Source organism: Schistocerca nitens, chromosome 2, assembly GCF_023898315.1.
Source record: "Schistocerca nitens isolate TAMUIC-IGC-003100 chromosome 2, iqSchNite1.1, whole genome shotgun sequence".
Lineage (NCBI taxonomy): Eukaryota > Metazoa > Arthropoda > Insecta > Orthoptera > Acrididae > Schistocerca > Schistocerca nitens.
The window spans coordinates 1,167,182,633-1,167,326,811 of NC_064615.1; the positions used below are offsets into that span (position 1 = coordinate 1,167,182,633).

At 42.6% G+C, this 144,179-nt stretch overlaps 1 non-coding gene across 1 annotated transcript; it reads right to left on the reverse strand.

Annotated features, from left to right (window-relative positions):
- Positions 1–78,717: 78,717 nt before the first annotated feature.
- Positions 78,718–78,792, reverse strand: Trnas-cga (transfer RNA serine (anticodon CGA)). The gene has a single exon. It is a non-coding gene; the product is annotated as a tRNA-Ser (tRNA).
- Between the last annotated feature and the right edge of the window lie 65,387 nt (positions 78,793–144,179).

Sequence of the window (144,179 nt, forward strand, 5' to 3'; positions counted from 1 at the left end):
ATGTAATCAGACAATGATCTCAATGTAGATTCCACTAAACTCCCTGTAAAGGAAACGTTATCGTTAACAGAAATTAGTGTACAGGTTCAGTCGCAGTTATATGTTAGCAAACAATGAAAATCTTAGATTTTCGTTATTAAGGTTTATTTTTACTCTAAGCATAGCTTCATGACATATTATGATACACTCATGCTCATAAATTAAGGATAATGCTGATACATGGTGAAACAACGCTGTGGTGGGTGTTTTGTGGCTTTAAATCACCTCGGGGTATGACCATGCGGTGCATTTGACCTGCGGTCGTCGCACGGTGGCGCTGGCAGCAGTCCACATACGCAGAGATGTGTTGGTGCATGTCAGAGTACGGTGCAGCGAGTAAGTGTGCAGACGTTTTCAGACGTGCTAATGGTGACTGTCGGTTGAAAATGGCTCAAAGAACGCATGTTGATGACGTTATGAGGGGTAGAATACTAGGGCGACTGGAGGCTGGTCAAACACAGCAGGTCCTAGCACGGGTCCTCCGTGTGCCACAAAGTGTGATCTCAAGATTATGGCAACGATTCCAGCAGAGAGGAGACGCGTCCAGGCGCTACAGTACGGGACGTCCACAGTGTGCAACACCAAGACCGATATCTCACCATCAGCGCCCGCAGACGGCCACTGAGTACTGCAGGTAGCCTTGCTCGGGACCCCTGAAACAGCTGTCTCCCGACAAACAGTCTAAAGACGACTGAACAGACGTGTTTTATTCGCCCGGAGACCTGCAAGGTGCATTCCACTGACCCATGGTCGCAGGAGAGCCCGTATAGTCTGGTCTCAAGAACACGGTGCATGGTCATTGGAACAGTTGTTCCAGGTTATGTTCACGGACTAGTCCAGGTTTAGTCTGAACAGTGATTCTCGCCGGGTTTTCATCTGGTGTGAACCAGGAAACAGATACCAACCCCTTAATGCCATTGAAAGGGACCTGTATGGAGGTCGTGGTTTGATGTTGTGGGGTGTGGTTATGATTGGTGCACGTGCACCCCTGCATGTCTTTGACAGAGGAACTGTAAGAGGTCAGGTGTATCGGGAAGTCATTTTGCACCAGTATGTCATTTTCAGGGGTGCAGTGGGTCCCACCTTCTTCCTGATGGATGATAACGCACGGCCCCACCGAGCTGCCATCGTGGAGGAGTACCTTTAAACAGAAGATATCAGGCGAATGGAGTGGCCTGCCTGTTCTCCAGACCTAAACCCCATCCAGTACGTCAGGGATGATCTCGGTCGACGTATCGTTGCACGTCTTCAAACCCCTACGACACTTCAGGAGCTCCGACAGGCACTGGTGCAAGAATGTTACGCTATACCCCAGCAGCTGCTCGACCACCTGAGCCAGAGTATGCCAACCCATTGACAGATCTGTGTCGTGTGTGTTCCCTACGTGCCTATGTTATTAGCGCCAGTTCTGTGTGGTGCCACGTTGTGTGGCACTACATTCTGCAATTATCCTTAATTTATGAGCGAGGGTGTACATACTGGATAATAAAATATTGATATGGGGTGCACACAACTGTGAAGAGAAATTCCTAACTAAGGTTCTTTAATAGTAAGATAAAATTCAAACAAATTAAACGCAATTGGAGCCAGAAATATCAACTACGCTAACATGCACAATGAAAATACCCAAAATAGAATGGAGGTTGGTAAAGAGGAATCAGAAAGAAGTACACAGTTACAACAATTCAATAACTTTAGGTTATAAAGCACTCTACAGTGGCTGATCAATTCTTTTCGTAAAATCGGATATCTCGCGTTTCTGCTTCAATTAAGCCCGAGCATCGCCAATATGTTTAACTAAGGGTCATGGTTGAATGTACGGAAAAAAGGAGAGACGGAGAATCTATTCTAAATCTTTTTCGACTTATAAATCCCAGTCTGTTGCATTTCCTAGAGTCCTATTTGTTTCCAAGACTCCTAGGTGTTGCCTAACTAAATTAATTGGCGTGGTACACGCTATTTGATTGGAACAGCACGAACGCCATTGCCCTCAAATCGCTCGGAAGCGTTAACTGTCAGAACTAGGTGCGATTCACCACACTAGGAGACTATGCAGTTTAACTCCTTACAAGTTAAGACGACCCAGTGTGCAAATGTTCACATAATGACTCTCGCAATCGTCTAAGAATGGGGCTAGTTGCCTTGCTCAAACACTCGACGATTTGCTGCAAGAGAGAAAGCGAATGTTCATTCTGCAATTGTCCTATATCAAAGCTGATGGCCACGAGTTTTCTTTCTAGCCAATCAGAGCGTTTGTACTTGTTATAATTCCATCCAATAACCTTTTTATAGCCTATACAAGCGTCGTTTCTTTCGTAGGGCAGAGTTTGACTTCTACTACGTGATACTGAGATAAACAGCTCACGTGAGCTCTAGCTACAGCGAGACACCAATGTTTTGAGTTGGGTTTCTCCAGAATTTTATCTTACATCTCCAGCTGTGTTCCTGTAAAAAGGCTTTCCGAAGGGTCGTCGTTAAAAGCAGGGACAAGGGGTGGCTTTTGCCAATGGCCTACGCAGTGGCTCTGGCGTCTCATTGTGTCCGCTATGTGTCCTGCAGTGACGTTTCGGCCAAACGTGGGACGAGCATGCCATTGTAAAATTCTCCTTCCCTCAGAACTGCATGTCGTAGCAGGGGTCTGGGAAATTACTTGCGTTCAGTTGCTAGTGTGAGCGTTAGTGGTTTATATACATGAAATGTCGGCTTGTTTATTCTGTCTGAATATCAATAATTCGTACATTTTCATGTAACCATGTCGTGTGACGTATCTATTTAACCAGAATTGTTTCAGGAATTCAATGTAAGGTGTGTTATTTGTTTGACACCTTACAATAGCTATGATTAATTTTCTCCAAATGATGTAAGTACCGATGTAATGTTGTTCGGCAGACCGTCCTTAGTCACCAGTAGAAATATCTGCACTCTGCACTTATACCTGTTACCCTGTATACTCACTACTAAGTTTTATTGTATAATCTTATATCTCAATACTGGCCATTAGAGTTTAGGGGGCAAAATGTGTGCTACTATGTACAGAATTTTCAATGTACTGTTGCTTTGTACAAGCTCCTTTAAACACAAACGAGAGGATGTTTTATGATAGCAATAAATAAATAAATAGTTTCATTTTACATCACTCTCATATCCCTCAAGGATACATCCTAGGATCAATCCTCTTCCGTCTGTATGAGTATATCGGTAAAGTCTCTCGAAGTCTCTACAATCACAGAGCAACAGTTTGTCAATATATGGGCATAGAAGCAGGAGATAAAGCATTGTCAGTATTTAAGATATCCCTTTTTCGAGAATGGACGCTTCAACTCAGCCCAACCAAGAAAAAATGGAAATGTTTTCACTGAAACAACAAACGATTTGGCCACTAATTTATAATATATTTTGAGAACACGGTTCTGGCATATGACATATGAAATACCAATATACCTCGGTGTGTTCTTGCAAAGAAAAGTAACTGTAGACGACGCCTAACTAATTCCAATACATAACTTCGGACAAGCAACAGACTTTTGTAAAAGCTCTTTAGTGCTGCAGGAGCACACTCATCTGTCCTCTCCGGTTTAAACTCTACGGATATATATATATATATATATATATATATATATATATATATATATATATATATATATATATATATATATATATATATATATATATATATAAAAGTAAACAGCACCTGTCGGATGATATACGCCACGCTACGTTTGAAGCCCATCGGTGAGCTCCCTACGCTTTGCTACATCCCGCACTAAAAATACAGTGGGAGAATGCTATTGTCTGAGAAGATATTAATATATGAATGAATTATTTGCTTCCAAAACTCACCACATGTCTGAAGTTGTGGAAATTGATAGAGTAACCGTCGCCGCTCATTCGTACATAAAAGCCAGGAAGCTACTCCCTGAAAATTTCAATATCACCCATTCGTAGCCAAAACTGTCAGAAGAGTCATCGTTAAAATCTGCCATCAACCTTGCGTGTACCGCAGAAATAAATTTCGGGCCTTTGATTTGCACGGTAACGTAAGGATAACAAGAAAACACAGCAGGTGAGGATGGATGCAGAGAGCGCTCAGCATAATGTCGACAGACAAACGCCAGCCGAAGTGGCCGCGCGGTTCTGGCGCTGCAGTCTGGAACCGCGAGACCGCTACGGTCGCAGGTTCGAATCCTGCCTCGGGCATGGATGTGTGTGATGTCCTTAGGTTAGTTAGGTTTAACTAGTTCTAAGTTCTAGGGGACTAATGACCTTAGCAGTTGAGTCCCATAGTGCTCAGAGTCATTTGAACCATTTTTGACAGACAAACCGACTGCCATGTTACAAGAGAATACCTTTAATAGTTGTATAAATACAATGGGTGGTTATTCTGGTTCTTTACTCTGACCCAAATGCAACTAAATACATAAAAAATTTGACTCTTTGCGAAGGTTTTTACACATGTCTATTTGTCCTCAAATGAATGTCCGTAATTCGTCATTTAACTGTCGTTTACGTCTTAAGTTTATAATCTTGTATGATTTGCTGCTTCATGCGCTAAGCAAATAAAATACCTTACCCACTTCACTAGAATATTTATACTGATCACTATGCATCCGTATCTAGTACAGTATGTTCTAAAACCTGATTTAACGCTGCTCATACCTCGAGTCCTACTAGTCGTAAAATGGTAGAGTCACGTTTTGTGAATAGCCGGTGGACTAGGGACCGTTTGTATAGCTTAAGGGCTATCCAACAGAAGGATTCCCTTAGTGTCACTACCCTGCAGCACAGGTTCAATGTATGAACATTACACATTTCCTCCTTCTCATGCAAACAGAGCAAACCGGTTGGTCCTTTTTGAAATTTTTTTGGTCTATGGTGGGATTCTTTGGAATTATAGGTCAGTTCGTGGGAAAACCCCACAAAAAAGGTTTTTTACAATATTTTCGCCGTCACCAGTGGATCGAAGCACAGCCGATGGTTCGAAGACGGCTGTGCGGAGCAAATGGCTGAAATTCATACGATATATTCCTAAGATCCCGATCTCGAAAAACCTTGAAAACTTTCTCGATGTCTTTACCCCTCTACAAGATCCAGAAGTTCAAAGTTATCGTACTTCTACATGTGAAGTCCTGTAGGAGGCAAAGTCTCTTGACAAATAACAGCAACAAATTGCTCACATTCTAACGGTGTATTGTCAAGGCTTCCGTCTAGAAGAACATCGCCCTATTTTCAAAAGGCTTTATCAGTTATCGAGAAACACCCCAAATGCCAGCTGTGAATTCCGAGATGGCTATGTTCAGCAAATGGCTGAAATTTATAAGATGTACTCCAAAGATTTTGTATACAACAGTAAGGAGAGGTTGGATAGAGACTGGTGTGGCAACTGTCGTCGTAGGAAAGCTGAAAACGAGCGAAATGATTGGCGGCAAGTTAACACAGTATGCAGAAGATTTATTTAACCTGTGTTGCTCCAAGCGCACAAAGCCTCGTTAAAAATAACGCAGCAACAAGCAGAATCCGGCTGTTACAATTGAAACAGGGATGAGACTCTCTGACGTAAAGCACGAACAGTGGCGTTCGAGACGTGAATAGGTGGCGTGTGCGTAACGTCACGTACTGAAGAGGCTCCAAGTGCAAGCGGGCTCTGCGGCTGTCGCCCGCCGTCATAATATCGCGGCGGCAGAGGCCGCTCATACCATGGAGCCGCTGGAGACGTCCTCCATCAGGTCCACCAGCTCCCATCCGACCACTATTGGAATCTCACGGAAACTTGCCATTCCATTCCCAACTTTGATACGCCAGTGCGGTTGTGTGGATAAAGGATACCACAATAAGAATCTCGAACATCCTTGAAAATGTTCTTCATGTTTATCTGTTTCTGAGATTAAGAGGTTCAAAGTTACCCAGGTTATACACGAGAAATACGCACGTAAAATCCATCATGGGGCGAAAATGTAGTTTATAAAGTGACATAGCGTGGAGAAATTAGTGTCTCTATTATAATCTGGGAACCCCATGTTATAGTACTGATGCAAAAGCAAAATTATTTAGATTGTAAAAACCGGTCCGAGTTGCAAAATTAGTTTTCCATGGTTTCCGTTTCCCGTATGTAAACTATCAAAATTCTACTGAACAATACAATTCATTTCATATGAGTTACAAGCAGTGAAAGGAAGAGCACCAGCAGAAAAATGCTCCTATTAGAGGACAAAAATCCGAATCTATTCCTGTTTATTTGAAAGACTCTTGACCGAAAAGTTGGGTATCGGCTGCGTCATTGTACCTTCCTCACAACTTTAGAAATTTTCTCAACAATTTTGTAGTGTGAACGTATTTGCGCTTTCTTATGTTGAGAGAGAAGAAGATGGTGGCAGCGGCAAAGAGACGGAAACGTAATATATACTGAAAGATAGTAGACAGTGGTTGTGTTATAGAAAGTACGAAGGAAACAATGACAGTGTGAGAGAAAGAGAGGGACACAGTGGCAATGGAACACAGTTGATGGTGACAGAACCGTGCTAAGAAAAGAGTGAGGAAGACAGTGCTGTGGGGCCAGTGGATCGGGGGGAGGGGGGGTGGAGTGGGAGGAAAAAGAGAAAGTGGATGAGAGCAAGTGACAATGAGATACAGAGTATATGATAGTAACAACGAGAAGGGAGAGATAGTGGCAGCGAGAAAAGACCTCAGCAGTAGGAATGAAGGAATGAGATATTAGCAGGGAGAGAGAGCAAGAGGGGGACAGTGACGTACAGAGTTTGGTAGTATGAGAGGACGAAGGAAACTGTGTCTGTGACACAGGAGACAATGACTGAGACACACAAAGATATAATGATTATGAGTTGGGCTGAATGAGTGAATCGGCATGAGCAACTTACAGCAATGGACTAGTGCGTCTGAGTTAGCTTGTGAGAGCTCGAGATGAGTTGCACATCAAAAAACGAACGAATGTGTTCGCGTGCCATAATTTTTGGGAATAGTTTTAAAGATGCTCAGAAAAGTAGAATGACGCAACTAGTACCCCATATTACAGACAGAGAGTCTTAAATAAACAGGAACTTATTCACATTGTTTGTGTTTTGATAGGAGCATCTTTCCGCTGGCTAATCATACCTCAGTTTCGCCACTCTGATCGTGAGCCACACATTGTATGAGGTCGACTAGCAGCGAACTTCAAAGTGAGATCACGGGAGCTGGAGTTGGAGATTAAAACCTACCCAGGAGTTTTGGGGAAGTCCCGGCAGTGCTAGTTTAGCGAGGTGGGCTCGGCTTTCCAGAGTTCCCAGCACAATAGCCGTCTCGCGGCGTTTCACAGAAGCTGCCTGTCGCTGGAGAGGGAATTTAATCCGGGGCTGGAGTGTGGGGCGGGGCTCATAATAGCCCCGGTGTGACGGCGCGCCTCAGGTGAGCCCCCCTAGAAGGCGGCAGCCCGCAGTACCCAGTCACCGGCACTACGGCATGTGACGCGACTCGCCTGCCACGTCAGTTTCTTATACCAGCGCCCATGTAAATCTCATTTCACGTCCTTAAAGATGTTACGACTTCATAAGGCTTTCTACAAGGCTCCATTAGCGATAAATGAGATATTGGAAATATCCACGGAGATATTCTCAGGCGTGGATCCTTGGCAGGGAAGTAAAATGGCAGGACGTTTCCTCAAAAATAAAATTTAATTGCAGTTTTTTAAATTTATTTCAATATCTTACAAAATGTTTGGTAAATAAAGTACCAGAACAACAATCTATGTATGGCGAGGAGTTCTAGAATGTTGGGAGCTGTGCTTCCGTCCGGTGTGACATATCATAGAATCTTGGAAGTCTTTCCAAACAAAAAGACATAAAAATATCCTTCCATAGAGCCAATAAATTACACAATATAATTATTCACAATGATAAATCCACTGAAGAACAGCATCCAAACTCACAGTCATGTTCTCACTCTTTCTTCTATATAGGACAAACAGAGAGAAAGCATGTAACCCGGTATGAAGCACATGTGTGTACCCTCTAACTCAGCTTTGCAATACTCTGTTAGCAATGTGCAATGCAGGAAAGTTGTTACTTATGTTGTAACGTTACGAGTGGTGCGTCCGCCATGCGAGATATTTGAAAAACATGAATTTGGCTGAGCATCATGAGAACGGGAGGGAAAGCACACTCACTGCGAGGGCTACGGCCGACCAGGTCTAACCATCAGAAGGAAGGGTCACAGAACTAAGGATAAAGCACACGGAGCCTGCCACACGAGAACAAAGTAATATTGTGCCGTTCCGTTCCCTTGGTCAGAGGTTGGCAGCAGTCGGAAAACGGAATTACCGTCCACTCACAGGCTGCCGTTAACATCACAACACGGGTTGGTGTGTTTGGAGCGGCGCCATATCAAGGTAGCATGGACTGATTGTGTTCAACAATGACTCGAGATTCTTTACTTCTGCGAATGACCGCCATTGAGTATGGATACGACCTTGGGAGAGGTCGTGTTGGCTGGTTGGTTGCTTTGAGGGAGGCGTCCAAACAGCGAAGTCATCAGTCTCATTGGATTAGGGAGGGCTAGGGAAGGAAGTTGGCCGTGCCCTTTCAAAAGAACCATCCCGGCATTTGCCTGGAACAGTTTAGAGAAATCACAGAAAACTTAAATCAGCATAGCCAGACGCGGTATTGAACCATCGCAAAGAGGTCGTGCTACGGTCGCAGGTTCGAATCCTGCCTCGGGCATGGATGTGTGTGATATCCTTAGGTTAGTTAGGTTTAAGTAGTTCTAAGTCTAGGGGACCGATGACCTCAGATGTTAAGTCCCATAGTGCTCAGAGCCATTTTTCAAGAAGTCGTCCTGTGTACAACTTCGTACTCAATGGTAAGCAGAGGAGGGCCACAGAGTGCTGTGGCAACTGTCATAGTTGGAATGCTAGAGAGGAGCGGAAATGATTAGGAAACAAGGTAACACAACAAACAAAAGATTCACTTAACTTGTGTTTCTGAAAATGTCTGAAGACTCATTTCAAGCATTTTGGCTGCACAAGCGAGGAAAATATTTCTAATGAACTCTATGAATCAATTTTTATTCAATTGATGATTTCATCAGGAATGCGACACTTTTAAGAAGGACGTTTCATAGATGCACATCGCCTGTCCCCGTGAAATAATTGGTCTGTATTTCTTTTAAATAACACCTGTGATCTACGGCACCGGCGCGCTAGCTCATCGTGTTTCGTCAGATGGTTAGCTGCCCTCTATTATTTAAAAAAAAACTGAGTGAATGGGTCAACATTGAACTTGAGCAAGTGTCCTGAGTCGTCCACCCCAACAAAAAAGTCACTTTCATTCTGCCAATGGCCTTGTCAAAGAGGGCAGAGAAGTGGGCAGAGGTTCAGGGCACTGTCTTGCCTTTGGGGTGGGAACTGCCCTTAAAAGGCGGAACAATCAACTGTGATTAACGACATAACGATGCGCAAGGCAGTGGAAACCCCTGCGTTAAAGACACATAACGTGTATCCACAGGACATGTGGTCTATAATTGGAAAAGTGCCATTATGATAACCATAAGAAAAAGATAGGATAGCCAACGAAAAGATAAACGTGCTGCAAGTCAGGGCGTGTAATGTCAGAAGCTTGAACGTGGTACGGAAGGTAGAAAATCTGCAAAGGGCAATGCTAAGGCTCAGTCTACATATAGCGGGGTCAGTGAAATGAAATGGAAAGAAGACAAGGATTTGTGGTTAGATGAGTATAGGGTAATATCAACAGCAGCAGAAAATGTTATAACGGGAATAGGATTCGTTACGAATAGAAAGGTAGGGCAGGGAGTGAGTTACTATGAACAATTCAGTGATAGGATTGTTCTTATCAGAGAGGATTGCAAAACAACAACACCAACGATAATTCAGGTATACATGCCGACATCGCAAGATGAAGATGAAGAGATAGAGGAAGTGTATGATGATAGTGGTTGGTGTACTTAAAGGGAGATGAAAATCTAGTAGTCACGGGGAATGAAATGCGGTTGTAGGAGAAGAAGTAGAAGAAACGGTAACGGGAAAATACGGGCTTCGTATTAGGAATGAGCGAGGAGAAAAACTAATTGAGATTCAGTTAGCGATAGCGACTACTCTGTTCAAGAATCACAAGAGAAGGAGGTATACTTCGAAAAGGCCGAGTTAAACGGGAAGATTTCAGTTAGATATCATCATAGTCAGACAGAGGTTCCGAAATGAGATACTAGATTGTAAGGTGTACCCACGAGCAGATATAGACTGAGACCACAACGTAATAATGACGAACAGTAGGTTAAAGTTTAAGAGATTGGCCAGGAAGGATCAATAAGAAAAGAAGTGAGATACAAAACCACTAAGGAATTACGAGGTAGGCTTGAAGTTCTCTATGGCACTGAGGCAATAAGGAATAGCTTTGTAGGTATTTCAGTTTAAGAGGAATGGACACCTCTGAAGAGGGCAATCATAGAATTTGGAAAGAAAGGCATAAATACATAGAAGGTAACTGCGAAGAAACCATTGGTAACAGAACAAATACTTCAGATGATAGAAGAAACAAAGAAGTACAAATATTTCCAGGGAAATTGAGGAACAGAGAGATACAGGTCACTGAGGAATGAAATAAATAGAAAGTGCAGGGATGCTAAGACGAAATGGCTCCATGAAAAATATGGAGAAATCGAAAAAGAAATGACTGTCGGAAGGACTGTCTCAGCGCATAGGAAAGTCAAAACAACCATCAGTGACATTAAAATCAAAGGCGGTAACATTAAGAGAGCCATGGGAATTCCACTGTTAAATGCAGAGGGAAGAGTGGATAGGTGGTCAGCACACATTGAAGGTCTCTATGAGGAGGAAGTGATGTGGTTGAAGAAAGTTTATATTTGTTCTGCCTGACTAATCTTCTTTGCAAATTTCTGCGTGGTTCCCTTTACTACTTACTCAGTCTACAGATTGGAAACAATGGAGGGTACAAGGCTACTATACTTCCTGGTTTCAGTACAATTTGTACATAACATACTGTACTCGAAAGTTTCAGCTACCATCTTCGAAATTTTCAACAGCCGCTGCCGTGTATGAAGATACTACCAGCGGCTATCACGTCTCGTGGCCTTAAAAGCGGTATATTTTAACAACTGACAGCTAATGGTGAGTTTGTCTCTTTGTAACTAGTGCCTTGAAAGTCACAGAGAGAGAGGTTCTGTCCATAAAAGCGCACGGCCATTTACTTCTCTGCTTTTGATTATCAGGAAACCCACCATCTGACAGCGTGACACATGACAATGGAGCAAATAGTAGCAAATACCGGCGCTGCTTAGCCACGACTTTGGGCGGTTATCAACATGTAGCACAAACAGCCCTCTGCCCGCTATTGACTTTGCAACAACCAACATAGGGAAGCTCTGCCCTGCAGAGCATGGAGCATGGGTAGCAACGTAAGGCGAAAAACCCTGGTTCCGGCTGTTGCAGAAGTGCGCACTCTACCGTGAAGCACAGAAACGCAGCCTGACGGAGGTGCCTTCTGAGCAGCGGCTCGGGCCACCTGCCGTTCGCAGGAAGCCCTGCTAAGGGCCTTCGTTGAATATTTAGAGGACATTCTCTGCCGACTCGTGGAAGCCCGGTTTATGTCCTGAACCGTGTACTTTCAAGACGCTAGAAGCAGCGTAAAAAATTCTCTTGTTATTCTTTCATCCGGCTTACATTAGTTGCTTTCTGTTGCATACGCAAAACCTCATAACAATAAGCCTGAATTCAACTTCTTTCAGTTTCTCCTCATCCGGTACATCTTGGGCGGATGACATGCTCTCGTATACCATAGACCTGTCCTGACTGGGAGAAGCCCGCAGCTTACATAATTTTCGTCTTGCTTACGTCTGCCGCGTGTGCAGCGCGGGTCGATCGGGATAAACATGAGAAACCCTGATGTAAATAATGCAGCAAAGCGCTCCGTATTATCCGGTACAACTACACCTAGGTTGGATAACAATTCATGCACATGAAAACATTTTTTTCTTTCAAACTGCATCTGAAAAAATTTCTCATTATCTTCTGGGGAGAGTTACGTTAGGATATGGAAAAACGCGATGCAGGGTGATAGTATTCATAGAATTTATCACGGGGAACAATAACGCACGTCAAACACACAAGGTAGCGCAGAACTTAAGTGAAAGTCCCTTACTTATAATGATTGTTTGGGAAACGGTAAACTGCCAGGAAGAACCCAACATATGAAAATTACGAAGGGGATAGGAAAAAACGGACAATCACGTCGAAAGGAAGATAATCTTCCATCAACTTCTTATCTAACGCACACCTGATTTAGTACATTAATAAAATGTTTCATTCAACACTGTAGCTATTTGGGTGAGCTGGAGACCTCTCAAGGCCAGAATCAATTGCTTTCCCACTAAAGTTGGTAAATTCAGTATTTATCAACTTGATTTAGAAATATTCCCAAAAATCGGGTTCATTATGCATCACTTTAAATGTTCTGCATAATGGAATAATTTGCACTTGCAATCTCATGATTTCGTTCACAGCTGGCGGCAAAGCTGCTCAAAAAGTGGTACTTGAAAGTGAGAGAATAAACTTATGAGTTGTGTGAGCTGATTCACAGAAGAATGTTATTGGAATACAAGTGATTGATAAAGGCAATGAACTTATATGAACAGCTGCAAACTGGCTATTACTTCTCACACAAGGTTTATCATATCAACGAATTTAAAAGTGGTGTCCAATAATTCCTCATGAAAAATAAATAAAGCAGTTCGATATAATGAAACAAAAGCCTATCAGTGTTCGGTAATAACCGAGTGAAATCATTTCCCGATGCTTAATCACCACCTAATCGCACCGACCATAATACAATCATCTTATGTTCCGAGGGAACATCATGTTTTACCAAGATGGTGTCTGGAACGTGAACGTCTATTTAAAATGGTCAGAAGGAGCGGTAGGTTTCGGACAGTGCTTTGTAAAGGTAACTGGGGACGCGGCTGGTCACCTCAGAGCGACAATTGTGAAAAAGTAGAAAGCAGTCTGATTTTTAGAGAAACAAACTCGCTGTACTAGTCTGTGGTAAGCTACCGGTATCTCCTATAAAGCAGAGAACACAAAAGAAAACCTCTGCTTCCCCCACCAACAGAATTCGAACAAACATGCTCAAAGATTGTAACTGCACAGGTATTACCTGCGGAAACGTAGAGGGTGTGGAAAAGGAGGCTGGCTGACACACAAAAATAAATATCTGTTTGCATCTGGCATATTATCTACACAAAGGACATACAATAGTCATCTGTGGCATTTGTACGGGATTGTTAACTGGCATCAACGAATCAGAAATGATACTTAGCTTGTGCAGCCAACTTTCGGAGAGACTCTATTCTGAATAGGAAACAGAAAATACCTCCCCTTCCCATCTCCCTTCCGCACCACACTCAGGCAATCCAAATGCGAATAAATGAAAAAGAAAATGAAGGACTCTTTTCATGCAGTATTCCCATGTATTTCTGTCACCCAAGATAAAAATTTTAATAATGTCCTCACGATAAATTTGCATGAATCATTTAGACTAAACTACAAATCTCCGAATTTGAAAAAAAAAATAGATTGTACGATTAAAGAGTAAAATTTGCAGACGTAGATAAACGCATGTAAAAAAATCATTCATTTAAGGAAAGAATATTCCGAAACCAATGCCGCCAAAAGCTTTAGAATTTTGTGGACCTGAAGCCGATAGCTTCTGACATTGACGTCTGCAAACCTATAATTGTTAATGTGTCGAGGGAACCTCCTCACATAAGATAAAACCATATTATAAGGCTACAGCTTTGGAATGAAGGCCTCAGTGTGTAGCAGTGCAGCAGTGCCTTTCCCCTTCTCGTTTCCCAATATTTCGACCCACTGGGTGATTTGAAAATGGTGGGAAAATCAAAGGGGTGTCGTGCTACTGGCTGAGGAAATGGGGACAACCTGCATGGTTGCCCAATTTATTCCCCTCGTCCACATCTCCATGTCACTAAACTGATCCTCTGCCCCCTCCCCCCCTCCCCCCCCCGACAACCATCACCCTCGAGAACCATCCCCCCTTCTTTCTCTAGGCCAACTGTGTGACTCAAAAAATGGTGCCAAAGCTGCAGTCACTTCTTATCTAGGTACGCCTACATTCACTGTAGTTGTGTATAGTGTAGTGAAAGGAGCAGCCACAAAAGGTACCCCCTCGCCCCCACCCAGTGGGAAAACCCGATTTTAAAACAAGTGTCTGCATTTGCCACAGCTAGACATGAGGCATATATTGTACCAAAAATATTTATTCAAGCGAAGATGGTAAGAAAATTTAAAAAAATGCCTGACTGCCGAAATGTTTTAAAAGCTACGTTTTGCAGTCACTACTGTCAGCCATGTATCAGTAAGCTTTATATACAGGATGGTCCATCTCAAGTTTCGGATGAGATTTTCTCGAAAACTATACATTGGGTAAAAATAGTGGGTAAGACAAGTTCATAAGCTCAAAGGGGGACATCAAATGATACTACACGTGACCTCCAGCTCCGCCCCCTTGGGCGGGGCGAGGGCCACTTTTAAATCTTAAATAGAAACACCCATTTTTTATTGCAGATTCGGATTCTCCATAAAAAGTAATCAAGTTTTGTCTGAAACACTTTTTTAAACCATTGCCAGATGGCGCTGAAATTGAGAAAAAAGTAAAATTGGGGAAGAACTCTGATTTATTTAGAATTATCCGAGAAAGAGGCATCAAATCGATAAAAATGTGCACCAATTCTTTCGTTATGCCAAATTAAGGTATTTTTGTACATACTGTACTGTAGCCTACTTTTAGGGTTACCCAGGAACAACGACATGGTCGTAGTAGAATGATGTTCCCTTGGGGTGCTTCATTAGTGTGAGTCCCCTTGCCTCTCACAATTTGAGGCGCTTAATTAATGAAATTAGCCACGAAGAAATAGTTCAAGATTATCTCCATTTGCTTCAATGCATGAAGTCAATCGTCTGTGAAAGTGGTCCACAGTTTTGAGCAGCACATCCCGTGGTACGGCTGCACACGCTCTTCGAATGCGTTGCTCCATATCGTTTCGGGTTGTAGGCTGCCTTTCGCAGACAATATTTTTTAAATAACCCGACAAGAAAAAAATCAGGAGATGTTAGGTCTGGTGAACGTGAAGGCCACTGAATTAACCCTCCGCGTCCTATCCACCGACCAGGTTCAGCACACTTTTGGCATAATGGGGAGCTGCTCCGTCCTCTTGGAACCACATTCGTTGCCTAGTTTCTAAATCAACATATTCCATTAGCTCCAACAAATCATCACAGAGAAGTTGCAAATAAAATTCCCCAGTAACATTTCGGTCAAAAAATACGATCCTATCAGGTAACAGTTTAAAATTCCACACCAGACCATTAACGACCATTTGTGTTGATTGTCAACGGGTCTGTGCCAGTGTGGACTGACAGCGGACCAATAATGACAATCATGACGATTTAATTCGCCATTGGTTTTGAATTTGGTTTAATCGGTGAACATAACGTATCTAAAAAAATCATTGTTACCTCATATCATTTCCAAAGTTTTCTTTTTGTTTTACAAGATACTCCTATTCCATGAGTAATCCATGGCTTCTTTGTACACATTGCTCTAACCTTGGTAAGTTTTGGGGGAAAACAGTGTTCGAATAAGGTAAGCACTTGATTAGCAAAAGTGTTTTATTTTTTATTCATGCCATGAGCACTCTAAATATCAGTCCAGTGAATGTCTCTGAGGAGTGTCCTAAAATAATCAATTTTTGGCTTATTGATTACCCTCTGGAGCTCAGATTTAACAGATTTTATATCCTGTTCAGTATTAACATCTAACAGAAGGAACTGTATGTCATGGTCTGAGAGGCCATTGACTATTGGTTTTGTAATATAATTTTGTTCATTGAACTTTTCTATAAAGATATTATCAATGGCTGTTTGTGAGCAATTGTCTACCCTAGTGGGGAACTTTACAGTGGGAATTAAGTTGAATGATAGTGTTACTAACTCAAATAGGTTCTTACTGGGAGAGTCTTTAAGGAAATCTACATTGAAATCACCAGCAACCACTATTTCTTTGTTTTTGGTTCATAAATGAGTCAGTACACCTTCAAGGTGGCTTACGAACAGATTAAAGTTACCTGAAGGTGCTCGATATACACTTAATATTATGAATGATTTTTTGTGAAATTCTACTTCTGTTGCACATGCTTCCATATGGTGTTCTAGGCAAAATTTATGAACGTCTATGTTCTTAAATTTATGACAGTTCCTGATGAATGTGGCAACTCCTCCTCTTTCCATTTCTGATCTACAAAAGTGAGATGCTAACCTAAACCCTGTAACACTTAAAAGTTCTATACCAGTGGTCACATGATGTTCAGAGAGGCAGATTATGTCAGATGGGTTTGCAGACTCTAATTCATCTATGCAGATAATTAATTGATTAATTTTATTTCTCAGTCCTCGAATATTTTGATGCAATAAAGATAGCTGACATTTCACATTGACTGAGTTAAAATTGGGTAGAGTTAAAATATCTGCTGACTGTTGAAAATTCTTAACCAATATCTGTTTATGCTGATGTAATAAGCTAGAATTATGTTTTTTGGTTTCTTTCTCAAACTGAAGGTTTGTCTCAGTCCCAACCTCTCTTAAAATTTGGTTTCTTTCTGTCCTCGCTACCCTAAAAAAGGGTCTTTTCTGAACCCTATAACCACTTGTATTTTATCACTCATGACAGTGCCTCCCCCCTTTAACTTTCCTGCTATTTTCCCAGCCAGTTTACCCTTCCCCTTCCTGTTGACGTGAAGGCCATGCCTAGTATAATCCCACCTATTGAGAGAATCAACAGGGACCACACCAATGTGTGACCCTACACCCGACATAAGCAGCTGTTCCAACTCCAAATTAACTCTCTTGACAGAAGAGTTCAAATGAGGTCGGTCATAGCGCCCAAGAACAGATACAAACACTAGTATGCCTCGATGCTGATGCAATCTTTGCCAGGTCACACTCTATAATCAACCCAGGTTCTCTGTCAATACTATCACTTGCCCCATCCACTATAACTACCTTGTCTTCCTTGCAAAGTGATCCTAAATCCTCTGTCACTTGTTCCAGACCAGCACTAGGTTTAAAAAATTGGTGACCTGGTATTCTGACCCTAGTTGCAAAAGTTGGCCAACACCTCTTCCGTGGGAACTACCTAACAACAACACTTTCTTTCTCTTTACTGATTTCCCTACATTCTTACTTTTCAATTTGCTGCTGAAGGTTTGTTGTGCCCTGTCTACACCTGCAACTGCTTGAGGCTCACCAGCTTCTAGCTGAAGCAATAGGTCAAATCTATTTTCCACATTCACCACGAAGCTGTCAGACAAAGCTCTAGGTCTGTTTCTCCTGTTGCCTGTTGCCACTTCCCAACTTTCTTTACCCTTATCCCTCCTAAACCTGTCAAGATGTCCTCTGGCCGTGTCTAACTCAACCTGAAGCGCGGCAATTTTCCCCTCCTGTTCTAGTATCTTCCTATCTCTAATACAAATCCCACAAAACCACTGATGAGTCTCATTTACTTCCCCTATCCCCAAGCCACTACAGTCGCCCACATGGAAAAAACTACAGCACCCATCACACCAAAGCCACCACCTAACAATTCTACGGCAAGTCAAGCACTTTTCACTCATGATAAACGTAATATATTATTAAGAATAAGTCAGTTAAATTACAGATAAACACGAAAATATAATTCCACAAACTTGGCCTGTACGCAACTGTGTGTAAACAAAAACAACAGTGCAAAGTTTCTGAAATAACAACTTAAACTTTACGCTACTTTCCGGAAATGCTAGATAAGTAATGAAGAGGTACGCTACAGTTAAATTGCTGGAGAGAGCAAAGAACAACTAAATGAAATTCTATAGATTTGCTGCTGCAAAACGTAAACAGAATATACGACTGTACGATCTTTTCGAGTTTCCTGCTACATTATGCAAAGAAAAATGAATCCTTTAATGGTACACTTAAAAGGCACACTAATACGCCTATTCACCAAGTAATCAATAGTAAACTATACGAGGGGGTACCCTAAAATAACCGGAATTTCTTTCTAGAAAGCATATACTTCGTTGTTTTCAAATACAACCTTAATATCCTTCGAAGTACTCTCCATTAGCATAAAAAAAAGACATATCAACATCGTTTTCACATTCGATTTCACTTGTCGAGTTTTTTGTTCGAGGGGAGCCAGGTGACTTCCATTGTGATGAATGTTGTTTACTTTCTGGATCGTACCCATAGCACCATGATTTTGTTGAAAAAATGTGGATCATCTTTGAAGGCGTCCTTCATTTCGAGACACGTTTGAACGCAACGATCCCTTTGATCTCCGGTAAGAAGCTTCGGCATGAATTTTGCTGACACTCTTTGCATCCCCAAATCGATGGTCAAGATGCGCTGAATTGAGCTCCAGGACAACCTGGACAAGTTCTCGAGTTGGTCGATTGTCCTGCGTAGATCTTCACTGATGAGATCACGGATTTTGTCGATGTTGTCTTCGCTTCGAGCAGTTCAAGGTCGACCTGAATGGGGCTGATCTACAATTTCTCCATTTTTAAACCGAGAAAAACATTGGTACACTTGCGTTTTACTAAGAGCATGGTCTTTGTAGGCTGTCTGAATCATCGCAATAGTTTCTGCTGCGTTCTGCCGAGCAAGAAACAAAACTTCACTGCCGCACGTTGTTCGTAAGAATTAGCCATTTCCTCACGTCACGTTTGCACAGTATGCACACTCAAAGAGCTGCCAAAGAAACCACACTTTTCACTGTTGTGTGACGCCGCTTGGCAGACTGACTCAGGAGAGCTTCTACTACAACCCTCTGGCGGCGCAACCTGCTACTACAAGTACACGATGTGCAGCATTACAATTCCGGTTACTTTTGGGTCCCCCCTCGTATGTTTTATAATCTAAAATGACTTATCTTTACGAGAACACCAAAACTCGCGCAAGTCGCTAGGCTCCAGGGCTGCCAATCTAAGTGATGTATGACAGCTGTTCTCCAATTTTACTTTTTTCTCTATTTCAGCGCCATCTGTCAATGGTTTAAAAAAATGTTCCGGAAAAAACTTGATTTCTTTTTTATGGAGAAACCAAATCTGCAATAAAAAATGGGTGTTTCCATTTAAGATTTAAAAGTTGTCTTGATGTCCCCCTTTGCGCTTACGAGCTTGTTTACCCACTATTTTCATCCGATGTATAGTTTCCGAGATGATCTCATCCGAAACTTGAGATGGAACACCCTGTACATCGAAACGTTGCACTTGTATGTGTTTTCTCATTGCGCCGCCCGGCGTAGTAGGAACTTAAATCACTTAATAAAAAATGGTTCAAATGGCTCTGAGCACTATGGGACTTAACATCTGTGGCCATCAGTCCCCTGGAACTTAGAACTACTTAAACCTAACTAACCTAAGGACATCACACACATCCATGCCCGAGGCAGGATTCGAACCTGCGACCGTAGCAGCCGCGCGGCTCCGGACTGAGCGCCTAGAACCGCGAGACCACCACGGCCGGCTCACTTAATAAAGGCAAGGCTTCCAGTCCAGATATATACCAGTCAGGTTCCTCTCAGAGTGTGCTGATACAGTAGCTCCACATTTAGCAATTACACTACTGGCCATTAAAATTGCTACACCAAGAAGAAATGCAGATGATAAACGGGTATTCATTGGACAAATATATTATACTAGAACTGACATGTGATTAATTTTCACGCAATTTGGGTGCATAGATCCTGAGAAATCAGTACCCAGAACAACCACCTCTGGCCGTAATAACGAAATTGATACGCCTGGGCATTGAGTCAAACAGAGCTTGGAGGGCGTGTACAAGTACAGCTGCCCATGCAGCTTCAACACGATACCACAGTTCATCAAGAGTAGTGGCTGGCGTATTGTGACGAGCGAGTTGCTCGGCCACCGTTGACCAGACATTTCCAATTGATGAGACATCTGGAGAATGTGCTGGCCAGGGCAGCAGCCGAACATTTTCTGTATCCAGAAAGGCCCGTACAGGACCTGCAACCTACGGTAGTGCATTATCCTGCTGAAATGTAGGGTTTCGCAGGGATCGAATAAAGGCTAGAGCCACGGGTCGTAACACATCTGAAATGTAACGTCCACTGTTCGAAATGACGTCAATGCGAACAAGAAGTGACCGAGACGTGTAACCAAGCCATCACGCCGGGTGATACGCCAGTATGGCGATGACGAATATATGCTTCCAATGTGCGTTCACCGCGATGTCGCCAAACACGGATGCGACCATCATGATGCTGTAAACTAAACGTGGATTCATCCGAAAAATGACGCTTTGCCATTCGTGCACCCAGGTTCGTCGTTGAGCACACCATCGCAGGCGCTCCTGTCTGTGATTCAGCGTCAAGGGTAACCGCAGCCATGGTCTCCGAGCTGATAGTCCATGCTGCTGCAAACGTCGTCGAACTGTTCGTGCAGATGGTTGCTGTCTTGCAAACGTCCCTATCTGTTGACTCATGGATCAAGACGTGGCTGCACGATCCGTTACAGCCATGCGGATAAGATGCCTGTCATCTCGACTGGTAGTGATACGAGGCCGTTGGGATCCAGCACGGCGTTCCGTATTACCCTCCTGAACCCACCGATTCCGTATTCTGCTAACAGTCATTGGATCTCGACCAACGCGAGCAGCAATGTCACGATACAATAAACCGCAATCGCGATAGGCTACAATCCGACCCTTATCAAAGACGGAAACGTGATGGTACGCATTTCTCCTCCTTAAACGAGGCATCACAACAACGTTTCACGAGGCAACGCCGGTCAACTGCTGTTTGTGTATGAGAAATCGGTTGGAAACTTTCCTCATGTCAGCGTATTGTCAGTGTAGGGTGTAAAACAGGACTTTCGTACTTTGCATGAAGCTTATCGTTGGAGACCTTATAACCGTAATTAACTAGTGCATAAGCTATAATTTATGATTTCCTCGAATAAAGTATGGAGTAGTAATCTTTATGATGGTTTTCTAACAATATAAATCCGCCCTCGACTTTAGCACTCTAGGGTTAAGCCGCATGTATTCAGTGGGTGAGAGGTCTGGACAATCTGCTGCGCAGAGCAACAATCGAACACCCTCTGTGTCGAGATAGGTCAGGACAAAACTGGCAACAGGCGCTCTTGCGTTGCCTTGTTGAAAGACAAGCCAAAGCCAACGGCCTGTTCGATTATCAGCTATGCGACCGAGAGATGGTCTTTTGTATCCAATGGCACCCTGTCTGTACCTCTGGTGCTTGGCCTGCACTACGATGAGTGCAGTCTAACAATGTTCGTTCTTATCAGAGATGTCACAGATAGGCCCAGAGTAATGTTTATACACTGCTGTTTCCAATGTTGTAGGCATGAACACCGCTATAGGTACGCATTTCTCTACTGCAGTGCTAACACGTAGTCGCGCTGTCAGTGTCTTCCGACAAACTCAAAATATGTTACGTAGCTGTACGATCGTGTAGCAGCGAGCGAACAACACGTCTGTCCAATCACGCGCTTGTGCGTAGAGTCCGTGTGATCCTGCATAACGCTGAGTATGACCCTCTTGAAACCATTGATTTCATACTCGTGGCGATTGTGGGATTTCGACCAAAGCGAGGCAATATCGCAGAACGATAAATTTCAGGCTCGATAGGCCGCGATACAACCACTGTCGAATTAAGACAAGCGATGGTAAATGTATTTCACTCTTAATTAAGGCGTAACATGATATTCTTACAAGAGACAACGTTCAAATGCGATTTCTGAAATAGAAATCCACTGCATAAACTACTTTAAATATAGACTGTAGGCGGCTTTATTGCTACCTAATTACTGCAGTTGCGTAGGGGTTTTAATCGTTAAAAACTATTCAACAGCCAAGATCGCATAAAATACTTTATTTAAGACGGCCGGTTTCAACAAAATGTGCTGTCATCTTCAGGTCTGTAAGAAAGTGCATAGACAAGGAATATGTCTTCATAAGTTAAGGCATGGGAAGAGTTTACAAGAAAACTTGAAGAAGATGTGAAGAGCAATGAGAAAATGTTCTATAAAATGATGAAAATTAAAAGTAAGGTTTCTGAAACACCAGTAAGGATGGAAACACAGGATGGTATTGTGATTGAAGATCCAGGGAATATAAAAGATCTCTGGAGAGAACATTAAAAAAACAGCTAAATGCTGAGGAGCAAGTACACGAGGAAACAAAAAATAATGCAGAAATTGAGAGATGTTGGGAATCAGAATTAGGACAAATAGCATGGGAAGAAATGGAAAAAGCTGTGAAGAAGATGAATTGTGGGAAAGCCCCATGACCTGATGAAGTATCAATGGACATGATAAGAACAGCAGATACAGTGGTAATGCAGTTGCTGTATAGAGTACTATCAACTGTGTGGAGATATAGTACAATATCTGACGATTGGAGAAGAGGAGACATTGTTCCCATCTTCAAAACAGGCAATAAAAGACTTTGTAAAAACTACAGAGGAATAAGCCTTATGAGTCACACAGGCAAGATTTTTGAAAGAATTTCATTAAATCAAATAAGTGAAAAGATATAAAAGGAGCTGAGTGAAGAAATGCATGGATTTAGGAAAGGAAGAAGCACAATCGACCTGATATTCCCTATCCGTCAACTGATGGAATAAAGTTGGGAGAGTAACAAAATGGTTTTTATAGACGTAGAAAAGGCATATGACTCAGTTAACAGGGGAAAACTCTGGGAAGAAATGAAGAAGATAGGTATAGAAGACGGATAAAGTAATGTAATAAAGACAATGTACAGAGGACACTATTGTAGATTTAGAACACCACTGGGAAAATCTGAATACTTCGAAATAAGACAAGGACTTAGACAAGGAAGTATTCTATCTCTTGCACTTTTTAATCTTGTGTTCAAAAATGTGTGTGAAATCTTATGGGACTTAACTGCAAAGGTCATCAGTCCCTAAGCTTACACACTACTTAACCTAAATTATCCTAAGGACAAACACACACACCCAATCCCGAGGGAGGACTCGAACCTCCGCCGGGACCAGCCGCACAGTCCATGACTGCAGCGCCTAAGACCGCTCGGCTAATTCCGTGCCGCTTTAATGTTGTGATGGAGAGAATTAATAGGGCAGTTAAAGATATAGTAAAAGAAAAAGACAAAAATGTGATTTTCGCAGATGAATGGCAATATGGGGCGATAAAGAAGTAGATGTACAGTTACAGTTTGATGCGTGGAAAGAAATAATGAAATGGTTTGGATTAAAAATAAATAAAGATATGCACGCATCTCGTGGTCGTGCGGTAGCGTTCTCGCTTCCCACGCCCGGGTTCCCGGGTTCGATTCCCGGCGGGGTCAGGGATTTTCTCTGCCTCGTGATGGCTGGGTGTTGTGTGCTGTCCTTAGGTTAGTTAGGTTTAAGTAGTTCTAAGTTCTAGGGGACTTATGACCACAGCAGTTGAGTCCCATAGTACTCAGAGCCATTTTTTTAAAATAAAGATATGAATGAAGTAATTGTATTTGAAGAGACAAAGGGATCAGTGGGAATATTACTTTGAATGGAGAACCCCTCAATGTGGTAGACAGTTTCACCGATTTAGGGAGTCAAATATCTAGTGGTGGAAGAATAACCAACGAAATTAATAGGAAGTTGCAGAAGGGGGCAATTTCTAACAAACAATAAGACACCTGATCTGGAATAAGCATTTAAATACGACAATATGCCATCTTTGGCAATTTATAACACTTAAATACTTGATAAGCCAGCGGGCCGGCCGCAGTGGCCGATCGGTTCTAGGCGCTTCAGCCTCGAACCGCGCGACCGCTACGGTCGCAGGTTCAAATCCTGACTCGGGCGTGGATTTGTCTGATGTCAAAAATGGTTCAAATGGCTCTGAGCACTATGGGACTTAACATCTGAGGTCATCAGTCCCCTTGAACGTAGAACTACTTAAACCTAACTAACCTAAGGACATCACACACATCCATGCCCGAGGCAGGATGTCAAAATTGGTTCAAATGGCTCTGAGCACTATGGGACTTGACATCTGAGGTCATCAGTCCCCTAGAATTTAGAACTACTTAAACCTAACTAACCTAAGGACATCACAAACATCCATGCCCGAGGCAGGATTAGAACCTGCGGCCGTAGCGGTCGCGCGGTTCCAGACTGAAGCGCCTAGAACCGCTCGGCCACAACGGCCGGCTGTCTGATGTCCCTAGGTTAGTTAGGTTTAAGTAGTTCTAAGTTCTAGGGGACTGATGACCTCAGATGTTAAGTCCCATAGTGCTCACAGCCATTTAAACCATTTTTTTGAAGCCAGTGGGAGAGCCATCCAGTAGCTGCAACTCACTATTCGCTGGTAATTAAAACTTCCGGGCCAAGAGGCCGTGGTCCAATAGTAGAAATACTTCTCCCTGACGTTGATAATGGCACTTTCAAGCCGAAATCATGATTCTGTAAGTTTAAATGTAACACTGTAAATAAACAACAGTCTAATGGCGGTACTGACTTTAAAGAAATTTATTATGACTGTGGCCCCGCATTATGGAAAAAAATATGAATTAACGAAGTTTCAGAAGAAGCAAAACTCCTTATGTATAAGAGTTATTACTTTCCTATTGGCGCCTATGAAGGAGAAACATGGACAATGACAGAAAGGGACTGGAGCAGACTGCAAGCAGGGGAAATGATTTTTCTCAGAGCATTTAAGGGAAAATAAGAATGGAGAGAGTAAGGAATGTAGCATTAGAAAGGACCTTAAACAAGAAAGCATGAGAGAAGAAATAAAAAAAAAAGAGATTAAAACAGTACGGGCATGTTAAGAGGATGTGTGGGCAGAGACTTCCCAAAATTATGGAAGAACTAAAGATGGATGGAAAAAGAAAACTGTGGAAAACTGGAGTGAGAATATCTGAGGAAAGGAGAGGTGTGACTTGGCAGCAAGTGGAGGAAGAAAAGTTGTGGGCGGACCGAGCCAAATGGAGAGGACTCCTCAGCACCCAGACCCGGCAGTAGCTGCAGCGGGATACGGCTATCGTTATAGAAGTTAAGATCTAACATTTGATATAAAACTTTTAGTTTGGTGTTATGAAAACCGAAATTGGACCTGTACATTTACGTACCTTAAAATCTTTTGTTGTAAAACACGTTCATTTTACGTTGACATCACGCACAAGAGGTCAAGTGGAGAAGTATAGTACGTTATAAAAAGGTCTGACATCGCTAAAATATTTAAAAACATAAAGCACGTACGTCCATATACATATTTCTCACAGTTGCTTCTTGCATCATACAAACACGGTACACAATAGCATAACTGTTTACATATGCTGAACATATTCTAAACAGAGAGAATTCTCTTTAAATATCGTCTAAGGTTCAACTGGCAGATATTATTGCATAGATAATCTTCGTGTAGTATAATAATCACTACAGGGCTCTCACATCGTAACCATGTAACAGATCGCAAATAGTTATCTTTTCGTATTTAAAATTAACTACTTTAGTGAGTGATCTTTAAGAATAGTAAAGATTACGAAATTGTACTTTACTAACAATGAAAACAAATATTCAGTTCTCACAATCTCCTTTACACGTTCATACTATTGCATGCGCAATGGGAAAATTAAGGGATTTCATCTGTAACTTTCTTCTTACGTTGTTACTGTGGCGCTACACGTCACAAACGCGTCAGGCACACAACCACACTGCCACAGGCCCGAGGGAAGCCAGCGGGCCGGCCGCACTGGCCGATCGGTTCTAGGCGCTTCAGCCTCGAACCGCGCGACCGCTACGGTCGCAGGTTCAAATCCTGACTCGGGCGTGGATTTATCTGATGTCAAAAATGGTTCAAATGGCTCTGAGCACTATGGGACTTAACATCTGAGGTCATCAGTCCCCTTGAACGTAGAACTACTTAAACCTAACTAACCTAAGGACATCACACACATCCATGCCCGAGGCAGGATGTCAAAATTGGTTCAAATGGCTCTGAGCACTATGGGACTTGACATCTGAGGTCATCAGTCCCCTAGAATTTAGAACTACTTAAACCTAACTAACCTAAGGACATCACAAACATCCATGCCCGAGGCAGGATTAGAACCTGCGGCCGTAGCGGTCGCGCGGTTCCAGACTGAAGCGCCTAGAACCGCTCGGTCACAACGGCCGGCTGTCTGATGTCCCTAGGTTAGTTAGGTTTAAGTAGTTCTAAGTTCTAGGGGACTGATGACCTCAGATGTTAAGTCCCATAGTGCTCACAGCCATTTAAACCATTTTTTTGAAGCCAGTGGGAGAGCCATCCAGTAGCTGCAACTCACTATTCGCTGGTAATTAAAACTTCCGGGCCAAGAGGCCGTGGTCCAATAGTAGAAATACTTCTCCCTGACGTTTCGTTGCCAGCTGCGGGCAACATCATCTGAGGTGAGTCTTCGACTGGCTGCTAGGCCGTGGAGGTCCTGTTTATATAGAGCGTGTAGAGGGCGCCACCACTCGTCACGTGTTGTCAACAGTAAAACTATCTCTGGCTGGCGTCATTACTCTCGATGGAAGGTAATCGAATGTCACATCTTTGGAACAAAGTCGATCGCCATATCTTATCTAACTTCAAGCCTTCTTCTTTCCTGTTAAAATTATTGTGGTGTTTAAAAATCTCTACAGCCTCTCTATACTTACGTGCATAATAATGCGATGTCTTAGCTAGCACGCTCGTCTCACCCGTTTCAAAAACATGTTCCGCTACAGCTGATTTGTCCGTGTGTCCCAGTCGACAGTTCCTTTTATGTTCAGTTAGGCGAGTATTGATACTTCTTTTTGTGGTTCCAATGTAAACCTTCCCACAACTACACGGAATCTTATACACACCAGGAGTAGCTAAACGGTGTCGTGCATCTTTCGCCGATCTTAAGCATTCACTAATCTTCTTGGTGGGTCTGAAGATTGTTTCAACTCTGAACTTGGCCAGCACTTTCCCGATACGGTCAGTAATATTGTGGATGAATGGAAGAAAAACTTTCCCCACCGATGGTTGTTGTTGTTGCACGTTTTCGGACATTTTTCTTCTGGGATGGAGTGCTAGATCTATCTCCTTTCCAGCGTACCCATTTTTCTGGAAAGCGGTTCGCAAGTGATTTAGTTCCTCTTGCAAATAAACTGGCTCACAGATTTTATTAGCCTGTCCACCAATGTCTTGATAATACCTCTCTTCTGCCTGGGATGATGGTTTGAATCCTTATGAAGATAACTATCGGTATGCGTATCTTTTCTGTAGACTTTGTGACCCAGAGTCCCATCTATTCGTTTAATTACTGAGACGTCCAAAAAATTAATCTGTCCATTACTCTCTGTCTCCATAGTGAATTATATTTTTGAATTGATGCTATTCAAATGCTTCAAAAAACGATTCAGTTCTTCTTCACCGTGATTCCATATGACAAAAGTTTCGTCAACATACCGATACCACTTCAAAGGCCTTTTTCTGGCTGACTGCAGTGCTTGCCGTTCAAAAAATTCCATAAAAATATTAGCAACGGCTGGACTTAGAGGGCTACCCATTGCCGCTCCATTAATTTGTTCATAGAACTCATTATTGTATTGAAAATAAGTCGTGGAAAGGCAATGTCTAAACAAAGCTACTGTATCAGTAGGAAATATGTCAGATATGCAAGCAAGAGCTTCGTTGACAGGAACCATGGTGAACAGAGACACCACATCAAAGCTGACAAGAATATCACTGGGGCTGACGGTAATCTCCTTCAATTTTTCGACGAAGTGCATAGAGTTTTTAATGTGATGATCAGTTTTTCCAGTAAACGGTTGTAACAAGGTGGCAAGATGTCTAGCCAGCTCTTGAGTAGGGGATCCAATAGCACTTACTATCGGTCTCAGTGGGACATTAGGTTTATGCACCTTAGGTAGCCCATATAATCTAGGAGGATAAGCTTCCGTTTTGCAAAGATCTTTTTTATCCTCTGAAGGAATAGAAAACTTTTTTATTAATTGATTGGTAATTGTCAACACTTTCGTTGTAGGATCCTTTTTCAACTTTTTGTAAGTGGTAAGATCCAAAAGGTCACTGATCTTCTTGTGGTAGTCTTCACTCTTCATCACTACGGTAGCATTTCACTTGTCAGCAGAAAGTACAATAATACTCTTGTCCGCATTACTCTCCCGTAATGCTTTCTTTTCTCCTTGAGACAGATTACTGCTAGGTGGCTTAGCTTCAAGCATTATCCTGGCTGTTTCCATTCTAACTTCATCAGCAGTGTGTGATGGTAACAGCCGAATCCCCGCCTCTATATTAGCTACAATATCTTCCCCCATGAACCATGGACCTTGCCGTTGGTGGGGAGGCTTGCGTGTCTCAGCGATACAGATGGCCGTACCGTAGGTGCAACCACAACGCAGGGGTATCTGTTGAGAGGCCAGACAAACATGTGGTTCCTGAAGAGGGGCAGCAGCCTTTTCAATAGTTGCAGGGGCAACAGTCTGGATGATTGACTGATCTGGCCTTGTAACATTAACCAAAACGGCCTTGCTGTGCTGGTACTGCGAACGGCTGAAAGCAAGGGGAAACTACAGCCGTAATTTTTCCCGAGGACATGCAGCTTTACTGTATGATTAAATGATGATGGCGTCCTCTTGGGTAAAACATTCCGGAGGTAAAATAGTCCCCCATTCGGATCTCCGGGAGGGGACTACTCAAGAGGACGTCGTTATCAGGAGAAAGAAAACTGGCATTCTACGGATCGGAGCGTGGAATGTCAGATCCCTTAATCGGGCAGGTAGGTTAGAAAATTTAAAAAGGGAAATGGATAGGTTAAAGTTAGATATAGTGGGAATTAGTGAAGTTCGGTGGCAGGAAGAACAAGACTTTTGGTCAGGTGATTACAGGGTTATAAATACAAAATCAAATAGAGGTAATGCAGGAGTAGGTTTAATAATGAATAAAAAATAGGAGTGCGGGTTAGCTACTACAAACAGCATAGTGAACGCATTATTGTGGCCAAGATAGACACAAAGCCCATACCTACTACAGTAGTACAAGTTTATATGCCAACTAGCTCTGCAGATGATGAAGAAATTGATGAAATGTATGACGAGATAAAAGAAATTATTGAGGTAGTGAAGGGAGACGAAAATTTAATAGTCATGGGTGACTGGAATTCGTCAGTAGGAAAAGGGAGAGAAGGAAACATAGTAGGTGAATATGGATTGGGGGGAAGAAATGAAAGAGGAAGCCGCCTTGTAGAATTTTGCACAGAGCATAACTTAATCATAGCTAACACTTGGTTCAAGAATCATAAAAGAAGGTTGTATACCTGGAAGAATCCTGGAGATACTAATAGGTATCAGATAGATTATATAATGGTAAGACAGAGATTTAGGAACCAGGTTTTAAATTGTAAGACATTTCCAGGGGCAGATGTGGATTCTGACCACAATCCATTGGTTATGAACTGCAGATTGAAACTGAAGAAACTGCAAAAAGGTGGGAATTTAAGGAGATGGGACCTGGATAAACTGAAAGAACCAGAGGTTGTAGAGAGTTTCAGGGAGAGCATAAGGGAACAATTGACAGGAATTGGGGAAAGAAATACAGTAGAAGAAGAATGGGTAGCTCTGAGGGATGAAGTAGTGAAGGCAGCAGAGGATCAAGTAGGTAAAAAGACGAGGGCTAATAGAAATCCTTGGGTAACAGAAGAAATATTGAATTTAATTGATGAAAGGAGAAAATATAAAAATGCAGTAAATGAAGCAGGCAAAAGGGAATACAAACGTCTCAAAAATGAGATCGACAGATAGTGCAAAATGGCTAAGCAGGAATGGCTAGAGGACAAATGTAAGGATGTAGAGGCTTGTCTCACTATGGGTAAGATAGATATTGTCTACAGGAAAATTAAAGAGACCTTTGGAGAGAAGAGAACCACTTGTATGAATATCAAGAGCTCAGATGGCAACCCAGTTCTAAGCAAAGAAGGGAAGGCAGAAAGGTGGAAGGAGTATATAGAGGGTTTATACAAGGGCGATGTACTTGAGGACAGTATTATGGAAATGGAAGAGGATGTAGATGAAGATGAAATGGGAGATAAGATACTGCGTGAAGAGTTCGACAGAGCACTGAAAGACCTGAGTCGAAACAAGGCCCCGGGAGTAGACAACATTCCATTAGAACTACTGATGGCCTTGGGAGAGCCAGTCATGACAAAACTCTACCATCTGGTGAGCAAGATGTATGAGACAGGCGAAATACCCACAGACTTCAAGAAGAATATAATAATTCCAATACCAAAGAAAGCAGGTGTTGACAGATGTGAAAATTACCGAACTATCAGTTTAATAAGTCACAGCTGCAAAATACTAACGCGAATTCTTTACAGACGAATGGAAAAACTGGTAGAAGCGGACCTCGGGGAAGATCAGTTTGGATTCCGTAGAAATGTTGGAACACGTGAGGCAATACTAACCTTACGACTTATCTTAGAAGAAAGATTAAGAAAAGGAAAACCTACGTTTCTAGCATTTGTAGACTTAGAGAAAGCTTTTGACAACGTTAACTGGAATACTCTCTTTCAAATTCTGAAGGTGGCAGGGGTAAAATACAGGGAGCGAAAGGTTATTTACAATTTGTACAGAAACCAGATGGCAGTTATAAGAGTCGAGGGGCATGAAAGGGAAGCAGTGGTTGGGAAAGGAGTGAGACAGGGTTGTAGCCTCTCCCCGATGTTATTCAATCTGTATATTGAGCAAGCAGTAAAGGAAACAAAAGAAATATTCGGAGTAGGTATTAAAATTCATGGAGAAGAAGTAAAAACTTTGAGGTTCGCCGATGACATTGTAATTCTGTCAGAGACAGCAAAGGACTTGGAAGAGCAGTTGAACGGAATGGATGGTGTCTTGAAGGGAGGATATAAGATGAACATCAACAAAAGCAAAACGAGGATAATGGAATGTAGTCGAATTAAGTCGGGTGATGTTGAGGGTATTAGATTAGGAAATGAGACACTTAAAGTAGTAAAGGAGTTTTGCTATTTGGGGAGCAAAATAACTGATGATGGTCGAAGTAGAGAGGATATAAAATGTAGACTGGCAATGGCAAGGAAAGCGTTTCTGAAGAAGAGAAATTTGTTAACATCGAGTATAGATTTAAGTGTCAGGAAGTCGTTTCTGAAAGTATTTGTATGGAGTGTAGCCATGTATGGAAGTGAAACATGGACGATAACCAGTTTGGACAAGAAGAGAATAGAAGCTTTTGAAATGTGGTGCTACAGAAGAATGCTGAAGATAAGGTGGGTAGATCACGTAACTAATGAGGAGGTATTGAATAGGATTGGGGAGAAGAGAAGTTTGTGGCACAACTTGACTAGAAGAAGGGATCGGTTGGTAGGACATGTTTTGAGGCAGCAAGGGATCACAAATTTAGCATCGGAGGGCAGCGTGGAGGGTAAAAATCGTAGAGGGAGACCAAGAGATGACTACACTAAGCAGATTCAGAAGGGTGTAGGTTGCAGTAGGTACTGGGAGATGAAGAAGCTTGCACAGGATAGAGTAGCATGGAGAGCTGCATCAAACCAGTCTCAGGACTGAAGACCACAACAACAACAACATCCTCCGTTGGAATCTTCAGTGGAGTAATTGCAAAATTTCCTGCTTTCGAGAGAACAGAAGTTTCTTCCCTGGATAATTTTTTTCCGGACAAATTTATAACCGTTCGAGAATTGTCTATAACGGGAGTTTCCTGTCTGCTCTTCTGTAGATTATCAAACTTCTTCTTCTGCCTATTAGAAGACACTTCTGCACTATGTTCCATGTATCTAAATGTTAGCCCATCCACCTTATTCCAATCGCAAACCTGCATTGTATTGCTAATAAATAGATGGAGATTTAATAGTTGACTGTATGTTACCGCCAGTCCTCGATGTGTTTCATGGATCCGTTCTCGTAGCATTGCCAGTTCCATGCGTGAATAGATACGGCTAGCTTGCGCTGAATGAAACAGTCTTCTCACCTTCAAAAACTTCGGAACTGTACCGGTGTCACGACAACGTAGCAAGAAAGTGAACCAACAAAGCTGCTGGGCCTTCTTCTTGCGTAAGCTCTCCAATCGTCGTACCATAACCGACATATTCTCCCCGTAGAGGCGTCTAATCATAGCGTGTAGGCTTTCACGGCCGGCGTCTTCAGTAATTAAAACTTCCGGGCTAAGAGGCCGTGATCCAATAGTAGAAATACTTCTCCCCGACGTTTCGTTGCTAGCTGCGGGCAACATCATCTGAGGTGAGTCTACGACTGGCTGCTACGCCGTGGAGGTCCTGTTTATATAGAGCGTGTAGAGAGCGCCACCACTCGGCACGTGTTGTCAACAGTAAAACTATCTGTGGCTGGCGTCATTACTCTCGATCGAAGGTAATCGATTGTCACATCTTTGGCACAAAGTCGATCGCCTTATCTTATGTAACTTCAAGCCTTCTTCTTTCCTGTTAAAATTATTGTGGTGTTTAAAAATCTCTGCCTGTCATTTGTACCTTACACCCCAGTTATAGTGGATTCGCACTGTTTTGAATATGTCCAGCATATTTAAACAATCGTGTTATTGCGTACCGTGGTTGTAAGATACAAAAAGCAACTGTGAACAGTATGGACGTAGGTGCTTCATGTCGCTAAATATTTTAGCAATGACACGTCTTTTATAGCATGCTATTTTTTATCCATTTGACATTTTGTGCGTGATGTCGACGTAAAATGAACATGTTTTACAATTAAAGATTTTAGGGTATGTAAATGTATAGGTCCTCTTCCGGTTTTCATAACACCCATCTAAAACTTCTGTATCACATGTTAAACCGTAACTTAAGAGACATATTCCATGTACGTGCACTTTGTCACAGACTTGAAGATGACAGCATTGTCTGTTGAAAAAAATGGTTTAAATGGCTCTGGGACTTAACATCTGAGGTCATCAGTCCCGTAGAATTTAGAACTACTTAAACCTAACTAACCTAAGGACATCACACATATCCATGGCCGAGGCAGGATGTCAACCTGCGACCGTGGCGGTCGCGTGGTTCCAAACTGAAGCGCCTGTAACCGCTCGACCAGAGCGGCCGGCTGTCTGTTGAAACCGGCCATCTCAATTTTAAAAGAATATTTTATGCGATGTTGGCTGCTGAATGGCTTTTGACAATTAAACAGATCGCCTTTCAGTTCACGCAAAGTGAGAGGTTCGTTTGCGCATCCAGGAATTCATTACAGCCGATGCCAGTTTGAGGTTTGTTGTACACTGTCTTCATGGTGATATAATTTTCATGTCAACAGCGGACGTCTTCTTTATTTTTGTTTTTTTTTAATTTTTGTTTATTTATCTATTGTTTAGTGGGGCGTCATCCAGTTTTGGTCTTGTTTGATTAGAACCTCTTAGACTTCGCACACTGTCCCAAAGCTTTCATCTGAGTGAGACTTATGATGCGTCTATCCTGCTTTCTCGAAGGCCGCTGCTCGCTGGCATTGCGCCGCGATGACGAAACAACCCAACTAAGTCTTACCGGCCCATTTAATCTGTAACATCGCTGTACGCTTTGCCGCTCGCTCAGATACGCGATATCAGACTAGTTTGTGTTCCCCGCCGCTAACATGGCTGCATTACCTTATTAACTTCGGCTGTGATTGCTTGCCTCAAGGTCACCCCAGCACTGCCGTCTTTGCCTTTTTCTTGCTGCGCGGTTCCCCGCAGAGTGTGCATCCGCTTCCACATCTCTGTAAAGTACTGTGAAGTGCATGGTAAGAAGTAGTTCTCATTGTACGACATATTAAGGTATGGATCATTGGAAAAGTTACTTCTCAGTACAACTGTTCAGAGTGTAATTAGATTAATTTCGTCTTCCCGATCGCTGCAACATCTATATGTAAGAAGGTGTAGTATATTCTCAGATTCCTGTCGTAATGCTGGTACATCGAATATCGTAAATACTCTTTCGAAAGATAGTTTGCGTTAACTTCAAGCATCTTCCAACTCAACTTTTTCTACACTTGCATGATGCTCTCTTACGATGAAGCAAATACGTTACCAATGGTGCTGTCTGCTTTTCATACTTTCGGTATCTGCTGATAATCTTATGTGGTTTGGATCCCACACACTTGAGTTACATTCTTAGACCGCTCGCCTGTTTTGGAAGCAATCTCCTTTGTAGACTGCCAGCGTTTTCGCAGCATTATAACAATGAAACCACCACACTCAGACTGTAATGTTGTGAGAACAAGTGACGATTTCGAAGAGGCGCTTATTTTACTATTTGTTAACAGTCTTGATCACGATTTATTTATGAAGGTGACCGGTTTCGACCACTGCTGTGGTCATCTTCAGACCATTGAGTAGGAAACTCTTTCTTCTGGAGAATTGAATGCAAAGCTCTCTGGTACCTGGGGTATACTGATCATCGTAGCCGCTTCATGAAGGATGACATTACGTGTAATAATTTTGGAAAATTAGTAACTCTGTTCGACTTAATTTATCGTTTCTTTCTTGTGTTAGAATATAAAAATGACAATCTACAAGTCGCAGATGTAGTATATCAAGTGAGATGTTGGTAAAATCTCACGAAATATTACCTCAGAGCGAGTAGTACCACGAATTGTTTTTCTACAGAAATGACGTTAATAATTTTGGGTCAAATCAACTTAGATTATTCTAGTTCTGTACTACTTGAAATAAACTAGGGAATCTGTTTCTACATTCGTTTCTGAAAAAGTGCTCTGGATAAATTTTTTCTTGTTATTAGAAATGGTTAATGCATCTTCACTGTAGACAGTCTACGAGGAGCACTCAATAATTAATAGATCACACTTCTTCTAAAAGCAAGTTGGTTTTATTCAGGATTGCAATACTCCACATTATCCTCCACTCTTTTTGCTGCAAAACATTATTTTTCAATATAATCACCACTCAAAATGGGGTGGCGTTACGCCACCTTACTAGGAGGGTCGGAATCGCCGCATGGTACCATGTCCCAGGTACCAGAGAGCTTTGCATTCAATTCTCCAGAAAAAAGAGTTTCCTACTCAATGGTCTGAAGATGACTACAGCAGTGGTCGAAACCGGTCACCTTCATAAATAAATCGTGATCAAGACTGTTAACAAATAGTAAAATAAGCGCCTCTTCGAAATCGTCACTTGTTCTCACAACATTACAGTCTGAGTGTGGTGGTTTCATTGGGTGAGAATGGTCGGCGTCGCACACCAACGTCTTGCTGTATCAATAACCTCCACATCATCGATGTACTGCTTCCCGCGGAGTCCATCCACCTTTTCGACCGACAGTTTGAAGGTGCATGATACGTGCTGTAATGTGGATGAAGAAGAACAATCCAATGAAGTTTTGCGAGCTGCTCTTGGGTGAACGAATGTGTCAGTACTGCCAACAGAGACCTCAATTTGAGCAGCGAAGTGTGTGACTGTGATCCATCGACCACCTCGAACGAGGGTGTCCGCACGTTCCAACAGTGCAGCAGTGACAGCTGCGTGCGGCCGGCCAGCACGCGGGACGTCACACAGGTTTGCGATGGTGGACACACCGCCCGAGGACTCGCTGCGCTTTCACTCACTGCCCGGCCTCTGTAGACATTCTGCAAGCGCCTACGACTGTCTGCGATGCTCTGGTTTTCCGCCAAGGGAAACTCAATGACAACTCTCTGTTTGGCATTACAGACGCCATTTTGAATGCTATGTATAGTGTCGCTAATGTGTCATAACTTCATGAACCTATAGGGCCCGAAGTGGGAATATTGCTTGATGTCCCACAACAAATTCCACATTAGTTCAACCGAAATTGGCGAACATTCAAACAGTGCTTCCATATCTTTTCTTCTTCTCTAATTTTGTGTTAATGATCCACTCCGAGCAGCGAGGCTGCTACTGAAACATACCCTCAAGACCCTACGTCATCCATTATTTCTACTGATGGAGGTGGTACACTGGACTTGCATTTGTGAGGCCAACGGTTCGAATCTGCATGTGGCCATCTAGATGCAGGTTTCCTGCGATTTCCCAAAATCGCTATAGGAAAATAGCATTATGGTTTCTTTCCCATCCTAGAAAAATTTCGAAATTGTGCTCCGTCTCTATAAGGACTTCGATCTCTATCATTATCTTTGTCCTCTCCCACTGCTTGTACCCTTTATGCCTCCCCCTCATATCATGAAAGTTATTGCCTGATGTCTTAATGTATGTCCAATCATCCTCTCCTTTCTTCTAGCTAGTGTTTCCCAATATTACTTCCCGCTTTGTTTCTAGAGAAAATGTGGTGTCACCGCCAGACACCACACTTGCTGGGTGGTAGCTTAAATCGGCCGCGGCCCATTAGTACATGTCGGACCCGCGTGTCGCCACTGTCAGGATCGCAGACCTAGCGCCACCACAAGGCAGGTCTCGAGAGACGTACGAGCACTCGCCCCAGTTGTACGACGACGTTGCTAGCGACTACACTGACGAAGCCTTTCTCTCATTTGCCGAGAGACAGTTAGAATAGCCTTCAGCTAAGTTAATGGCTACGACCTAGCAAGGCGCCATTAACCATTTGTAGCGTTGCATGTACCTCAAGATTGAGTCTCACTTGTATCATCCAGAATGCTGTATACCAAAGGACAATATAAAAGTTAAGTGTTCTAGTAGCTACGTTCTTCTCTTTATCACATTCATTACGAATCCTGTTCCAGACTTAACGCCAGACTGAGTGAGTTGACGCGTGCCCTTTCGGGTACTTCACTGTGGACTGGCTGCCTAAACAGTCCACTACAGAAAACGTTCTCAGTCCCTATCATATCAGCCCACTCGAACGTCAGTTTGTTTATGTAACTCCGCTCGTAAATAGCTTCGATTCTCTTACTTTCTGGTCACCCCATACTCCGTGGGTAGCCTCCATATATTGCTGCACTCAAGACATAAAGCATACTCCATCCTAGCACATCTGGTTTACCAAGCAATGCTATCCTTGTCCGTACCAATCTGGTTTTTATATGATCCATCCTTCGTTGGTCGCGCTTCAATTTGCTTCCAAAGCAGCAAAATTCATTTACTTGATCTACTATTTGGTCGCCAGTCACGGTGATTGTCATTTATTTCTGGTACTCGTCCACTTTCGTCTTGCTCTTGTTTGCTGTCAATACATAATCTGTCATCGTTAGACTGGTCAGCTCATTCAACATGTTATTTAATTCTTACTCACTTCCACTATTCATTCACTGTTTTTTATTCTCTGCCTAATAAGTCTGCGTTCGGTATTTATGATCAACAAGAATTACTGGCACAAATAACGCCCTCGACAGTGTCGTCTGATTATGCATACGAATTATGTGCAAAGCAGTCAATGGATCGTCCTCGATGCTTTAGATACTACATAGGACCTCGTTTTCTCGCCGGCTTCCGTCTCATACCAAACTGATTTTCTGTATGACATCGTTCATCATTCACAATGCTACCTATCTAGCATCATTAAAAAAAACCATTGTCCCGTTTTGCACAAACTACTGTAAGTGCGTGCGATTCAAGTCTTTCTTGATCACAGACGCACGGTGAGAGTACAACTAGCATAGTATTATGTGGAGTGATGCTTTCTCTACCCGCTTTTGGACGTATTGTCGACTGGTCATTATACCATCAAGTAAAATGAAACCCTTTTTTCTCAGAAGAACACAAGTGTACGTCTCTCCATGTGACACATCTCTGTATGATATTGTCTGCTATTTTATGTAAGGTCAGTCGGTGGAGAATGACTTGCAAAGTGGCTGATTACGTCTGATACAGCAACGAGGACAGAAGGATCACGGAAAAAGTAAAGAGACTAAAGAATTACTTGGAGTACTAGCCGCCTCTGATACTGCATTCCGTCTGAAGTATTAGCACTGTGAGGTGTATCGGTTCTGAATACGCCGCATTTTGACGTTACAGATCCAGGTGGAACTTGTGGTCGGTATATTCAGCAGGAAGCGTCCTGTGTGTGCCGGCCCGGACACATACTGCACGATTAGTGTGGTAGCTGACACTGCCCTGGCAGCTCGGCATAATCAACGCCGCTGCCAGTTCAGTGCGAGAGACTGCCTGTGATCGGTCGGTGCTGGCGCTGCAGACGGCAGGCTTCACAGGCGACTGACGTCTAATAATTCAGCAGGTGCGGACAGAACAGAGCAGCAGGTGGACACCTTCACCTGCGGCGGTGCGACGGACAGAGAGACAGGCCTTGCGCCTCTGTGTGTGTTAGTTGTACTGTCTGCACAGAGCTGGCGAGAATAACTGAAAGCCGCCGGCTCGACGACAGGTATATTCCACAGTACTTGCCGCTGACTGATCAGTACAGTTAGGAAAGGCAACATATCCCCAAAGAAAAAATCCAGCACGGAACAGAGGCCGCGCTCCGTACTAGCCCCCTCCCCCCCCCCCCCCATATTACGACAGAAATCAGTGTGCTTTTCATACAAAACGAAATGATTCGTAGTAATCTTACACCAATAAAAGTGCATATACAGTACCGAGGAGTTCAAAACGATTGCAGTGGCTACAAACGGCTATATTTAATGCATAGTAATACCACAGCAGTCAAAAACGTTTCGAGAGTGGCACAAAAAAAAAATGTTCAAGCCGTGCTGCTTATTGGCTTGAATGTCGGTTACATGGGCATGAGTTTAAGGGGGGTAGGACGTCAAACGGGCCGTCCTGGAGCAGCAGAGACACCACAGCACATTTTAATTCCCACTGTCAGGAACGATTCAGGATTCACACACATAGCAGTGGAAGTTCAAAAACACAACAAAATTAATTTTGTTTTACATGTGAAAGTTCATCATTTTTTCACTTACTATTGGCTGCGTTTGTTGCCGTTGGTACACGTTTCTTCATAAGTAAGAGAGATTCTTCGATGAATTTTGCACAGCATACAAACCATACTAACAGGTGTATGAAACTCTACAAATTGTTTAATTTATGAAAAAATGAAGGCTATGTACATTTTAAACTTCATGTTTAGAAAAGACTCATATTTTATAGTTAATTACTTCAATTTTTACCACAATTTTCAATAGATTTGGAAAATTCTAGAGTTTGATACACCTGTAAGTGTTGTTTGTATGCTGTGCAAAATTCATCGATGAATCACCCTTACTTATGAAGAAAAATGTACCTATAGCAACAAATGCGGCCAATGGTAAGTGAAAAAAGGTCAAATTTGAAATGTAAAAATAATTATTTTCTTTTATTTTTGAACTTCCACTGCTATGAGTGTAAATCCTGAATCCTTTCTGTCCATTTTGACAAAGTTTTATGAATTTATTCGTATAAGTATAGACAGTGGAAATTAAAATGTCCTCTGGTGCCTCTCCTTCTGCGAGTCGTCCTGTTTGACGTCCTACCCCCCTTAACACTTCAAGTGAATTTTTGCACTGCGTCGATTTGTGTTAGGTTCGAATTCATAAAATCAAGCCTTGTTATGCATGATGTTTCCAGAAAAGAATTGTACGCATTTTCACTTGTATAAGGTTGTGTCAGGTTTCAACGACTTATTGTATTCGTTCGGCAGTCAAGGTGTGCGGGAGGGACACTGCAATCACTTTTTTCTTCTTGACGACATTGAAAGGCGGGGAAACTAACGGTTTCGTCCACTTTCACATTATCAGTATCTGAAATGTAAATTATATATACTGATATGTAGATCGAATTAATTTGATTTGAAGGTAGTGTATTCCTTTATTCTTATTAAAGGTCATCCGATAGTGATTGCCAATAGATGTAGAACTTGTAGGCGTATTGTTTCTTGAGAAAAACGTTTCGCTGGACTGGCAGTTCCACATACAGACAGCAGATCGAAGAGGGTCGACGACCACCGAGGAGGTTGTAAAGATAACGCCGACGCCTGATAGGACAGTGCTCGGCGAAGGCTGTTGCGTGCACTGCACAGGGTGGGTGGACGCTCGTGACGAGTCGACACATTGCTGACAGCGGGGAAGGCCGTCGTTGGAATTGTGAGAAAGATGACCGCAGTTCCCACGTTCCTAAAGTATTTTTTTGCGGCGAGGGCATTGTAAAGTGTAGTAAATGGCCCCTAAGGAGGGCAGTAATCAGCCTTGGGCGGAGAATGCAGAGAAGACGGCGCCAGTCTGTCGACAGCAGGGCACTACACCGCTGGACACTAAGCAGGCGCTGTGAAAACTCCAGGTATTTACGGCTCAATGCCCTCGGCAGAACACGGCAGGCAGGGTGTGAGGATTCTATAGGTGTCAGACTGCAGCTTTCTTGTCCCAAGAATACCTGTAGCTGGGCCATCATATATACGTTCATGCGCTCCTCTGAGGCACGGACATGACACAGCTAAACACATTTCGTTCTTCAGCGGTAGGCCTCTGGGTGCGAAAGTGGGGGAATTTCATTGGTCCGCCTGGTCGGACGTAATACGTTTGGAAAATTATTGAGAACTGAGAGAAAGCTCGACGAGAAATGAATCTTCCGACTGGATTACTGCCCATGAGAGGCTACGATTGACTCTCGAAGAAATGGCGAATCTTACGACGGAAGACAGGAGCAACTACGGTGGTACTATGTCTGCTGCTAGTGAGAGAATCACTTGCAATTCTGCTCCCAGAATTAGGTGTGAGAGATAGTTATTTCATTTTGCACCTCCAACTGGAGAGTGACGTAAGTTTTGCGTTAGGTAGCTTTGTGGGATTTACAGCTACGGTCCGAGGCAGTGGCCGTCGGCAGCAGCACTGGCGCACAACACATCGACGCTTTTTTTCCACAAAGACAGTAGAGTGGTAATGAGTAGGACGAAATCGTTCTTCTAACAACCATAATCGCGGAAACGGATCAGTGTGCAAATCAGATAGTAACATACCTACAGGTTCCTTGTCTTCTGGTCTGAAAATAGTCCACACTGACAGAAATTCATAACCACAGTAATAAACATCTATGTTCCGTGACACTAATAATAATAAAACAAATGCACGTCTGTTGTTTGCAGTTTTTAGTTCAAACTGCCACCTCTGCGTTGATGTCGCTTATACGTCAGGGGTGGCGTACATCTATAAAAATTGCAGAGAACATAAAAAAAAGTTCAGAAGAAAGCGTTGTGAATCGGAAGCCGGATAATCCTTGGGCAATGCAGGAAGCTATGAAGGTAGAAATATTTGCTGCAGGCCCCTTTTTCAGAGATGAGGTAGTCTTCCACGTAACTACCAATGTCAACCGCCATAACATTCGAATGTCGGATACAGAAAGCCTTTTACGTATAACTGAACATCAAAGTGACTCACCGTAATTTAATGTCTTCTGCACGTCGTCAGAACAGAAACTATAAGATTCATTCTCGTGTTCTGAACTGTTTCAACCAAGATGGGCCTTGACATGTTCGAACTATGGCTGATGCCGAAGCTTGATACGCATTACATACTTTATATTTTTCAGAACAATGGATTTCGCCAGAGCGGAATATGTCCCACTGGACATTACGTCGCTGTGTTCCACTCATGGTCATCTAGATCTCTGGATCTGGCACTCACGAATTTAGTTTTAGGGTGTTACGTGAAAGATTCTGTGCATGTATCTTCTTGCCTCAAATTATGCACTCTTAATTCTGTCGTGTCGTGACCCCTCATGGATTATTGATTTTGTCTGTCGGGCCAAGAGTAGTCAAATATAATACTTACAAATTATGAAAACATTTTCTGAAATACCTTTTAAATACACATATTATTTCGTGTATCTTCGAAAACATTTTGGAAAACAGAAATTAATTTCACAGTTGCACTTAGAAAATTCTGGCTCGCACAAATCACATTTACAGGAGGCCGGATTCAATACAAAGGTGGACTATCTACAGACCGTACTCTGAAATACAGAGAACTATGAATATAGAGGAACATTCAGATAAAATGTAAATTATGCTCTACGGTGCAGGAACTGCGTAAGTCTCCAAATGCTGTCAAATGCTGGAGAAGCAGCAATGTGGTGTGGTTAAATAGCGGAAGCCTCGCCCCATAATTGTCTCCATACAAATTCGTAATCTATAGAAGGAAAGCTTACTAAATACATGTCGAAAAACTCCAGTTACATCGGTATCGGCCACAATTTCAAATACTCGCGCTGCCATGTACGCGCCGCGTTTCCCACAGCCGCCACTGCGGCACGAGCTTCCTATCACGAGCGATTACATCGTTACCAATTAAATACACGCATCCACTTTCCGGAGCTTCCGCGGCAAGTGTACTTGAGTTCGAACATTCATCCACAGAGCCCCATTTTGTTGAATAACGTGTACAGACTTCCATATTGGCCGGGGCTCGTTATCATCTGAATAGACTTTCTGTATATATTTGTACAGTCCAATCTGGTGTTGGCAACTGACGCTGCACCAATGTTATGTATTATTTTTACTATTTGATATAAGACGTAGAATAAATAAATATTTGAATTGCCTATTCAAGGACAACATATGTTCCTTACTACTGTATCCACTAAAGAAACACACTGCGTGCAACTAACTTAAAATCGATTTTATTTATAGTATTGGCTGCAACATTATCCACTATTATCTTTGTGATGAAAAAAATTAAAACATAAAATAGCATATAATAACAGAGCCGATAACTTACACTGGCCTCTGCCGAACCGTATTTGTCTAAGCGCCACTGGTTACTCACAAACCTTTTTATCTTGTCACATAACTTTTGTTATCAGCTTGCTAATGATATCGAATTATCTTATCAGCTTAAGATCAAAATGGTTCAAATGGCTCTGAGCACTATGGGACTTAACTTCTGAGGTCACCAGTCCCCTAGAACTTAGAACTAATTAAACCTAACCAACCTAAGGACATCACACACATCCATGCCCGAGGCAGGATTCGAACCTGCGATCGTAGCGGTCGCGCGGTTCCAGACTGTAGCGCCTAGAACCGCACGGCCACTCTGGCCGGCTCAGCTTAAGTTCCATATTTAAACTTACACTGTAAAATATAAAATATTAAAAAGAAAATTAATGTAAAGTAAGAGGCCAATGACATCGCTATTGCACTGCCATTTTCAGAACCGTCCGCATGTAGAGGAAGCTGCCGGTTACATAGAAACGTGCAGCATATCGATAAGTGGCAAAGATGTTATGATGTAGTGAAGTATGTCTACCTGGTTGCCCTGAAGTGTCGCTTGTACACTTGACAGCAAAAAAAGTGGGTCACCCCTGAATTCCAACGTGTAGGCTGCACCTGAATGTATGCAACCAACATAGTATATCTGTGTTGCACATAGTCGCAACCCTCCACAGTACAGTCGTTGTAAGATACACAATGGGTACCGCTAGAGACCACTAGAGAACACCGGTCTTTATGACAGTCCATCGAGATGTAAAGTAACACCATGATAGTACAGAAGAGACCAGACAGTCCTTAACGTTTGTAAACTAAACGTAATTACAATAAGTGACATTTCAAATGTTATGAGACAACTAGTTTTGTCACATAAATCGCTCAGTAATCCTTAGGCACAATTAAATATTTGAGACAGAATATGGATTTATAAAGTTGTATGGTAATAGGAAACAAGTTCTTTGCTGTCTAAAAGGTTTACCCAACACATGCTGAACGTCGTTCAGTGTTCAACGGGGAGTGGTTTCGCATCAACTTTATGTAATACTAAGCAGTTAAAAGAAAACGTGATTAACGGCCGCAACCACTCTACAGAAATTCCAACATTAACAGCGAATCACAAGTAATATCATGGTTCACATTACTCATCAACAGTTACTTTTACACGAAGTTGTACTTTAAATGACATGAACAACGTCTTCATTCTGGATCCGGATGCAAACCCAGAATGTAAAGCCATTGTTAACCAAGCAAAGCTTTGTGCCTTGTCGAGACTCGATCACTAGGCAGAAAGAGACGTCAAATATTGACGTCTGCACCAGTATCAGTTATCAATTCTCAACTTGAACGTAAATGATGATAATGTTTGTACGAAAGCAGGAACCCTAACATGACAATTACCTTCTTGGTAATTAACCTCGAAAGATGTTGTATAGTGTTGCATTGTCAAGGAATAAAGGATGCACATGTTTAAAATTGAAATGCCATCATGTAATGCTGGGGACAAGGATGCGAAACCAGCACCTAACCGGATTGTTGAATAGGTACGTAAAATCAGAATGTAGATATCACAGTTTGTCACCAGTAGTGGTGTTGGAACCTTAAATGACGACTGAAGTTGTATTGCCTGACCGGGATTCGAACCCGGTGCCTCCCGCCGTCGTTGTCTAACCAGGAACAGATGAGAAATGTCCAATGTTGGTCCACCATCAGCACACGTTTAACTAGAAATAAGGTGACGAAAACGTCTATGCTGACTGAGAGTCGAACGCCGCACACATGGTTATGAAGACACGTTAATAATCAACTTCATATTCAGTAGTAGCTAGGAGTAGCATGTTTAGTTGCAAACCTTAAGGCCTAGTAAGGTGCTGCCTAATATCAGCGATATCATGATGTTAATTTACAAGTGGATTGACTGCCGAAAAGAGCAATGTTCTCTAGTAGTCGTGTATCATTGAGATGTAAATGAAGTGCCTCAGCAGAAAGTAATTTCCGTCGTGCAGCACGTATTGTTTCAGAGACACTGAGTACATGTTATAAGTGCACAAAACGTGTATTATACACTAAGTATATACTATTATTTGGAGATGCTGCCGCAAAACCTGTTGACTTTTACATTCCGCTTAGTTGTCGTGGTTGAATACAGGTTTTCTTAATGCTACATCTAATGCACTGCGCTTATAAGAAAGTATAGTTCCCTGCGTCATGCTATTGCTAGCTAGGTGAAATATTTTGTGGTAGCTATGTTTAAAATGAATGTATTTTCGAAAGTATTGTTCGTCAAATATTTGAATAAATCGTCAACTGTAGGTGTGCCTGCACATGTTATAGCATAATAGCTGTAGCTGCGTTAGTTTATGCTACAGACTTGGGTAGCTTATTGGCCGAGGCGAGACGGAAGTGAGCGAGCTGGCGGCGGTGGCGTTGGTGGGCCAACAGCCCGGGACGAGCCAGCACGGCTGCGCCGCATGCCTCTGCCTCTGCCGCTCCGTTTGACGTAAATATGTTTACCTTCTCTCCTGGAGTCAGTATAAGAGCGGCAAGCAGAAATACACATCAGGTCTTTAAGTCTCCGATTTTATCGCCTGTTTTTATTATTTATTCTCTTCACCTTTTTCAAACAAAGTCTGTAGGCTGAAGAGCGGCATACTAAGCTGCTGCCAGCCCGCCCCCTTTGGGGAGAATCGAAATTCAATAAAGGAAAAAAAATACACATCAGGCTGTCTGCCGTAATGGCTCACTGGGAGAGGTCTATTCGAGGTAGAGTCAAAAAATGGTTCAAATGGCTCTGAGCACTATGGGACTTAACATCTGAGGTCATCAGCCCCCTAGAACTTAGAAATACTTAAACCTAACTAACCTAAGGACATCACACACATCCATGCCCGAGGCAGGATTCGAACCTGCGACTGTAGTGGTCGCGCGGTTCCAGACTGAAGCGCCTAGAACCGCTCGGCCACTCCGGCCGGCCGAGGTAGAGTCGTCGCTCTCATTGAGGAAGGAGGATGTTCCATCATAGAAGCTGGCAGACGGTATGGCGTACCACATACCACTGCAACGAGATGGAGGATCTGCCTTGAAAGAGGCACCACCAACAGGGCTCCTGGTTCAGACAGGAAGAGAGTCATCTCACAGCAGGAAGACAGGGACCTGCCCGCATCTCGTGGTCGTGCGGTAGCGTTCTCGCTTCCCACGCCCGGGTTCGATTCCCGGCGGGGTCAGGGATTTTCTCTGCCTCGTGATGGCTGGGTGTTGTGTGATGTCCATAGGTTAGTTAGGTTTAAGTAGTTCTAAGTTCTAGGGGACTGATGACCATAGATGTTAAGTCCCATAGTGCTCAGAGCCATTTGAACCATTTTTTTTGACAGGGACCTAGTGTCTAGGAGCAGAGAAAATCCCTTTCTGAACGCGAAGCAGTTGCGGCAAGAGACCAACTTCCCCGGCTCCAGTCACACGATTCGCCGAAGACTGAGGGACGCTGGCCGGCGTGCAAGACGATCCGCCGTGAAACAAGAGCTCAGCGAAGACAACATTTTATACCGGCTAGCATTTGCGGAGCTCCATCTGAGGGCGTCGTGGGACAACGTCATTTTCACTGATGAGAAGGTGTTTTCCACCAATAACGGCTGTCAACGAATCGTTTACAGGCCGCAAGGGACTCGCCATCGACGCTAATATGTAACCACGACGAGAAGAAGTGGCCGGCTATCTTTTACCTGCTGGGGTTGGAATTCTGCGAGAGGGGCGGGAATTCTTCGCAGGATAGAAGAACTCTGGACAGCCCGCAGTATGCCCGCATATTAGAAAATGTGATGCTTCAGTCAGTGCGAATGCTGTACGCAGAAGGGGACGTCACATTGGTAGAGGACCATTCTCCCATTCACAAGTCTGCATTTGTTCAGCAGCGGCTCTCCACGATTGGCGTCAACGTCATGGACTGGCCGCCTCGGGCGGCTGATATGAACTCCATGGAAAACATTTGGGTTGAGGTCGCCAGAACATTAACAGAGAACTGGCCACGAAACCAACCAACTACTGCGGACGCTCTTTGGGACTGCGTCCTGGAAGCCTGGGGGGAAGTTGCTTCTTCAGGCTGTTGCGTCCGACGGCTTATACATTCTATGCCAAGACGCGTGATAGAAGTACAAAATAATGAAGGATTCTGGATAAAATATTAGAGTTCTTAAAATGTTTTGTTATGTCTTCTTTTTCGTCAGTTTTCCTCATTGGGAGCTTGTGGAAGATCACGTGACAACAGAAAAGATACAATATGGGTTAGCTTTCCTTTGAGTTGCCCTTTTAATTCATGTGGGTTTCTTTTGAATATACAGTTTGTTAAGTATTCTATTTTGATTTCATTTATACCCTGTCTACATACAAACTAATCAGCGTAAACGGACTCTGTCACAGTAGTTTTTGTTACTCCAAATACGTCTCTCTCTTCCCCTCCATCCATGAATACACCCTCCCTCCTCCACACAATACGCCAACGATTTCATATTATGTTTGCTCGACGCGCGGGATTAGCCGAGCGGTCTCAGGCGCTGCAGTCATGGACTCTGAGGCTGGTCCCGGCGGAGGTTCGAGACCTCCCTAGGGCATGGGTGTGTTGTGGTGTCACCGCCAGACACCACACTTGCTAGGTGGTAGCCTTTAAATCGGCCGCGGTCCGCTAGTATACGTCGGACCCGCGTGTCGCCACTGTCAGTGATAGCAGACCGAGCGCCACCACACGGCAGGTCTAGAGAGACGTCCTGGCACTCGCCCCAGTTGTACAGCCGACTTTGCTAGCGAAGCTACACTGACCAATACGCTCTCATTTGCCGAGACGATATTTAGCATAGCCTTCAGCTAAGTCATTGGCTACGACCTAGCAAGGCGCCATTACGAGTATAGTGAAATGGAGATTATATCTGTACAAGAGCGATGTACACCGATTATGGATTAAAGTTAAGAATTACAAGATTTTCGTACTTTATTGCAATTCTCAAGACATTGTCCTGTTTCAGACCTCACGCCGGTCTGCGTATTTAAACGCGTGCCTTTCGGCTTCCTCTCATTGTGACTTGGCTGTCTTGCATAGTCACAACATGTGTATGTTTGTCCTTAGGATAATTTGGGATAAGTAGTGTGTAAGATTAGGGAATGATGACCTTAGCAGTTAAGTCCCGTAAGATTTCACACACATTTGAACATTTATGTTTACTCGTTGTTAACATCTATTCTCTCTCACTCTCTCTCTCTCTCTCTCTCTCTCTGACAGTATCGCCCTGTGCCCTTCTATTACACTCCACCAAAACTTTGTAAACAAATCTAGCGGTTCCCAATGACGCTACATTTTCTCTTTTAATTGCTGCTGTCTTTACTCTCTATCATTCCTCCCACCACCTATGAAACCATATTATTTGATCTCCCCTTCCCTATAACCCGTTCTTCGTTCTGAGAACAGTCCTTCCGTATCTCTCGGTCCTAAGATAAAACGAACTGTGGCACACATCTAAGTAAGCAATGCTTTGCAAGCATTTCACGCTTATATTATGCACTTCTGCACTTCTATCCATTCCCATATCCCGCCCTCCTTCCTGTTACGCGGCCCTTGACACCTGAATCTACATCTAAATGAATACTCAGCAATTCATAATTATGTGCTTGGCAGTGGGTTCTTTGGTCTGGTGGATTAATCTTGTATTGATGTGTAAAACGTGTAGGTTCACATCTCACGTCAGGCGTAGATTTTTAACATACACAAGTAGCTCTCCTTTACCCCTAGTAACGCCAATTGCAGAACGCCAGTAAGCTCCGTAGTTCAATATCCGCAGTAAAGATAACATCCCTTCGCTGCCGACTGGGCATTCGTTTGAGCTGTGACAGATGGAGTAACCCCGTAAGGCAGAGACTCTGTCAGCAGCAAGCCGTCGTAAACTAGAAAACATATGTCATTTAATGAACCAATGGCCATGTAAGTTCACAAGGCTCTTAACTTTATTTGAAGCTGAGACGTTGAAAATTGTGGTGCTGGACTGGGATTAAAATTCGATTTCACTGTGTTCCCGAAGATTGCAAACTCTTCTAGGCGTTCTCGAAAGGCACCTATCTGTTTCGAATCCTGATCAGCACAAAATATTCATTATTTCATTTCAAGCCCTAGCATGTGCACTCCGAACTACTGGTGAAAAATAGTTGCATTTTCAACGTCTCTTCGTGCGTTGTCAGCTGTAACGTGTTCGTTTCAACTCACAGCCACATGATGAGCTTTTTATCACAACATTACAAGATCAAACGTTTCCTTACATCTTTTCAAGTTCAAACATTCCTCTCCATCCTACTGGTGAAAACGGATTTGGGTTTGACGTTGTGTTCGTTGCGATCACCAACGACGACATGTTGTGGATTCAACTTCTAACCAGCAGAGTATTTTCCATCACATCATTGAAAGTACAAACATGCCATTCCTAGCTATTATTGGAAAAGAATTTGATAGTTAAAGTTTATTCGTGACCACGTGTGCGGGGTTTGAATTCCATTCAGCACAGAACTTTTCGTCGCCTGATGTCTAGCTAAACATGCGCCCATATCGCAGCTGGTGAACCAACAATTGCTATTTATCGTCTGTTCCTTGCTAGAAAACGACGGTGCTAGATGCTGGGTTCGAATCCCAGTCAGGCAAAAACAATTCTATCGTCAATTAAGGTTCCAGCATTTCGCTATTGGTGAAAACATTTGATATTTAACTTCTGATTTTATGTACAGTCGTGCTCGAAAGTATCCGAACGACCTGAATTGCATTTCACCTGATTCCCATGCGACCTACATAACGCAGCTCTCTAGAAGGTCCTCTAATCGCTCCTTGGTACAGTCGATTGACTATTGAAAATGGTTCCAACAAACCACCACTAGAAAACAATGCTCTGTATCGCAATAACTCAAGATGTAAAGTAATACCACGATACAACAAATATCAGGGAACACCTCATCACAGATAAGTCTGTCCTTAAGGCTTGTACGCCACATTTATTGCAATAAATGACATACCTGAAATGTTAGCACTCTCATTGATACGTCAGATAGGTAATGCACGTAGTAAGTTCGTCGTATTCATGATTTCCTCTTCAAAGTAACATACCATACTTGTTATTTAACACAAAATGGCATTAAAAATCTTCGTTATTCACGAGCAGCTAGTTGAGGATATGTATGAACTTCAAATGAAACGAAGAACCGACTCGTTCTGCATATGGATTCAAACCCAGGTCATGCAGGCTAGGCCCTGGTGGCCGTGCGGTTCTAGGCACTTCAGTCCGGAACCTCGTGGCTGCTACGGTCGCAGGTTCGAATCCTGCATCGGACATGGGTGTATGTGATATCCTTAGGTTAGTTAGGTTTAAGTAGTTCTAGGTTCTAGGGGACTGATGACCTCAGATGTTGAGTCCCATAGTGCTCAGAGCCATTTCAACCAATCATGCAGGCTAAGATTTCGTGGCTGACGGAAATTAACAGTCATTCATGACTAGGCATAAAGAGAGTGATATACCTCATTTTTGGACAGTATCAGTTAGCAAATATCAACTTCACATTACATAACGTAACATTTTCAACGGACGCGAATTGCTACCCAACATCTATTGTCCCTGTTACCGAACTACGAGAGATGTTAAATATTGCTACTTCACAAGTAACTTACTTGAAATGCAGTGAGGTAAAGCTTTGTGTTGGACAGGGATTCGAACCCAGAACCTAATCGGATTGTTATCGAAGCACAATCAACTTTGACATACCGGATTTTCTCGGCAGTAGCTAGATGTATTAACTCAAATGACGAGACGAAACATTAATTTTTTCCTTTCCAGGACTCCCACCCTGCACATATCGCTTTTATATTATAGAGAAAAGGAACGTTAAGTATGGGTTTGTTACACCAGCAGCGACATGTGAGCCTGTTTGAACTAGAAATAATATGACAAAGTGTTCAGTGCTGACTAGCAATCGAACCCCACACATGTCGTTGCTGACTACACACAAAGAGACGTCAGCTACCGAATTTTTCTCCACCAGCAGCACGGAATAACATCCTTCAACTTACAGTGATCTCGCAAATAATTCTGTGTCTCACTGGGAGTCAAAAACGTCAGATATCGTTAGTGTTGACAACGAATGAAAATGATTTAAAAATAAAAATTATTATCCACCAGCAGATAGGTGTTCTCATGCTAGAGCTTGATAATACATAGTGAAAAGTTTAGTGCTGGGCCAGGATTCCAACCCATTCATGCGCAATATGTGGAGATGTTGAGGAATCTGCAGTTTTGTAGTCGAGCTGTATTGTCACGAAGGGCTCAAATTCCGCGTTAAGGGCGGTCTGAGTTGCATTCCCAGTTCAGAACCAATTTTATCGACATACAGAAGCTCAAATAAAAGACGGAATAAGTGTCCTGTGACCATACACAGGGTTTGTTTCGTCACTAGAAATAAATAACTGGTATAAGAAAGGTTACTGGTGATAGAGTTTCTACATGTCGCCACTCCTTACTTTATTGTGGTTCCACCTAACGTCTACTTGGTAGAGAAGGAATATCATGTTTAATGTGATTTTCAGACCACAATGCCATTATACCTTCTCCACTTGGCGTAGCCAGAAGAGAATAGAATCTGCCTCTCACTATCAAAAAACATCGCCAGAAGTTGGAATCGAAGCGATACCATCATCATATGAAACGATCGTCAGTCCAGCAGACCACCAAACCCTCTTCTCTAGGACTCATTTCTCTATCATAACACCGTTGCGGCACACAAGATGAGAATTCCGACACACAGGCTCCCTGTAGTGGTTTGCAGGATGTTCAGTACATTCATTTACTTGGTTGACAGAATCGCCATGAACTAGCTGCCTTGGCTACCCAGTCCATACATTCGACTCTGTTTTGTAATCACCGAAATGAAGTAACGTAACTTCCACCTACACAGAACTGCCAACAGTGTAGGATGCAGAAATTTAAATAGGAAGCGTTCCTTTCCATTTGAGCTAATCTACTGCGCTATCTGTTGTTGAAACCATCGTGCAGCGCAAAAGAAATGCTGTACCTGTCTGTCTCTCAGAAGTCTATATCCGGCCATATACATTGTCTCACAGCACTGTGGAATGCCGAATTTCTGGAGGAACTGTTGTTTACTTCCCGAGGTGCTGTAGCTACGTCCCAGCTAGTAGCGTATCGGTAAGCGTCGCGCACTGTTGATAAGACGTCGCGTGTTATATTACATTCGCTACTACATTTTATTTAAAACGCAATTCTGCTGTCTGCTGGAGTTATCAATTTAATGGAACTTTGAACATAATTCTCTTCACTTCTCATCCCAAAATAGTCGCATGTGGGAAAAAGGCTAACTTCTACGTCATTTTGTCCTTTTATGGTTTAATAGACGGCCAGGCAGCAGATGCGCTCGAAGCTTTTGTATTATGTATGGGGAGAGCGCATCGTGCCAAACTAGAAAAGTATTTTATACATTAGCTGTCGTCTGGTAGTGGAATTTTATTCTTCTTCAAACCTTGTTTGACAGCTTTAACTCAGAACATGTTTTCTACATGCATGTAATCAATAAACCGCATGTGCATTGTCAGACTGTTATAGATAACATCAGAGAATTCGCATATATCGTTGATGATTAATTTCTCTCTCATGTTTAGTATTGTTTTAATAACACCGAAAGAAACCTTACAAAAACTGTGCACTGTATTGTAAGAAATGAAATAAAACTACCCACGATAACCTTACGACGAAAGTCTGTTTTGACAAAACTGAGTATCTGTACACAAGCGTGCCTCTATCTGCACGAATTAGTAAAATACTAATCACTTAGATTTCGATTGGGTGTGTGTTTAAATCGTATGCTGTGTCATACTCAACAGGTATGCAAACGTGGCATTTCATAAATAAAGTTAAGTATTCCTAGAAACCCAAAATTTGCTTGTGAGCAGCGGAAAGAGGTGTTACCTGTTGTGCAGCATTGTAAGTTTTTCACAATTGCACTTTGAGCTGAAAGTATTTTCTTGCGATTTGCTAATCAATTTATTTCCTTCTTACTTATCACCCTGGCATGGGAGTCTCAAGTGAAGAACATTACTGAATTTCGTATCGATGACGGTCGATTCAAATTTCTTCAGAGACGCTTGTATTGCATAGCAGCTTGGCAGTCAGAAAGCCGATATCTACGAGCATTAACACAGCTTACTGAGTCGAACTGCCAAGAGGTTTTGATGTGTAAAGATTTTCTTTTGATTCTGTTACAGAACTTTTTCTGGGAATTCGCAGCTCCATGAAATAATACACGAAAGAAGCTCGCACGCGCTGCCCCTCCCACGGTTAGAACTGACGATTTTCTTAACCGTTGGACCACGAGACACGGGCGGTACCACGGGGCTACGGACACACTGCTGCCTGTACGCCCCTCTCATCATGGTATTGGTCGCTCAGCCTCATAACGCATCGTGAAAGATATTAAAAGTTGTCACTTATGTGAAGAATAGCATTTCTTTAGCCAAAAAATTGAAATTTCTGTCTCAGTGTCTTAGTTTACGTGAGGATTATATACCACGAGTCATTCAAATGGAAAGGGAATATCAAGTGAATTTAGCAAGTCGGTTCAGTACAACACGCGGAAGTGATTGCACTGTCACAATGTTGCCAAATGTTTGTGACGATGTTGCCAATTCTAAACTGTTCTAGGAATAGCTGTGTAGCGTTATAGGAGGAGAATCCTGTGCATTTGTCATAAGATGATACGGTGAAGAGGCGCGAGGTTTGGTTAATATGCAGCGTTTTCTCCTACCAGCTGTGTCAAACATTCAGGTGTGTAATCTTCCATCACGATTACAGTTTCCCACAAAATATATACGAATAAAACACTTACTTTGTTACAAAAAAATATTTCAGTACAATAAAAAGTCTTTGGAAATCAACTTTGTCAACCTGTCACGAAAAGGAATATAACAAACACTTTGCACCTCGAAATCGATTGCATCTATATGCAGTCTTGTGATCATACAAGTAGAATTTCATGAATTGCACGAGAATGTAGAAAAATGTTGGTTCGAATGGAAGCTGTAAGAAACACAGTTACCTAATTATTCTGTACCACGTAATAATCAATTCATTTGATAATTCAGAATAGAGGAAACTAAAAATTATGCCCATTAAGACAGAAACTAAAGTGCAGATGCGGGCACTGTGTAGATCTGCGCTTTTTCATCTTCAGATCTATACAAATATTGTATACTAACCTGCGTATTCACTGCTTTCGTAATGTTTCCCTCTTGTTTAGTCTTCTTATGATGAACTGGATCCTCACCCATGAGTCTGATTTTTTCTTTGTATCCTTCCATCTACTGTCTTTGTGTGTTATTGTTCCGTGTTCAAAAAGCAAAATATTTTGCCTGCTCCCACGAGGTATTAAATTGTGGTCGCAAAAAGGCTAACGAATTATAATCAAAATACAGTGAGACGCCAATTTGTCTGTCGTCATGGTGTTAAGTGGACAGAAATAGTTGGGTGTTATTGTCGTCTTTTCTTATTGAGATTTTCATATTACCCTGACACAAGACGCCGAGATAAATGTGTATATTCTCCGTGACGAAACATCCCACATTCCATTCATCCTGATCCACGCATCGGCGGCAGTGAGTGATAGTAAAGCAGTTGTGGGGTGACGAATAACAATAACAATGGTAGTAATTACAAATCAATAATCAAGGATGTTTACTGCGTTACAGACGATTAACAAAATAACCAAGAATGGCTGAGTGCTTAATTGGCGCACTGAGTAGGTGTTCTTACCACTTTGTTACTGAATTCTGTTCTAGTTGTTTGCAGAGAGAAAGCAAAGAACCCCGTAGCCATACACATCGCTAGTACAACGAGATATTACCTATCAACTATCCTTGCTTTACATCACGAGACAAACATGGCGTCACTGAGCTGATATTTGAAATACATTTTTGTTTTCTCTCTCTGTCTCTCTCTCTCTTTTTATTTTTACACTCCTGGAAATTGAAATAAGAACACCGTGAATTCATTGTCCCAGGAAGGGGAAACTTTATTGACACATTCCTGGGGTCAGATACATCACATGATCACACTGACAGAACCACAGGCACATAGACACAGGCAACAGAGCATGCACAATGTCGGCACTAGTACAGTGTATATCCACCTTTCGCAGCAATGCAGGCTGCTATTGTCCCATGGAGACGATCGTAGAGATGCTGGATGTAGTCCGGTGGAACGGCTTGCCATGCCATTTCCACCTGGCGCCTCAGTTGGACCAGCGTTCGTGCTGGACGTGCAGACCGCGTGAGACGACGCTTCATCCAGTCCCAAACATGCTCAATGGGGGACAGATCCGGAGATCTTGCTGGCCAGGGTAGTTGACTTACACCTTCTAGAGCACGACACGGGATACATGCGGACGTGCATTGTCCTGTTGGAACAGCAAGCTCCCTTGCCGGTCTAGGAATGGTAGAACGATGGGTTCGATGACGGTTTGGATGTACCGTGCACTATTCAGTGTCCCCTCGACGATCACCAGTGGTGTACGGCCAGTGTAGGAGATCGCTCCCCACACCATGATGCCGGGTGTTGTCCCTGTGTGCCTCGGTCGTATGCAGTCCCGATTGTGGCGCTCACCTGCACGGCGCCAAACACGCATACGACCATCATTGGCACCAAGGCAGAAGCGACTCTCATCGCTGAAGACGACACGTCTCCATTCGTCCCTCCATTCACGCCTGTCGCGACACCACTGGAGGCGGGCTGCACGATGTTGGGGCGTGAGCGGAAGACGGCCTAACGGTGTGCGGGACCGTAGCCCAGCTTCATGGAGACGGTTGCGAATGGTCCTCGCCGATACCCCAGGAGCAACAGTGTCCCTAATTTGCTGGGAAGTGGCGGTGCGGTCCCCTACGGCACTGCGTAGGATCCTACGGTCTTGGCGTGCATCCGTGCGTCGCTGCGGTCCGGTCCCAGGTCGACGGGCACGTGCACCTTCCGCCGACCACTGGCGACAACATCGATGTACTGTGGAGACCTCACGCCCCACGTGTTGAGCAATTCGGCGGTACGTCCACCCGGCCTCCCGCATGCCCACTATACGCCCTCGCTCAAAGTCCGTCAACTGCACATACGGTTCACGTCCACGCTGTCGCGGCATGCTACCAGTGTTAAAGACTGCGATGGAGCTCCGTATGCCACGGCAAACTGGCTGACACTGACGGCGGCGGTGCACAAATGCTGCGCAGCTAGCGCCATTCGACGGCCAACACCGCGGTTCCTGGTGTGTCCGCTGTGCCGTGCGTGTGATCATTGCTTGTACAGCCCTCTCGCAGTGTCCGGAGCAAGTATGGTGGGTCTGACACACCGGTGTCAATGTGTTCTTTTTTCCATTTCCAGGAGTGTATTTTAATTTTTTGAGGAAAGCATCGAGAAGCGCGATAATAAGCAATTAGGCATATAACGTGTTTACAGTTATTTTCATCGGGATACGTAATGAAAAAATACAACTTTTAAGTGTGTTATTGCGTAATTCCAGTTATTGACAGTCTATTCGTGAGCTTGCTCGCATCTGTGGGGTGAAACCTATCACAGAAACAAGCAAAACACAAATATTTCTTGCACCATGCGCAACACATAAACGAAATCTCGCTGCACTGACGTGTTGTCCGATATATTTCACGGAAAACATATCTGATTCATGTTACTAAATACAACTCTATCAGACGTCAATTTGGAAGCGTACCAAGTGTATAAAAGTACATCTTAAAATACGCAAAAAGGCCCATAGAGGTATTCGACTGAAACATAGCCATGACCAAAATTGTAACAGGGGTCGACAGCATCGTCGTCTACCACCTTGATAACTCGAACGGTGACAGTGCTCGGCCGGTTACTTACGTTTACTGGTATCAAAGCTACAGCATGAAAACACAAAAATGTTAATAACCCGAAGATCATTAGTTTTGGAACCCATAGAAAGTAAAGCAGTCATCAGTCGCAAGAGTGGTTTGAACACCACAGTGCTTTAATAGGCACGGTCTTGTTGGAGGTGGTATGCTGTTGCTTTCATCCGACCTTTGAGTTGACTTACCTAGCCAGTTAATAGGGGAACCTACAGTGGCTTTCGGACCACAGTGCAACTCGGCATTTTTCACATCAACAAACTCTGCCCCAGGGGAAATATGTGTAAAACGGCACATAAAAATCGTGGGACTGGTGAGGGATCGAACCTGAGACCTTCATATCCATAGCCTTGCTCTTTATCACCTTGCCACCATGCATCCAACACTGTGGTTTCTGCTTGCCATTAAAATTAAGGATCTCTCGTTTGTGCTTGCGTTGGCACTTGCGTGTCCCTTAGGAGACCTTACCTTTGGGATTACCCTCGTATACGTGTGTGTAAACGCTTTCCATTGCCCACTCAAGGAAGACAATGATACCTAGTCTAGCTTCAATATTACAAATACGCCTCTGTTTGTGGATGAACTCAGACTTAGGTTGATAATCATTTTGAATATTTATCAGTACTGTACGCATTGGTGTGAAACTCGTTTTCTACTAATGATTCCCACAGCTACAGGAACACTACTTTAATACCTCTTACACAAAAAACTTACGCAGTGCTATCAAACTAAAAGATCAACCTGACACAAACTGTGGGAAGTTTGTCTTACAACCATCGTACCTGGATAAAGAGCTTTTCCTATTTGAGATATCTGTGAACGTTGCTGCATAAGACGATTTAAGAAGAAACTAAATTCCTTCAGCTACGCCAACGTTTAAAGAAATCGTGTTGACGGCACTAAATCGTGGTTTGTAAATCGTTTACCAGCCGTACTCTGCCACATTTCGCTGGTTCGCAGGCAAAAAGCTTACTCACAGAAGGAAAAGAGGGACGAAATGTCTCCCACTCGAAGGTCATGTTGTTTTACTTAAATGATTACAAAATCGGGTAAAACGAACAATGAGGTCGTCAGTATAAGCACATTACTGTTGTCAGTACGATGTTGCACCGCCCAGGGCCTGTAATGGTAAAGGGCCCGTTTAGGTCAGGCATATTGTACACAGAAGTGGAAGAGAGAGCACCACTAAATTCTACAATCGGTATGCATTGCATACACACAGAAATTACTGTTACAGTGTACTTATGGAGTCCAATGAGTGAACTGCATATTTTCCGGTGAGAAAGAGCACTAGCAAACAGTCTTCGCTACATTAGGTGACTTAAACTGGCGTCACTTTTAGCTAGAATTTATGGCCAGCGACTAATTGTAAGGACAGTGAATCGGATGCGGGTTTTGCAACTGTGAAATACTTTCCTTACATTATGGAAGCGAATATTAAATTTGAACTAATATTGAGAAAATTTTTGACTTGGATAGCTTAGAATGAAAATCTTTCTGTTTATTGCAAAGGAAAACAATTGATTTTCTAAAGCATTCTGTGTCATACACAACTTGAAACAGGTCACGTCGACCACATCATAGGGAAGAACGAACAGTGACGTATATTGGAAGGCAGTAAGATCCCTTGGCTTTTGGTTTGGCAGTATTCGACAGCCATTTCTAGGCGAAAGTAAATGAAGAAAGGCAGCGCGTTTTCGTTATTAAGTAACGTTTTCATCAATTACTTTAGTTTTAATGTGATCTACGAGTAATTGGTGATGTTTGATATTAACATGAAAAGGATTCAGTAGACAGGGAAAGAACTTGTTCTTGGGCAACTACTTCTATAATGGCCAAAAGGACTTAAATGATCTTCAAGCACATGTGTTCCAGCAGCGGTATGAAGAAAATGATAGTAATAATGACTGTGATAATCGAATTAACCGGTAACTTCACACTTCACAGTGGATTTTCTCGCACTAAGAAATTTCCTGAATTAGTGAAAATTTCAAAATGGCTTCAAAACGAGGCTATGACGCCTAGAAGAGTCTTTACATCCTGCTGACATGAGAATAGCATAATCTCCACGTCAGAAGCTTGCTTCTACTTAACCATTTAATAGACTCGCGTTTTTTTCCACCATGACTAGTTTAGTAAGCTAAGCACATCATCCATTACAGCACACTCCTGGGGCTGGGAAATGTGGCCACAATGGTCTGGTGGAATGAACTATCACAAGTGCAATGCGTGGGTTCAGGCATTTACTTTTAAGAGGCACAAACAGATTTAATTTACCTCTGGTAACCTCAAGAGAAAGCTCGTATAATCCACAATCCGCGTTAAACACCACGTTCCTTCATTCCAAACTGGGCAGAGCCGGTTTACGTTGGAAAATGACATAGGTGGGGGTCAGGGTAAACAGAAATACTGACACCAGTAAACTTACTTACATTAGAAAATTTTATTTTATTTGATGAACTGATAGTCGTCTAAAGCAACAGGGCACTTGTACTTGATTGAACTAGAGACGTTGAAAAATTTGGTGCTGGACTGTGATTCTAATTCGTATCGCCTGTTTCGAGGATATGAATCTCTCAGAACAGTATAGTTCAATCATTTCATTCCTTTTCCCAAGACTGCAGTCTTCTATAGGTCTCCTCCAAAGGTAAATATGTGGGTCCGAATCCTGATCCAGTACAAAAATATTCATAATTTCATTTCAAGCCCTATCACGTGCACACCGGCCTGCTAGTAAAAATTAACGTGCATTTGTAATGTCTTTTCATGTTGCCAACAATTTCTGGACCAACACGCACACATCTTACTGTTGCTAAGTAAGCAATTGATACTTAAGCAATTAACGTGCATTTGTAATGTCTTTTCATGTTGCCAACAATTTCTGGACCAACACGCACACATCTTACTGTTGCTAAGTAAGCAATTGATACTTAAGCAATATTCGTGGACACTAAAGAAGGACGATAGGAGTGCGGTTCGATTGTCGCTCAGGCACAAAAATTTGTGTCCTTATTTTAGATTAAACACCTAGCAGCTGGCAAGAAAAACCGATAGGTAACATTTGATTTTACTTAGTTAACAATCCGATTACGTCTTGGGTTCGTATCTCCGTCGCAGAACTTCACATCATGCGCTTCATCTTTAATTTCCTACACACTTCGTTACTTCTGAATTGAGGTATATCAGACATCTTTCATGGTTAGTTAACAGGGATGAAAGGGTCTTGATAGGAGTCCCGGTTTATTACAAAAACTGTCTTTTATTTTCAAGTTTAGATTTTGTTACTGATATAGGCGAAAATTTCGGTACTTCATGACTCTTCATGGATAGTCATCAATATGATGTTGTTGTTGTTGTGGTCTTCAGTCCTGAGACTGGTTTGATGCAGCTCTCCATGCTACTCTATCCTGTGCAAGCTTCTCCATCTCCCAGTACCTACTGCAACCTACATCCTTCTGAATCTGCTTAGTGTATTCATCTCTTGGTCTCCCCCTACGATTTTTACCCTCCACGCTGCCCTCCAATACTAAATTGGTGATCCCTTGATGCCTCAGAACATGTCCTACCAACCGATCCCTTCTTCTGGTCAAGTTGTGCCACAAACTCCTCTTCTCAACAATCCTCTTCAGTAACTCCTCATTAATTATGTGATCTACCCATCTAATCTTCAGCATTCTTCTGTAATCAATATGATATGATTAGATTAATACTTGTTCCATAGATCATATATACGACATTTCGTAATGATGTGGAACAAGTCATTTTAATGAAAGATTTCTTTACACACCAGTAATCAATTTCTTTACAACAATTTTTTACCCTCTCTCTCTCTCTGTCCCTCTCTCTTTCTCTCTCTCTCTCTCTCTCTCACACACACACACACACACACACATTCTCTTTTTATTTTTATTTGTTTGTTGTGCTCGACTATCGGCGAGGCACGGAAAAGTCCGTGAATGAGTTTCTTAGTTTTGAGTACAGTTACGAAAGAAATAAAAAAACAACTATGAGAGTTACTGATTTATGATGCTTAGTAGCAGTCAGTTCTGAGTATTATTAGTAACTAAGCTCCAGTCCCTACACATAGTTACAGAAATGCGAATCAGACGCATTACGTATTCGAGGCCGTAGCAGCCGCGTCTTCAAGGCGCCAGCTATGGTCACTTCCCAGCCCGCTGTAGGATCACATCGATTCGTCTTCTTCCTGCTGGTAATGTAACTGAGATTTGGCAACAACGCAAGGTATGTTTGGCAACTCTGTGATCGACGAGTTACTTGCTGGTGTGCACGGAATTAAGCCTCAAAGTTCACTTGATTTCTCGGGTCATTTCCATTGAATAACCTGAGCTGTTATCGCTTGAGGTGTAACAGAAGATTGTAAATTTACGGTTTTCAGCCCAGAAAAGACACTGAACGTGGCAATCGCAACTAATCTCGTCCTGTAAATAGCGGTTTACGAGTTCTAGCCACTATTGACCTCATAAGAGGAAGGCGCAAACCATATCTATCCGCTAGCTCAGTGTTGATGTGCTGACCTGTGGAAACACGAGTGTTATGGTTCGCGGTTCGAGCCTCACTGAATGTAACGTTTTTATTCCTTCTGTGTAAGAGCTGCAAGCAGTCAGATCAAACATCGACAAGTAAATGGTAAGAAAATACTTTCAGCTCATAGTACAATGGTGAAAAACTTACAATGCTGCACAACAGGTAACGCCTCTTTCCGCTGCTGACAAGCAAATTTTGGGTTTCTAGGAATACTTAACTTTATTTATGAAATGCCACGTTTGCATACCTGTTGAGTATGACACAGCATACGATTTAAACAGACACCCAATCGAAATCTAAGTGATTAGTATTTTACTAATTCGTGCAGATAGAGGCACGCTTGTGTACAGATACTCAGTTTTGTTAAAACAGACTTTCGTCGTAAGGTTATCGTGGGTAGTTTTATTTCATTTCTTACAATACAGTGCACAGTTTTTGTAAGGTTTCTTTCAGTGTTATTAAAACAATACTAAACATGAGAGAGAAATTAATCATCAACGATATATGCGAATTCTCTGATGTTATCTATAACAGTCCGACAATGCTCGTAGAGAACAGGGTTTGGTGGTCTGTTGGACTGACGATCGTTTCATATGATGATGGTATCGCTTCGATTCCAACTTCTGGCGATGTTTTTTGATAGTGAGAGGCAGATTCTATTCTCTTCTGGCTACGCCAAGTGGAGAAGGTATAATGGCATTGTGGTCTGAAAATCACATTAAACATGATATTCCTTCTCTACCAAGTAGACGTTAGGTGGAACCACAATAAAGTAAGGAGTGGCGACATGTAGAAACTCTATCACCAGTAACCTTTCTTATACCAGTTATTTATTTCTAGTGACGAAACAAACCCTGTGTATGGTCACAGGACACTTATTCCGTCTTTTATTTGAGCTTCTGTATGTCGATAAAATTGGTTCTGAACTGGGAATGCAACTATGTATTATCAAGCTCTAGCATGAGAATACCTATCTGCTGGTGGATAATAATTTTTATTTTTAAATCATTTTCATTCGTTGTCAACACTAACGATATCTGACGTTTTTGACTCCCAGTGAGACACAGAATTATTTGCGAGATCCCTGTATGTTCAAGGATGTTATTCCGAGCTGCTGGTGGAGAAAAATTCGGTAGCTGACGTCTCTTTGTGTGTAGTCAGCAACGACATGTGTGGGGTTCGATTGCTAGTCAGCACTGAACTCTTTGTCATATTATTTCTAGTTCAAACAGGCTCACATGTCGCTGCTGGTGTAAGAAACTCATACTTAACGTTCCTTTTCTCTATAATATAAAAGCGATATGTGCCGGGTTGGAGTCCTGGAAAGGAAAAAATTAATGTTTCGTCTCGTCATTTGAGTTAATACATCTAGCTACTGCCGAGAAAATCCGATATGTCAAAGTTGATTGTGCTTCGATAACAATCCGCTTAGGTTCTGGGTTCGAATCCCTGTCCAACACAAAGCTTTACCTCACTGCATTTCAAGTAAGTTACTTGTGAAGTAGCAATATTTAACATCTCTCGTAGTTCGGTAACAGGGACAATAGATGTTGGGTAGGAATTCGCGTCCGTTAAAAATGTTACATTATGTAATGTAAAGTTGATATTTGCTAACTGATACTGTCCAAAAATGAGGTATATCACTCTCTTTATGCCTAGTCATGAATGACTGTTAATTTCCGTCAGCCACGAAATCTTAGCCTGCATGATTGGTTGAAATGGCTCTGAGCACTATGGGACTCAACATCTGAGGTCATCAGTCCCCTAGAACCTAGAACTACTTAAACCTAACTAACCTAAGGACATCACATACATCCATGCCCGAGGCAGGATTCTAATCTGCGACCGTAGCAGTCACGCGGTTCCGGACTGAAGTGCCTAGAACCTCACGGCCACCAGGGCCTAGCCTGCAGGACCTGGGTTTGAATCCATATGCAGAACGAGTCGGTTCTTCGTTTCATTTGAAGTTCATACATATCCTCAACTAGTTGCTCGTGAGTAACGAAAATTTTAATGACTTTTTGTGTTAAATAAGAAGTATGGTATGTTACTTTGAAGAGGAAATCATTAATACGACGAACTACGATTGGGTTCTGGGTTCGAATCCCTGTCCGACCCAAAGATGTACCTCACTGAATTTCAAGTAAGTTACTTGTGAAGAAGCAGTATTTAACATCTCTCGTAGTTCGTTAACAGGGACAATAGAAGTTGGGTAGGAATTCGCGACCATTAAAAATGTTTACGTTATGTAACTTAAAGTTGATATTTGTTAACTGATACTGTCTAAAATCGAGGTATATCACTATCTTTATGGGTAGTCAGGAATGACTGTTAATTTCCGTCAGTCACGAAATCTTAGTTTGCATGACCTGGGTTTGAATCAATATGCAGGAGTCGGTTCGTCGTGTTATTTGAAGTTCATACATATTCTCAACTAGCTTCTCGTGAATAATGTAAATTTTTAATGACATTTTGTGTTAAATAACAAGTATGGTATGTTACTTTGAAGAGGAAATCATGAATACGACGAACTTACTACGTGCATTACCTATCTGACGTAATAATGAAATTGCTAACATTTCGGGTATGTCAGTTATTGCAATAAATGCGAGCTTACAAGCCTTAAGGACAGTCTTATCTGTAATGAGGTGTCCCCTGATATTTTTAGTGTCGTGGTATTACTTTACATCCCGAGTTATTGCGATACAGAGCAGTGTTTTCTAAGGTGACTTGTTGGAATCATTTTCAATAGTCAAACGACTGTATCAAGGAGCGATTAGAGGACCTGCTAGACAGCTGCGTTATGTGGGTTGCATGGGAATCAGGCGAAATGCAATCCAGGTCGTTCGGCTACTTTTGAGCATGACTGTACGTCGTTAACAATCTGATTTAGTGCTGGGTTCGCATCCCTATCACAAGCTTTATATAATGGCATTTCAATTTTAAACATGAGCATACCTTATTCCTTGTGAATGACAGCATATTAAACGTCGTCGTGGGTAGTTCCCAGGACGCTAACTGTTATGACAGGATTCCTAATTCAGTATAAACATTTTCGTCATTTATTTTCAGGATCTGAATTGATAACTGATACTGGTGCAAACGTCTATACTTCACGTCTCTTTATGCCTAGTGATCCGGTCTCAATAAGGCACAAACAAAGCTTCGCTTAGTTATCAATGGTTATATGCGCTGGGTTTGAATCCAGGTCCAGAACGACGACGTTGGTCATGTCATTTAAAGTTCAAATTTGTGTACACGTAGCTGTTGATGTGTTACGAGAACAATGATATTACTGGTGATTCGCTGTTAATGTTGAGATTTCCTTAGAGTGCCTGTTGCCGTTAATCGCGTTTTTCTACTGGTTCGTCCAATATCTAGTTTCCAGAGCCACTCGCCGTTGAGCGACCTTCAGCACTTGGATGGAAAACCTTTTAGAGAGCGAAAAACTTTTTTCCAATTGTTGTACAGCTTTGTAACTCCATATATTTCCTCAAGTATTTAATTTTGACTAAGGATTACTGTACGATATATGTAAAATAATCCGTTTTCTCAGAACTTTTGGAATGTCACTTGTTGTAATTAAGGTTAGTTTGTGAGTGTTATGGGGTGTCTCATCGCTTAGAACGTGTTTTCTAATGTGTTTTGTATGACGATATTAGTTAACGCTTAGACTGACTGCCATAAAGACCTTTGGTCTCTACTAGTCTCTTACAGTACCCATTGTGTGTAGTCAAACGACTGTACCCCACGGGGTTTTGGTTTTTAGAGGGCCTGCAACACAGCTACGTTATGTTGGTTGTATTCGGAAGTGACCCACTTTTTTTGCTGTCAAGTGTACGTTAAATGGCACAGACACAATTCTTAATACTCGTTTGGTTGTTATGTAATGTAATTAAGTTGCTTATTTAAAATTTACATTGTGAAATAGAAAATATTTAAATGGAAAGTATCATAAAATAGAAAATTACATCGCTATTGCACTGTCCTCTACGGAACTATCTGCATATACAGAACGCTGCTGGTTACTTAGCAATATGCAGCATCGCTGTCAAAGACGTTAGGATGTAATGAATGATGTCTTATATGTGCATCAAATGGTACAGGTCTGTGCTCTGACCTTGATGGGCCAGTCGAGATCTATCGAGATCTGTATCATCCTCTGCGAATTATATCATTGGATGTGTGGATGGCGTGGGGTTGTTAGCTTCGCAGACTCTGGAGTCTCTGATTCCCACCCAAGTAACTCCTTGGCTGACATCGCAAGGCGGAGTGCACACACTTTCGGTCCGCCCACAAAGGAAAAATCTTTGGCAATGACGAGGAGCGAACGCAGGTCCTCCAGATTGCATGCAGACATGCAGACCACTGAGCTACAGGGACAGACCTTCTATGTATTGGTATGCATTATTTACAGCCACTTGTAATCGCTATATTCATTTTGCATTGCCCTGTATTTGAAGCGCTCAGATGGGTAGTTCCGGATGGCCACTATAGGTAACTGAGTTGTTAGTGTCAGCAATCCAGCAGTACACCATCCTGCGTGAGGTAGCAGTCAGGAGATGTGCGATGCCTCGTTGTCATCTGGTGTGTTAACATGAAAACATCAGTGTAATTATATTCATTTATTACTTGATAAACTACAGGGTTTGGGCAAATAAAAGTACTAATTTGACTACAGTAGATGTTGAAACTGTTCACTATTCATCCCTTGGCCCCTATGGGCACTGGTCAGCAAGCTGCTGAAGGCAGATCGAATCTGGACTGCTGAAATTGCTGCAGTCTCATCACTTATTGAAGATTATGAGGATTGTTGCAAAACATCTCAGAATTGAGGGACCCTGCCATGAAGTAATCACACTGACAGATCAGGTGACCTGGATGGCCAGCTAGGGCCACGAACAGAGTGAAAACGTCTCTTTCAGGTGTGAAGATTGTACTCCAAGGTTTGCTGACTGAATGGGCAGTTGCTCCATCCTGTTGAAAGTTACTGTAGATTTTTCATTTTCAATTAATGCTGACACAAATGGTTTCAAAATGTTGGCAATGTAATGCACCAAAGTGAGCATCTGATGAAAGAAGATGGGACCAATAATGTGCTGTGGAGGCACTGCTCACCAAACCCCAATCTTCTGATTATACAATGAAGTTTTCTGTAAGTTATGCAGATTCTCCGTTGCCCAGAAACTGTCATCCTTTGTTGACATAACCACTCAGTTGAAACCAGACATGAAGAACAGATCCATGACCAAGCCATTCATTGTTTTTCTCAGTGAACAGCCACTCGCAAAACTGAAGACGCTCAGAGAATCTGCTGGTTTCAATGCATGAGCAACACACACTCGCTAGGGATGTATGTGGGTGTGGGGGTGGAGTATTCGTCCTTATGATTGACATGATATACCAGTTTCTTACGACAGGTGTCAAGTTGATCTGGTAGGACTATTTTCTAGTGAACTGCAGCCACATTTTCTGGTGTGCGGGAATATTTTGAAATGTTTCTCGATTTTTTCAAAACAGATATTGTCTGACTAATTTTCGCACTAAGCGATCCATGGCACTCTTTGCTGGCACTTTGACACCATTAAACTTCGCAGCAAACAACTGACCACACCGTGTCCACGACTTTGTTGTCACATAACTTTCCACAATGAACACCCACTGCTCCACTTTGAGTACCATCATCCCATTTGCACTGCACCACTCATAGTAACACTGCCCATATTATGCTCTGACAGGTGGATCACGTGGTGTGTGTACACTTCGTGTGCATGTCACGTGGTATTGTTGTATGCATACACTCAATTCCAATCATATCCACTCATCTGAGCCACTTTTGTTTTCATTATCCTATAAAAGTGTGGTGATCATGCTCAGAAAAGTCAACATCCCCACAACATATGCATTACGTGGCCCATGAAGAGCTGCAATCACCATCAGCATCATGCAGCTGGTATAGTGATATAGGCAACGATACCACATAGATGCTGGCTACAACAGCAGGTGGCAAGCTGTTTACCCATATTGCAGTGCAAAGGCTGCACACTACGGCAGAAGAGACACACTGAGGTGCTTTGAATCACACCATGGTCGCAGAATCAGTGAGACAGCTCACAAAGAAAAATGTGTGTGTGAATTCCTAAGGGACCAAACCGCTGAGGTCATTGATCCCTAGACTTACACACTACTTAAGCTAACTTAATACTAAGGACAACACTCACACCCTTGCCTGAGGGAGGACTTGAACCTCCTGCGGTAGACAACTCACAGTAGCTTCAATGTACACCTACACAAGCAGATGCAGGGAGCAAAGATCTCGGCTGCACAACCTGGTCATGGGCTCGAATGTTCGACCCACAAGATAGAGGACTGAAAGTGGCTGAAGTAGGCACCAGATGACCTGCCAGCTGGAGGGATCCAAGTCCACAGCATCAAACTTGGAGCAAACAGCAGGGTTGCATCTAGCATTGGTGACTCTGCAGCTTCATCATTGATCTCTCATTGGGGCTGATGTCTGGCAGACAGATTGCAATATCCTTGACTAAAAACGATGAGTATTTGTCGACATGTCCCATCCTTTTTTTTTGCTGCAACTGCGTAACCTCCTGTTCTGTCATGTAAGCCATAACAACCATGTTCAAGACATGAAGCAACTGCGTCACTCAGGCCAGTGTCTCTGCCTTTCTGTTATGCCAGTGGTGTAATGCCCCTGGTGCCTCCACTGGACTCCAGCGTGCAGTACTCTACCTGATGCATTAGAGGCAGCACTAGCCACATTAGCAGGTAGCCCCTGTTATAACTCATTTGGCCAGCTCAGATGCCATACCAAAAAAGTGGTGGCATTACAATACATCAGTGCTTCTTTATTCCAGTCTCTGGTCACAAATGAATCCTTTAGACGATGACTGGTTTCAGTCTGTAATGACCATCTTCAGATCTTTTTTGCACCATGTCCTAAAGTGATACGGCCATGGTGTGAAAAAGATCTGAAGATGGTCATTACAGACTGAAACCAGTCATCGTCTAAAGAATTAATTTGTGATCAGAGACTGGAATAAAAAAGCATTTTACAGTATTGGATCACTGTTTGTGCACGCAGTTATGTCGCAGTTGGTGACAATACATTAATACTGGAAGCTAATGTAGAACCAGTTTCATTTAGAGGAATACAGGCACCACTTCCTCTTCTCTAAACATGTCAAAAGATTAAGTGATGTTTAGCCATATTGCCATTCTGATTCGGCAGAAGATTGACTGAAATAAAAGTAAAGTGTTAGTTTCATTAAAATGATGTATATGGAAAGTGCTCTTCAGTACCTAAACAACTTGGCAGTGGTGACTGTGTGACTCATAATATATTTCGTTTTATTTTACTCGAAATAACGAGCGTGGAATTGTGTCAAGTATAATGCCCTACTGGGAAATGGTGCGAAGATCCTGGCGTTTACCTTACAACCAAGGGAAACCTCTAGAATCCTTGGAGTCTGACTTAAGAGCTTTCGTTGTCACTTGATCTAAGAACCTAGTATGTGTGCGTGTTTATGTTTGTATGACTGGAAATGGGAAGTGCTTGAGTAACCCTACGTCCCCTACCCCCCACACCCTCTCCACCCCGCTTCTGTCTTGTTAAATGCCGTTGGCAGAACGAGGCCGATTCCTCGAGCTGGAAGTGCCTATTATTCGAAGCGTCATCACTATCTACGCATGAGCACGAGACATTTTGCACACAGAACGAATAATAAGGGTCTCCAAGAGCAGGAAAATCGCCACATATGGTGAGCATATGAATCATGTAAGCTTTTACTGGGAACGCCGTGATAATCAGTTCCAGCAGATTCACAATCACTTGTGTATGTCGCTGACACTTCAAACTAGAATCTACCGATACCAGACGGCACCCACATGATAGTTTCTCCAGCTATTGACAGTGAGCCAAAGTCTTACAGGTGAGGTATAGTTAAAGACATTCAGGACGCTTGGAATCCTGCGGAGCACCTTACAAATGTTTTCCTTCATGACTCAATTTATGCAACGAATCCCTATCTATGTGTAGAGCAGATTTCTCAGTGTTAACTGCTTATACGGCTGTTGCACTCTTTTTTTCTTGTGAAAGTGTTTGGTGGTATCATACTTACTACAAGACAGCAAGACACATTTTATTTACTTCTTTTATTATCTGTCATTCCAAATTTTAGTTGTACACATTTTCACCGCCATCTCAGAAACAATCTTGTAGTCTAAGCACTTGCTGTTGCGATCTATGCATAGTTTCACTCTCTCCTGCAGCTTTTGTTGGTACAGTATTTCCTCTTACTATCGTGTAAATGTAAATAATGAACATCAGGGTATAGGGGAGGATTCGCTAGTGTTATGTTCGTCATTAGTGATTGTCATGGTTCTTTAAATCTCTGTCCTTCCATCCAGTTTAAAGATTATCGCGGGCTCCCAAAATCTAGTCCCAAATGACAAGACCGTTTTATTACGTCTTCTTTGCCCGTCTACTATATTACTCCACCTCCGAATTCGTCGATGCTGGGACGTTATACCCAAATATTTCTTCCATCGTGTCCAAAGTTGTTCTTATAACTGTAGAACAGCGAAGAGCAAGGACACCCTTAACGCAGAATCGTTCAAGGAAGAAAAACATCTCTCATAAGGTGTGGTCGAGTCCAGTATAAGATGATCCGTGACGTGTCCGTTAATATGTGTGATGAGACCTTGACCCAAACCCTACTGCATCGGTTGTTATTCGTAAGACAGAATAGTCAGTGATACCTGTCTGGATACTGCAGCGCTAGCAGTTAATTTTGATGAACGTAGTAGTCATACATGTCTAAGGACAGGTTATTGGCCCCGAAAACTGCCAATTGCTTGTGATCACTATTCCATAAAAATCTAAATAGGTCTCATGTGTGCCCGCATCTCGTGGTCGTGCGGTAGCGTTCTCGCTTCCCACGCCCGGGTTCCCGGGTTCGATTCCCGGCGGGGTCAGGGATTTTCTCTGCCTCGTGATGGCTGGGTGTTGTGTGATGTCCTTAGGTTAGTTAGGTTTAAGTAGTTCTAAGTTCTAGGGGACTGATGACCATAGCTGTTAAGTCCCGTAGTGCTCAGAGCCATTTGAACCTTTTTTTTTTGAGGTCTCATGTGAAACCTATTTTCAGGCTTCGAAAATCTTGTCTTCCTTCTGAATGCAGGTCCGGTGTGTTTTGCACCTTCATAATTTCATGCACTGAAGTCCACCCGACCATGCCTCCGTTGTTTTGTTGTTTTAAATTATGAGACTCTGCATAATTACAATGTTTTCAATAAGAAAAAAATAGACTTATGGCAACTCTGTGACACTCTTCATATTTGTGTATTGCATTTACAACTACATTATAGTCAAGAAGCAACAACAGAAGACGGCCAAAGTAAGTTACAACGCGGACTGGTGCAGGGGTTAAGGCATCGCGTTCTGCACCAGACGGTTTCATATTTGTTTCCAGTTTTAGATTGCCTTTTTTCTTCATAAATCGATTAAGGTGAATGCGGGGAGTTCTCTCTTGAAGAGCACTCCCATGTTTTCCTTTTGTGTCCTTGTAAGATGCAAGCTTAAAACTGATCACCTCGTCGGCGACCGGACCTTAAACCGTAATGTTCCTTCCCTACAGCAGTAAAGTGTGTGGGTACGCTGTCACGTACAGTAGTGCGAAAGTTTTGGTGGAATTCCGCTCATTTTATAGCACTGATGACTGCTTTCTAATAAGTACATAATAGTAACCAACATTTAACCCTTGTTTCTGAACTCTGGAGACGGAGACATTGTAAAGCAACACACACACACACACAAACACTTGAATATTACGGTTGCAAGTAGGTAAACAGCCGTCTGATGAATCTGCCGGTTAGACATAGGTAGCGGCGCCATTTACTCTTAATAAACTTCACTATGGACACTGAATGGTTGTAGTTATTGCTTAGTTGTAAGAATCTACACAAAAAAAGGTTTTCATCACTTCGGTTCCAAGAGTTCCGCACCTTGTAAGAAAATTGGTATAGAGATCAGCATAAACATCATTTCCGCCATTTTTATTGCTCATGAAAACAACACGTTGCATGTTGTACCACCATACAGCGAGACCTTCATCGGTGGTGGTCCAGATTGCTGTACACATTAGTACCTCTAATACCCGCTAGCACGTCCTCTTGTATTGATTTATGCCTCTATTGATTGTGACATAGTATCCACAAGTTCATCAAGGCACTGTTGGTCCAGATTGTCCCAGTCCTCAACGTCGATTCAGCGTAAACCCCTCAGAGTGGGTCACGTCCTCCATAAACAACCCGTTTCAATCTAACCCAGGCATGCTCTATAGGGTTCATGTCTAGAGAACATGCTGGGCACCCTAGTCGAGCGATGTCGTTATCCAGAAGGAAGTAATTCACAAGAAGTGCACGATGGGTGCGCGAATTGTCGTCCACGAAGAAAAATGCCTCGCCAATATGCAGCAGATACAGTTGCACTATCAGTAGTAGGATTGCTTTCACGTATCGTACACTCGTTACGACTCCTTCCATGAGCACCAGCGGCGTACGTCGGCCCCACACAATGTCACCCCAAAACAGCAGGAAACCTCCACCTTGCTGCACTCGCTGGACAGTATGTCTAAGGCGTTCAGCCTGAGCGGGTTGCCTCCAAACACGTCTAGTGTCTAGTTGAATTGTCGTCCACGAAGAAGAATGCCTCGCCAATATGCAGCAGATACAGTTGCACTATCAGTAGTAGGATTGCTTTCACGTATCGTACACTCGTTACGACGCCTTCCATGAGCACCAGCGGCGTACGTTGGCCCCACACAATGTCACCCCAAAACAGCAGGAAACCTCCACCTTGCTGCACTCGCTGGACAGTGTGTCTAAGGCGTTCAGCCTGAGCGGGTTGCCTCCAAACACGTCTAGTGTCTAGTTGAATTGTCGTCCACGAAGAAGAATGCCTCGCCAATATGCAGCAGATACAGTTGCACTATCAGTAGTAGGATTGCTTTCACGTATCGTACACCCGTTACGACGCCTTCCATGAGCACCAGCGGCGTACGTTGGCCCCACACAATGTCACCCCAAAACAGCAGGAAACCTCCACCTTGCTGCACTCGCTGGACAGTGTGTCTAAGGCGTTCAGCCTGAGCGGGTTGCCTCCAAACACGTCTAGTGTCTAGTTGAATTGTCTAGTTGAAGGCACATGCGACACTAATTGGTGAAGAGAACGAGTTGCCAATCCGTAGCGGTCCATTCGACATGTTGGGCCCATCTGTACCGCGCTGCACGGTGTCGTGGTTGCAAAGATGGACCTCGCCACGGACGTGGGTGGTGAAAAATGGTTCAAATGGCTCTGAGAACTACGGGACTTAACATCTGAGGTCATCAGTCCCCTAGAACCTAACTAACCTAAGGACATCACACACATCCATGACCGAGGCAGGATTCTAACCTGCGACCGTAGCGGTCGGGAGTGAAGTTGCGCATCATGCAGCCTATTGTGCACAGTGTGAGTCGTAACAGGATGTCCTGTAGCTATACGGAAAGCATTTTTCAACGTGGTGGCGTTGCTGTCAGGGTTCCTCAGAGCCATAATCCGTAGGTAACGGTCATCCACTGCAGTAGTAGCCCTGGCTTTTCCAGAATGAGATTTTCACTCTGCAGCGGAGTGTGCGCTGATGTGAAACTTCCTGGCAGATTAAAACTGTGTGCCCGACCGAGACTCGAACTCGGGACCTTTGCCTTTCGCGGGCAAGTGCTCTACCATCTGAGCTACCGAAGCACGACTCACGCCCGGTACTCACAGCTTTACTTCTGCCAGTATCTCGTCTCCTACCTTCCAAACTTTACAGAAGCTCTCCTGCGAACCTTGCAGAACTAGCACTCATTTCTTTCAGGGGTTCGCAGGAGAGCTTCTGTAAAGTTTGGAAGGTAGGAGACGAGATACTGGCAGAAGTAAAGCTGTGAGTACCGGGCGTGAGTCGAGCTTCGGTAGCTCAGATGGTAGAGCACTTGCCCGCGAAAGGCAAAGGTCCCGAGTTCGAGTCTCAGTCGGGCACACAGTTTTAATCTGCCAGGAAGTTTCAACATGGCTTTTTTTCACTACGAGACGCCTGGACACTTCCCTTGTTAAGAGTCCTTCCTGGCACAAAGTAACAATGCGGCCGCGATCGAACCGCGGTATTGACCGTCTACGCATGGTTGAACTACAGACAACACGAGCGGTGTACCTCATTCCTGGTGGGATGACTGGAACTGATCGGCTGCCAGACCCACTTCGTCTAATATGCGCTGCCCGTGCATGGTTGTTTACGTCTTTGGGCGAGTTTAGTGACATCTCTCAACAGTCAAAGGGACTGTGTCTGTAATACAATATTGACAGTCAACGTCTGTCTTCCGGAGTTCTGGGAACAGGGGCGACGCACAACGTTTTTTGATGTCTGTTTATTACTAAATAACTAAAACGACCTCCCAGTCACAGTTCCAGATCGCCTATCTAACGGCTTCAAGTTTAACAGAAAACTGATATTCATTATTTCGTGTAATTACTGACCGATGAAATGTAACCGTTATATATTTCATTCCTTCGCGAAGTGGTAGCTATCCGACTTTACTTACATCAATAATAGTGTGCTATACGATAGAGTACAATGATCGTTATGCAGCAGTTAATCAACCACTTACAATATCTGCATATTAACTGAATGATCAGGGTCTTTGGCCACTGTATTGCAACGGAACACTGTCGCGATGAGACAAACAAATTAGAAATGCAGATTAACTTGTAATATTTGTGCAGATCGCAGATGCGAAGTTAATCAGTACAGAAATCATCCAAAATTACATCTAATAGGACAACACAAGTTGGGTAGTGAAATCTGACAAATAGTGATTTAGTCAGAAAGTGGATTATGCTTTCAAGAAAAGAGCGACACTTAATTCTCTGAACTCTCGAAACGTGTGCTGAGCAGCAGCAGTCATCACCGAGATGGTGGCAGGAAATGGCTGCTCTGACGTCCTCACGACCACGAGCTGCCCAGTTGACGTCACCACCACAAGTGGCTCCAAATTACGCACCGCACCTTCCGAAAACCTCTACATCCTTGGGAGGACTCCCAACAATTTCCAAAGCGACCAACGTTAATTTCACTTTATTTACGAGAATACGGGCAACCCTGCTGAAATTTTCCATTCTTGGCTTACAGAACACATCTTAACGTGCAAGAGATTGATCGATCGCTTCGCACTGAAGCGCGGATGTGCGCAAGAGTTATTGGATTTGATGAAAAAAATCTGGAGTGAAAGGCACGAATTTTCTCACATTGGCCGAACAGACCCGCAGCAACCCGTTCTTCGATCTGCATCCAGCGAGTTGAATTCTTCGTGCTAAACGGTGCACTAGGGACTTGCAGTGGCTAAGCTCAGGCAGCCTTCAGAGGGGAAGACCAGTGGAATTTGTCGACAAAGAGCGGAGCAGTAGTCTTCTGAAGTGCACTCTGCCTCATCTCCAGTGATCAAACAACACCACGGGACGAACACCCGGGCCCACTCGTTTCTAACAAGGTAATGTGAATGAAGCCTTCTTCCTGAGTTAGTAAGCCGCGTACTGTCCCCGAAAACAGTCAAGAAGTAAGCAGAAAAATAAATGTTGCAGACCTGTACGTAACTGACATGTCACGCCGAGTTTAAATTTTAAAATGCTGTCGTGGAAATGGTAATGAGCGGACGGCATTGTGGGCGGGAGTCCCCCATTCGGGGAAGTTTGGCCACCGAGGGCAAGTACTTATTGCACTCGATGCTACATTGGGGCGACATGCACGTCGGAGATAGGGATGAAATGATGATAAGGACAACACAACACCCAGTCCCTAAGCGGAGAAAATCTCCTGCCCCTGCCGGGAATCGAACCCGGGCCCCTTAGCGTAGCATTCCGTCGCGCTGACCACTCAGCTAACGGGGGCGGAGAAGTGCTGTCGTAATATGTCTATTAGGAGGTTTAATCTTACGCTGAAGGTTTAACGGTACAAGATAGGTATTAAGCATAGTAACTGTGTACAATTATGTGTTTATGTGAAGCGTAACTCACGGCACGCAAACTATCCAGACTATACATATCCGGTATCTGAGAATCAGAGCACTTAGGAAGTTCCATCGAACTTTATAGATACTGGACGTACTGGTAATTTCAAATCTCTTCCAAGCTTTTTCTCGGTGCTCGGCCACATCAAAATAGTCTAAGAAAAAATAATTATCTCTTACTATATTTTCGCTGTTTATGCAGTAAAAGCTCAGTTTTAATTTATTACTTCTTTACTACTAACTCCATTCGCAACAAATTTTGCAGACAATATCCATGTACACCACTGTGTGAACAATGAAATATTATATCATTGTAAGGCACAGTACAGGAGATACGACGTTACAAACTTTGAGCTTCTCTTGAAATAGAACCGCCTTATACATGAGAGTTCGATTCTTTAAAGAATCGATGGGTGTGCATGATGGGGGTGGGGATACAGGTCGACTAAAAGAATGAAACTGATCTACATTCCCTGATGAAGCCCACTCCAGAAATAGATAATGTAAGGTAGAAGACGCACAGTTCAAGCAGTTGTATGTAGCCAAATACTCTCTTTTCAATCCATCGTGGAACACAACTAGAAATACAGAGCAGTTAAACACAGTTTTTGAGTTGAAGTTTACTACGCACAGGCTGAATATCTAATATGCGCAGAAACGTGACCTGTATAAAATACAGAAAATGTACGTATGAAACATCCTCCTACATTTGATTTACACACCTATTTAGTCAACAAGCAGTAGATCTTCACCGCTTGTTCTTTAAACAACATGTTCAGTGTTTTTTGTTAGTGTATTGGTGCAGTCACTATCAAATTTGAGATGAGTACAGTCTGTCAGATTTTCACGCACCTCAGGGTTTATTACGTGTATCTCCTGAACCATTTATCGTGAGCAGTAATTAAACGTTATGCCTGGTGCTGAAGCTATACAGCATGAATAGTGAAGAGATAGTAACCGATTATTTTGAGGAACAGCGTTAGCAAGCAAAAGTTTAGAACAGGTTCAAAAGAATGTGCAAAATTTGTTGAGAGTCACTAAGTGCTCTCATTCTAATATACTGGATGAATATATAGGGGACGGCCCAGAATATGGAAGCACCGCGAGAAATGTACGCTTGCACATAAACGCAGATGCTAGCTAAGCCTGCAAGTTCCGCTGCACGAGCGGCACCTGCGTAATGTTCTGAAAGTGATGCACTCTACGATCGTGGTCAGACCAGTGTTTTGTGTAGTTTTGAGTGCGTTATATCTGAGCTAAGTGGCTTCGAATGTGGGGAAACAGTTGGCGTCTGAATGGCCGATGCTTCCACAACAAAGGTGACCGACGTATTTGCTATATGAACACGCACCGGATCAAAGATTTACATCGCACATAGGGAAAGAGCAAAAGTATCATGCGCTAAGCCACAACGCGGACAACAATGTGTGTTGAGTGACTGTGACAGGTTAGTGAAGAGGATTCGGACGTAAAATAAGAGGAAGACACCTGAAAGGCCAATGCAGTGTCGCACTCGCGAACGCTTTCGCCACAAAAACAACTGGCAGGGAGCTCCGTAACCTGGGGTTTGCAGCAAGAGCTGGAATTCCAAAACCAGTCTTCGGTGATGCAAACGTCTGTAACAGGAGAACGTGGTGGCTCGACTACGGAGCACTGGGGGAATTCCATTCGTTCGGATGATTGTTGTTTCAAGCTGTTTCCAACTCCTGGCCGAGCTGACGTGTCAGGAGTGAAGCGTGTTGGGAGTTCGACGGTTTTGAGCAGCAATATCGTGATATGACATGGGCCCCATTCTACGAAGGTTTACCAGAAACTATTGCACAGCATTTTTTTTCTTCAACAAGACTTTATTGGACATAATGTCAATTAAACACACGAAAGAATCGTATGTTATCTACACACCGTGTTTTTCAACGTAATCTTCATCCCGTTCTGTAGCCTTTCTCCAGCGCGAGACAAGGGTGTGTATGCCCTGACGGTACCAATTCTTGTCCTGAAGGCGGAGCCAGTGCTTCACTGTGTGAATCACCGCACCTCCTCATCGTCCTCAAAATGTCTTCCAAGAATAGCGTCTTTCCTCGCGAATGACAGCATCAGCTCTCTGCAACATGTCAGATGTGACAGCCTATGATGGTCTCCCCGACCGCTGAAAATCGTGGAGCTCCGCCTAACCGCCTTCTGATGACCTCACCCTCCTTGACCAGCCACTAACTGCACTTCTGTCGACAGCAGATGCTCCATATACTTTGCACAAGCGTTTGCGAATATTCTTCGCAATTTCTTTCTCTGCAGTGAAAAATTGAGTGACGGCACGTTGCTCGTAACGTACATCACCTACGCCATTTTGAAGATGTCCTGCAGCTACGCCATCTGTCTCAAGTGACACGGAAACACGGCGCGCTCACTCAGTAGACTTCAGATTATACACACGTAACGTTTCGCATTCGTAGCACTGTTTTCGGCTGACAAAAAAAAAATACTGTGTATTACTTTCCGGTCAACCCTCGTAACTCTGGAAGGTATCTTTAATGCTAATGATTATGTGACCACTTTGGCCCATCAAGTCCATCCCATAGCAGAATATTTCTTCTGCAGTGTGATGCTGTCTTGCATAAAAACGGGGTGCCCGTTCACACAGCTCGCAATGAGGGGTGGATTGTCGAATCTCTCCTGGCCGATACAGGTCACCTCACCTCAGTGTTATTGAGCCTTTGTGGTCGACTTTGGAGGGAACGGTGCGTGATCTCTGTCAACCTCAGTCATCATCACCTTTGCATATGAATGGTATAAGATTCCTTTGGAAACGATACAGGATCTGTATTTATTTATTCCAATTCGACTAAAAGCCACGTTGCATTCCAACGGGTTTCCTACTTCGCATTAGATATTTTTGTCCAACTTCTGTAATCTGGATAATTTGTGTGCCTCGATTTACGCTGTGTAAAGACATATATATACTATCTTAACTTAAATACTTACCTTAGTGTATTAAACCTCTGACGTTACTGACAGATGTTAATGATTAGATTATGAAACCGTTTCAAGTTTTTGAATTCGATTAATAACCATATAAATACTGAAAAATCTAATATTTGTTGATGCTGGAAGCCGTTCAATGGGCAACCTTCGACTGAGATTCGATGACCGCTTAACCATTTAGTGGTATAGATCAACGGCGAGGCTGTGTGATTATAACAGCGATATTCGGAAAGAGCTTGTGCCCGGAACGGCCAGCCGCACACGAAACTTCATGGTTCGTGGCCACAATATGTGGCAAATAAGTAGCGCAACACTGTGTGAAGCTACCATATAATGGAAAGTATCCTTCAGTTCAGAATGAGATTTTCACTCTGCAGCGGAGTGTGCGCTGATATGAAACTTCCTGGCTGATTGAAACTGTGTACCGGACCGAGACTCGAACTCGGGACCTTTGCCTTTCGGGGGCAAGTGCTCTACCAACTGAGCTATCCAAGCACGACTCACGCCCCGTCCTCAAAGCTTTACTTCCACCAGTACCTCGTCTGCTACCTTCAAAACTTTACAGAAGCTCTCCTGCGAGCTTCTGTAAAGCTCTCCTACGAGTTTCTGTAAAGTTTGGAAGGTAGGAGACGAGGTACTGGCGGAAGTAAAGCTTTGAGGACGGGGCGTGAGTCGTGCTTGGATAGCTCAGTTGGTAGAGCACTTGCCCGCGAAAGGCAAAGGTCCCGAGTTCGAGTCTCGGTGCGGTACACAGTTTTAATCTGCTAGGAAGAATCCTTCAGTCGCTCGACGTCGCTCTACACAACGCTTCCATCCAAGTTACAACCGTCTTTGGTTTGATTTATAACTGAAAATCTTTGTGCATTTTGCTACCAACGTGGTTCGTTTAAGTGACGCACCTGGATTAAATCTCTATATTATGATCATTTTGGGAACGAATTTGTTAATTTTTTTTCTTCTAATTCGTCGTTTCTGAGCTACAGAAAATTTGTGATGGCTCTGTTACCGGTGGTTTGTGTGAAATATGGTACATAATCTTTCCTTTGTTTCAGAATTATCTGCCCCTCATTTGATTTTCAGGTCTTAAGTGGGTAGTCCTGTACGAAAATTTTTCGAAAACCATACTTTTAGAATGGATAGTTTACATAACTGAAATCTTAAATTTTCCATCCAAGCAGACAACTTTCTCGAAATAAGAGATACATTTTGGAGCCTAGCAATCGTTCTCAACTAGGCAGGTAGAAAATGGACTTACCGTCCCTTTTTGTCGCCATAAACGTACGTCTTGACAGAGTAAGTGCGTCAGCTCTTGATTGTTCTTTTTGTGGAGGTTGAAGAACGAATGCCTGTGGCAGCGTTCCGCAGAAACGGGAAACACAAAAAAGTCCGATGCACTGGTGTCGGGAGGGGCTCCAGTCTGGACAGCCGCAGGGCGCAGCTGCCAGCTTCAGGAAGACAGGTGCGGAGAACAAAGGGGCCGAGCCGGGTCTTGTAACAGAGACAAACACGTCGACGTCTACTGCCCTGGGCTGCTACTTGAGCCCTGTCAAAACAACAGAGACACACAGTGCTCGTACGTTCGTGGGAGCGCATGCGTCTGCATGTGCGTGTATTGTTAACAGCAGTTACTGTCGCTGGGAAGTGCTCCCTGTTGAGCGCCTGATGCGAAGTATCCTCCAACATACAGGAACAAAATTCTCCCAGCTACTCTATGGGCTCACGTAAACGATCAAACGTGTTTGACAAAATTGATCTTATCTAGCCACGGATTTGCCAAGCACCCTGTACACGTTCAAACAATGTTCGTCAGTTTAACGTCACTTTGAGGCAGACGCTATTTGTGTTGGTGTGTATTTTGAGCGCAATGAGTGAGGCCACAATTGCATACAAAGCAATCATGTCATTGACTTACGCACTGTGTCTAAAGAAGAAGAAGAAGACTCTGCTCCGGGAAATGGCTTAAAATGAGAGATTTACCCATAAAAATATATTAAAGGAAATATTACTCTCAGAACTCGATGATTAAATCAACTTTCTTCGAATGGACGATGAAACTTTTTTAAAACTTAGTAAGTCCCTCCTAAAAGAGCAAACTTGTCTCCCATGTTCGCTATTGTCTAGCCACGGATGTGTCAAGCAAGCCCGTGCACGTACTACGAAAGCTTTTAAATTTAACCTTGCTTTTTAACCTTGGACCAGGGAATGGTTTCAACTGAGAAATGCGCAACTGGAAACCTGTTAATGGAAATGTTTCACTCAGAACCTGATGATTACATCAACTTTCTGCGGATGGACGGTGACCATTTTAATAGCTTGTTTATCGTTACTTCACCCTGACATTGAAAAACAAAAGACAATTATGCGAAAATTTATTACCTTCTACTTGGTCTTCTAATGACAGGTCATTAATATATCGCAACGTGGGAATATGCGACGGGCGGTGGAAGTTCGTAGCTCGAGATAGATACCGTAATGTCTCGCACAAACATCACCTACTATAATTGCGTAGGCTTCCACTGCCAGAGTCAGTCGACAAAAACGTTTTCTGAGTATGGTACTGCGTCATGTTGTATAAAACTACTGCTGGAAGAAAACCCCAGCCGACGTGGCCGAGCGGTTCAAGGCACTACAGTCTGTAACCGCGCGGCCGATACGGTCGCAGGTTCGAATCCTGCCTCGGGCATGGATGTGTGTGATGTCCTTAGGTTAGTTAGGTTTAAGTAGTTCTAAGTTCTATGGGACTGATGACCTCAGAAGTTAAGTTCCATAGTGCTCAGAGATATTTCAACCATTTTTTGGAAAAAACTAACGTTTCGGCCACGATTTAAGCGGCCTTATTCTGGGTCTACTGGTGCGTTATAGATATGCACTGGCCTTATGTTTTGTTATCACTGTTCACTGCACATGGCATTACGTCATAATTTTGAAAAGATAGTTTATTTCAATGGTCTCTCAAACTATCTTTTTAAAATTATGATGTAATGGCATGTGCAGTGAACAGTAATAATGAAAATATAAGGGACACTGCATAGCTAGATGGCACCAGTAGATCCAGAAGAAGGCCGCTGCAACCATGGCCGAAACGTTGGTTTTTTTCAGCAGTAGTTTTTTACAACATGACGCAGTACCATACCCAGAAAAGTTTTATGTCAACACCGCCTGCTTTTATGGTGACAGTTTGGGGTATGCAAGTTTAATTTCGCGACTCCAACTTCGTAAATTTTGCCAGTAGTGTGTGTTGTATACCGTAGTGTAAGGAAATTGGCCAATATCGAGAGAATAAAGAAAAGTGCTGTTATTGAATATCCTCATTTGAAGGGAATGACGCCCAAGGAAATTGCGGAAGACGTGCGGAATACACTTCAGGACTGTTCTCCGTCTTATGCAACAGTGAAAAACTCGGTGTCCGATTTCACGTGTGTAAGAAAGAGTGAGGAAGGTGCGCCAAGGAGCGGAAGGCCTGTCACTGTTGCCACCGATGAAACAGTAGTCACGATACGATTTTGCAGAGTCGTAGAATAACTTTGCAGCACATTGAAACCACATTTGGAATCTCCCATGGGCGTGATCATGACATTGTTGTGGATATTTTGGGAATTCGGACAGTTTCATCTCGATGTGTCCCGAAAGACTTGAATGCAGATCGGAGACGGGAGCGTGTGGAGTGTTGTAAGGAAATCGTCCTCCAATTTGAAGCGGATGAAGACGGCTTTCTTGCAAGGTATGTGACAGTGGACGAAACGTGGATTCACCTCTTCGATTCTGAGACAAAAGAACAGACACAACAATGGAAACATCCTTCATCCCCTACCTTAAAAATATTCCGGGCGCAAAAATAAGCCAGTAAGGTGAGGGCATCGGTCTTCTGGGATGCAGTTACGGTAGATTACTTGCAAAAGGGCGTAACTATCAATGCATTGTACTATTTCATCCTCCTGCGCCGTTTGAGAGAATAGTTAAAGAAAAAAGGCTCAGAAAATGGGTGCACGGAGTTCTTTTGCATCAGAACAACACACCGGTGCACAAAGACCTTGATTGTTACGTCAACAGCCATATTCTCCAGAGTTGGCTCCATCAGACTTTTTTATTTTCCCAAACCTAAAAAAAGACCTCGAAGGACGAAGATTTGACAATGATGATGCAGTGATTGATGCTGTAAACGCTTGGTTGGACTTGAAATCGAAGACCTCTTATTTGAATGGTGTGCACAAGTTATCTGAGCATGCACACAAGTGTATTACTGTGCACGGGTATTATAATGAAATATAAATTGGTATTATGAAATTTCAGTAATTCCTTATTTGTTAAGCTAGAAACTTTATGTGGTGTCACCGCCAGACACCACACTTGCTAGGTGGTAACCTTTAAATCGGCCGCGGTCTATTAGTATATGTCGGACCCGCGTGTCGCCACTGTCAGGATTGCAGACCGAGTGCCACCACACGGCAGGTCTAGAGAGACGTCCTGGCACTCGCCCCAGTTATACAGCAGACTTTGCTAGCGAAGCCACACTGACAAATACTCTCTCATTTGCCGAGACGATAGTTAGCATAGCCTTCAGCTAAGTCATTGGCTACGACCTAGCAAGGCGCCATAGCTTTGATAATTAATATTGTGAAGCATGTATCATCAAGAGCGATGTTCTTCAAATGTGGATTAAAGTTAAGTATGACAGCAACTGCGTCCATTTTCTAAGTTCTCATTTCCTTTTTAACTGTTCCAGACCTCACGCCAATCTGTGTGAGCTTAACGCGTGCCTTTCGGCTTCCTCTCGTTGTGACTTGGCTGTCTTGCTAAGTCACAACATATTTGGCGACGAGGATGGGATGGTCGTATTGCTCTAATTTACTTGTGTCATGGCTTCGCCACAACCTCCAGATGTACTGTCCGAATTTTATCGCTTGCAGAATCAGCAGACGCAGGCCTTATTGGATGCCCTTGGACAGCTCGTCCAGGGTCAACGTGCAATGCAAAACGATGCGGCAGCCGCCGCTCCACCGCTACCGCAGCCACAACACGCAGTTGCACCACCTTTTCGTCAATTTGATGCGGCACTGGAAAGCTGGACGGAGTGGTCACGCCAATTTGGATTCCATCTCGCCGCCTACAGAATTCAAGGCAATGAGCTGCAGCCTCACTTATTATCGTGTGTCGGCGTCCAGACGTACAGAGTGATAGTGAAATTGTCTCCCCGACGCGACGTAGCAACTCTGTCCTACGAAGAAATTTTGTCAGCATTAGATGCATATTTCAAGGAATCAGTCAATGTAGTTGCAAAAACGTATACTTTCTTTCGTACCAAACATACGGCTGGTCAAACTAAAAGGGAGTGGGTTGCAACTTTCCAAGGCCTTACTAGGGATTGTGCTTTTGAGTGTGAATGTGGACTCACTTATTCAGATACTATGGTACGTGATGAAATTGCACAGAACGTTTCTGATGTTCGTATACGGGAGCAAATTTTGAAACTCGTCAATCTCTCCCTTCAACAAGTGATAGACATATTGGATAGGCAAGACACACTTGACATTGCTCAGGAATCATTTGAAACTTCGCCAGCCGTGTGTCACGTTAACCGGCCCGCCGGGCGAGCTGCACGGAACAGTAAACAGCCCTCGCGCTCGTCCGCGCAGCTGCCGCCGAGCTCTCCGCTACGTTTGCCGCGCCAGCAGACAAATACTGTGCTAAAGTCATGCCCGCGGTGTGCTACTAGATATTCGCGTGAGAATTGCCCGTCACGCCAAGCTATTTGCTTTTTCTGCAATAAAAAAGGACATATTCAGAGTGTTTGCCAGAAAAAGCTCAGATCAGACACTAACAACCATTCCAGGCCCTTTGCTTCGCGCCGGAATCGAACCAAGAATACTCAGGCTCGTGAACCTTCGCCCATGGAAATTCATGTAGTTAATTCCACTCCGCCCAGTGCCACTCTTTCTAACAGTGACTGTGTTCATCCCACAAAAAGTGTGCGTCGACGTCGCCGGAAATCACGTCAATTAGCAAGTGATTCTGTACCAGTGTCTGTTCACGTTGCACGAGACAGTCGCTCTTGTCGTCAGCAGGACAATAAACTTTTTGTAGATTTGGACATTCATGGCCACGTAATACCATTCCAGCTCGATACCGGAGCTGCAGTTTCTTTAATCACTAAAGACACGTACAAACGACTGGGTACACCTCCGTTGCATGCCGCAAATGTTAAGTTAACTAGCTATTCCGGTCAGAAGATCCCTGTGTTAGGACAGTGAAGCATTCTTGCAACATACAAGGGACAAACAAAACTTGTGTCATTTTACGTACTTCGTTCTTCTTCTGCAGTGAACTTGTTTGGTTTAGATTTATTTCAGTTGTTTAACTTGTCTATAGTCAATCAGGTCCTATCAGTGAACCAGACTGTGCCTTCAGACAGTGTTTCTCGTCTATGTGAGGAATTTGCAGACATTTATGCACCGGGTCTAGGTTGCGCTAAGAACTATAAAGCACATTTGGAACTGAAATTAAACGCGCAACCGAAATTTTTCAGAGCGCGCACTGTTCCCCACGCATTGCGTGATGAGGTCGCAAGAACATTACACGATTAGGAATCACAAGGTGTGGTTGAACGTGTGCAAGCTTCTCTCTGGGCATCACCCTTAGTAATTTTACCAAAACCTTCCGGAAAATTGAGACTTTGTGTGGACTTCAAGGCAACAGTGAACCCACAACTAGTGATTGCAACTTTTCCTTTACCCCGCCCAGAAGATCTTTTTGACAAACTGTGCCCGGGTAAATATTTTTCGAAGTTGGACCTAGCAGATGCGTACTTGCAAATACCGGTGGACGACGAATCCCAGCGCGTCTTGGTGGTTCACACGCATCTTGGTTTGTACCGATTCAAAAGACTGCCATTTGGGTGTGCATCCGCCCCTGCATTGTTTCAGCAATATCTGCAAACTGTTTGTGCGTCGGTCCCTACTGCAGAAAACTATCTGGACGATATTGTGATCTCCGGAAAGACAGAAGAACATTTAGCCAATCTCAGAACATTATTTCAGGTCTTGTGACAAAATGGTCTTCGCTTGCGGAAGGACAAATGTGTGTTTTTTGGTGACTTACCCTATCTGGGACATGTAGTCAATGCCCAAGGCATACATCCTAGTCCCGAGCACCTCCGTGCCATACAAGACTTGCCTTCACCGCAGAATTTCAAGCAGCTACAGAGTGTGCTGGGAAAAATCACTTATTATCATCGCTATGTGCGCCACGCCTCCTCCATTTCAGCTCCGCTTCATCGCTTACGCCGTAAAGGTGTTCCGTTCGTCTGGACGACGGAATGCTAACGCGCCTTTCACCAGTTGAAATAGGCGTTGCTTTCCAATACTTGCCTTACGCCATTCGATCCCCAGAAACCCCTTTTGTTGATGGTGGATGCATCGGATTTCGGGATCGGTGCTGTGCTTGCTCACAAAGATGGATCGCATGATCGCCCTATTGCCTTTGCGTCCAAATTGCTCTCGTCTGCGCAAAGAAATTATTCACAGATCGAGAAAGAAGCTTTGGCTCTCGTATTTGGTGTTACTAAGTTTCATGATTTCTTGTATGGTCGTCACTTTACCATCATCACAGACCACAAACGTTTGACATCGCTTTTTCATCCGAACAAGCCTGTACCTCCACGTACAGCGCAGAAATTCATTCGCTGGTCAATTTTCCTCTCGCAGTACCGCTACGATATCTTGTATCGGTCCACTGCTAAGCACGGAATCGCCGATGCGTTGTCCCGTTTGCCTGTTGCTGAGGATAGAGCATTCGATTCTTCCGAACTTGCTTGCATGTTCATTGATGCGGAAACTGATGACGTGGTCGAATCGTTTCCGATTGATTTTCGTCGTGTAGCTACAGCCACAGCTGCTGACCCTGTCCTTGCTACCGTTCTGCGTTTTGTTGCTACGCAATGGCCCTTGTCAAAGTCACGGATCGAGGATCCGTTGGTTCGCCGATTTTTTGCTCACAAGGAGAGACTTTTTGTTCGACGTGGTGTTTTGCTGTTGCGTTCTGATAATGATCAGTCCAGGGTCGTGGTCCCACGTTCGTTACAGTCCTCTGTCTTACGGCTTCTCCACCAAGGACATTGGGGTATAGTGGGAACGAAACAACTTGCTCGTCAGCACTGTACTTGGTTCGGAATCGATGCTGCGATTACGAATATATGCTCTTCTTGCATGGCGTGCGCCAAACAACAATCCGCACCACCGCTTAAATTCTTTGCATGGCCGAAAGCCACTACCCCTTTGCAACGCTTACTCATCGATTTTGTTGGTCCATTCTGGAATGCTCGATGGTTGGTTGTGGAAGATTCATTCAGTAATTTTCCTTTTGTTGTCCGGATTTCTTCTACGACGTCAACTGCCACCATGCAAGCGTTATCCGCTATCTTTTGCATTGAAGGTCTTCCACAGACTATTGTTTCCGACAATGGCCCACAATTCGTGTCCGTAGAATTTCAGTCATTCTGCAAGGCCAATGGTATTCAACATCTGATGTCCGCGCCGTTTTCGCCACAGTCAAACGGTGCCGCTGAACGATTGGTTAGGACTTTCAAGTCACAGATGTTGAAGTGACTCGGGAGGATGCGTTATTGCTCTTTTTGTCCTTGTATCGCTCTCAGCCCCGCGATGGTCGCTCGCCGGCTGAGTTGCTTCACGGTCGCCCTCATCGAACCTTGATGTCTTTGCTGCATCCGCCGCATCAGGTTCCTGTGCAGTGGTAGACACCTGCTTTTGCTCCAGGCGACGTTGTATTCTATCGCAACTATCGAGGTTCACGGCGTTGGCTCGCAGGGCGCATTCTTCGCTGCCTCGGCCGCGCTATGTATCTGGTTTTGGGGGCCTCTGGTGAGGTGCGCCGGCATCTCAATCAGCTGCGCCTCTGTCGTCGCACGGGTTCTGCCGCTCCCCGTCTGCTTTCGGTGCCGTCCGATCAGCGCCCTGGGGACCCATCTACTGGCTCGCCTCAGCCCCAGGTGTTACCGATGCTGCCTTCCATTTTGCCCCATGGCGACGCGCCGCCGCCGCCGCCGCCGCCGGTCCTCCCGCCGGCGTTTCCCGCAGGGGACGCGTCGCTGCAGCCGCCGGGCGCCTCCCTGGGTCACGAGTCGCCGATCGCTTCCCGTGACCAGCTGTCCTCCGACATGGCAATCTTGCCAGCTCCGGACCAGATGTCGTCTTCACCCGTCGGGTACCCCGACGTGATGGAGGTCGACCCTACGGCCCCTCCTGTCTCTTTCCGGGCACATACACCGCATGTTGGCGTGCACCCTGGACTAGGTTTTCAGGCGTTTCCTAGCTCCCCTCGGACCGAATGGCAGGGTGCGGGTGGCACAGCCTCGCCTGTTGTTAGGCTCCCCACCTCATCGCATGCGTCAACATTGGGTCCTTCCCACGGCGGGCGGAAGCCTTATAACACAACCGTTCGCCGATTTGCGGGGGAGGAATGTGGTGTCACCGCCAGACACCACACTTGCTACGTGGTAGCCTTTAAATCGGCCGCGGTCTATTAGTATATGTCGGACCCGCGTGTCGCCACTGTCAGGATTGCAGACCGAGCGCCACCACACGGCAGGTATAGAGAGACGTCCTGGCACTCGCCCCAGTTGTACAGCAGACTTTGCTAGCGAAGCCACACTGACAAATACGCTCTCATTTGCCGAGACGATAGTTAGCATAGCCTTCAGCTAAGTCATTGGCTACGACCTAGCAAGGCGCCATAGCTTTGATAATTAATATTGTGAAGCATGTATCATCAAGAGCGATGTTCTACAAATGTGGATTAAAGTTAAGTATGACAGCAACTGCGTCCATTTTCTAAGTTCTCATTTCCTTTTTAACTGTTCCAGACCTCACGCCAATCTGCGTGAGCTTAACGCGTGCCTTTCGGCTTCCTCTCGTTGTGACTTGGCTGTCTTGCTAAGTCACAACACTTTTCAACCCCCCTCCCTCCCTCCCCCCTCATATATCCCACATCTTCCGTGGTAGAACCGGTGAACTCCGATTCCTTTAATTTCATTACACTCCGCCTGTGTCTCACTGCATGCGTAAAACACTGATTTTGTTCATAGCCTCTTCATGCGTAATATATGGCTGGGAAAGATGTGGTACCTCTACCATTGTCAGTATTATTTTGTTGTTATACTTGATAGTATTCTTCATAGAAGTAGAATCAACGATACAGTGAGATAGATCGTAATAAAACTATTTTTCACTGAACATATGCTACGAAACGTCAACACAAGCAACGTCCGCCATCTTGTCAAACTTTCTGTCAATCAGAATTTGTCTCAAACACGTCAATCACGATCTATGCATGACAAACATTTCAAACTGCACCGTACACGGTCAAATATTTTGCTACCATAGGTAAGCATGAGAAAATCTTTGATGGTTACGGGGACCTTAAGACTTTTAGTACGACGTTTCATGGCGTGAGGTACGTGTATGGTAACTCCAGAGTGTCACGACACTAATTCTTCTTCTTCTTATTCTGGTTCCTATCCGTTACATATGTTGGCAACCATCTTGGCAGTGTTTTTCACTTGCAGCTCTAAATTGCTCTGTAGATGTTTTAGAGGTCCACGTTCTGATGTTCTTAAGCCAGGATATTCTTCTCCGGCCAAAGCTTCTATTCCTTGGTATTTTTCCCTGCAGGGTGGTCTGGAGGACATGGTAGCTGTTGTTGTTCCGCATGATGTGTCCCAGGTACTGGATCTTTCTTGCTTTCACGGTAGCCAACACTTCTTTCTCTTTCTTCATTCTTCGTAGAATATCGACATTTGTGACATACGCTGTCCACGATATTCTTAACATTCTAATATACTAATGAATTCAGACTATAGAACAAATGGAAAATTTATGACAAAATAATACAAAATATACTTTTCTTCGTCCAGAGCAACCGCATGTCAAGTATTAAATGAGTGGTCGGGATGCAGAATTCCACTACTTTGTGCATGTAACGTCTATTTATGGAACTGGATGTCTTTCTTCGGCTGCTGTGCGTGGCGCTCTCTATCGATCCATGCCTTAACCAGCGGCAATAGTGGGACATTGCAAACTTTTCTTTCAGTCTGTTTATTTCTTTCGTTGGTGACTTGTGTCGTTATTTTACTTGCTTCAAAGTGACATGCAGAAGTAATCAGAAACGGATAAATTTATCGCCAGAAAGAGATTGTTGGAGCTTATGAAACATCAGATGCAGAACAAAGTCAAGCATGTCTCTGTAACTTTAATAAATACAAAACAACAATGAAATAGTACCTCTCAGTCCTCTGTTTGTTCCACACCATCATCGAGTTCGTATTCGTCTGAAAGTGCATTTTCTATTGTGATTAATGTAAAAAAAGTTAAACGTAGAATTTCGAGGAATTTAAATGAGCAAAGAGGCCGCGAATTTGTCTTGCATCCGAGCTAATATAGATTTCAAATGTTCGTCAAAAGCTGACGAGAGTCATTGAATTCATAATAATTGTATTGAAATGTTTTGTCTCTATGGAAAGGTATTTAGTGTACACTTATACTGTACTTAAAAATGAAAAATAAAAATTGATATTTCTTTAAAATAGTATTTGTTGCAACTGAATCTTTTTATTAAAATGAATATGGTATCGTAGCCAGTCGTCCCAGGTATAGACCTTGGCACGAGATGTACTGCTGTTGTCCGGAAGCTGCAGCAACAGCGACTGGGACCCAGGAAACCGCTGAACACACGAGTGCCACGACACCTCAACTGATTTGCCACCGGCGCCCCGGAGCACGTGGGTAAGAGACCGCCAGCCTGTAGCTCTACCCAGTTCTTGCCCAGCCGTCGAGTCGCTCCAGTTAGCCACAGTCGAGGACCATCACAGTGCAGTCGTAACTTTCTACACATAGTAGTATATCAGAACTGGCCTCAATATTTGTTTTCATTTCTTATTGTGAACAGTTAAAGTGTTTAGCTTACCAAGCTCTGCCAAAGATTTCGCCGAGGAAGTAGACTCTAATATTTCGCTCGGTAAAATCAGTGAAAAACAGTATAGATCGCGATGGTTATTTTGTTAAAATGACCGGCTTCGGCCTAGTGTTAGGCCATCTTCAAACATCACCATCTACTGAAGCTGACGATACGTAGAACAGTCAGATGACCTCAGTCGCAGTTGCAGCGACTTAGGTCAACTGACTGTACAACGCCTCGTCAACTTCAGCTGACGGTGCTGTCTGAAGATGGCGTTACACTAGGCCGAAACCGGTCATTTTAATAAAATAATCATCGCGATCTAGACTGTTTTCCACTGATTTTGTATAACTTATGTGGTCGCTGTTTCCCAAAAACGTTACCAAAAATATTGATTTCTCCTGTGACTGTGTTTTCTCTCACTCTTTTGATTTCCGCCTCGGAACCCATGTCCTGTCCCAATGGGATAAGCGTACTTTTCGATACGAACCACTGCAATTAGTGAAAGGATGTCTCGTGAAATTGTATCTGCAGTGTGAAAAGTGCCGAACTACATAAAAAAAAAGAAAAAAAAAACGTAAATTGTTGGCAAAATACAACGTGCACAACTTTATTTAACATGTAAATGTCACTACAGATATTCGTATTTAGGTTATGTTCGATATGTCTGCCATGGACTGTGGGAAAACCGAAACTTTGAGATGTGTTACTACAGACGAATGTGAAAAATTAGGTGGACTGATAAGGTAAGAAATAAGGATATCAGCAGAATCGGAGATGAAATAAATATGTGGAAAACACTGACAAGGAGACGGGATAGAATGATAGGACATCTGTTAAGACATCAGCGAATGACTTTCATGGTGCTAGAGGACAAAAGCTGCAGAAGAAGACTGGAATACATAGAGCAAATAATTGAGGACGTAGGTTGCAAGTGCTACTCTTAGATGAAGAGGTTGGCACAGGAGAGGAATTCGTGGCCGGCAGCATCAAACCAGTCAGAAGACTGATGACCCAAAAACAAGCATATTCTTTAATATTCGATGTTACGTAAATGTACATGGCGACAATTATTGAACTATATGAAAAAAAACGTAAATTAGTTACAAACTACGGCGTGCACTCATTTTATTAAACGTTTAAACGATGCTGCAGATATTCGGATTTATGTTATGACGTGTTTGATAAGCCTGCCATCGTTGACGATGATGTGGCGCAGACCAATAGCGAATTTCTGCATGATCCGCCGAAGTGTCAGAACATTGATGCTGTCAATGACCTCCTGAACGGCTATTTTCGGCTCAGAAGTGGTGTTCGGGCTATTTCTGTACACCTTGCCTTTAGTATAGCCGCACGAAAAGGAGTCACATGTGTCAAGATCCGGACAATATGGCAGCCAATCGAGGGCCATGCCATTCGCCTATGGCTACCCCAGAGCCAGAATGCGGTCCCTAAAGACTCCTCCAGGACATCACTCTCCTGCTTCGATGGGCTCGAGCCCCGTCTTGAATGAGTCACATCTTGTCGAAATCAGGTCACTTTCGATAATGGGGATGAAATCATCTTCCAAAACCTACACCTACCGTTCGGTAGTCAACGAATATCGATTATTCCGCGACTGCACAGTGCACACCACACAGTAACCCGTTGAGGGTGAAGACTCTTCTAGATCGCCAAATGCGGATGTCCAGTTTGCCAAATGCGCCAGTTTTGCTTATTGACGAACCCATCCAGATGAAAGTGGTCTTCGTCGCTAAGCCAAACCATACTAATTCCCGTCATCCCCCGCGGCCAATTGTGCAGTTTGATCGCCCTAACGCAAACCCTTGAGAAGTTATGAAGATTTTATTTCATTTAGTTCAATAACAGTAGCTCTGTATTAGAAGGGCGTCGCCATGAGGATCTCTGATCTAGAGGAATATTAACTAGCCATTGTCTGGTCATAATAATATTTTGGAATGGTCTCACAGAGGTTGTCATGTTGCCTGATTAAGTATGTGGAAAAGGACAACGTTTGGTGCACCTTTTTATTTTAATGGAAATAGTCAATAGTGATCGCAAGTGATGTTATATTTCTGGCGACTGTTTACAGTCCCTCATAGGAATTTCACGTAACATTACAGTGTAACTCACTCGTCTGCAGATGGTCTACTAATACTCAAACCTGTCACCAGAAATGAATCATTTGCTACGATGACTGATCATTTTCAGTAAAAAAAAGTTAAATCTGCCATTCCTAACACACTTTCAAAAGTTATTATCTTTTTTATGTGTTCTTTATATCATCATCCTATTTCATTTCACCAACTATACTTGAGAAATTATTGCTGTTAAGGTGGATGAGTGAATATGAATGCACCAGTAATAGAGTGTTTTGTTTCCTGAGTAGTATAGTAATAAATCCACTACGAATTTCTATGGTCATCCAGAGCTTACGCACTTTTTTATTTCGTGGGATCCAGGTGCAGCAACGGAAGCAGAATGCACTTCCCAGCGGGCAGTCATTGGAGGTTTTTTGAGACACTCTTGTACCTGCCACTGACCCAAGAATATATCCGTTCTCCGGAACATGGTCTAGATAAAAGTTCAGGCTGCTTTTTGAAGATAGAATTCCGCTTACTATTAAGGAGACCTGGCCATGTACCTTCAGCACATTGTTGGTGAGCATCAGTGATTTCCCCCCCAGTGTAATGATTGATGAGCACCAGCTGTCGAAGTATTACTTTCATCAGTGCAAGTAATTTAATGGTTTGTTAGTAGTACTAGATGAGGAACTCGCATTGACTGGGTATCTATTCATTCCGATTATATTTAGCCATTTACTGATTCCCCCTCTTTGTTCATCTTCTGCTGCCCCTATCATTGTTCATCTATTCCTACCTCTCTGTCCATCTGTTTTCCCCCCTCTGTCGATCTCACATGAATCCATTTCTTCCTGCCCCTCTGTCTCCTCCTCATCCGCTTTACATTCTCCTCTCGCTACTGCCTATCCATCTCGTCTTCCCTTTCTATTGATCAATCTTCTACTCACCTTCTCTCAATCCAGCTCCTCGTCTTCCTCCCTCTCTCTGTCCATGTCCTTTTACCTTTATATTTTATTTTCTTCTCCCCCTCTCTGTCCGTGTCGTCCTCACCCTGTGTCAGTACATCACCGCCTGCCTCCTCTCTCTGTCCATTTCCTCCTCTTCCCATCCTCTGTCTATCCCCTACTGCCCCACTCTCTGTCCTTCTCCTCCCCCTTCCCACCCAATTCGCTGTCGACCTCACTCTGCCAGTCCCCTCCTCCGTCATATCTGCGACCATGTCGTCCTTCTCCCTGTCTGTCTGTTCACCTCTTCCTCCCCTGTTCTCTGTCCACGTTATTACACCAACCGCAATAAAAGGTTGCTGATTCGTACCCAAATAGTATTTCTTTCCAGACAGTGAGTAATATGTCTACACCCTTGGTTTAAGTCTATCCAAGGGTTTAGGAGGAGCTTTTTACCTACGGCTTTGCCAAATTACATACGTGTCACATATATTTAACACCTACTTAACATATTTCACACACATTTGTACACACATTTCATCTGTATCTGTAGCTAATTTCGGACTGCAGTCCATTCTCACGCAGCTCAGTCTCTATGTCGTCGTATCTCCTGAACAATGAGTCGTACAGTGATGTAATTGAAGACTACTCGTGATTGTGATAGGACCCCGAACAGCAAGAGACTAACGTACTAGAACACATATTAAACCTCTGAAATGCTGCATTGATGATGGCTAGATACTAGCCGAACTCTAGATTTACTTTAATAAAGCCTGTAAGGAAAGGGCGACTGATTGCTGTGCTCCATCATTTTTAAATTTGTTTACATATTACATACTATTTATTTGGGTCAGAAGGTAAGATGACGGAAAACTGATTTCACTGAGGTGTACCGGAAGGAATGAAACCCAATCTGGACAGAGTAATTAATCCAGTTAATCATGGGTTGTGGGGAAACCGGAAAAGGACCGATTCGATGCGTTTCAGTTGTGGTGCTATAGAAGGATATTGAAAATTGTGGACTGACAAGATAAGGAACGAGAAGGTTCGGAACAGAATCAGCACCAAGTGAAACATGTGGGGAACATTTACACAAAGAAGGGGCAGGATGACAGGACATGTGTTAAGATATCGGGGAACAGAGGGTAAAAAACTGTAGCGGCAGACAAAGAGAGGAATATACCTAACAAATAACTGAGGACGTTGGGTGCAAGTGCTATTCCGTAATAGGTTTCTGTACGTGAGGAATTCGTCGTGGGTTGCTTCAGATCAATCAGAAAACTGGTGACACACACACAAAAGAGAATGGTGAAAGCAACTGCTCGAAGAACAGAGGTCGCAAGAGTTTGTTCAGCACAGTGGCAGGTACCAGCCGTGTTTCCGCAACGCCGTGCGAGTTTCGGGACTGACGACGAGACGAGTGCCTCCACGACAAAGAAACGCGCCTCCCGGGCAGCTGTGGAGAGTCTGCAGCGGGCGGCACACAGGGCTGGCAGGTCGCCCGCGGCTGCGCTAACTCAGCCACACGCCGTGCGGAGCGCTGCTGTCTGTCTCTCTGTCTTTACGTGGCCGGCGAGCATTCGTGCGCACCGGACTGTGCTGGAGGAACACTGTGATGCGGCCAACCGCGGTGTAGGTTAAGCTCCACTCTACCCTCTAGTATCCTTTTTTCCTCAGTCTACACTACTATATCAAGGCAAGGCGTGGCTTAACGTTGTTACCAAAAATCTTCAAAAAATTTTTTACCGAATTAGTTCAAATTTTTACTGAATACTGTAATAAATATTCTGGTGGATATAGACCCCATATTTTGAATATATATTACTTAAATATGTGTATAATATAAAAAGAAGAAACGTTTATAGCCAAAATCTCAAAAATCACACAATATTTACTAAATGTTTAGGTGGACATAAGCTACATCCTGTCTCAAAAATGACACAATATTTACTAAATGTTCAGATAGACGTAGCAATAATCTTGAAAGTTTTTGACCAATTTACTTCAGATTTTATAAGTTACTGTAAATAAAATGTGGACGAGCATAAGACAAATGGGGCACGTAGCAAGCAAAAACTTCGAAACTTTCTTCACCGATTTAACTGAAATTTTCACATGATATTCTGATGAACATTCGGATGGATGTAGGTTATGTTTTTCATACATGCACAAAAATGTACATAACAGGCTAACACTGTTAGGAAATTTTCGATTTACTTCAAGTTTTTGCACAATAAACATTCAGGCAGACATAGACTATATATTTTTTAAACAACAATGTACTGTTTCACAGTTAAACTAACTGCGAGAAAATTGCTGTGCTTTGCTGAGAAAATATGCTATTTAGTTTTCATTCTCGCAGTCAGTGTTAACTACGATAACAAGGCATTTAAACTATTGGAGAAATTGTGTCTCCTAAATATATTATATATGACTTTAACCAAAATTTTTACACACAACAATGTACTATGCAAAATTTGTATACACAATAATGTGCTGTTTTGTTTTATTCCTCACAGTCGGTTTTAACGGGGAACAGGAAATTTCTGTTCATGGCTTATCGACTTATGATTATAATACGACTATGGAATCTGCATCGTCCTAAATTTTGTAATGCTACCCTTTCGCTGATTAAAACCATACTAAATACTGTCACTGAAGCTACTATCCTCAAAGATTCAGCAGCGTGAGAGGTCTCTCATATCCTGTACACTAATGGTCCCAACCGATTTACATCTTCATTTTAAGCGACTTCAGTTCCTTATTAAGGTTTCCCTTATAACGCCAGCAAACAAGACTGTGTCAGAGAGAGAGAGGGGGGGGGGGGGGGGAGAGGAGGTGGACAGCGACTGGGAAGGACATGAACATAGAAAGGAGGAAGGAGGAGACGGACAGAGAGAGATGGAGAACTAGAAAGACAGAGATGAGGTGTTGGACAGGGAAAGGAGAAGAAAAGATGGACAAAGAGAGAGGGAGAAAGGGATGGACAGAGAAAGGGGGGAGGATGAGATTAGGATGTACATCCAGCTCCCATGCATGTTCTGCTAGTATCTAATATTTCCCCAAATCTCTGCTCCAAGAAAACTGAAGCACCTTGAAACGCCAGAAAGCCAAAGAAATATTTATATATATACACTCCTGGAAATTGAAATAAGAACACCGTGAATTCATTGTCCCAGGAAGGGGAAACTTTATTGACACATTCCTGGGGTCAGATACATCAGATGATCACACTGACAGAACCACAGGCACATAGACACAGGCAACAGAGCATGCACAATGTCGGCACTAGTACAGTGTATATCCACCTTTCGCAGCAATGCAGGCTGCTATTCTCCCATGGAGACGGTCGTAGAGATGCTGGATGTAGTCCTGTGGAACGGCTTGCCATGCCATTTCCACCTGGCGCCTCAGCTGGACCAGCGTTCGTGCTGGACGTGCAGACCGCGTGAGACGACGCTTCATCCAGTCCCAAACATCCTCAATGGGGGACAGATCCGGAGATCTTGCTGGCCAGGGTAGTTGACTTACACCTTCTAGAGCACGTTGGGTGGCACGGGATACATGCGGACGTGCATTGTCCTGTTGGAACAGCAAGTTCCCTTGCCGGTCTAGGAATGGTAGAACGATGGGTTCGATGACGGTTTGGATGTACCGTGCACTATTCAGTGTCCCCTCGACGATCACCAGTGGTGTACGGCCAGTGTAGGAGATCGCTCCCCACACCATGATGCCGGGTGTTGGCCCTGTGTGCCTCGGTCGTATGCAGTCCTGATTGTGGCGCTCACCTGCACGGCGCCAAACACGCATACGACCATCATTGGCACCAAGGCAGAAGCGACTCTCATCGCTGAAGACGACACGTCTCCATTCGTCCCTCCATTCACGCCTGTCGCGACACCACTGGAGGCGGGCTGCACGATGTTGGGGCGTGAGCGGAAGACGGCCTAACGGTGTGCGGGACCGTAGCCCAGCTTCATGGAGACGGTTGCAAATGGTCCTCGCCGATACCCCAGGAGCAACAGTGTCCCTAATTTGCTGGGAAGTGGCGGTGCGGTCCCCTACGTCACTGTGTAGGATCCTACGGTTATGGCGTGCATCCGTTCGTCGCTGCGGTCCGGTCCCAGGTCGACGGGCACGTGCACCTTCCGCCGACCACTGGCGACAACATCGATGTACTGTGGAGACCTCACGCCCCACGTGTTGAGCAATTCGGCGGTACGTCCACCCGGCCTCCCGCATGCCCACTATACGCCCTCGCTCAAAGTCCGTCAACTGCACATACGGTTCACGTCCACGCTGTCGCGGCATGCTACCAGTGTTAAAGACTGCGATGGAGCTCCGTATGCCACGGCAAACTGGCTGACACTGACGGCGGCGGTGCACAAATGCTGCGCAGCTAGCGCCATTCGACGGCCAACACCGCGGTTCCTGGTGTGTCCGCTGTGCCGTGCGTGTGATCATTGCTTGTACAGCCCTCTCGCAGTGTCCGGAGCAAGTATGGTGGGTCTGACACACCGGTGTCAATGTGTTCTTTTTTTCCATTTCCAGGAGTATATATATATATATATAAACCATACTGGAATGAGCACAGTAGGGATCGTTACGTATAATGGAACTGAAATGGATAGGGACTGTGTGCATCTATTTGATTAATCGTCCAAAAAATTGTGAACATCAGAAGCGTATTGAATGTGAGTAGTCAGTCAGTGCACCAAATGATCAACTCGTCCCGACTCGAATTCGGGAGGACGACGGTTCGAATCCATGTCCGGCCATTCAGATTAGCTTTCCAGCTATTTCCTGAAATCACTCCAAGCAAATGGTAAGGTGGTCCCTCTGCAGGGACACACCCATTTTCCGTTCCCGTTCTCGACGGGACGTTAAACCCTAAGCTTCCTACCTTCATACGTTTGTTCTGATTTGCGGACTACAGAAGGTGTAGTGTTTATTTTGAAGTAAAAAGCAGAAATGGACAATCCTTAGCCCGAGAATTGCCTGTGGTAGTGGTTTACACTGCTGTATAGTGCGTACTTTTAAGTTAAGGACTAGCGAAATTGGCGACAAATGCTAACTGATGAGCAAATAATGCACATAAAGTCCATTTCGGTTAACATCCAGAAGAGGGTCATGCTCATAACATAGAGTAATCCGCTCCAGTTGTAAATGATATTTTATTAAAACGACCATTGCTCCATCGTCGGGTGCTACACACTGCAACAGAAAGGGGAAGGCACGGTACAATACCGTTTAACACTGTGACAGTCGAAAAGAGTTAAAACGTGGTTAATGTCTTCAAGTCTCAGATATGGGACGGGCGGGCCATTTAACCGTTTTTTATTGCACAATCTAATGTCACATATGCGTCAGTTTCATGTATTGCGATTACCTGGCTCACCCATCCCGCAGTCGTTACTTAATAAACCATATGAGTAGGTAGCTCTTGTCGGCAGTTTAACTATCTTTCCATTTCATACATGTGATGGCTGCCTGGAGTTTTGGTCTCTTGGTGGTATTTATATACTATGTATAGTTTTTTGAGTCATGAGTCTGCTGACTGGTTTGATGCGGCCAGCCACGAATTCTCCACCTGCACCAACCCCTTCCTTTCAGAGTAGGGCTTGCACTCTACGTTTCAGCTGTTCGCTGGAGTTATTCCAACCCCTATCTCTTCCCTACAGTTTTTACCCTCTACAGTTCCCTCTGGCACCCCGGAGGTAACTGCCTGGTGCCTTAAAACGTGTCCTGTTATTCTGTTCCTTCTTATTGGCTGTGTTTTCCATACGTTACTCGATTTTGCAGAGAATCTTTTCATTCATTATCTTATCAGTCCAACTGATTTTCAACATTTTTCTGTAACACCACATCTCAAACTCTTCGATTTTCTGTTCCGGTTTCCCATAGTGCATGTTTCACTACCTTACGATGCTGTGCTCCACACGTACATCTTTAGAAATTTCTTCGTCAAATTAGCCCTATGTTTGGTACCAGTAGACTTCTCTTGGCCACGAAGCCCTATTTGCCTATACTAGTCTGCTTCTTTTGTCCTCATTGATTTGTCTGTCAGGGATTATTTTGCTTCCAAGATAGAAGAATCCTTTAACTTGGTTTTTTTCCTGACCACCAATTGCGATGTTAAGTTTCTCGCTAGTATCTTTTATTCTTCTACTCCTTACTTTTGTCTTTTTCCGGTTTACTCAAATCTATTATCAGTACTCCTTAGAGTACTGATCCTATTCAACAGATAATCTAATTTTTTTTGTCTTTCATTGAGGATAGCAATGTCACCAGCGAATCATATCACTGATATACTTTCAACCTGAACATCAATCCCATTCTTAAAACTTACAGATCTTTCCGTCATTGCTTAATCGGCGTACAGACTGAACAGTAGGAGAGAAAGAATGCATCCCTGTCTTACGCACTTTTTAATCCGAGCACTTCGTTCTCGGTCTTCCATTCTTATTGCTTCCTCTTGGTATTTGTGCCTCTGTATATCACCTGTCTTTCCCTGTAGCTTACTCCTCTTTTTACCAGAATTTCAAGTATATTCCTCCATTTCACACCGTGTCTTGATTTTCTTCAGTCTCGTTTTTATTATCAAGTGCAGAGTCACAGCTCCCTCATTGGTGCCTTTAAATTTCCTAACGTCAAACTGATCGTCATCTCAGTTTTACTTTCCATTCTTCTGTAATTATTTCTGCGAACTGTTGAGATGATTTTGCGATGGTTATCTCACCTAAGTGCCCTTACTATCTACGGAAACGTGTGGGAATGTTTCTCAGAAAGTCGGATTATACGTCGCCAATCTCATAGATTCTACACACCAACTTGAACAGTCGTTTGTTTTCCATTTATCCTCTCCCTCCCCCCCCCCTCCCCCAGTGATTCCAGAAATTCCGATGTAATGTCATCTACTCCTTCTGCTTTATTTGATCTGAAGTTTTTTAAATTCAGCCTCTCATCTGGGTGGTCTATAGACTCCAATTTCTTCTTCAGTCAAGTCACCAGAAAACTCCTCCGCCTTCAGAGAGGCTTTCAGCGTACTATTTTCGCCTATTCGCTCTTTCCGCCTATTCGCTCTTTCCTCTGCGTTTAACTGTATAATTCCCATTTCACATTTAATTTAACCGCTCTAAATTTTAGTTTTACTGAGGGTTTTTGACTTTTCTAAATGCAGAGTCAGTCATTCCGATGATCATCTGTTTTTCTATGACTTCTCTTTTTCTGCAGCTGTTTCGCCTTGGCTTCCTGCAGTTCCTATTTATTTCATTCCAAAATGATTTATATCGCTCTATTGCTGTCATTCCATGAATATTTTTGTAATTCAACCACTCGTCGATCAGTTGCAGTATTCTTCGGCTACCGAAGATTTCTTCGGAGTTTTCTACGTTGCACCTGTGTCTGACTGCCCAACATCTGTGACTGCCCTTGTTAGAGATGTCACATCCTCAGCAACTGAGTCGCCTGCTGTGATATTCCTTATCTCAATATCGACATTCAAATACGCCTCATCATACATCAGTATCCCACTCCCTTCCACACTGATTCTTTCGTGCGCTCGTCTTAAACTTCAATCTACTCTTCATCGATAATAAATTATTCTCTTAGTCTATATCTGCTCCTTGGTACGTCTTACAAGACAGTACCTGATATCGGAATGTCTGCCTGATCATGGTGTAATCCAAATGGAATCTTCTAGCCGTCCGCGGTGGCCGTGCGGTTCTAGGCGCTTCAGTCCGGAACCGCGTGACTGCTACGGTCGCAGGTTCGAATCCTGCCTCGGACATGGATGTGTGTGATGTGTTAAGGTTTGTTAGGTTTAAGTAGTTCTAAGTTCTAGGGGACTAATGACCTAAGATGTTAAGTCCCATAGTGCTCAGAGCCATTTGAACCATTTGGAATCTTCCCGTATCTCCTGGGCTTTACCAGGTGTAAGCGTGGTGTCACCGCCAGACACCACACTTGCTAGGTGGTAGCCTTTAAATCGGCCGCGGTCCATTAGTATACGTCGGACCCGCGTGTCGCCACTGTCAGTGATTGCAGACCGAGCGCCGCCACACGGCAGGTCTAGAGAGACTTCCTAGCACTCGCCCCAGTTGTACAGCCGACGTTGCTAGCCATGGTTCACTGACAAATTACGCTCTCATTTGCCGAGACGATAGTTAGCATAGCCTTCAGCTACGTCATTTGCTACGACCTAGCAAGGCGCCATTATCAATAGATGCCTGTACCGTCAGACCGATGTTCTACAATTATGGATTAAAGTTAAGTATTACATCAACTACGTACTTTATTTGCTACTATAAATTCCCTTAACTGTTCCAGACCTCACGCCAGTCTGCGTGAGCTTAACACGTGCATTTCGGCCTCCTCTAGCAACACGGTGTTGGCTCTTCTGCCAACACAGCAGTAAGTCCATCTCTTGTGATTACTGAACAGAGTATTCGCTATTGTTAGCTGTTATTTATTGCAGAACCAATCTTTCTCCTCTCCCATACCTACTATCAAGCCCAAATTCTCCTGTGATTCTTTCTTCTACTCCTTCCCCTACAACTGCATTCCAATCCCCCATGGCTATTAGATTTTCATCTCCTTTTTCGTACTGAATTAGTCGTTTATTATCATACACTTTGTCTATCGCTTCATCTACTGCCTGCATGTATAACTCAACTATTTGTTGTCGGTGTTGGTTTTCTGTCAATCCTGATGAGAACAATCTTATCACTGAAATGTTCACAGTAACTCACTCAATGTTCTAACTTCCTATTCATAACGAATCCTACTCCCATTATACATTTTCTGCTGCTGCTGATATTACCCTATATTCGTCTCAACATAAATGCTTATCTTCTTTCTATTTCACTTCACCGACACCTACTACGTCTAGTTTGAAACTTTGCACCTCCCCTTTCAGATTTTCTAGCTTTCCTATTACGTTCACATTTCTGACTCCTGTCCTAGGGGTAGTGGTTTTGACTAGCCATAAAAACGCCGTGGGTGCCGCGTTCTAGCCCAGCCACTGCCTAAATTTTGAATAAAAACCGCTAACATCGGCGGTCGAAGACATGCAGTATAAGGAGACAACAGTTACCAATGGCCTTAGGACTAAGAAGGCAATGGAAAACACTGTGTTACACATAATGTGTAGCCACAGGACATTTGGCCTCTAACTGAAAAAGTGTGGTACTGATCTCTCCAGTGACAAAAGATATCGCATTAGTACCTCATTCGGACGTGCGATAGGGGTCTACCATTGGAGAGGTGATAATGAGAAAAAGATGGAATAAACAACGAAGGGATAACATTCTAAGGATTGGAGCGTGGAATGTCAGGAGTTAGAAGTACGAGACCAGTATCGTGGAGCAGGTGCCAGGTTCCTGGTACAGGAGTTTACCGAAATAAAAACGCCAGTAAACGTAATAAACGGGGAGTTTTCAGTTAAATGTGCTTAGAGCCCGGTTCGTAGTTTATTATGATCTTGCAGGTCATTAGACTCACCAGATTTGAAAAACTCTCGAGGAACAGTTTCAGATATCCACGGCGAAGATTTTCCGTACCTTACACAATATCTGACAAAAAGGGGATGCCCCCAGAATACATGATCGGATGGCAGTGTACCGTAGTACAAATACGCAACATTGGTAGTATATAAATAATTTAAAGTTGCAGTTCTCTGTGACAGATAGAACAGCAACCAGAGTGCATTAACGTCGTTCGATTTAGTGTTGTTACCAGGTCTGGTAGAGTGTGTAAGGGGCGTGAACAGCGTCTGATGTTGAGTGATCATCGTGAAGAACACGGAGGTGCCACGTACTTGTTTGAGACAGCGTTATCAGCATCTGATAGCATCCGAAAGGGGACTCATTGCGGGTGTCTGTATCACCGGCCATTTGAATAGTGCAGTACCCAGATTTTTGTGTGGTATTCAGATGTGACAGTGGCCTTATGTTGGACTGCTTGGAAAGGCAAGCGATCGAACTCGTCCGGCAACCACTAGGGAAGATCGCCGTACGCCGTACTATGCACCAAATACACAGTGACCCCCTTCATACTTGCACCTCCCTGTAACATACTGTCATCACGCACCATTGGTCGGAGAAAAGCAGCAACCGGACTAGGGAGTTGCCAAGCCCTGCTTAGGCTGCTGTTAACACCACAACACAAGCAACTGAGTCTGGAGTGGTGCTGTGTGTGGGGAGCGTGGACTGCTAATGAATGGTGTCGCATTGTGTTCAGCTAAGAGTTGCTGTTCTGCACTATGCCGGATGACCATCGCCAGCATTACACACCGTTGTGAAGTTTAATTTTGTTTCCTCCTTCTCTTCACTTCTTTTCTCCAAGTAGTCTGTGTCTTCACAATACCCCAAGCAATTATAATCCAAATGAATGAAGTCGGTTGAGTGTCAGGCTGTGGAACAGATCCTACCCTACGCATCCAGCAACCATGATAGGCAGCAGAATGATACTTTACAGATGAATTGCAGCTTTCTGTTGTTACATGACAACAGTTGTTTCGGAATCAATCCATTCACATCGTTTAAATTTAAAAGCAATATTTGAATAAAAATAACCGGCAAATATTGAACTTTACAACAGAATGTTGTCATAGCATAATTCCAGATAAATTCTCATAATTCTCATGGTTTCAGTCGTAGCTTACATAATGCCATCTGTGGAAATAAACACATTTACAGGAAAATATTTCAAGTCGAAAAATTCAGTTTATCAAAGTAAGTATCGAGTGCTGATTAATGTCTATTGACTGCTGCCGAAATATTCTACAAATCCAACGTTAAACTACGAAAGATGAAAACTACAAAAATACGTATTTACAATATGCTGCTACTAAAAATCACTTGGAGAACATGTAGAGTTTATTCATAAATTTAGCAAATAATACGAACTAGGAAATATCAGTATCTTAGCAGAACCAGTTGGCATCTTTTTCAAACACCACATTAAATCTTCTCTATCTATCTATCTATCTATCCCGCTCTCTCTCTCTCTCTCTCTCTCTCTCTCTCTGTCTCATCGTAGAAGTATTTTATTTTAGGGTATTGTTAAGACTTATTCAAGTGCAGTGAAAAAGTGAACACCTTGCATGACTCCTCATTTCCGTCAGTAGTTGAACACAAATTCTGAAGCTCTATGTGACTGTTACGTTTCACCAACTTAGTTTTCGCTAGTGTAGATCGCTCATTTGGATGACTAGAAATTATGAATTATAAAATTGTACAGTTTAACATTTGCTAATTTAGATCATTCAGTTGGATAATTTTAATAGATTCAAACAAAACAGGTACGATATTGAAAAGCGTAAAGTTGATAGCGATTGTGTAGAATATTAAATGGTGTCCATTGTGCATTGTTTTAAGGTACGTCGTCTTATTACAGTTTATTACTGTGTCCCACATTATTGATGTACAGCTGGCGCTTGTCACGGTTACGCACATTCTTGATGTGCACCTGGCATTGATCATTGTGTTAGTGTGTGAGTTAGGCGAAAAAAAATACTGAATTGCTCGATGAGAACGTTTAAAATGAATACAGCAGCAAGGAAATGTTTGTGGTAAAGGATTCGGCTAATATATGATCTGCACTTAAGTGAATGGACGACATGTTTCGCTCTACTTGGAAAGTGCATGCTATTGGAAAATAAATGTAACAGGCCTAGTGTCGTCATGACACTGTAACCACTCAATAACTAATCAATATTACGCCATGCAAGTGCACTGCCATCATCTGGAGGCGAACCAAATGTCTGGAATTACTAATGCTAAGAAACAATACGGTGTTTCAAAAATAAAACATAGTGACAGGAAGCAGTGAAATGTCTTATACGGAAGAAACAGATTTAAACAAATAGCATCTACACTTGCACTATTAAACAGGAAGTCGTACAAGTTTCACAGTAGAAGATGTTTTAGGATATTTGTCTCTTGTCATTGCTTTTATAATTATGCATGTGAGATGAAGGAGCGGCTGTGCTTGTTGTTCAGAGGGTGACCGTTTGCGGACGCCACGTCCGACTGTGTTGGTGCGATATTATTAAACCGTACACCGTCAGTTCCAAGTGCTCTTCGTGTAATATGGAGATATCACAAACAGTTGTGGGTAATACAGTCCCGTGATCACACGGCGTTCAGTTGCTTGTTGCACAGCCTAGTAGATACAGAAACTGCTGGGGTAACAGGAATACATCATCACGACCTAACAAAAGTATGGTGCGGAACAAAGAAACACTGAATAAAATTAGCATCTTCATTTGTGGAGATTACGGAAAGTTGATAATTTAAGCTTAATCACAAAGATAAAATCGGGATCAAGACACTTCACCCAATAAATCACAAAAGCAAAGTCTCCTGATTAAATGGATGGGTTCCTACGTCCTAGAACTGTCGATCATGGCCTATTTCGCAACATATTTCTCCACGTGCTATCATTTTTCTTTAGATAAACCTACATTTCTGATAAATAGTGATTAACTGCTTACAGAACATTATTATTTGCACAGTTCTACAATTATCATTTAATAATAAAGTTGTAGCCGCGCGGGATTAGCCGAGCGGTCTTAAGCGTTGCAGTCATGGACTGTGCGGCTGATCATGGCGGAGGTTCGAGTCCTCCCGCGGGCATGGGTGTCTGTGTTTGTCCTTAGGATAATTTAGGTTAAGTAGTGTGTAAGATTAGGGACTGATGACCTTAGCAGTTAAGTCCCATAAGATTTCACACACAATTGCTTCCAGAAATAACTCACCAAGTGAACTCTGATGCCTTTTTCAAAAACAGCAACAGCACCTACAATGAACGTGCAAGTTGTAGTCCTTTTACCTTCAACGTGCGGCACATATTACAGATCAAGCCATTTGAGAAACTTCGCAAGAAACATAAAAGATGAAACAGAAACCTACGTTTCCAAAAAAAGAAAAAGAAAAAAAGGAAACAACTTTGTCAACATAACTGCATCACCTCACTTAGTAAAACGATAGTTGTCTAATTAAAAAAGAGTTATAAATTTTGGTACCTGCAATACATAGATTGTGAGGACTGGTCGACGTCTGAAGACTTTACTCGAATTTTACTTTACCAGACTGAGGGGAATGCATCAGCGGTATCATGATGGTTCAAAACACGCTAGGCCATTCACATTTATGCTTCTCGTATTATCCCAGAATCATTTCAGGCAAATACAGTGATGGTTCAAATGGTTCAAATGGCTCTGAGCACTATGGGTCTTAACATCTGAGGTCATCAGTCCCCTAGAACTTAGGCCTACTTAAACCTAACTAACCTAAGGACATCACACACATCCATGGCCGAGGCAGGATTCGAACCTGCGATCGTAGCGGTCGCGCGGTTCCAGACCGTAGCGCCTAGAACCGCTGGGCCACCACGGCCGGCTACAGCGATGGCTTTTTTGTAAATGACACGGGCGAATTCTTTCTTCATCCTTTCCGAGGCTGAGAATGTGTTCCATTTGCAGTGATTACGTTTCCCATGAGCCATTAAACGGTTACGTTTCGTGCGCTTTCTCCCTTTTTTCTTACATTATTACTATTCACTGGAAAAACCGCAAAATTCTTCAGTATTGGAAAATTTGAAGGGAATGTTATAATACTCAACGGGTTTTCTTCCTAATCTGACGAAATACGCAATACGATATGGAGGGTCAGATCATCAGGAGTTTACTTCTATACACGCATTCTCTACGTTTTTCAAGAGTGTAGCGTGTCAGAGGATGGTAGAAGACTAAACTCCCGCAGAATTTATCCTCTAGTGACGTTACGGTATTTACGTGCCTGTCGATGACGCGCTCTCTTACCTGGTCAGATCGCGGCATACGACGCGCGCCGGTGGAGGGCCACCCAACGTTTGCCAGTCAGCAGCGCCTCAGCAGGCCGGAGCAGCGCCGCGTACTGCGAGCTGGTCGTCCGCTGCTGCGAGTGTGTAGCGCGCGGCAGCCTACGGCGCAGGCGCTGACTCCAGCAGCGCGTCTGGTGGGAGTGCCCAGACATTGCTCGCCTCATTTGCTCCGGAATGCTCAGCGCTCTTAGCGTTCTCTCCGCACTTTCTTTATGTTTCCCAAACGAAAACACAATGTCGCTACTCGTTCTCTTAAGTTCAAACGAACATGCATTCCCTTTCCAGATAGCAAAACTTCGTTAAAAGTAAATGATTAAGTAAATCTCGTATGGATATCGCTGCAATATATAATTTCAACTTTCCAGCGACCGCACCTATTAAATCAGCACGTCTCATGTTATCCGTCTTCTTGTTTATTTAGAATTTCTAATATAAATTTGCATGAAACTCATCACTGTATAACATTTATATAAAATAATCACACTCAGTGTTGGACAGCTACCATGGAACCTGTAATATTATTGGATTTCACATACTTTGCATATGAGATATTAGTCATTAAAGAAAAGCACAGCCAACGAGCTGTAGTTCGTAAAGATGCTAGCATCACAGCGCGACAGTAAAGAGATGAAATATTTTTTTAATGTGCGTCTATACCAAGACGCGCGTCCAGCTTTTAAATACTCTAAATAAACACTATGACCCGCTGGGCACACATATTTAAAATCATTGCCGCAGCGCTTGATAGCAAGAAGCTGCGAAACAGAAGAAAGAACAATCTATCTTTTGTTCTAGAGACTTCATTATCCCTTGTACTTTTGGTTGCCGACATGTTAAGACGTACAGCATAGCACTGCTACAAGTTGTATTTTTATTTTGTGTAAAAACTATGTGAAACGACGAACAGACATTTCGGTAACTTGGGTGTGGATACAATGTAGTTACGCACAGGCAAGGACATTTAATTTTAAGAAGGAACGGGCTGACAAAGCAGCGATTATTCGACTGCACCATCCACAAAATAAATATCAGATGTAAGTCATGCATTTATTGTGTATTTGTAAATGTGTAGAAGTTTAAAGCCAATTTCTTCAAAATATATTAATATTTTATGATGCAGTAATTTTCTTCTTATTCTTTTCTTTCATTAACCAAAAATGATGTTCAAATTGTATATGAGCTTTGTTACAGGTTCGCTCTTTATCGCGGTGTCTCGATTGTATTTGGGAGACCACTCATGTGTTCAATCTCCGATCTGTTAATCTTTCTCTTACGAAATTCCACTAATTTGCTTTCATTTCCATTTTTATATTCAAATAGGTCCCTTAGGTATTTTCATTTAAGATTCTGATTGCGAGAAGGCAATCCGGGTCAAAAGGTCAATTATTCGCGTATTCTATCCGTACGTCTCCTGAATACAATCGAAAACCGACGCATCGGTGATCAACTAATAATCTCTCTCTCTTTTAAAGTCGTACTAAAAAACGGCAACACAGGGTAGCCGTAGGTACGCAATCTAGCGTTAGGTTGCATTTTGTAAGAAAATATTACCAACCAACGGTTACAGCATCACTATTATTAATAAGCAAGTTCGTAACGCCAGAAACCCTTTACGATCCTGAAAGTCGCGCAGTTCGTACGAAAATGCATTGTGGCGTGGAATATCAAAAGAACGGCACGACTGATCAGGTTTGCGGTTAGATGTTCTCGAATTAGATCATACAATTGCTGTTACGTTTATGTGAACTGAGCAATTCTATTTTAACCGGTGAATCTGTCACAATTTCTGTTATCTCTTTTCAGGGTGTTATTTCTGACTGTTCCTTTCTGTTGACAACTTCTAATAATGGTCTTACTACAAGAGGTGACTTACGCACATTACTGAGCCGAAGTTGAGATCCATCTGAATTATCTTGAGAAATGTGAAGCTCTTTATTTGGCTGTCCTGAAAGCCGCATTTCAAGCTGTTCTGGAAGCTCCTCCGCAGATTTCTCATTGTCGCTCATAGAGGTTGGTGCAAACTCAGCTTTATGAATATGTCACAATTTAATATATGTACTTTTGTACAACAAAATCCTGAACAAATATTAGATAGAGCCACTGAAAAGGATATGCATGAGAAAAGAATTATGGTACATCATAAATAGTAATCGTTCTCGTTCGGTTATTAATCATCCAGTTATCACGAGCTCATTTGAAGTATTTCTTGAACAGCTCGTAGACAGAGCGATCAAGAAGGTGCAGCCTGTGTAAATATTGTGGGGGGAACGCTAACATGATAGTTCAATTGGATGTAGCGATGTTGAGTTCTTCTGCACAATGATGGGCAGCATGTTAATCAAGAAAATGCAGACATTCGTTGTCAAGTGTGCGTTTAGTAATAATGGGCTTTACTTACAAGTAAGATGAACACAGCTTGTCGCATCCAACTAGATTTATTTGCACGTCCATCATATCCTACAGGCGTAGTATCTGTGGAACGCTGGGGTACTTCTCCTTTACGGGCAACAGTTTTGTCTGGCTTCTGCCCTTAAGTAACACCCATTTCAGCCATGTTCAAAATATCATGAGTTTGAAAATTATGTCTTCCGCGAACTGTTGTCAAATTCTTGAAAAAATATTCCACATTTGTTCGGTTGAAGGTACAAGATCATTCTATGCTTATCATCTCTGTTTCTTGTAATGAATGAGTTGAGAGCCGTTCTAAAACAGGTCTGCGTTCCAGTCATCTCTGACACACGCATTAACCTGCCATAATTATCAACATTTAATAAAATTTGCCACGCAGAAATCATAAGATAAGGTTTGGATTTCTTTTGGCGATAAACCGTAAGAACATCGACTGGCTGAAGAACATATTGCTTTAACTTCTTCGCATCATCATCATCATCATCATCAGAAATAAAACTATTCTATTTTGAAAGTAGCGAACGGTGGTGGAAGGCTCTCGGTTTGTACTGTTTGCAGGATGTGCAGTCGGATGTAGTCGTTTTCGTAACATGAAAGTTAGACAGTATACCTTGCCATCATCTTCAAGTTGTACCTATAGACTGACAGTCTTTGCTACATCATCCTGCCGTCTTTATACTCTTATCACCCCCCTCCCCCCCTCAACACCACTTCCTGTACCGGCGCGACTGGTGAAGTGGTGGGGATGACGGCGATGACAGATGCTGTTCCCACCAGTATCACTCCGATCTGCGCCGGGCACAGAAAGTCGCTTTCGGCCGACGCTGTGGTTTGAGTTAGTTGAGTGCCTTACCCCAACGTTTTCTGGGAGTAAACATAGTGTCTCTGTTGATCTGCCTATTAGACACTCATATTTCAATAACCTCCTCCAGAATGCAGTCCCAAAACGCCGAGGTCTGTCTTCGCACTTCCGTTTCTTCATACTCCAGGGAGTCCCCTATAGCCATGCAGTGTCCTGCAACCGCAGATTTTGTTGTTTGCTTAAGTTCGGTGCATCTTTCTTCGATTGCCTGTACAGCCCCCACGATACAAGCCTAACCTCATTTACATGGAATACGATAAACAGCTGGTTTGTGGAGCCCCAATTCGTCTTTCACCGTCCCGAATAAGACACGCTTTTCCGGAGGTGAACGGGAAGTGCATTTAATGTTGCGTCGATCCAGAATTTTCCCGATTTTGTTCCATACTTCCACGGCGTACGGCAGATACACCATGGTCTTTTCCTCCTCGTCATTTTCTGTCTGCTTGGCTTGTACTTTCTGCCGGAGAGCACATCGTATTTCTTTCTCGTCGCATCCGTTGTTCTTGAAAACCAGCTTAGAGCGGTTAAGTTCCTTGGTAAGCTTTCTGCGTCAGATCTTTAACGGACCCTGTGTACCAGTATACGTAGCACGCTCTCACGTTGTGAATGATGATGGCAGATGGCAGCGTTGAGATATAAAAAGAAGTGTTGGTGGCTGAGTGCTGTAGCGGCGTCCTTAAAGCGCTTCACTAGGACGCCCGAAAAGGGGAGTTCTCCATTCTCTTCCACCTCCATGGTGAATTTGATAACAAGGTGCAGAGAGTTCAGATGTTGGAAGAACTCTTGAAGTCTTTGACATCCATGTGGCTACACCACAAACGTGTCATTAACATATCTGAAGAAAGAGTGGAGGCTTCAGTGCATCTGTTTTCGGGGCTTTCTCTTCGACGTCCTCCATAAACATGTTTGCCACAACTGGCGACAGAGGGCACCCCGTGGCGACGCGATCCGTTTGTTCATAATAGTCCCTTCTACGTCGTTGCTAAGGAGGGTGGAAATTACTTGTCCTATACCTTGAAGAGATACCTAGATATGCTGGAAAACTTGCCGCACGCTCACTAAACCCATCTCACCGAGGAAGAACATTACGAAAGCGGAAAGTGTCGGCATCGAGAACTCCGGAATGATCCTGAAATAGTCATTCAACCAATGGTCAAAGGAACTTCCACTGTAATGCTACCGATATCAGGTAACAATTGCATGGCCTACTCAAGAGTACAGCATACACAGAATGGAAGGGAGACCCGAGTAATAGAGGGAAGAAGAAGATTGCTGAGCTCCTGCATCAGTCTCCACCGAAGGAAACCGTCTAGAAGCTTGGACCACCAGCTGTTGCACAGACAAGACGCCACAGCTTACTAAGAAATCACATAGGAGGTGTTCGTGCTATTGTAAGGAAACGCCAACGTAACTCCTGGCCAAAAATCTAACGGCAGTATTAAGCCCCTTCTTCGGTAAATGTCAGCACCACATCGGGAGCTCTGTACAGTTCATCGAACAGTTGCAAGAAGTACGCCTCCATAACCAGGACCTCACAGTGAGCGTTGATGTGGTACCCCTCTTCGCCAGAAGGCCGCTTGCTGATTTCCTCAAGTTGATCAGGGAGAAATGAGAAATTAGAAATTTGTGGTAAGGTTCTATGGGACCAAACTGCTGAGGTCATCGGTCCCTAGGCTTACACACTAATTAAACTAACTTATGGGGGGGGGGGGGGTGGAGATCAGGGAGAACATCAACCTGAGAATGGCAGTTCTATTTGAATTTGTCCTCACATTATCGTACCTTCTCTTTAGTGGCGACTATTATGAACAAACGGAAGACGTCGCCATGGGGTGCCCTCTGTCACCAGTTGTGGCAAACTTGTTTATGGAGGACTTTGAAGAGGAAGCTCTGGAAAGAGCTGCACTGAAGACGCCATGCTTTTTCAGATATGTTGACGAGGCGTTCGTGGTGTGCTCACATGGGAGTGAAAGACTTCAAGAGTAGCTCCAACATCTGAACTCTCTGCACCTTATTATCAAATTCACCATGGAGATGGAAAAAATGGAGAACTCCCCTTTTTGGGAGTCCCACTCAAGGACGGCACTATAGGACACAGTGTGTACAGGAAAGCCACCAACATTCATTTGTATCTCCACGCTGCCATTTGCAATCATCCTTCACAAAGCGGGGGCGCGCTATGTACACTGGTACACTAGGCCCACACCATATCGGACGTAGCAACGACGTAGAAGGGACTATTATGAACAAACGGATCGCGTCGTCACGGGGTGCCCTCTGTCGCCAGTTGTGGCAAACATGTTTATAGAGGACGTCGAAGAGAAAGCCCCGAAAACAGATGCACTGAAACCTCCACTCTTTCTTCAGATGTGTTAATGACACGTTTGTGGTGTAGCCACATGGATGTCAAAGACTTCAAGAGTTCTTCCAACATCTGAACTCTCTGCACCTTGTTATCAAATTCACCATGGAGGTGGAAGAGAATGGAGAACTCCCCTTTTCGGGCGTCCTAGTGAAGCGCTTTAAGGACGCCGCTACAGCACTCAGCCACCAACACTTCTTTTTATATCTCAACGCTGCCATCTGCCATCATCATTCACAACGTGAGAGCGTGCTACGTATACTGGTACACAGGGTCCGTTAAAGATCTGACGCAGAAAGCTTACCAAGGAACTTAACCGCTCTAAGCGCCGACCTCCCCACCAATGCACCCCTAACGGCGTGCGAACGGTGTTGGTGGAAGGGATGGTGTAGCGGGACTTTGAATTTCGCCGCGCTGCACTTTTTCCCTCAGACATGAATTGTGCCGTCGCAGCGGTATGAGCGCTCGACGGCAGAGAAAATACTAAAATTGTAACTCTTTTTTGTTTTTCTATCCATTTCTTGATTTTCTCTTGATAACCGAAGCTTAAGGCAGACGTGATCTGATGCTGACGTAAATAACTTAATAGCTAGTCTTGAACTGATTGTAATGTGTAGACATTGTGGAATTGTTATGAAATTCGGACGATGGAGAGAAGCAACTAAAATAAATTGTATTTAAGATCAAGACGGTTTTGTATACATTAGAAATTCCTGGACAATGGAACTTATTGCAAGATTTCGGAGCAGACTTTTCGTGCAGAAATGAAGTAGGAGATTTTTGAAGACCTGGAGGCCGCATGAAAGAAGACATTTAACCTGGTAAAGGATGAACTCTTATCTACGCCATTTGCCCCTGTCAGTTACATTTTGTTATTCTCTGTTCTTTTTCAATACTTTTTGTAGTGGAAATTGGTTTAACTTTTGCTCAAAAACGCCACAAGGACCACCCCAACAATAGCTTTTCTGTAATACGAAGTCCGACTTGCTTTTCATTCTTTCCCTTTTTTCACGGTCATTAACGATTTTGAAAAAAACATTTTTATTCACCATTTCTTCCCACATTTTCAACCTTTTCCTTTTCTTTTCTTCTCATTTTCTTCTTTTTTATTAACCACTACAACTGGCGACCGTGACAGGACGCAATTTTCGGATGTGTCGTTTTTGAGCAAATTTGAAACTTTAATTTGTATTTTTTCCCAAAAGAGAATAACCAAAAATCCTGAAGTTTAAAGGGTAACAAAAACACCAACTTTATTGTACCTAAGCAAATGATTATACAACAATATTTTAAAGAATTTTTGTAACTAATTCAATCTGTTTTCTTTTCATGGCATATATTGATGCAAAACTGTTATTTTGAGACCTTTTGGTGATTATCCGATGGAGATGTATTAATAAAATCCATATTTTGACGAATACGATTTACGCAGAAGTGTTTGACCAGCTGCTGCAGGTCAGAAAATTTAATGGTGAGTCACACAATTATGTTTAATTCAAACAATCTTATAGCCAACTACAGAATCCATTTTTCCCTTTCCACACATCCTGTAGTTTTCTTCTAGATTTTTCCAAAATTATCTATCTCTATTGTAGTATGTGGTAATTATAGTATTGTTGTAGCATATGAAGATCGTGAATTTGACCGCCAAACAGTCATTTGTTACGAAAAATTTTGTCCGCCCTGATGCATCTTTCTCAACCATTGTTTGCAATAGAGCAATCATTTACATTGCCGACAAAATATTTCAACCTAAATTTGAGTCAAATCTTTATTAATCAGACTTATATTTTTCCCTTTTTGACTTACGATTATACATCCTATTACAATGGAATGCGGTAAGGTAGAGATAGTTTCGGCAGATGAGGTAAGTGAAGAAGATTCATCTTTCAACCAACAAGAAAGTGCGCGTTTCCCTCCATGGACGAGTTCACAGATCAATGCAATGATTTTGCCTCGAACTCGCAGCATTTGTGATGATACACAGATGGCGACTTTAAATGACGACATGTGGAATTGACGCGAGACTAGACCGTCAGCACCACTGTTAACATCAATGTCAGAACCGAATATGAGACAAATTCAGCAATGTGACACAAATCAGACACAGGAAACTGACAAACTGGACCGACTATTAGAGTTATTTGCAGACATGAAATGAGACGTTAGTCAGAAAATTGACATATTAAACCATACTATGACCGAAAATTTTGAACGAACGACAAAACAGATGACAGAATTAAATAACACCACTCAACAGCTCAGCCAGCGATTTGAGACATTGTCCGACCGAGTCACTAAACAGGAAGAAACTTTGGTTACATTCACACATGAAACAAAAGACAATATCACCCGATGTGAGAATCAGTTAACTCAAATAGTTAATGTGCAGCAGGAAGCGAACACTCGTGTGGAAGAGTTAGCTCAGGCCCACACTTCAGCTAGCTCCACCCAAGAAAAGCTGACTGAAGAAGTGGGAAATATTACCCAACAGCTCACAATGGTAGCTCTTGAACAAACCCACCTCAAAGAAAAGATAGAAAAATTAGAAGATCGAGCGGACCTCGCGTCACTAAACAACGACACCAACATGGCCGAAGGAATCGTACATGAATGTAAATTGTGTGACGACTATCTGGACAAAAAACTTGAAACAATTACACAGGACATACTTTCAAAAACAAAGACACATGTTAAAGACGAGACAAAACACATAGAAGACGAAGTGACAAAATTACGAGACAATGTTGTGCCGTGTTTGGCGACTGGTGCAAACGCATCGTCAGGGAACGACAAAACAGCTAAAACCATGGCTAATGACACAGACAGAACACCTTTTGTGGAATCACCTATTTCAAGTCAAAATTACAATGTGCCGCTTTCTTTTCCACCAAACGAGCAATATTACGGTACGACACCTCGAGTAGCAAGTGACACAAACCACGTCAATAGTGCTATGCCAACCGGCATGGCCGATGACACGTTTGTAAGGCATGGGTATTTCCAGACATTTTCCAGTGAGGACAAGCACAAAGTCTTGTGTTTATTAGATCATTTGACGGTGTTTTTCCACGTAGTTGGTCAGAAGTCGATAAAATCAGGTACGTCACCAATCTCATGAGAGGACGAGCAGCTAAGTGGGGTGCCGCTATGAAGCGGCGGTGCCTTACGTTTGAAAAGTTCGAACAAGCCTTCTTGGACGAATTCTGTTCCGAGAATGAGCAACAGAGTCTAAGGAGAGAAGTGTGCAACCCCGAGGCCTATGACCCTAAAAAACAGACATTAAGACAATACTTTGAGAGGTACCAAGACAAGACACTGTACTGGTCCAAACCAGCCGACTTGCCAGCGATAATTGACACTTTAAAGAGCCACTTACCCTTTCCATGCCGAGACAGATTAATAGGAGTACCGGAGAATGACGCTAAGACTTTCTTGAACTTCTTAGATCAAATGGACGTAGTTTACAGAGGCGATTCACGCCATTCAAATTTTACTCATATTAGTAACCAAAATCAGCACCCACCCCAAAGGAACCGTACTGACGGTGGTTGGTGGAACCATCCCTCCGCGCCGCGACACAATACGATGCCTGCGCGCGAAACATTCAAATGGAAACGTGTATGACGGTAGGAACAACCGCAGAAATTCGTGGAATAATAATAACAACAATAATTATCACCCATATCAAAATGGTAACTACATGCAAAATGAAAATCACAGACAGTACAACAACAACCGCAATGGGAGACGTGAGAATAACCGGTACAACCCGGGCTACTTTGACAGGAACATGCCATATAACAGACATAATTACCATCAAAACAATAACAATCCCAACAATCACCGACCGAATATGTGGAACACACAACATTCACGCATGACAAATCATAACCCTCCACGGAATCCGCCGCCGTTCCCAAGTACAGTGATGCACTCCCCACCACGAAGTAGCAATAACAATTGCGGCGCGCCATCGGCTGACGCGTGGGCGCCAACCGGCCGGAATGTAAACATAGTGGAGCTGGTCAATGAACCCGGCCAAACACAGCAGACGACGGAAAACAGTCGACGACCGAGCTAAGCGCTCGTGCTTCGGTCGTGAGGTGCTGTAAGAGCGCAACGGCTGAGACGGTTTGTTTCCTCAGGTACGACGACAAAATGACAGCAGAACAGGAATTAACAAACCTATCAGGTTGATGACCTTGTTATTTTGCGTTCACATCCAAAGTCTACAAAATTAAAACAACTGAACAGAAAATGGCAGCTATTATATTCAGGTCCTTTCAGAATAGCAAGCATACCTCACCCAGGTTGTTACTCCCTAGAATACCCGTTATCTCACAAGCCGAGGCGGCTGCATCCCCACAGACATTTGAGACCCTTTGTGCACTAAAACAACATAATATAATGATAACTAAGTTGAACATGAGCAAGTTGCTGTGAAAACGAGATCATAAATACTTGTATTGAATACACGAACATTAAGTTATAGAGCCTATGAACACAAACATTAATTTATGGAAATTATATACTGCAGTTACACTTGTACACATAATTATGAAGAGAATGTAAACCCAGGTGAGTACACTTACTGAATGAGAAAAGATATTCGTATAGGAATGAGGTCTACGCAGGTTACATTGGTTGTTAATTGTAAATTATAAGGTGAATCTACAACTAGTTAGTTATTTCAAGGCACTATAATGAGAGGAAATAATAGCTATTGAGATCAGTAATGCCATAGGTATGTAGCAGAATGAATGAGGACGTAAGAATGAATGATCAGTATGAATGAGTTAATATTTAGGTTAATATAAGAAGGTAAGTTACTGTGAAATAGTTGATGGAGACAAGAGATTATTTGAGGAGGTTGATATTGGAGTTTTATGAGAATGGAAGTTCCAGATGGCCCCACGTATGTGATATAATAATGTTTGATGAGGAATATGTTTAATGTATAAGGATATATATATATGCCCGCATCTCGTGGTCGTGCGGTAGCGTTCTCGCTTCCCACGCCCGGGTTCCCGGGTTCGATTCCCGGCGGGGTCAGGGATTTTCTCTGCCTCGTGATGGCTGGGTGTTGTGTGATGTCCTTAGGTTAGTTAGGTGTAAGTAGTTCTAAGTTCTAGGGGACTGATGACCATAGATGTTAAGTCCCATAGTGCTCAGAGCCATTTGAGCCATTTTTGATATATATATTATGATGAATATGTGAGTAAGGAATGAGTGAGAATGTTTTGGTAATATTGTGCTACATAGAGAAGTGAGTAAACAGTCTACATCTTTAAGATTACATAAGAATTTCAGTTTGAAAGAAAACATTTATGATGAGTTAAAACACGTGAGTACAAGACGCTAAATGTGAATCTATTTTCAGTGCCCTTGAAAATGAACGAATGCAAGAAAAGCAGAGTGAACATAATGATGATTACAGCTGTGGAAATAAGTGTAATAAGAATGTAGCTTGGAAACACATTAGCTTTAGTTTATTGCAGAAGTGTAACTTTGTAACCTTTCGTTAAGTTTTGTTAAGCCACTGTGTGGAAGAAAACATTTATAGTTCATGTTCAGACAGGAGATTGATATTTTAAGGAACTTAAGTTGAAAGAAATATAGTTTTTACACAGCCCTCATGTGAATACATTTGTATAAAATTTTTTTTTTTTTTACGAAAGTGAAATTTAGTGCCATGTTAGCCTTAATTATATTTACACACGACAGAAAACCCTGAGGAAGCAAAAGATAGGAGAGTTATTAAGGCCGTTTTTGCGACTCGTACAACACCTCCACTTAGCGAACACATGACAAAATTACAACTACGCTGAAGACAACATTTATTGACTTTTCAGATAATGCAAGGTAAGTGCAAAGGAGCAGGGACCACCCGTGCAACCGACGTCGAGCAAAGGACACTGGGAAAGAGACATTTTACTGTCAATTATAATACTATGTTCTTTATTTATGTTTTATAGAAAGAAATGATATATGTACACAACATACATGATGTAGAGAAGTAGAAGAAAGTTCATGGTTGAACTCTTGAGAGGAAATTTGATATGTTATTATATAATACACATTATGAGAGAGACAATCTCTGTGAGATATATTTTCCATTTGTATAGACGGTATCCACAAGAAGTGGAGATATCGAGGAGGTACTGAGCAGCTATGTGATTTACTCATGCAAGGATTTGTTAATGTATAATACACTTAGTCATATGGACAGTCAGAACACAAACAGAGAATCTGTCATGATGTTACACTTCACAGACTTGACGTAAGGACACTTACATTTACCCATGATTTGGTAAATTGTAAGCACCTCTTTTCACACACCCCTTGAAGGTGATGCAAACATTATAATGTATTTTGTTCTCCGTTTATGTAGTAGCTGTAGGATTTGGCAGTTTATAGGTAGTGAATAGTTTTCTTCCAGTCTATCTTTCTTTCTTTCTCCATTATCCTACCACCTCCTGCAGCTGGGTATTGTTTGTTTATGGAATGTAAGAATATATTGTGTGACAGTAAACTTTCAGGTATGAATAAAAAGACATGAATATTGATGGCATTACAAGCCTGGTCAACCACTAGCCAGCCAAGATATGGAATCAAAATAAATAAATAAATAATAAATGAAGGAAAGCCCGTGCTTTAAACATTAAGTCTTATATCCCTTGGCACGACAAAACCTTAATAAAGAAAATCAAAATGACCATAAACCCCAATAATAGAAAGTAGCCAATGGGACTTAGTATAATTTTTAGTGTAAATATTTCACATGCATATTCTTGTAAATTGCTGGGACACAGTGAACTTTGTTAAAATGTATATATTGCAAAAAAAGTGTTGCAAACTGTGAACGTTATAAACGACGAATTTTGTGTTGTTTGTGAAACTTATGGTGCATAAACCAAATAACTGTTTGTAAATCGATATAGACTGCAATTTACTTCGGCGATAATGAGGATTTTCATACTGCAAATGAACGTTTGTTGGCAAGTGTAAACAACGTGGTGAAACACCTACCTTTGCGAACATCGACGCCGTTGTTCCTGGCCGGCCTTCAGATGCTTTGGAGGCAACAAACTCAGCACCTGTCGTAGGCGATTTGGAGGCTAAAAACTACATCGACCACATATGTCCCGGGAACAATAGTCATGAAAACGCACAAAGACCTGGAGTGTTGTGTCGTAACAGAAGACATTGCTTCAGATCACGCACACGCTCAATCTTATGGTGTCACCGGACTTAACACGACATTTATGCTGGAATAACAACTTGTAATGAACACTATGTGAGAGTGAATACTTATAAAGGCACATTTGCATGCCGAGCGTGAGTTTCCGCGGAAACGCGAAATATTAATTAAATAAATAATCAGTGACTAATAAATAAAGCCTATGGCACACAACTGCAGCGCTGTGTCGCTGATAAAGACAAAAGAATAATTACGTTACTCTTATGTCTGTTTAAGAGAAGAGGGAGAGCTCAGGTAGAAGTGGTGCGAGAAGCACGTATTTTATTTTATTGTCTGGCACACCGCCATATTTTCATGTTATAGAAGAATACTGCGAGTTGCAACCACACTAGGCACTCGATTCTGTAATGAATTTATATTTATGAAAGTAAGTAGGATTATGAACTGTAGGCTATTTCATTGAATATATCTGATTTAACTAACTGTGTAACTTTTTTATGTTTAGTAGACAATCACCTCTGTACGACGTATTGGCATGGCTGGCAAATCATTGTAATATTGAGATTAGATCATGAGTCCGTACCTACCGCAGCAGTCTTTGGAAACAATTTAATTACGACTCCGATTATTTTAGTTTTCTTTCACGGTCAACTACGAGTTACATTGCCTTTTCCAAATAGCCATTGTCAAGCGTCTGATACCGAATAATTAAACGTCCACGTTCCAGATAAGGCAACGTTTATTCCAACCAATCACTATCACTATTATACATAATTAATATTTTATTTTATTTTATTTATTTATTTTATATTGGCGACTGCGTGTCGGACTTGTTATTTTGTCATTTGTTACATTGTTCTCTTTGTTTCATGTGAAAAATCAACTTTCTGGACCTGGACTTGACTATATGAGAAATAACAAAAATCTGAAGATATTTGCCAATTATAAAATTTTGCGGGAAGACGCAATGAAGCTTCCAGCAAAATAAGGTAAGACGCAGCATCTTTGCATTGGCAGGCTTGACCAGACGCATAATTCAATGTATTAGCTCTTCAGTAGATTCTGTAGTATTTCTTTCGCGCGTAGCAGTTTTCAGTGATAAATTTCATTCTCAGTACTTTTCCTTAAACAATAACTCCTGCAACAATACCAATACACGAGTGTACAATATGGCCGACTTCTGTACGATACGTTGTTACATGGCCAGCAGCCATTAAGAATAATCCGATATTCAGTCTACATTTTTAAATTAACAAACAGCCATTGTTGCTACGAGCGATTCATGCTCAACTGCATTTTATTTTAAAACCAGTGTCAAACATTATTTTCTTGAAACATATATCACGTGTGGCATGGTCATAACTAGAAAACAATACGCAAGGATGGAACAGCAAAGACATACTATTCAGACGCAATCCGACTCGGACGAGAGACAAGTGTTAGAAAATGACTTTACGACAGCAACCGGTAGTGACGATTCATCAAATATTGACGCAAGTGTTAACGGAAATTTTGACAATAGGCCGTCCACCCCAAAAATTTCAAAGTCTCAGTCAGAGCCCATGTTAATACATGACGTCACGTCTAATGACGCGGCGGGGGCAGAGACCTTGCAAACAGTAAACATTGCCAACATGTTACAAATGTTAATGAAACAGAACGCGGAAAACATGGCAACCTTAAAGACACAAAATGAACAGTTAAAGACACAAAATGACGAAATTAAATCTGATCTCATAGCACTCAAGACAGGTAGTGACACTTTGTGTAAACGTGTGGAACTTATAGACGCCACACTGACCAAACAGATGACTGAACTCAGTACGAAATTTTCCAAGCTTAATACGATACAATAAAAGACTACAAATGACGTAGCACTTTTACAGACACAAGTAAAAAACCTTAATGTCACGTGTGAAGCTCTTACTGAACAAATTCAAACATATCCTTCAGTACACGACAACCTTGAAAAACGAATTACTGACGTGCAGAATAAATTTGACGATGTTGAACAACACCTGACTGACATCTTACAATCTGATGCTACAGCTCATTTTCAAAACATTAATAAAGAATTTCATGATTGGGTAGTGAACAAAGACGAACATTTTGATAGATGCATACGTGAAAATTTACCAACAATTGTGCACGACTCCGTAGCGCAATACATTACTAATAACAAACAGCTGATCAGTGACGCAGTACAATCCGTCACTGGACCAATGACACAATTCACCGATCGACCACAGTCTGAATGTAACGAAAATATCAGTCAAAATGTACAGTTCAGAAACCAATATACATTCGAGTATGACGCATACATACCGCACACGACAAACACACAAGAACAAAACACACCACGACTACAACACATACCACGAGGTGCAAACACAAACACAAGCTATTATCATTGTAAACCACAGCAACATTATCGTAATTACTCGCCAGCTGAACATTGCAGTAATTACAGTGGAACAAATCCATATCACAATGCGAAGGAAGAAGAAAGCTTAATGAAACACAGGCAATTTCAGATTTTTATCCCAGAAAAACGAACCATTCATCCGGTGATTTTTCTTAAATCTTTTAGTAACGCATTTCCACGCACTTGGAGTGACCGGAAAAAGATTTCATATATTGTCGGTTACATCCAAGGCGATGCAGCTGTCTGGGCATACAGTCAAGTTGACGTATGTACCACGTACAGTGAGTTTGAGCGTGCTTTTCTGAACAAATTCTGGTCGCAATCCGTCCAGGAGCGACTCAGAAGACAAATTCTAGAACCTGAAACTTTTAACAGTAAAAATGGCAACTTACGCAGATATTTTGAAAAATACTTGAACATGGGACACTTTTTAGACGAACCAGTCGCAACACGTGATATACTCCGTGCGTTGAAGGCCAAATTGCCTTCCAACATTAAAGAAAAACTCTTACATATTCCGGATGACGATCCAGACTATTTTTTAACAGCTTTAGATTCGGTCGACATGTTACTAGAAGATCAGCGCTTCGCGCGGCAAAACAGCAGCCACAATGTTTATACTAGTGGTATGCAAAACATGCAGGCTTGCCAACTCAATTCTGGCGCGTCCACAGTTGGATACGCGGTACAACAAAAACAGCAAACTCACATGCCGTCTCAATACGGAAATCAAAATCAACACGCGTATTCCAATACAAACAATAGTTACAACAGTAATAACACTTCATGCGGCAATCCATACAAAAGGCACCGCGGTAATAACTACAACGGTAACAATGGATACATAGGCAACAACAAAAACACAAACAGAAACAGAAATAATAATAACTACGAGCCAAGACAGCGTCAAGGCTGGACTCGTAACGATCAGTACTTTCATTCAAACACTGCTTTACCACAGCAGCCACCAGGACAAAATTGGAGCATACCTTACGACCGACAGGTAAGTTATAATGCGCAACAGCAACAACAACCGCAAAAGTTTGGAGATCACAATAGGCAATATCCGAATGTGAATATAATAGAAATGACACCTGATACACAACCTCAATCTGTGTCAGTACCTAGTACAAATGCTAATCCAACAAACTAGAAACAGTCACTTCTATGCCCCTGGTCGTGGCTGAAGAATTCTTGGGGGGCGACTTCAATGTTAATCAGTTATTTGGCACCTTAGTTGAACATCAGAATAATGATATGCCGAATAATTCTAAACAAAAATTACCTGTTTTATTTATAAGATACAACCATAATGACAATATATCAGATGAACTTTTGCAAGACAGTACACAATGTCGTTCAAACACAAATGAAATTGTTTTAGCATCTACCACTGGTGTAGTAGGTGGGATTCCAACTACTATTATTCTAGATACAGGTGCAGCTGTGAGCGTTTTGTCTTTCAATTTCTATAAAAAGATGTGTGAATTGGAGCCTGTGCCTGAGTTTCCTGCTCAAAACTGTAAAATAACTACTGCTCTAGGTAATAAGTCATGTAGGGTTACGAAGCAAGTTTTTGTAAACATTAAAATAGGTAATGGAACCGTACAATGGCCATTCCTGGTTGTACAAAACCTTGTGACAAATTGCATATTAGGAATAGATATTATGAGCGAGAAGGACTGCATTATAGACTTCTCCAAAGGTAAATGCATTTTAAATGATAAAGGCAGTGTAATTATTATTGATTTGGACAGGAGAACTCTAAAGCATGACAAACACTGTACAGGGTACAAGGTTCAGTTAGTACTTGACAATGACATTCAAGACACGCACACACACTCATCTGACACAGAGCTAATGGACTTGAAAACATTGCTTGATCATAAGATAAATGAAGCTACAGCTCTCAGTGTACATGAACGTATAAAACTACAGGAAGTGTTATCCAAATATTTACAAGTTTTTACCAAACGATTAGGTGTTATCAACACGTATGTGTACAGGATTGAAGTTAAGCCTCACAAGATCTTCTACCACAAGACATATAACGTACCGTTATCTCAACGACCTGCTGTGTGGCAAGAACTAAAACAAATTACAACATAGATTATAAGTAGTCTAGAAGTTTTCATTTCAGCGGTTCCAGTGACGCAGTTGAAGACAGAAGAACTTTTCTTTCAACGCCGCGGCACCACCGAGAAGACTGAATATTAAAGTAAAATTTATGATTACGTAGCAGTGAATGATACATAAATTTTTCACGGAACATTTGTGACTGTAGGTACCACTGACTTGGTATGACACCTGACGAACCGACAGACGTCATCTGTGAAGCGATCTTTTACTTCGAGAAATAGATTAGACGCACATCTCTCAGCAAGAAAAGCATCTACCAGTAGCCAAGGCCACACAGACACTATACACACACGCACAAAACGCGAGGAATCGAACAGTTTTCCGTCTCTTATTATTTTGAATATTTATTGAGTAGTGAAAACGACTGGTCTTGCCTACTGATGTAATGAATGTTGTGTCTAACCTATCTTAATTTCAGATGACATCACAAAATAAACATCGATAAAATCCCAGCAAAACTGATAAAGAGGACGTAAATATCTGCAATTCATGTAATCAAATGTGACACAATGAGATAATTTATAGCTATGTAATAATGATGTAAACATGTTTATGTGCAACTGTATTATATTTATGCTAAGAAAATATGTGACGTGTGTATGTACGATTACTTATATTTTTTTTTTCTTCTCTTTCAATGATGTATAATGTAACTGTTACTATGTAAAAGAAATTTGAACAAAACGAGTGCCAAAAGGTCATTGCATAGTGAACCATTGTTCACGGACATTAATGAACATTACTAACTCTGCAACTACGCAGAAACCTATGTGAAAGAAACTGTTAATGACATTCATTATGCATCGTACCTATGTAAACGCGATGAACCATTTCTTTGATTAATAACTACGAACATTTAGGTGAGCTATATTCAGCAAAAAACTGAAAATGTGAAGTGCATAATTCGTGCATCGTCTAGTGACAATACTACAGTACCTAACTTCAAGATGTTAACTGGATTAAACGGACACAAAGTGTCTGTCCAGAAAACAACACGACGGGTGGAAGAATTTTGGTTGGAACTTCAGGGAATGAACTGTTCTCGAAATGTGACGGACACTCTTACCTGGACTGTCCAAGGATCCACGCCAGCTATGTGCCGTCCGAGGTTCTGCAACCAAGCTTCCACGGAATGTAAAAAACGAACTGCACGTGGACCAATTACTAACGGGTCACGTCAGATCTGTAATAAACAATGTTTTTTAGTCACAACGAACTGCATCACAACGACTATAATGGAAATGGAAATGGACACGCTTATGTTTTAATCACGTTGTTATACAACGATGATACTAACCTGTGAAAAAATTATTGCGCAGCAGATGAATATGAACTGTAATAACGACACGATGTGAATAGGTCGACGCACCTGAAACATACGGACATTTTTCTTTGAAGTATTTCAAAACAATACTATGTAACTAAGAACATTCAACAATCTGAGTTGTATTGTGATATAACAAATATTGTAAATTTAAAACTAAGTTACCTGTCATAGAATGTAGTCTTCATATGTAATCTTGGTCGAATATTTTCTTTGTGCAACGACTAAGATACGCGCGCACACGAACAATATGAACTGCATTACTGTGCCGCGTGATCTAACTGTATGATATAACGGCACTGCCGGAGTCACACAGTCGCTTCTGCGCATGCGCGCACTCTATCTGCCAACATAAGAACTTTTACGGCGCACCCGCGTCATTCAAATTTTGTATATAATGTGTATAATGTGTGTAATGTAAGTCATGTGAATAGTTGTAGATAACTTAGATTTTCTTGTGCCTTTAGGTGAATTGCTCGCCTGCAGGTGTGTCCTTTCGCCTCGCAATTCAGGGGGCAATATAAAGGCACATTTGCATGCCGAGCGTGAGTTTCCGCGGAAACGCGAAATATTAATTAAATAAATAATCAGTGACTAATAAATAAAGCCTATGGCACACAACTGCAGCGCTGTGTCGCTGATAAAGACAAAAGAATAATTACGTTACTCTTATGTCTGTTTAAGAGAAGAGGGTGAGCTCAGGTAGAAGTGGTGCGAGAAGCACGTATTTTATTTTATTGTCTGGCACACCGCCATATTTTCATGTTATAGAAGAATACTGCGAGTTGCAACCACACTAGGCACTCGATTCTGTAATGAATTTATATTTATGAAAGTAAGTAGGATTATGAACTGTAGGCTATTTCATTGAATATATCTGATTTAACTAACTGTGTAACTTTTTTATGTTTAGTAGACAATCACCTCTGTACGACGTATTGGCATGGCTGGCAAATCATTGTAATATTGAGATTAGATCATGAGTCCGTACCTACCGCAGCAGTCTTTGGAAACGATTTAATTACGAAGTCCGATTATTTTAGTTTTCTTTCACGGTCAACTACGAGTTACATTGCCTTTTCCAAATAGCCATTGTCAAGCGTCTGATACCGAATAATTAAACGTCCACGTTCCAGATAAGGCAACGTTTATTACAACCAATCACTATCACTATTATACATAATTAATACTTTATTTTATTTTATTTATTTATTTTATATACTGTTCAAGACTGTCATAACACAGTGATTTTGAAACTGCCGCACGCGAAATTCAGTGATGCTACTGCGCATGCGCAATGACTACGTGCTGCCAGAGATGCATTGGGAAACCAACGCTGGGAGCACACAACATTAACTGCGCTGGCGAGCAGCTTGTTTCAAACAAACTGTATGTATATTAATTGTGTAAAAAGGATCCAAACTGTAATAATTGTATTTAGTATATAGGTTTAGAAAGTAAGTGTTGGTAAAGATTATCCCCTATGGATGCACGTGGCCTTTCCAATGAAAATATACATGTATTGACTTTTAGGTTTGCTAGCCTGCCACGCTAAATGTTTTAGCGTGACAGTCGAGGGGGCGATGTAGCGGGACTTTGAATTTCGCCGCGCTGCACTCGTTCCCTCAGACATGAATTGTGCCGTCGCAGTGGTATGAGCGCTCGACGGCAGAGAAAATACTAAAATTGTAACTCTTTTTTGTTTTTCTATCCGTTTCTTGATTGTCTCCTGATAGCCGAAGCTTAAGGCAGACGTGTTCTGATGCTGGCGTATAAAACTTAATAGCAAGTCTTGATCTGATTGTAATGTGTAGAGATTGTGGAAGTTGTTATGAAATTCGGAGGATGGAGAGAAGCAACTAAAATAAATTGTATTTAAGATCAAGACGGTTTTGTATACATTAGAAATTCCTGGACAATGGAACTTATTGCAAGATTTCGGAGCAGACTTTTCGCGCAGAAATGAAGTAGGAGATTTTTGAAGACCTGGACGCCGCATGAAAGAAGACATTTAACCTGGTAAAGGATGAACTCTTATCTACGCCATTTCCCTCTGTCAGTTACATTTTGTTATTCTCCTTTTTCAATACTTTTTGTAGTGGAAATTGGTTTAACTTTTGCTCAAAAACGACACAAGGACCACCCCAACAATAGCTTTTCTGTAATACGAAGTCCGATTTGCTTTTCATTCTTTCCCTTTTTTCACGGTCATTAACGATTTTGAAAAAACCATTTTTATTCACCATTTCTTCCCACATTTTCAACCTTTTCCTTTTCTTTTCTTTTCATTTTCTTCTTTTTTATTAACCACTACAATGGGGTGCGATAAGAGTGTAAAGGAGGCGGGATGTAGTGAGGCGTAGCGCCGTATACCGATCCTGCCTTGGAGGCGGTTAAGTGGGAGATGTGTCTCAGAGCTGGATAGTGACAGATGGTGACGCGAGACTGGACGCGCACGTAGTTTATGTATCAGCCGATAGAGGACAATATTGTATAGGGGGACTGTGATTACAGTTTAGATTGTGCCCAATAGAGTGCACTAAAGTAATAGAATGTTTTTCATAAACTGTTCTAGTATTTTCATAAAGTGTTATTATGTCTTTTGTGTAGGTAAAATGTTATAAATGTGTTTTAGCAGTATGAATGACGCGTGATTGTGGTTTAAGGTTAATATGAAGATAGTTTTTCAACGAGTTATGTAGTAGGATTTAGTGTGGGAACATTTCGAAGAAGTATGGATATGGACAGCGGGGATTTTTGTAGAATAGATTTTTAAAGTAAGTTTATGGTAAAGGGAAAGTTAATTCAGGTATAAATAACAATAGTAAATAAATTTATGCATAAGCAAAACTTCAGCAGATTAGATAATTACGTCGGTAAAAAGTGCAGTCATTAGGTTTACTATTTTGCGATTGGTTATTGTTGAAAAGCGTGGATTTACGCGAGAGAATGTTGTTTTGCTATTTGCTGTTGAGTAAACTGACCAATGGTAAAGTAATATTCTTCGCGCGCTCTTCTCTGCTGGTAGAGAAGACTTAGAGTATTCTAGAGAGGAGTCGGAGCCTAGCCATGAAACAGTTCGGACCTGTGTAGTAGTAGTTACAATGGAAATGATAAGCTGCCGGATCTAGAAGTGTTTCATACATCAAAAGTGTGGTAAAGTGACGGCATAATTATTCCGATGGGCGTGTAGAAATTTTGGAACTTTTTAAGTAAATTTTGTGACGAGAAAAGACATAAATTCCGCGTGGCGTATTGAGCAGGTCGGTGGCTGAAAACTGTGACTGCATCAGGTACCGACAGGCTTAATATTTGGCGAGCGTTCTCAATCAAAAACAATCCGTATTTTTGGTGCTATTACGTTTTCGGGAGATCGAACACCATAAACTTGCTAACGTGAGTGAAAGGAATTGTGGGTGACTGTGTTAAGACTAGCATGGGCTTGGCAGTGATACTTGTTCACTTAAGTTTCAGAATATATTAATTAAGGACAAACTTTCCAACCTTTCATTTCGTGTGAAAACTTTCTCCCGAAACGTAGATTCGTGACTTTAATTACAGCCTGGTTCACGTCGAAGTACAGTAGGTTTCGCTCTGCTTCCCTAATGATGATCTGCTGAGACAATGTTCACAGGTAGGTGCAGCTCCGTCGTAAAGGGACGGAAAGAACCGCGCCGCCGCAGTAGTAAACACGCTCATTCTGCAGGTATGACTTTAAGATGACGGCATGGTGTGCTGTCTATACACCGTGTTACGAAAACCACTGCACCGGGCTGGACACCCGGCATCTGTACAAACGGTCGATTCGCCGGGAAAGCCTATGACCACCATCGTTAATTTCATCCTGGAGCGTCACAAATTGACATCGTATAATTTTTTTCCTTCCTCACCGCCGCTAGCTTGACGTCTATAGGAGCTTCTTCTCGTATTGTCATTTTCGTGATCTATCTCAATCTTTACTTGAGACGAACACTTAACTTGTCCTCAATGTGGCACAAACTAACGTGGTGTAACTGTTATAAAGTGGAAAACACTTGAAATATATTCATTGAATCCATAATGAATAATAAGAGCTAATTATATCAATAAATGGATGCTTATGAGACGTGGCTGTTCCCTGTCGATCAGTCAATAGTATTTCCGGTGGCTTATCTTTGGTTTGGGTTGATAGTAGCACCGTATGTGGTCGGAGACAGAGCTGTCGAGCGTGGCGGAAGTGAGTTGGTTTTGGCCGGCCGATGCATACAGAGGAGAGCCCTGCGGCATTACGACATCGACACGCGCGGAGCTGAATGGGGGTGCTCACGAACCCTTTCCTGGGACCTATTGCGATGGCTGCAATTGGTCATTTGTAAGGGTGAGGCTGTCAGGAGTGCGCTATGAGAGAATTTAAGGTGAAGTTTGTTCCTTGGGTTGTGCGGACACGTTCTCGTCTCCATATCAGCCCGTATCTGCAGCGGAGCCCTCAAGAACACAGTTTATGAGCATGCATAATTGTTTGTCTGACAATGTTAGCACCATATCTGGTAACAGCTGTGCCCTTTATTAAATTTTTTTCGCCTGGTGATTCAGAAATCTGAAAATTTGTGGTATGATCTTATGGGACCAAACTGCTGAGTTCTTCAGTCCCTAAGCCTACACACTACTTAATCTAACTTAAACTAGCTTACGCTATGGACAACACACGCATCCATGCCCGAAGGAGGACTGGAACCTCCGACGTGGGGAGCCACACGGACCACGACAAGGCGCCCAAGACCACGCGGCTACCCCGCCCGGAGATTCAGAATTATGTCAGTTGATATTTTGTGAAGGTGCTGCCTGAAATTAATTACGAGTTGTTGATCTTTTTTTTTTTTTTTTTTTTTTTTTTTTTTTTTTTTTTTTGTCATCAGTCTACTGACTGGTTTGATGCGGCCCGCCATGAATTCCTTTCCTGTGCTAACCTCTTCATCTCAGAGTAGCACTTGCAACATACGTCCTCAATTATTTGCTTGACGTATTCCAATCTCTGTCTTCCTCTACAGTTTTTGCCCTCTACAGCTCCCTCTAGTACCATGGAAGTCATTCCCTCATGTCTTAGCAGATGTCCTATCATCGTGTCCCTTCTCCTTATCAGTGTTTTCCACATATTCCTTTCCTCTCCGATTCTGTGTAGAACCTCCTCATTCCTTACCTTATCAGTCCACCTAATTTTCAACATTCGTCTATAGCACCACATCTCAAATGCTTCGATTCTCTTCTGTTCCTGTTTTCCCACAGTCCATGTTTCACTACCATACAATGATCCATATAGAAGCACTATTCTTGGATCTTGTTTATTGCCTTCTTATAACAAGTTTTGCTGGTGACAAGATTAAGGGGAAACTATGAGAACTGAGGTGAATTTGGTGTAAATATGTTACGTGATTGTAAGCCCTAAAATTCAAGCTGACGTAGCTGTCTGTTACTGGTATACTACCTTTTGTAATTAGTTATTTCCCTAGGGAAGAAAGACTGGTGATTAATTGTTTGGAGGCTAATTTGGCGTGTCCCACACTGTCGTAAGTTATTGTGTTATTGTGCCTTATGATATGTCAGTTCCTTAAGTAGCATTTAGCGTTTTTCCAGAACGCACTCTATATCCGTAGAACCAAGGTGTATTGTCTAGGGCGGCTCCCTTCCCAATTTGTGCAACCGTATTGAATATGCTTCACTTTGAGCGAGTTACTGCAGCCGGTGATTGTAACTATTTATTGTTATTTATCGTATCAGTGACTCAGTCTAGTGAAGTCAGTAATACTGTCTACTTAATTATTGTTAAGAGAAGAGTAATACGGATCCAGAGTTTAACTTCGGTGAGTCTTCAATGAAAATTTTCTGTGCTGCAGGTATCTGTCACCAAACTTGCATGAGTTGGGTGCGAGTCGATCGGGCAGATGGATCCCATTGGTTGGAATTTGTATGGGAGCCGGCATCCTCTGCCGCCGTGGGCCACTATTTACCAGTTCTCCTGTTTTGAAGCCTTGTGCGTGCAGCGTTCCAAACTGGGTTACGCAGTTTCTCCCCCCCGTCCCCACCACTCCTCGCTCCATGGCGCTATTTGCCGTGTTCGCTTTTTAAGATACGTTCATTTGGCCTTCCTGCAGTCCTTCTCAGCCATGACAAGTTCTCACGCAACTCTAGTGACCCAGAAAATGTAACGTATGATCAGTCACTGTCTTCTATTTGTAATTATGTTTTTCTTTGAACCGTTTTGATCGGCCTTATTGTAAGTTTATATATGGTAGATGTCGAGTCTTGCTACAAAATTTAGGGACTCATATTATTTTTCCTGATCTTTTAACTGCCATTTAATACTGCTTCTTGCTGGAGCCACTGTGTTCGGGTTTTATGGTAAATTCATGTACAGTAGATGTCAAGCATTGCTATAAATGTAAGGGAGTTTAAGAACATTTATTTTGGTCATTTACTTGCTCTTTAAAATGCATTTTTTGCACCCATGGTACTGGGGCTTTATTGTAAATTTCATTTGTAATAGATGTTAAGTGTGGGTATAAGTGTAAGGATTTTATATTAATTATTGTGGTCATTAAACTGCTGGTTAAAATTGAATCTTATTGTGGCCATTGTGATTTTACCATCAGGTTATATATGGTAAGTACTTCTAAATTCATACTGTCATCACATATCCTTTTGTTCAAATGAATGTAAATAAAAGAGCTGAGCCCTCATTCTTCCCTTAACTTCCTTTTCGTATTCATAAGAATATGCGTAACCCCACCTCAAATTACAACTGAAAAAACCGCAAAAACACCAATAAATACTATAGAGCTTGAGAGAGAACAAGTTACTCTCCCACCTCTTTTTTGTAACGGAAAATTATTGTTACAACTTTATTCACCTTGAGCGAGACTCTATAAAGGTAACGGCCTCAGCAGACGTTGATGGAGCCTGGTAGGTTAATAAAAGCATGAGGTATTTTTTTGGTTCTTAGTTCATAGAGAAAGTTGAAAGTTGAAAGCAATTGGCGGCCAGCCCATCCGTCCGTAAATATTGCTGGACAGGCCCAGCACCGTACAGGGCAGACAGAGCACCCCCTAGTCGAGACAGGTCTCCACCAGGGCAATGCCACTTTACCTGCATTGTCGCCAGCCGAAGGCTGGGCTGGGGGCGACGGACTGAAGGGACGCATCTACACAGTGGAGTCATAAACCGGACATTGTGTGCCGCGCCACGCTTAATAAAAATTCACAAGGTTTTTTGTTCATCCGTACTGCAAACAGGCTTGTGACCCACCTCAGTCTTATAAGAAACTCTGGCATCTGAGAAACGTTTAGAGATAGAATATTTGTTACACCCTATAGCTAGGACCAACATGATCCAAGGCACAGGCGATTTATATAAAGATCTTAAAATTGTATCTGTTCGCTTGTTGCCATGGGAAGTGAAGTGACTACAGAGAAAAACATCTCCCTCCTCAAAAACTTAAAAAAACCATTAATCTTTCTTTTCCTTCCAGAGATGCAGGTTTCTTAACTCTTGCGCTGGTTCGACATGAGTTTGTGCTGTCGTGTAGGAGGCGAGATATAGCGCCACATTGTTGTCTTCAAGTGGGAAGCAATGGTGCAGTCGTTGGTAATTTTGTTCCTTTTCCTAGTTTCGGGGAGGTTTGCCAATATTGTTATACTTGATTCATTTCGTTGTCAGTGTACCGAAATGGGTAAATAACAGAATTGTGAGGTATTGGGAGATGTGTTGCTGGTTCACGTCTCTCTGGAACCAAGTACGTTTTTAATAACCTTCGCGTTTCCTAATGAATTCTGATACTTTATCATAAGTTAAATAAAAGTACATTCTATAATATTCGATGTTACGTAAATATAAGTGCGCTCTTTCTGAGAAGTGGCTTAATCTACAAGAAAAGGTGGACTACTTACTGTAAGATATTTTGTATTGTCTTGTTTGAAGTTTTGTATTTCACGTACTATACAGATTTCACTACCGAACAGGAACAGGGATCAATTAATAACGATCTTAGAGTTTTAATAAAAAGTGACAATGATGAAATAAATTTCCTATGGATATCACACTATCCGAATTGGAACTTTTATAGGCCAATGTCCTTATTGACGGGACATGGCACTTTCCTTTTTGCCTTACATTTTCATGGATAAGTTTTTATTTACGTATACTACAGCAGAACAACATGACTAGCACATGGCCAAGAGAGGAAATGTGCGAGAGTTAAAGTAGAGATTCTACTGCTGGTCAGTTTCGTAAACAGTGTGATTTGCGAGATAGATACAGCTTCTAAACAGCTCGGTCTGAGTGACAATGACACACGCCTGGGCCAATGCGAAATAGGTTATTTTACGAGTTGGAATGTCTGCTCGAAGGATACCCTGGTACCACATTTTTCGCCGACCAGCGTTCCGAGAAATGAGAGGGAAGCTGGACTGACCGAGAGACATCCATGTTGTTGTCTTCGAGTAGGAAGCTATGGAGCAGTCGTTGTTAATTTTGTTCCTTTCCGTAGTTGCGGGAAGGTTTGCCGATATCAGGACACCACTTCATGTCGATGCCAAATTTCTCTCTCTTGGTGGAACTTTGGAACTCCGGTTCGCAAATTTCGTGTGCAGAAAGGCAGCATATAGGGCGACCAGGTGTGGTTTTGGAGAGCAGTTTAGAAAAATCTTATTGGTTAGTCGTTGGCCGAGCCTTTTCCATTGGTGGAAGCTCTTCTGCACAGATTTTCTGTGGAGCAGAGAGAAAGTGTGGAATTTTTAGAGCACTCTGGATGAAGACGCAGAAGAGGATAGCCTAGCTCGAGGCATGAAGTCTCGGGGTAGAGACGTGGAAAACGCCGACTCGGTTCGGAGCTGTGGATAGATCTGTCTTGGTAATAACTCATCACAGCATCACTGACCCATCGCTGCCGCTGTGTCAGCCGTTCTTGTGACAGTAACTTCAGTGTTGATTATCACGGGAGGATCATGATTGGGTCTTTTCGATTCGCTTCGCACTAGATACAATTATACAACACGGTTCAATCCAGTCTTGTAGCCAAGGGCTCACTCGTGACTGAACATGTTTAGTCACTTGCATGTGGACTCTACACCTTGTTTCTTGGTTCGATTAGAGCATCCATTGCACGCCCATTAGGGTAATCTGAACCAAGACTTTCAATTCAGTAGTTGGTTGACCCTCTACAATTAACAATCGTTAATAATTTTGTAAAAACCGACAGCCAAGAATCATTTACAAGGGTCAAATCCTTATCATTATTTAGTTCTGTTTCGTGACAGATTTATGCCAGTTTATGCTGACCAGTCTGTCTCTCGGCCGGTCCAACCTGGACAGATAATTAAAAAGACCAAAAGGTTGGTTAGCTTGAGTCAGCGTCCTGCAACAGCAAAAGATCTCTATCGTTTTACCCCTGTGCAACCCTTCTTTGAATTAGGCATATGACATGAAGGAGAGGCACTATGACAGTACTGCTACAGGATGCTGAGCTTGTTGGGCCAGTACAGCTTTCTTCCACAGAAGCACTGCACGTGGCACTTTCTTCCCACTGTCATAGTAAAGTGTCAGTAAACTGAGCACTGAATGTAATGTGGATACTCCAAACACCTTGTCTGTCACTTTTATGACAAATACAGTTCTACGGTCACGTGATGCTCTTATAGCCTTATTTTCAACCACATTTTCATGTGTGTGATAATAATATTTAACTGACACGGTGAAGCGTTATCGAGCGTATTGTCGACCAACATTGCGCTTTGATCTGTACTAAATATGGAACGTAAACAAAGAAGAATAATTCAAAAGGAAAGGTAAAAAGTAAAATCGCATATTTAAATAATTTCATCATCCTCTTAAACAATGAACTCAGTTCTACGTAATTCTTTGAGTGCTTCTTTTCGATTATTATTTTAAATGTCATAAATGTATTAAAAGGTACCCAAACCACTAAAGGAACGCTTCACTGACTTTTTCCTACACTGCTGTCTATTTGCCTGATACTCAGTTGTATACATAATTCGTTTTTCTTTCATCGGCCGTATCAGAACAAATGTGATAACTAATACCATCACTAGTATTTTATTTGCTGCGCATATAAATATTGCATGTAGCCTTTGTGAATTCAGTGTGTATAGATGTCTCTGGAATTTGCTCTCTGCCTCTGTTGGTGGTATGTGTGTGATGCGTCCCATGCTCACTGTTACGAAAAAAAACAAAAAAGAAAAAGCATTGCGGAGCTCATATGTTTCCAGTAGAGAAAGGGTACACGTCTCGATGCCAATATTTTTTGTTCTGCTCCGCAGAAACAGGCTGATGGAATTACTCACTTGTCACGGCCTCTGTGGACAGCTCCGACATACTGGCGTTCCGAAACACGACCCTGTGTTGTGTTCAACTCTGACACAACAAACACAACTTCAGCGTTTTTTTACTGAAATGCTGCTAATTCCGATACATTGTACAGGCTGTAAGAGTTCAGAAAGTGAGCCAACCCAAATATTTCTAGCAAATGCCAAAAACAGTATAACTACCTGAATATCAAATGTGATTTTCACATGTGCTTTAATTATGTAAGCGTGCAATACGTTAAAAAATAGTCTATTATTACTGCAAAACTGTGTAATTGAGAAACATTCAAACTATTTAAATAGGCGATGGAGTGTAGCTTAGTAGCCCAATAATATTTGCCGGCCGCGGTGGTCTCGCGGTTCTAGGCGCGCAGTCCGGAACCGTGCGACTGCTACGGTCGCAGGTTCGAATCCTGCCTCGGGCATGGATGTGTGTGATGTCCTTAGGTTAGTTAGGTTTAAGTAGTTCTAAGTTCTAGGGGACTGATGACCACAGCAGTTGAGTCCCATAGTGCTCAGAGCCATTTGAACCAATAATATTTCTCCAATATAATATCAGAAATTTGCGTTAACATCTGCGTAGCACAGAGCGTAAGCCATGGACATTAATTTTCCATAACATATGGAGTGAAGTCCTCAGCTCGTGGTCTCGTGGTCGCGTTCTCGCTTCCCGAGCACGGGGACCCTGGTTCGACAGGTATTTTCACCTGCCTCGAGATTACTGGGTGCTTGTGTTGTCCTCATCATTTCATCATCATTCATGAAAGTGTCGAGATTGGACTGAGTAAGGTTGGCAATTTGTACGGGCGCTGATAACCGCGCAGTTGAGCGCCCCACAAACCAAACATCATCATCATCATCATCATCATCATATGAAGTAAAGATTAAAGAATAACAAGCATATAAGGAATACAATGAAAAGAGATGTTTCTGGGGTGCTAAGGGCGCAACACATGTCTACAAGTTTCAAAACCTTTCCCAGTGCTGTCGCCTCACTCTATTTATATCCGTTATAAAAACAATAAAAGTGCCTAAAAACTGCTGAAAATTCCGCTAAGCACATATAACCAACATTATGATGTTTCTCCACGATACACAGGTAGTGCCGTCAGCTGCAAAGAATGGAAATTTTACTTTTGAAACCATACTCTAAACTACAGACTCATATACCAATTTAACTCAAAGAGACCATCGTTTACAGAAGTGAGTGTGGTACATAGCAAGGAAATGTACAATGTTTTTCGAAACTATAGTACTGCAGCGGTTTCCAAGAGCGAGAACCATTGCAAATTACAATAACAGTTGATGCAGATCCTTTTGATGTCTATCAGTTTGAGTTTAGGAAAGGTAAAGACGCAAGAGATTCTGTCCTGGCGTTGCGCTTGATACTGGAAGGAAAATCAAGACAGGCTCACAGGATATGTCGACCTGGAAAAAGCATTCGACAGTGTAAAATGTTGCAAGATTTTCGAAATTCTGAGAACAGGAATAATCTATATGTAAAGACGGGTAATATACAGTATATACAAGAATCAAGGGGTAAGAATGAGATTCGAAGACCAAGAACAAAAAGTGTGTGTGAATTTCTAAGGGACCAAACTGCTTAGGTCATCGGTCCCTAGTCTTACACACTACTTAAGCTAACTTATGCTAAGAACGCCACACACACCCATTCCCGAGGGAAGACTTGAACCTCCGGCGGGAGGGGCCGCACAGTCCGTGGCATAACGCCTCAAACCGCGCGGCCACTCCGCGCGGCAGGCCAAGAACAAAGTGCTCGTACTTATAGGAGGGTAACATAGTGGTACAGCCTTTCGCCTCTAGAGTTCAAATTGTACCTCGAAGAAGCAATGACGGAAACGAAGGTTCGAGAGTCGGATTAAAATCCTGGGTGAAAGGATATCAGTGACAAGATTTTCTGATGACGTTGCTCTCCTCGGTGAACGTTAAGAAGAATTACAGTCTAATGAGCGCAGAATGTGGATTGAGAGTAAATTGAAGAAAGATAAAAGTAATCAGAAAAAGCCGGAATGAGAACAGCGAGAAAATTATTGTCAAAATCGGTGATCACGTGGTAGAAAGAAGTTAGGGAAGCAAAATAACCAACGATGGACGAAGCAAGGAGGACAACACAGGAGAAAAGAGGAGTCCAGACCAAGTGAAGTATGTTACTATTAATTATTGGCCTTCATTTGACGAAGAAATTTTTGACAATGTACATTTGGAGCACAGAATTGTAGCGTAGTGAATCATGTACTGTGCGGAAACCGGAACAGAAGAGAATCGAAGCATTTGAGAAGTGGTGCAACAGAAAAAAGTTGAAGTTTATGTGGACTGAAGGTAAAGAATGATGAGATTCTTCCCAGCATCAGTGAAGGAACGAGCATGTGGGAAACACTGGCAAGAAGAATCAGAACGATAGGACATCTGTTAAGACATTAGAGTACTAGAGGAAGTTGTACAGCATAAAAAGCGTAGAGAAAAACAGACATGGCCCTGAAGAAGAATACTGGAAGTCCAGTCCACCTCTATGGACAGTTCACTGTCAATGTGCATAGTAGTCAAATTCCACGTAACATCCACATATGCGTATTGTGACCATCAACAACATGTTGGAGCAACACATGTGATAATTATATAGAATGACAGAGCACACAAAACATGGTCATGGTTTGTTAGTTTTGGCATTTCTCCTTTACTCGGATGATGATATGACTCTTGTGGCTGCTCCACACTGGTTGGCGCAGTGATAACATGGCGACAGCTGTGTGCAGTGCCACGGCGAGGCGCTGAGCGGTCGTGAGTGACAGCAGAGACGTGTCAGATGTGGGATAAGGTAGCAGTAATAACTTGGAGCCAGCACCAGTAGCCGCGTGTAGCAGCGCCAATACAAAACACTGTGTTCAGCACCGCGCCATGGGTGGCTTGCCTAGCTGTCTTATTTATGTCTCAGGCTCGCTGGTTCAGTGAAGTGGCGCAAGACGTTAAGTTCACTCCGTCAAGACCACGTGTAACGTTATTATGACGTGTGCACGCTGTATCGATGACGACAGAGGCTCTGAATCGGCTTTTGTGGTCATTTGGGTTGCTAACAGTGGTAAGCATGACGTGTACACGCTGTATCGATGACGACAGAGGCTCTGTATCGGCTTTTTTGGTCATTTGGGATGCTAAGGGTGGTAAGCATTCTTGTAGACAGATTAAAGAAGCAACTCATAATTTCTTCAGTTTTTGTTTTCAATACAACTTTGAAATCCATTAATATCTTATTTTCTTTGGAAGTGTGAACTTGCTAAATTTTGGAAAAAAGACCTCACAACACTATGTGTAAATTGTAGAGGGTGTCCAGGAAGTAGGGATGAATATTAAAGTGCTAAACATACAAATTTATTGAAAATGTTTTTCTACAAACACATTACATATTTTCTCCCATTAATGTATGAAAAATTATCTCCTCCATATGACGACCCAAGGCCGTGCGGCAACGAGCAAAGCGTTCATTGAAGTTGTTGACGACGTATTCACAAGCATCTAGAGGGATGCTATTAATCACCCTTTTAATTTCAACCTTCAATTGCTATATTGTTTGTGGTTTTTCGGCGTACACTTTTGATTTCGCAAATCCACCCCAAAAAAAGTTACAATTAAGATCGCCTGATGTGGCAGGCCATTCCTGATTGCCACACAAAGAGGTAATTTTTTGAGGAAGCTTCTCATTCGACTGAGTAATCGTTTCACGGTATGTGTGACGTGTCACACCTTTTTGTTGAAACTAAAAATCGTCATTTTCATCGAAAAGAGGGAAAACACAGTCAGAAAACACGTTTCGCGAATGGTCGCCTTTCACAGTGACGGCGGTTCCCTCAACATTTTCAAAAAATGTACGGGTAGATCACTCCTCGTGCCCGGAAACCACACCACACAGTCGTGCGTTGTGGGTGCATCTCGCTTTCCACAGCCACTCGTGGTTTTTGTTACCCCAAATTCTGCAGTTCTGCTTACTGAAGCTCCCACTGAGGCGGAGGGCCGCCTCGTGTGAAAATATTATTCTTTTTGTGAAGTTATCGTTCTCCTGTTTTCTTAAACTTTGAAACAGAATCCGTGGTCTCAAACCTTTGACTCGACTTCCGAACTGATCATTCGATAGAACAAGCATTACATCCAAGTGTTACTCGCAGTTCACTAACTGCTGCGTAGGACATTCATTGTTTTTGAAATAACTTTTTATCACTTGGATACGTTGCTCAGTTGATACCTGCTCCATAACTAAAATAAAGATCTAACAACACTGCTCACGACACAAAAGCTATCAGGACACTAATGGGCAGTATCGGAGAGAAACAAGAAAAGTCCACGGCTTCCAACCGTCAAATGACGAAATGGCGCAAAGTTCAAATTCGTCCTTACTTCCTGGACAATGGCGAATTTGAAAGCATGGTGACCATGGCTCAGTCAGTTAAATGTGGTTCTGCAATGACCGACGTCCAATGTTCGAAATTACTAACGGACTGATTTTTTTTTCTAAATCAAAAATTGCAGCCAACTAGGAGCATGGTACGGAGTGGTGAATTATCTTCATAAATGATTCATTTGTTAAAGAGGAGAAAGGCAGGTGCCAGATATTTGCTGTGAGGCATCAGAAAAATCATCACTCACATCATAATGCTGACTTCTCTTTCTGTTCCTGTGTAAGTGATGGTCACAGCAGTTCTGCTGAAAACGGGTGACGAAAGAGCATTCTTCTCGGATACCAGTTTTAAGAGACTGTACTGGGATGAGAATACTTGGGAATGGTTCCTTATATCACTAACATGGAAAGTTTTGCGAACATTACTCATCGCAAACCTAAAAGCTTAGGGCATGACTAAAGACAATGGTAAACAAACCAGTAGAAGGGAATAAGACGCAAAGATTTACTTTTCCAAATAGACTGATATCTTCATCCCACATCACTCAAAATTCAACATGTATAGAAATCTTGAATCCAGGGTTCATTATCGTTTGTCCACTCCAAAGAAAGTACTGTGCAAATTTCAAAATTTGTTGGAAGTAAGTGTCTGATGTGTCATGCTAACGAAATTTAGTATTTTACTTATGTAAAGAACCATATGCAAATACTGTTAGCTCAGTATAGTCACTTGAAACAGGTATTTGAGAAAAGCTCTTTAGTCACCGATCTTTAGCAAAAAAGTTGTAACCGTCATGCACAGAGAAACGAAATGAGAAGTTAACTTTAGGATTTTGCTGTGACTAATGACTTCCCTAAAGTCCTACAGCAAATAAATCAGACTGGCACCTACATTTCTCCCTAGTGAGACTGAAAATTTCAAAAGTATGTCTGAAGGTCAGATTCAATAATCCTCACTAATAAACCATAGGACAGCTTCAGACACACTAATGTAATTCTCCAATGAAATGTAATTGGCTGACGATATGGAGGATATCTTCAAATTATGTTTTGGCGTTAGACACTCCAGTCTTTAATTTTAACAATCGAACCATTTATGAAGATATTTCCATACTTGCATCGAGTTTAAAGTGGACTCCGTACCAGGCTGCTGCTATGTGGCAATTTTGGTATAAATAAAATCAGTCTCTCTGTAGTTTCTAACACAATACCTCTATCATCATGTAACCATATTTAACTGACTGAGCCACAGCGACATTGGTCCAAAAATCGCTAATTTTAACATTTACACATCGTACTCTGAGGTCATTTTTTTCCAAAAGTTGGCTAATTCATACTTCCAAACATAGTAAAACACATCCATAGCTTTCAAAACTGCAGTGATTATAATAATTGAAGGTATAATAAGCTCCTCCTTTAATTCGTCTGGAAGAGAGGCTACCTTAGTTAGCATAGTTTCCTGCGCCACAGTAACAAGGGCAGATAATAGCGAGAACTACCGCACAATATGCTTTAACATGCCAAATATCCAAGTCGTTGACCACAATAATATACAGAAAACTGGAAAAGAAAAACGACAAGCAGCTGTACGGCGATCAGTCTGGCTTTAGGAAACGCAAAGGCACCAGAGAGGCGGTTCTGATGATGGGCTTACTAGTGGAAGCCCAACGTAAGAAAAATTAAACACGTTTCTGGCGTATAATAAGCGCTGTAGGATGAAAAATCTGAGATTTTGGCAAATATAGTAAAGCCCTAGGAAAAGATGAGTAATACACAATATGTTCCATAACCAAGAGCGAATAATAAAAGGACCGAGAAAGAAGTGCTCGGATTAATAACGGCTGTAGCCACGGATGAAATCTTTCGCCCTTCTGTTCAATCTGTACACCGAAGAACCAATGACGGAAATAAAAGAAAGGTTCAAGTGTGGAATTATAATTAGAGATGACAAGATACAATGATGACATTGCTGTCCTCGCTGAAAGTGAAGAAGAATTAGTTGACTTACTGAACGGATTGTATAACACCCACAGAATATTGACTGAAAGTAACCGAAATGAAGATTAAAGTATTGTACTGTAGCAGAGCGATAGTCTTAACATCATCATTGACGATCACGATGTAGACTAAGCTTAGGGATTCTCGCACGTTGGAAGCAAAATAATACATAATGGGTGAAGCAAGAAGGACATAAAAAAGGAGATTAGCACTGGCATAAAAAAATCTACTAGTATCGAACATAAGGCTTCACTGAAGAAAAAATTATGAGTGTGTACATTTTTGAAGACACCAGTGTACAGCAGTGAATCTTGGGCTGGGGGAAAATAAAAAAAGACAACAAAAATCTCAGCAGTGGTTTTATCGAAGGACGTCGAAAATTAGGTGGACTGTAGAATAAGAAACTAAGTAGTTTCTCCACAGAATCGGCGAGGAGAGGAGCATGTGTGAAACATTGACAAGTAGGTGGAACAGAAGATAGGACATGTGATACGACATCAAGGAATAAGTTCCATGGTACTAGATGGAGCTGTAGTGGGTAAAAACCGTAGAGGAAGACAGAGTTTGGGATACATTCAGCGATTAATTCAGGCCGTAAAGTGCGTTAGAGGTGAAGCGGTAGACACAGGATAGCTGATAATGGTGGACCACCTAATCTAAAACTTTAGCAAAACAGTAGCACGGCAGACAGTGAGCGACTGGTACTGTACGGCAGGAATTGCTGATTTTCTATACTTCAAAGCCAGAGTTCTCTGTCTCAGTAGTGTGTTTATGATTTGCTACACGACACAGCAAATACTGTACGCCCTTTTTGATTCTAAGACATATTCTGTTTCAAACTATGAATACTTTACTCTTAGACGTGTTAAACTTTCTGTAATCAATGTAGTTCTCACTGACTGTAAAATGGTCATTAATATGTCGCGATTTTTCACTAGTATCTGAATTCACATAAATTTCTTCAAACTATAAACAGGAGCGCACACACAATTGCCACCTTTTATTTCAACTACAATACAGTCTTAGTTGAAATTTATTCAGTTAGAAGGCAAGTAAATACTCTAAATATGTGTATAATGCCATATAGATTGGTACCCTGTCCCTTGCGCTGTCGCCGAGGAACTGAATTACAGACAGCTGAATTGCATATCGAATATAATTTGATTTCTCGTTACAGATATTGTCACTGAATGATCCTGAAAGTATATTTGGGCAATAATGACGTCACATTCTGCTGCACTAATCTCAACGCATTCGCGACGTAGTGCGAGTTCTGCAGGGAAAATCAGCATGTCTGGTTCCCCCACTGGTTCCAGTGCTCCTCACATCGCGGCCTGCAAAAATCCTGTTCATGGCAGCGAGTCGATCACATAACATGAGCAGCACAGTCCTAACCAACGGTAATTACTTAATTCAATCATAAAATCGTGTTGGTTTTTGTTACATGGCTGTGAACCAAGACATGTTTCTGTAACTAACGTTTAATCTACGAATGCTGGAGGCATCATCGGAGGCTACAGAAATTCAGATAGTAGCTCGAAA